Source organism: Gordionus sp. m RMFG-2023, chromosome 2, assembly GCF_954871325.1.
Source record: "Gordionus sp. m RMFG-2023 chromosome 2, tfGorSpeb1-WG-v2, whole genome shotgun sequence".
NCBI classification, from domain to species: domain Eukaryota; kingdom Metazoa; phylum Nematomorpha; class Gordioida; order Chordodea; family Parachordodidae; genus Gordionus; species Gordionus sp. m RMFG-2023.
Window position 1 is genome coordinate 55,990,923 of NC_088776.1, and position 144,179 is coordinate 56,135,101.

General features: G+C 26.9%; 9 protein-coding genes and 1 non-coding gene across 16 annotated transcripts; 4 read left to right on the forward strand and 6 right to left on the reverse strand.

Moving 5' to 3' along the window:
• Positions 1 to 8,222: 8,222 nt before the first annotated feature.
• On the reverse strand, positions 8,223 to 9,867 carry LOC135923808 (protein N-terminal asparagine amidohydrolase-like). Its single transcript, XM_065458754.1, has 3 exons — positions 9,501 to 9,867; positions 9,404 to 9,452; positions 8,223 to 9,360 (listed from the first exon to the last, which is right to left on the reverse strand). Exons 1-3 carry the CDS (start codon positions 9,825 to 9,827, stop codon positions 8,576 to 8,578), a joined length of 1,161 nt encoding a protein of 386 aa, XP_065314826.1. The 5' UTR covers positions 9,828 to 9,867; the 3' UTR covers positions 8,223 to 8,575.
• A 2,217-nt stretch (positions 9,868 to 12,084) lies between these two features.
• LOC135923676 (exosome complex component RRP4-like) lies at positions 12,085 to 25,283 on the forward strand. Of its 2 annotated transcripts, XM_065458555.1 has the most exons (8): positions 12,085 to 12,234; positions 12,276 to 12,380; positions 12,423 to 12,558; positions 12,606 to 12,671; positions 13,016 to 13,084; positions 13,946 to 14,146; positions 18,905 to 19,033; positions 25,147 to 25,283. In XM_065458555.1, the coding sequence occupies exons 1-8, from the start codon at positions 12,104 to 12,106 to the stop codon at positions 25,216 to 25,218; spliced, it is 909 nt and encodes a 302-aa protein (XP_065314627.1). In that variant the 5' UTR covers positions 12,085 to 12,103; the 3' UTR covers positions 25,219 to 25,283. The 2 variants fall into 2 exon arrangements, with proteins under 2 accessions (XP_065314627.1, XP_065314628.1); XM_065458556.1 differs by lacking the exon at positions 12,606 to 12,671.
• A 449-nt stretch (positions 25,284 to 25,732) lies between these two features.
• Positions 25,733 to 28,472, reverse strand: LOC135923431 (AP-3 complex subunit sigma-1-like). The gene is made up of 7 exons (XM_065458166.1): positions 28,294 to 28,472; positions 27,929 to 28,037; positions 27,789 to 27,880; positions 27,639 to 27,750; positions 27,530 to 27,601; positions 27,381 to 27,488; positions 25,733 to 25,964 (listed from the first exon to the last, which is right to left on the reverse strand). Exons 2-7 carry the CDS (start codon positions 27,995 to 27,997, stop codon positions 25,827 to 25,829), a joined length of 591 nt encoding a protein of 196 aa, XP_065314238.1. The 5' UTR covers positions 27,998 to 28,037; positions 28,294 to 28,472; the 3' UTR covers positions 25,733 to 25,826.
• Positions 28,308 to 28,381, forward strand: Trnan-guu (transfer RNA asparagine (anticodon GUU)). The gene has a single exon. It is a non-coding gene; the product is annotated as a tRNA-Asn (tRNA).
• Positions 28,473 to 31,462: 2,990 nt separating the features above from the next.
• Positions 31,463 to 51,053, reverse strand: LOC135923337 (pescadillo homolog). The gene is made up of 15 exons (XM_065458025.1): positions 50,998 to 51,053; positions 50,878 to 50,957; positions 50,675 to 50,834; positions 50,496 to 50,605; positions 49,195 to 49,322; positions 48,977 to 49,020; positions 47,282 to 47,371; positions 47,103 to 47,219; positions 44,595 to 44,723; positions 43,157 to 43,329; positions 35,135 to 35,269; positions 34,694 to 34,845; positions 32,508 to 32,548; positions 31,955 to 32,212; positions 31,463 to 31,866 (listed from the first exon to the last, which is right to left on the reverse strand). The coding sequence occupies exons 1-15, from the start codon at positions 51,016 to 51,018 to the stop codon at positions 31,789 to 31,791; spliced, it is 1,716 nt and encodes a 571-aa protein (XP_065314097.1). The 5' UTR covers positions 51,019 to 51,053; the 3' UTR covers positions 31,463 to 31,788.
• Positions 51,054 to 62,743: 11,690 nt separating this feature from the next.
• LOC135924600 (CAAX prenyl protease 2-like) lies at positions 62,744 to 64,410 on the reverse strand. Of its 4 annotated transcripts, XM_065459688.1 has the most exons (10): positions 64,108 to 64,410; positions 63,974 to 64,067; positions 63,843 to 63,920; positions 63,747 to 63,792; positions 63,638 to 63,699; positions 63,483 to 63,591; positions 63,371 to 63,439; positions 63,195 to 63,257; positions 63,083 to 63,148; positions 62,744 to 63,029 (listed from the first exon to the last, which is right to left on the reverse strand). In XM_065459688.1, exons 1-9 carry the CDS (start codon positions 64,251 to 64,253, stop codon positions 63,126 to 63,128), a joined length of 690 nt encoding a protein of 229 aa, XP_065315760.1. In that variant the 5' UTR covers positions 64,254 to 64,410; the 3' UTR covers positions 62,744 to 63,029; positions 63,083 to 63,125. The 4 variants fall into 4 exon arrangements, 2 of the variants coding, with proteins under 2 accessions (XP_065315760.1, XP_065315759.1); XM_065459687.1 differs by lacking the exon at positions 63,083 to 63,148; XR_010571334.1 differs by lacking the exon at positions 63,083 to 63,148 and having other exon boundaries at positions 63,371 to 63,591; positions 63,847 to 63,920.
• An 8,078-nt stretch (positions 64,411 to 72,488) lies between these two features.
• Positions 72,489 to 85,157, reverse strand: LOC135923851 (uncharacterized). Its single transcript, XM_065458829.1, has 7 exons — positions 84,728 to 85,157; positions 84,570 to 84,682; positions 84,356 to 84,526; positions 80,888 to 81,082; positions 79,448 to 79,562; positions 74,488 to 74,898; positions 72,489 to 73,057 (listed from the first exon to the last, which is right to left on the reverse strand). The coding sequence occupies exons 1-7, from the start codon at positions 85,128 to 85,130 to the stop codon at positions 72,672 to 72,674; spliced, it is 1,794 nt and encodes a 597-aa protein (XP_065314901.1). The 5' UTR covers positions 85,131 to 85,157; the 3' UTR covers positions 72,489 to 72,671.
• An 8,704-nt stretch (positions 85,158 to 93,861) lies between these two features.
• On the forward strand, positions 93,862 to 95,469 carry LOC135924422 (uncharacterized). Its single transcript, XM_065459479.1, has 2 exons — positions 93,862 to 93,968; positions 94,058 to 95,469. The coding sequence occupies exon 2, from the start codon at positions 94,192 to 94,194 to the stop codon at positions 95,443 to 95,445; it is 1,254 nt and encodes a 417-aa protein (XP_065315551.1). The 5' UTR covers positions 93,862 to 93,968; positions 94,058 to 94,191; the 3' UTR covers positions 95,446 to 95,469.
• A 9,528-nt stretch (positions 95,470 to 104,997) lies between these two features.
• On the reverse strand, positions 104,998 to 119,049 carry LOC135924664 (paramyosin-like). 3 transcript variants are annotated; one of them, XM_065459758.1, is made up of 19 exons: positions 119,028 to 119,049; positions 114,687 to 114,787; positions 114,037 to 114,093; positions 113,150 to 113,236; positions 112,635 to 112,801; positions 112,011 to 112,089; positions 111,568 to 111,813; positions 110,926 to 111,122; positions 110,630 to 110,762; positions 110,075 to 110,291; positions 109,293 to 109,533; positions 108,749 to 108,944; positions 108,369 to 108,497; positions 108,089 to 108,244; positions 107,618 to 107,746; positions 107,372 to 107,458; positions 107,002 to 107,202; positions 106,672 to 106,869; positions 104,998 to 105,278 (listed from the first exon to the last, which is right to left on the reverse strand). In XM_065459758.1, the coding sequence occupies exons 2-19, from the start codon at positions 114,777 to 114,779 to the stop codon at positions 105,093 to 105,095; spliced, it is 2,799 nt and encodes a 932-aa protein (XP_065315830.1). In that variant the 5' UTR covers positions 114,780 to 114,787; positions 119,028 to 119,049; the 3' UTR covers positions 104,998 to 105,092. The 3 variants fall into 3 exon arrangements, with proteins under 3 accessions (XP_065315830.1, XP_065315828.1, XP_065315829.1); XM_065459756.1 differs by lacking the exon at positions 119,028 to 119,049 and adding an exon at positions 118,510 to 118,683; XM_065459757.1 differs by lacking the exon at positions 119,028 to 119,049 and adding an exon at positions 118,461 to 118,683.
• Positions 119,050 to 130,545: 11,496 nt separating this feature from the next.
• LOC135923601 (proteasome subunit beta type-1-like) lies at positions 130,546 to 136,678 on the forward strand. Its single transcript, XM_065458443.1, has 6 exons — positions 130,546 to 130,691; positions 130,978 to 131,091; positions 131,722 to 131,803; positions 133,938 to 134,067; positions 134,286 to 134,392; positions 136,412 to 136,678. Exons 1-6 carry the CDS (start codon positions 130,615 to 130,617, stop codon positions 136,598 to 136,600), a joined length of 699 nt encoding a protein of 232 aa, XP_065314515.1. The 5' UTR covers positions 130,546 to 130,614; the 3' UTR covers positions 136,601 to 136,678.
• Positions 136,679 to 144,179: the final 7,501 nt, after the last annotated feature.

The following is a 144,179-nucleotide window of genomic DNA, read 5'->3' on the forward strand; positions in this document are numbered from 1 at the left end:
TCCTAAATTAATGATTTAACATAAAACCTAATGTATTCAACTATCTTGCTTCTGGTCATCATTTGATTATAAATAAGTAAGCTAAAGAATGTTTTCTGGCCCTCGTATTAAAACAAAGGTATAGAATAATGGTAAAAAATATATATATGAAAAACTGCCTAATTAATTAGTTAGGCTAGAGATCGCTATGGCCAACTCTGATTAGACTCAATGGGGCTCACACATTGAAAGTTTTTTCTCGGACCAGGTCGGTCTGTAAGAGATTGCCCGACCCTATGCCTGACTTAACCTAAATTTAAATATTAAAATTATGCCTAATAATCATTTTGTTTAAGCAAAATATTAATTAAAATCAGGTGTTATTTTTAATCTTACTCATATCATTTATTTATATACGTAATTTCGATTTTCCACATTAACATTTCTTGAATTTAAATTTAGTGACTAGTTAAATCATAATTATTCATATTTGGGTTCTACATGTCTATTTAATATCTTCAATATTATTATGTATTTATATATATATAAATTAAATGAATTGTATGCTCGGTTTACTTTGTTTGGCATTGAAAATAGCCTATGGGGATGGGGATTAAATTTACTTTTATTTAAGGTGGCAATATATGAATAAATACAAATTATTTTTTAAATATTATAAAGTTTAAACTGAAATACCCAAATAATATTAATCTTCAGGTTTGGGCCGGGCTCAGGTTGCAAAATAGAAATTAGCAGGCTCTGGTTTGAATAAGATTTTTCCTAAGAAAAAATTGATTTTAAAGATATAGTGGATATTTGGTTAGAAAAAAATTCGATAATATTTATAAGATTAAATTTATATTGTTTTATTGAAAATATGAATAAGTGCAAAAATAATAAAATATTTTTAAAAAAATTTCTTCAGTTAATTAATATTCCAAATCATCCTCTCATCTTTAAAAGAAAATAAATACACAAAATTCAAAAATTACAATATGAATATTACACAAATTATGCGTAATGCATTTCCAGGAGGCTTATTTACATTATCATAACGCTAAACTTGTAGAATCTCTATATTATATACCTTAATATATAGATATATTTATATCAAAACAAATGAATGAAAAAAAAATTCTTAATCTCTCTATTATTTATTCTTGTTTTTAATTGTGTTTGCATTTAATTTATTTTTTTCATTAATTAAATGTTTATACTTAAATTAAGCTATTAATTTTGCCCTATCTGAGGACAAATCTAAGATAAGTTGATAATTAGAATGTTATATTCTAATTAAACAATATGATATAAAATCGTATCTTTTTAACAAGCGGCCCTTTGAGGTTTTTGGAATATTAAGTCACAACTGCTGCATTGAATGTTGTTATATATTTCAGAATTTGTAGCTATTTTAAATTTTAGTTATTGTATCTCACTATTTTTGATTATGGCATACGCAAAAACTTTCTTATTTTACTTATAACTCGCTTACAGTTGGTTCTTCGGGTGTCCAGATAGCAATTAAGAGCTATACAATGGCATAAGTTTCAAAATTTAATTTCACTACTCTTCTTATATTGCTATTAATCTACTAATTTTTCGATATTTTTAATGAATTCGGAAGTACAATTAATACAACTTATTTTAATTCCGACAGTATCCTAGACTCAATCGACATTAAAATAAACAAAGTAAAATTTAAAAACATGTTAGAAACAGGGATGTGAAACCGAACCAGGACCCTTTTAGTAGAGGGTTCTAGGTTTCAAAAAAAAATTTAAAAATAAAAATATTTTTTTAAAAAATAATATAAATTTTTTTAAATTTTATTAACTTTTTTGGGGATTTTATTATAAATTTATTAATAAGTTATGTTATAAGAAATACGTTGATTATTTTGAAAGTAAATTATTTTGTAGTGCAAGTAATAATATTTTAATTTAAATGATAATGCACAACATGTTGGTCACCAATTTGTATGATGCTAGAACGATTATTAAGTTTGAAAGATTTTTGTAATGATTTTATTATAGGAGCATGTGAAGTCATTTTGTCGGAAGATGATTGGTGTCAAATAAATGACCTTACTAGTGCATTAGTAAAAATAACAATAAGATTACAATCAGAACAATTATGTTTATTTGATTTTTATGGCATATGGATTGGATTTAGAAAAATTTAGTCCTTTTTATACGAATATTAGAAAACATGAAAATTCGAGACAACAATATTTGCAAAATAGTGTTGTATACTCTTCTATATAATTAGACCCTCGATATCAAGTTTTATTGAGTATTGAGCAAAAGCAAATGACTAAAGACCATCTTACGGATTTATGGCATACGCAAAACTCCATTATATACAATATATTGGAGGCTAATACCTATTTGTTGTTGTGATAATAATAATAATGATAGCAATATTGATAATCTAGAAATTTTACATTAAGGTAGACAAAAAAAATTAAATTATCATCAGATAGAAAGGAGGATAAAAAAATGTATATTGCATCTTAAATAGAAAAGTTCTCAAGAAGTTAAGAGAATAAATAAGGATACAAATATTTTAAAATTCTGGGAAGAAAATTCCCAATATATCCAGAATTATGTATCTTATCTAGAATCTTCATGGCTGTATCGGCGACACAAATACAATAATTTTATAAAGATAACTATCTATTTTAGGTAAGGGTAGAACGTAAATTTTCATCTTTGAAATATATATTGTCTAATTTACATGGAAATCTCAAGGATGATATTTTAGAAGATATTATAATTGTGCGATTGAATAAAACATTTAAAATATAAATTACATTTGTAAACTATTAATATGTATATATTGAAGTATAATAATAAATGAATGAAAATCTTATTTTGAGTCATTATTTTTATGTTCCCTGAACCAGGACCCGGGTGTTTTTTAAATTTTATTCTGTACCCGAACCCGGACCCTTTTTTTTGTCGAAGGGTTCCTATAAAAGAACGGAATTTTATGTTTTACGTTTCTAATTCTAATGTTTTGTCTTCCTCATGTTTTAGTATAAAATGTTCCGTTTTTAAATATGTCCTTATCAAAAAAAGTTGACAAACCTCTAATTTTTTTGTCATGGATTAAATTAATCTCGCCTATATTCTGTAGGTTCTAATGAAACTCACCCGATCTCTAAAAATGGATGAAATACCAGCCTCTACAACTTAAATAATAATACTGACAATAAAAGTGATATAAACAAAGTATAAATATAAACTACAAGAATATACGAAACATAGTTTCAAATTGTAGCGTTATATTTAATAATAAATAGATTGCATTTCTATTAACATTCTATTAAACAATCGTTTTGATAAGATAGTGAGGATCGACTTTTTTTTTAAAAAAGGATCACAATCACTATCATTTTCTTATTTAAATTTCTAAAGAAAATTTTTGATCGCTGCTTAACAAATTTAAAAATAAATTATATTGTGCAAATTTATTGGAATTTAATAATATAATATAACAATAAGAATATATTTATTTATAATTAAAATTAGCATTTGGGTCATATCATAAATATTGATTAAATTTTTTAATATTATATTTAGACTTCATATACAAAGGAATAAACATATTGTAATATATTTTCAAAGAATATTACTCAAAATATTAGCTTAAAATTCAAAAAATCTATTAAACATTTTATGCCTATGCTGGCCTATTAAAATTTTACTAGATATCAGAGGCTTAGTAGTCCTGCTGTTAAAAATATCTTAATAAATTTGCCAAGATCATTGCAATTTTTTAATAAATTTTGCAGATCTCTGATATCCATCAATATAATTGCATTACCTTTTATCAATACCTTTATAAACACACTCTACAAGGGGCTGACAATACTGCAAGCAGCAAATTTCCTTAATTTATCTATTAGAATTTTTAGAACTGGGGTTGGATATCGCTAGTTCATCATTCCGTGCAAAGATTTTAATGATGTTGCCAAGGGTTTCATAACCTTAATATTTAAATTTTAGTTACTTAAATAGATGCATATTTTTTGATAAAGAAACATTCCTCTTTCCTAAACATAGTGAATCCAATTTGATCACAAACTTCTTCTACTTCTAAAAACTTTTCAGAGAGCATTGAATAGTATTAGGAGCTCCAATAGGTCTTGTTGGGAGCTTTAAGATATCTTTCTAATTTCTCCAATAGAATAACAACCATTTTAGGGGAGGTATTTTATTTGTTTATTAAAATAATAAACATTTAGAAAATTTTGATCTGCTTAAAATTGATAGCACCGCCTTCTCCGGTTGCAATAAGGTCCATATTATGACAACAAAATTGATGTTTTGGTAGGCTAATAGTAGGTTTATTTGGGTCATCAACAGATAATATGTCATCCAAATTTATTAATACCTGATCCTCACTATCTTCTTATTTTCTCCAAAAACTCTAGGAAAAATATATCGTTTTCATTTTTTTGTTAAATATAAATATTACTTAAAGGTTTTGACAAAGAGTCACCATCTTCATCACCTTATTATGAATTTTATAAGTCTTGTATCCATAATTTCTTTAGCCAAGACATCATATTTCCAATTATGTGCCTCAGTGCCAAAGCTACTGATCTTCTCTTGAGGGTTAATGGGGCCAGTTAATAAGCAGTGACTCCGATAAAAGTCCTAAAATAAAACATTACCACTCCAACAATCAGCAGTGGTGCATACATATGACTTCAAACAAATCTTTTATAAGATTTGTGGTCATATATGTAAAGGCAATAGATATTTTATTTCCCAGAGTTTGACAACACATAATTTTTGAAATAGGAGAAAATGTTATAATCTCAACTAGTGACAGTGGTTGAAAGGTGTCGATATTAAATTATATTATAACCTAGTCAGCTGTTTTTTGTGATATTTCTGGCATGTTTATTATAAAAATTTATTTGTTTTAGTAGAGAATTAATTATTTGTGTTGGAAATGTCATTTTGAAGTGTTTTCTCTTTATGAAACAAAAATACAATATGTATTAATAAATATGTTGACATTAAGATTAACAAATAAAAAAAATTTAAAGAAGTAATTAATTATTCTAAATGCCTTTAAGGTTTAAACTACTAACCTTTGAAGAATATATGTTCTTCTTACATAAAGAATATGTCGTAGTTACATTAGAGGTTATGGCGAACCCTAAAAGGCAAACCTTAGTAAAATTAAAAGTACTAACAAAAAATATTTTATTTAGTTCAGCTCTATTAGTTTTATGGTATGTTTAAATTTCAAAAATAGATATCTAATACTTTTTTCAAAATTAGCATTTTTTCCGGAATTTTTTTTAGGGAAAAAAAGTGAACCCTCCCAGGGGAAGAACAAGCTTTTTCTCGTGGCTATTATAAGCTCTTCTAAATTTCCACATAAGTTACATAACATATGTAATGATTTAAAGCATAAAAGTAATATATAAAATCATTTATAAACAAAAAAATGGGAACATTCACAATCTTTGCAAATAAAAAAAGGATTAAAATTGCAAACGAAATTGAAACCAATCTTGATTGTTATGCTTGAATAGTTTTTTGCACACTAGTTTTTTTTATTAATAAATTTTTTTCTTTTATTTGCTCTCTTCATGGCCTTTTATTTCATGTTAAAAATTTTTAAAAAATGGGGAAAAAGGCTGGTTCTAACCTCATAAAAATAGCCCAAATGCCACCATTTTAATTAAGATCATATTTTGAAGTATTTATAATATCAATTTTGTTCGGGTAAATTGATATTCTATAAAATAGGATTTTTTCTTTCATATAAGATGATTGTTGTGGTAAAAATATAGATTAATCTTTATTTTTGAAAAATAGTAAAGGTTTAAAAAGTTACTTTTGCAGGTTCGACGAATCATATAATGCATTCATGCTGTCCGATAGAAATAAAAATTTTCATTGCATATGCATTATATAATTATATAGTTTTGGTAAAAAAAAATATCCCTTAGAGTTTAATACTCTAAAAAATAAAGCAAAGTCTCGCTATAACCCCGGTCTCCTCTAGTAGGTATATTAATTAAATAAATAAAACTTGTAGGCTGTAAATCTCATAAATGTTCTCAATAAGATTTATGAAATATAAAATATGACTGAGTATGATAAAATATGATGTAGATAGATATTTTTGTTTAAAATAATAATTTAATTTTAAAAAATTTTATTTTAATTTATAAATTTTTAATCGAATATTAAATAAATGATCTCGATCACGATCCTCAATTTTAGACTGGATCATAAATCCAGAAAAAAATTAGGATCGATTCCAGTATCCTCCATCTTTTTATCTCGATCATTTAACAACTCTCAACGCTATGCTATGATAAGCACACTACCAGAATAGGAGAGGAAAATTACCGTTATGAAATATATGGCTAAGTTATCATCGTCACTTCAAAAAAAAAGAATGGATATATTATCTTTATTTAGGACATAACAGTTACAAAAGTTCTTCGTTACATAATTAAAAATAAATGAAAATAGAAAAATGTGATAAAGAATTTTATTGATTAATTTTTCTTTAAGGTCTAAAATTAAAAGCAGTATAATAAAGAAACGAAAGCTCATTTATTAATCTTTTATTGTGTAATTTAATAAAAATCAAAGATTATTAATTTAAGGCGTTCATTCGATGAAGGGCTAATTTTTCAAATGAAATCATTTTTTTTCTCCTGTTTAGTTTTTCAAATTTGCAAATCAAAATAAGGGGCTATACGGGTAGTGTTGTTAAAAAGCCCGATTATGATCTTATCCAAAATAATATTATATATGGCTGGAGATTTCGAGATTGCGGAAATGTTTGTACCTCTATTTGCCAAATCTAGAGGCTTACATAATATTATTTTGGTTAAAATATTAATCGGGCCGATTTAAAAATCGACATCAATCGAGCTAATATGTATTGTTAATGAATAAATAAATTTATATTATTGGATATTCATGCTGTATATTTATTCTGATGGATCGATATATAGAAATCTTTCAATTTATCTTTGTACAAACTAGAAATTTTTTTAAAAAAAATCATTTTTAACGATTCTATCTTGAAAATTAATATTATAAAAAGTGTGAATGTGTTAAATAAAACTTTAAATAATTGTTTTACACAATATGTATTACAAAATATATTTTTACCAAAATAATATCATCGTCCTCCTACGCTGAAATTCAGTGGTTGTCTCCTGTTGGTAGAATTTGATGAAATTTGAAGAAAATTTTTGTTATTTGTATATACGAATATATTTGTTTATTACGCGAAATGCCAATCAACCGATTTAAATAAGGTTGATTGGATATAAAAATTACATGTGATGATATATATTTTTTTTTGATATAGATTATTATAAAAGTAATCATTAATTTTTTTGTAGGAAAACTGATTATTATTATTTTTTTTAATAAAGAAACTTGAATTTTGTTTTTGTTGAATAAAACATATATCGTGTAATTTGAGTCAGTTAGGGGATTTCAAGTAAGATTATATTTTTTTCGTAGTTAAAATTTTTCAGTTAGTAGTAAGGTTTTATTATTTCTCTTAGATTAATTTTTTTTAATTTTTATACTTTGCCTCTCAATCTATAAATTATTTTTTTTATCTTTTTAGAATTTTTAAAAAATACTATAAATCAGTTTTCAAATTTTTAAAAAATACTATAAATCAGTTTTCAAATTTTTTTATTTAAAAAAAAGTAAAAAACGTAATTTATACATAACTAAGTAAATATAAAATTATAAATTATAAATAAAAATAATATTTACAAAATATTTCTCACACTGAGTCTGACAATTAAACCAATTACTAAATACTCAATACAATCCTAAAAATAAAACAAATACCAATTGTTATTAACCCCCAAAAAAATAATTATTGCAGGTAAACAAAAAATAAAGCCAATTACAACAAGAGTTGTGCTATAAAAATCGACTTGAAGTGTTTATTTGTTCAAAAAAGTATTAATCAAGGTATTGTATATATTACTTTTTTAATTTTTTGTAGGTATTTAAATTAGTATATATATTTTAAATATATTTTTTGTATATATATTCATATAACTTTTTTTAAAAAAAGATATCATGTAGATCCTTATTTGATAATTTTATCAAAAATTATAAATATGAGCCTCAATAGATAAGAAGGAGATTATGATACTAATTTCAATCACAAGATCCTTAACCATGATTTAAATTAAATCGATTTTTATTTTATCTAGGTTAGGATAAGGTATGATAAATAAGTTCATATTTATTGCGTAAAAAAAAGATTGTATAATATTATATTAAATAGATTATGACTATGATGTTTGTTTATATAAATAGATCTAATTTTACAAAGCCCATTAATAAAATATCTGAAATATAAATCGTTTTTATAATTTAAAAATATTTTTCCTAGTCAAAAAAATTTAGTTAGTAACAAAATGAAATAACAATGAAGAAATTATGTGTCTTAAAAAATTGATATTTAATTAAATATAATACATGTGCCCTTTATTCAAAATGAACTTTACTAGATCACTTAATATTTAGTCAGCTATTTTTAAAACATATGGAAATCAGCTATTTGGGTCATATCAAACCAATAACCATTCACCAGTATGATTGTCCATTTTATAAGTATTCGCATGTTTAATAAAGTTCTCTGGAATACTCCCTTCTTTTCCCTTAGTATCATGTCTTATTTGCAATAATTTGAACATCTTCCTAAGTCTAGGAACAAAATTTTTTGATTCTGCTAAAGGGGATGTTGAAAAATTGTGCAAAATCATACTATCAGTTAAATTACTTAACTTGTCACCATTATGAATTTTGCACAAATGAAAATCAAAATGTAGGTAGTCAGTGAAATTTTTTTCACTTTTTGTAAAATATTTTGGGATATCCGTAATGTCAAAATATTTATAATATTTGATGTCTTCAGTAGCACATTCATTGTAGGAAACAAAGTTACGAGCAGATCGCAACAAATAATCAGGTCCTTTATCCTCAAATAATGCTGGAAATGGGTTAAAGAAATCCTTCATAGCTTTATTGACTGATGAATAATATTTTTTTTTATAAGGGTATGATAATTGATAGGCCATTCCTGTTATGATTGGCAAGGGAATTGTATCCTTAACTATATGGGTAATCTTATCCTCATTGTAACTTGAATTTGTGCTAAGTTCAATTGGAGGATTCATATATCTGGTATTTATTGAGCCAGTGCATAGGCATTGCAATATAAATTCAACAGTTTTATTTGGGTAACTAAAATTAATCAATGCATCTAAAACAGCAAGTGATATTTTTTGGGACACATTACCTTCATCTTTATACCCACAATATAACCATATATCAAATGTTTGTATATTATTATCTTAAGTAAAAGAAAATAATTTATACTATTATGAATATATTACCATAATTTGATAACTCTATCATGCCTTTTACAACATTTAATAGCCAGGCCTATTATTATAAAATTTAATATTGTATTTCATTTAAAAATACATTTACCTTTATACCATATTCATTATCTATGTGAACTAGGCACAAGATTGAGGTGTTTCTATTTTTAATTAACACAATATGGCATGTCGTAGCTTCATCTGAACCAATAATTTTTGTCTTCGAATAGTCAGAATCAATTATTGCATATTCTCGTTGATGAACATAAGTGATAAAATTTGATGAATAAAAGGTTTTAACGCTGCTATTATTACCAATTAATACTTGATTAATAATATATAGAGATCTTTCTTTAAGATAAACGTGATAATCAATAAATTTATCTATGTCATTAGGTACAATTTTTATTTCAATATCATCTATTATTAATGGCATAAGTTTCGCCGTAAAATAAAGTAAAAATAAAAAAGTAAAATCTCCGACCGAACCTATCTTTAAAATTATACGTGAGTGAGAAAGAATGTTTTCGCCCTCTGTTTCCTCTAATCCATCAAACTGGATATTTAATTTAGGGGGAGAAAAAATAAGAAGCCCTTCACACATTTGTTGGCAAGCCGCAAGTACTTGTACGTCGAATAGTCCTAGGACTGTGCGCTGATTAAAAGGGATTGGGCAAAATAAATGCAGCCCTCGCCCATAAATTGCATATGCATTAAATTACTTTAAAGACAAGAAAAGGACCGATTTTAATTTTAAAGTACATTGTATCTATGATAAGTTAAAATAAAAATAAATGAAAAGCTAGAATAGTAAAATATGTCAGAGAATATGTGAAAATAAAAAGATTAATAACCTGTACCAAGGATTATGGGAGATTTAGATAATTTGATTTGATTTTTAGTAATTTCCTTATTGACCTTTTGTTTTTATTCTAATTCAGGAACTGTTTTATATTTAAGTTTAAAAATGTTTTCCCACTAAAGGAGTATAACCAATTAATGGCGTCGACCATACTATTATTCATAAGCGTTTCCAGGGCGGGGGCAAGGTAAAATTTTTCCCCTTCAGAAATTAATTACTTTTTGTGAATATCATTTTAAGCTAATAAAAAATATCCCCCTTAGTCCTCCTCCACTCCCTGACCCACAAAAATGTATGCATATATTTTAAACAATAATTTGAAAGAACATATGTTATAGTTAATATTTTTTTATAAAACTGTTCATCATAATCTATACATTTTTGGAAAAAAGTATTTATATATAAAAAATGTGAACCAAAAATGCTTTTTAAGCTAAAGATAAGTCTTAAGACAAAAGTGAAATGTATTATAATTATTAATAATAGATCCATAAAATTACTAAATAATATAAATCAAATATAATATTTAATATAGTGAGTAATTTTAATTTATTCTTAATAGGAAAAGTAATATAATAATAAAACTATTGATAAAATTAAGATAAAAATAAAAAAATTAAAGCACAATACAAACTGGAATATTATATGTCGTAGATTTACAGTATATCTAATTTTATCAATTATCATATGACAATCAAGTAATTTTTACCAATATAGCGAATTATATATTTTACAGAAAACTAAATAATATTGATAAGGACATCAGAAAATATCTTTTAAAGACATTGTGGGATAAATAATATGAAGATTAATTTTTAATATTATTTTTTATTTAATATATGGATTCAAAAATAGATAAGATAACTAAATTTATATTTTTTTTTATAATACTATTACTAAATCTCACTATTACAAAATCGGAAAGGGTAGGTTCCACTTGTTAAATTACAACTAAGTACAAGGTTTGTTGGGAGAAAAAAATCGGCATAATTTTATAAAGGGTGGGCCTTTGAGGCCTTTATAAAATTCACATACGCTCATTTTGGGCAGGTCTATGACAAACCTGCTAGATACGTGATGTATGTTATATATAGCGCTTTTGCACTCTAGCGTTGAAGGTACAACAGAGTTACGCTAGGTTTTCCTCATTTCCATCTAATTGGAACTAATTTAATTTGGGTAAAAAAGTAAAAATATGAGAAGCCTTCCACACGTTTGTGGGCAAGTTGCAGGTAGTTGTAGGCGCAACATTTCAAAAAATGTTATAGGCCTATTAAAAAGGAGTGGGGCAGAAAAAGAGGCTATACATATAATTTAATTACTTTAAGGGTGGGTGGTGGCTGATTTTAAGTTTATTCTGTGTAAGACATAAAGAATGCTATCAATATTGAGATTTGATGTTTATAAAATTCGTAAAATAAATATGTAATTAAATAAATAAAATTAACCTGATCAGTATGATATAGTAATATTTTTTTGATTGAACCCATACAATACAGTATATCACTTCAAAATTTTTGCACCGGATGAAATATTTTAAGATCAATAAAAGAATTTCTTTTTTGAATCACATTGATAAATAATATTAATATTAAAGAGGATTGATATTGGTTAAGTAAATGCTAAATCATGTCATTCTCAAAATTATTATTTGAAAACAAAATTATAATGTGATCGATCCCAACAATACCATTTGATAGATAAACAAGTTAAATTTTAATGGATGAATATTTTATTTCTACATATCTAGGTTAAAATCAAATCAACCTACTAGATAAGATAAGATTAATAAATCCGCAAAAAAGGGTACGGTTCGCATATTTTCAAAAAATAACAAACCATCTGATATAATGTCGAATATAAACATAAAATATGGTTTACCTCGTAATCAAGACTCTTCTTATGAAGATAAATTAAAACTTATTAAAGGTATAATAGTATCTCCTGGCGAATTAATATCCGAAGGGGCTGGATATATGAGGTTTATTAACAAACAAGATTTGTATATTAATTTTATTCTAGAGGGCATGGCACATATATGAGTCAAAATGATACTCTTTATTCATCTGTATTAGGTGAAGTTAATACTGTTAACAAACTTTTACAGGCACAACATAACAGTTCTAAGTTTAAATTTTTTTGATAATTTTAACATTAAATATAATAAAGATATTTTGGTAATGTGGGTGATCTGATAATTGGAAGAGTCACAGAAGTTGGCATAAAAAGATGGAGATTACACACGAATACTAAGAGAGACTCTTACCTTTTGCTATCTTCTATGAACCTACCTGGAGGAGAATTGGTAAATTTATAATCATTAAATTTATTATCATTTTTTTTTTAAAAAAGAGACGAAGATCATTGGAAGATGAAATTCACATGAGGGATGTTTTACAAGAAGGAGATTTAATAACAGTTAGGATACATTTATTTATCATCACAATAAAACACTTTTTTTTCTTTAGTATTTAAAATTATAATAGAGTTTAGCATGGGAAAAGTAAAATAATTTTAAGGTCAGGCCTGACAACTTAAGGATAATATTTTTACAAATTATTTTGCTATTTTTAAAGCTCCAAAATGAAATACCATTTCAAAGATTTCCATGTGTTAGCTGGGACTTTCCTACACTGACCTCTAATTTATATAATAAATTTTTATATTTAAATAATAAGTTTTTTCAATCAAATGTAAGTTTTATTCAGTTTAAAAATTTGATTAATTTATTCAATTTTTTATTTATTTTTTAATCTATAAAGGCAGAGGTACAAATTGTTCATAAAGATGGCTCCCTTTCATTGCAAACCAGAAATTTAAACTATGGAAAAGTAAATTATATATTTTCTTTCGTATTTATTTATTGTTTTTCTATTATTCTATCATATTTATTTTCATTTTCATTTCTAACAAGCATACAACAATGTCACATTTCCCTCTTATTTATGTTCAACCAACTGTATGGTCTGTATCTTTTTGAAAAAAATTTTCAAATCCAATAAAAATGATCTCATTGGGTTTCTAAAACTAACTGCATGCAGCATGCCATTTTTTGAAAATTAGGTTGTTCAGTGGAGTATAAACCCAATCATTGACCAAACGTAAAAATATTTGAAATATGGTATCCAAAACTTTCATTTTGTTTAACAAATTTATATGTTGTTATCAAGTTTTTCTTCTTTTGAGCTTTTTTTTTACTGAAAACATATTATTCAATATTGCAAATCCAAATATTTCACAACTTTAATGAGGGAAATATGATAAAGTGATAAATTAACATAATGTACATAATAATATTTTAAAATTTAGACTATTTTTAGTTAATTTTGTGATTTTTTTAAATCAATTTAAACAGTAATTTTATGTTTTGGATATGGTCTGAATAATATATTTTTTTAAAGTATTAGTACATCTTAACTTGTCTTATTTTCTTTTAGAATTTTAAATAGCTGTCTGAAAAGAATATGATTTTTAGAGTAAGTTATCACCATCTGATCAAAATTTTTATTAATAATATTAAAAAGCATGTTCTAGCTACCATTATTAATAGAATGTTTGACACTTAATTTATTATTCCATCTATTCACTATACCCATCATTTAAAAATATAGTTTGAAAGGATCTTAATATATTCTATTAATGAAACCGATATTTTATCAACTCAATATGTAAAATATATTTCTTTTCAATAGTTAGATGACGAAGGTTTATTCATATCCGTTCCTCCCTACTTGATTAAAAGGTCCAGAAATCATTTCCTGAAGTTGCCTATCGGCCTCAATCTTTGTCTTGGAAACAATGGTTTCATATGGATCTCCATTTCACCTGAGGGAAAGATCAATAACAAAGATAATGGTAATGAGTGTGAAGAAGATGGCAGCACAGATAAGAATGTGAGAAGGATATAAATTTAAAACATAAAGCGTAATCGTAATACATGGTGGTATAAGATTGTTGTATTTGTATCTTTATATTTTTAAAAAAAAACAATAGACCCAATAGGGAATTTTTTGAATGAAATATTTAATTGAACATAAAAAAGTGCAAATATTTAACCAAATTAAAACGGTATGGCATAGGTTCTTTACCAGAAATTGGGATTATTTTGTATATCCCTTTAAAATAATATTGATTAAGCATTGCCCTCTCAAACATTTATTAATATTATTTCGGAGATGCGCCGATTATATCGGCTGATACTTTTAATTTTATCAAACACTAAAAGTAATGATTAACCTTTATATATTGAAAGAAAAAAAAATAGTTGTCCTACAATAAGTCATGGGAAGGGCTTACTTTAATCGTAAGATTTTGATCTTATTTTGGTTCATTTTCGGTCAAAATGAACGATATCATTATTCATATGAATTTATGTGCAAGTAATTATTCGATTTTATGTATTTATTTAATATACCGGATAATTCCAAGTAATTTTCTTAAACAATTAAGCTTATAATTCACAGCTATATAAAAATCCAATCTGAATAAAGGACGAATTTACGGTCAAATGACTTTCACGGTCACAATTAGTCAAATCAGTCATGAATTGATAATTATATAAATTCATTACAAATTTCAAAACAGATAGGAAAATGTTATTATCCTTTTTTTTTCTTTTTTAAATTTTGTTACTGAATTTTTTTTTTTTTAACGTTCTAAGTTTTATTATAATAATTAACGATTTATAAGTACAAAATACAAACATAGATAACAATATATAAATATAAAATAAAATAAAACATTATTTTATAAAAACGGAGGTGGGACTACAAGTTCCCAAAAAACATGAATAGTTATATTTTAAAATAGTTTGTAGGTTTTGTTTTAAAAAATAGTATTCTTTTGGTTCTGATGTAAGGGCTCTTATCTTATCGCCTATATTTTTGAAGAATTTTAAAGTTCCGCTTGGCATATGTCCAAGGGAAGAGATAACTATCTCTGTAAATATATAATTTGTGAATTTGGAATATTTCATTGTTTTTTTTTCTTGGCTATATCAACCGGATTAGAATTTAAATTTTTTGGGAAAGAAGATACGCATGTGTAGTCCCAAATTAAGGATTTCCCTTAAGACCAAGGCACGGAAGTTAAGCCATCTGGTCTTAAGCCATCATCTAATAATAAATTTGTAGGCTCCAGTATGTTTGGTATTCGGGCCCTGGTAAGAGAACGGCTAATAGCTAAATTAATTGCTGCATGCCTTGCATGCCTGCCTTGACTATATATACAATTTAGATCATGTCTCCCTTTGGAGTCAACTAATATTTTACATTTGATGCATGTATGCGGTTGAACAATGTTATATCCAAGTCGAGAGGTTACCTAGGTTACGACTTGGTAATGCTTCCAACCACCACTAGTACAGTCAGCATTCTGTAATAGTTGAATAGACTTTAAAGAGGGGTTTGTGAGAATATTTTATAAAATCTTTAATTAAAGGTTCGAAAATAGATTGGTGTGTTAAGATTGTGGATAAAACAGCTTCAGGTGGAGCTAAAGATATCCAAGCTGTCAAGGCTGAGTTTAAAAGGTCTTTAGGAGAGATAAAAGAAGATATCATGGCGTTATTCATCAAACGCGAAGCCAAAAATGAGGAAAGAGATATAAAATCTAAACCACCCATTTTCGAGGGTATTTGTGATAAACCCCAATTAAAATCTTCCAATTTAATATTTAAAATATTTTCTAATAAACTTCTAAAAAATTCATGAACACGATTAATAATTTAATTATTTTAAAAAAAGGAAGAAGTTCTAAAAATATATAAAATCTTTGATAAAAATAAATATTTTTTTAAAAGAAAAAAGCTCTGGTGTGAAGGAATTTCTTTTAAAATATTTTCAAGTCCTAATAAACCTTCGAAAAATTTTTCCATGAACATCTCACAGTTGGAAAAACTGCTTAAAGGTAAACCTAGAAGATTAATTTCACTTTTTTTAATGATTTTAAACCCTAGGACTTCGAGAGTATTTGAATTTTAAAAGCATATTTCAGATTTAGCTTTATTTAGAGTAAGGCCTATGTTTAGAGAATTCTTCTCTATATATTCTATCGCTGCAAGAATATTTTTAGAAGGTCCGCAAATACCATCATCTAGATACCATATGTTTAAATCTAAATTAAAAAAGGATTTTAGACAATGAACTAGGTTATGTAAACCTAAACTAAAGATCAGAGGGCCCAAAGGGTCTCCTTGTTGAATACCTTCTTCAGATGGAATTGTATATTCCCCGAATTTGGGAGGGGTTCTACAACCATAAGACTGTTCAATAAATCTTGAATAAACTGGAAATATTTCATAAAAAATGTTCAAAAATGCTTTTCTATATATATGCTAAGAGAGGAGCTCTATTTCGCACCCCCCTTTAGTACCAAAGCCTAGTTGATATGTTTGGACATTTTTGAAGCATCAGGTTTGATGCGCTCAACCATTATCTTAGCTAATAGTCTCCAAAAAAGACCCTATTGCAATTGGCCGAACTCCACCATCAGGCTTAGAAAAAGCAATTAATCTTGCGCCAAAAAGAATATGGTGAACTTGATTAGGTAAATCATTGTTCAATATATTTTCACTAAGTATTACCAATGAATTTACAAATGAATCTTGATAAGGATTTTTAGGGTTATTAAAAATTGGAAAATAAGAGGGGCTAAATTATTAAAAGATAAAACTGTTTTAATTAGTTCTTCCTTAACTATTTCGATTAAATTAGATTTTATAGGGATGGGAAGAACTTCAGGAAAAGCCTGAGGGTGCAATTCTTTTAATAAAGTCAAAGTATGTCAAATGGAGCCAATTTATCATTAGAATTTAAGAGCTCCACATACGTCCCCTTGGTCTATTTTTTTGATATAATTTTGCATTTATGGGCAAAATCAGATGCAGCCCTTACATCAGGAACGTAATTTTCCATTTCTGAGTCATATAAATGGTCTATTTTATATATGTATGCAAAATAGATTTTTATTTTTATCTGTAGGTTTAATTAAGACTTTAAAAGGAAAGGTTAAAAAATTCTCCCAAGCTTTAAGGGAATTTAAATTTGAATTAACTTCCATAATAAGTGTTGTTAAAAAATTAGAAATTAAAGACCTTGATTTAAGGGGTAGGTGGATTAAGGTTGGTGGCTTTTCCCACTTTAAAAAATTATCATAAAAATCAGGGGGGTTGTTTCAATTTTGTTGTACAAAATTTCATTTGAAGGGGGTTTACCAGAGTGTATACATGGTTTTGACCTGGGCCCCTGTTTATAAACAATAGTTTGGGTCAAGGTTATATTTCTATGGCAGGCATTACAAATGCTTGACATACCCATTTTAGAAGGAAAAAAAAGGAGGAGGGGGGAGCGGGTATATATGAATGAATGACTTATTTCTAAAATTCCAAAAATGTTATTTAAAAAAAATAAAAATTATAAAATAAAATTAAAAATTTGATTTTTTTGTATCAAGATTCATGAATATTATGGTTTAAATAATTGAGTAATGTTTAAATAAAAATTTATATTTTAAAAAATATAATACAAACTAACTTAAAATCTATATTTTTTGAAAAATATGTATTCAAATTTGGGGTTTAGATGGTTGTTGAATTTTGGAATGTTTAAAAAAATTTTTTAAATAAATATAATGATCAAGTAGATAAATTAACTTAAAACTATATATGATTGAGATAAGTATTCATCATTGATTGAATCAAAGAAATCTTGGTGGTATGTTAGTGTTGAGCAAGCCACAATAATGTTCTTGTACCAATGATTGTTGTGCGGAATATCTATTTAATACTATATATGATTGAGATAAGTATTTTCATCATTGATTGAATCAAAAAAATCTTGGTGGTAAATTAGTGTTGAGCAAGCCACAATAATGTTCTTGTACTAATGATTGTTGTGCAGGAATATCTATTTAAAACTATATATGATTGAGATAAGTATTTTCATCATTGATTGAATCAAAGAAATCTTGGTGGTAAGTTAGTGTTGAGCAAGCCACAATAATGTTCTTGTACTAATGATTGTTGTGCAGGAATGTCTATTTAAAACATGGATCTAAAAAATTATATCTTAGAAATAATAATATCTTGAATCATGGATTAAACTCCTAATTTAGTCAAACCCGTCTTTTGGCTAACCGAATTTATACCCAAACCCTTTTAAATTTATTATGAAGAATAAACGTACAATAAAATAAATTACAAGTTTCCTCAGTTTTGAAACGGTATTTTTTTTATAAGCTTACATTAATAAATCAAAATTTTTTATGAAAATAGAGATTAGATTAGATAAAATCTAATTTTTTTAAAAAAAAACGTTTTCTTCAATTTATAAATAAAATACAACATAAACGATATCAAAATGAAAATTTTTTATATATTAAATATAACATTAAAAAGAACTATAAAAAGTTAGATATCATCCTAGTGAGGAGTGAATGCTTAGGAAATTGGACCGGCAGATTTCGAAAGAAATCTGCTGACGAAGGTAAATACTTTGTTGGGGCACTTGTAATCTAAGAAAGAAAGAAAGTTTTAAAAATCATATTTCATAAAAAAAAATTTACTATATTGGCAAAAATTGTATCAATGTATTTTTGATAAGATTTTTCAAGCATATTTCCAAATTTTACTTTATTTTTTTTTATAACTTAAGGTGATAGATGTGGAGATGTTTGAGAGAATGGTAAGATTAAGGAACGTGATCATAGCCATGTCCAATCACAATATTATGCTCTACGAAGAAAGTATAGCTGTCTGCTACGAAACCTCCCAATTTTACAAAGTAAAAAATAATAATTTTTCTGATTTTTTTTTCCTTTTATTTAACTAAGAATACATTTAATCAAGGTTGTTATTTTTTTAAGAATAAAAAAATCACATTCCAGATACATACTTTTACATGCCCCAACCTTGTTTTTTTTTATAATGTATATTTTATATAATCGTAACCATTCGTTAATGTCATCAGAGTTATAAATCTGTGCAATTGTGAGTTTGGCTTGCACGCGAATTCATTTTATACTTACCAAGCTGAGCAGCTTTTACAAAAATATTTATTATCAGCTAAACTGATCCTGTTAGGAATTTCATTTAAAAAAAAAAAAATTAAGCTCAAGCGGGGGTGATGGCTTGATCTGAACGTAGGAATTAATAGGATGGCTTGATTTGAACGTAGGAATTAATAAGAGGGTTGTAATAATGATATGTTTAAAGAATTTATAAAGAATAATTCAAATGGATATAATTATTTATTACAAATGGATATAATTTATCTGTTATGTTATTTACATAAAAATAACTCTTTTTATATATCGTAATTCAATCGTTTCCAATCACGTTATACAATTAACAACATTTAATATATTATTACAATCTAAATATATCTTTTTTTCGCCTTAAGTTAAACATTTGTCAAAAAGTAATATTAAACGTAAATGTAATTGAATCAACACCTATTTAAGTTGTATCATTACAACATGCACCACTTCCAAAAAAAAAACATATATATAAAAAAATAAGTATTGACAATACAATTGGTAATACGAAATAATTTTGAGAGAATATCAAAAAAAAAATTTGGGGGAAAAAAAACACTCGCTTGACATTCGGGAGGTAATTTAAATGCACCCTTATAATATTATATGGGTCAGAGGATTACTATGCAACAAATAAATTAAATTTTTGAAGGGGGGTTTTTTGAAAACATGTATTGTTATAAAATTTGTTTCAATAATATTGGGTCAGAGGATTAATATGCAACAAATAAATTAAATTTGTGAAGGGGGATTTGAAATCAAGTATTGTTATAAAATTTGTTTCAATAATATTGTGTCAGAGGATTAATATGCAACAATTACATTACATTTTTGAAAAGGGGGGGGGGGCAAGTATTGTTATAAAATTTGTTATTCAATAATATTCTATGGGTCAGAGGATTAATATGCAACAAATAATTAAAATTGTGAGGGTATGAAAACATGTATTGTTATCATATTTGTTTCATTATCTAAAAAAATTTAAACAATAATTACATATCGATCGGAAAAGGGCTATAAAAATACTGATAATTTAGTGAATAATTGAAAATCCAATTACAAACTTCTAATTTGATCTATGTGGACAACAACTATTTTATTATCTATCTGAATCTCCCATATGACATTCCTAATTCTCCCACTGACAATCCCTACACGCCACTCTTGATTGTTGTCCACCTTTACAAACACAGAGTTGCCTAAAGTTAACTCTCTAAAATTTATTCTTTTCAATTTATGTTTATAATCAGAGTCATTGTCTTTTAAAAACTCCACTTCCATCTCAAATTTCTTCCAAATAATATAAAAGCAAGGGATGATTTAGTTACCGAATGTGTGGTATTACGATAATTTAATAAAACACTAATAATTTATCATCCCAGCCACCTAATTTATAAATCAAATTTTTTGCAGATCGTATCGCTCTTTCAGCCATACCATTTGAAGAAGGATGGTATGCAGGAGTACAAATATGTGTTATACCTTTTTTTCCCCTAATTTTTTTTTTGATACTTTATCATATTATTTTGTATTACCAATTGTATTGTCAATACTTATTTTATATATATATATATTTTTTGGAAGTGGTGCATGTTGTAATGATACAACTTAAAGTGGTGTTTATTCAATTACATTTACGTTTAATAATACTTTTTGACAAATGTTTCACTAAAGGCGAAAAGAAGATACGATTGTAATAATATATTAAATGTTAATTGTATAACGTGATTGGAAATAATTGATTTACGATATATAAAAAGAGTTATTTTTATGTAAATATAATAACAGATAAATTATATCCATTTGAATTATTCTTTATAAATTCTTTAAACATATTATTACAACCATCTTATTAATTCCTTCAAATCAAGCCATCCTATTAATTCCTACGTTCAGATCAAGCCATCACCCCCGCTTGTCCAATAAATGCTTTGATTTTTTTTTCATTTTTGACCGGCCAGACCTTAGGGTCATGTTGATATAGAAATCTTATTCTTTTAACTGTTTATCAACATATTTTAAATACTATAAAATATAATTTAAGAGCATATATTTAATAAGAAACAGAAACCCTGGGGAGTTTTCATTATTTTTGTATTGAAATAATTGTATCATACACTCATTCTTCCCTTCATTTATATTTTTTGAGTTACAAACGTTGGAGAAGATTGGTAGGATTCAAATCTTAAATTTGATGTTACCTTTCCTGGTTTTATTAAACGGCTCGATTTCGCTCATTTAAAGTAGAAGATTTAAGACAAAAAAAATAATAATACGTAAGCATCGAGATTTCGCTATCAGATATGAGTAAAATCTCCAGACTTGCTTAATATTTTTTTTGGGGGGTTAAACGTTTTTAATAAAATCGAACTGTTCAATAAACGCTAATCTTTTTAACAAACATTGTAGAAAAAATTTTAATGACAAACAAAGGATAAATTAATCCATTTAATTGGATCAAATTTATATTATTATTAATAAAGTCCAAAGGCTTGAACCCTATCCTTCCAAACATTAATTTTCAGAGTTGTTAAAGATACTTTTTAAATGTATCTAGTTACAGATACATTGCCTGTAATAGATCTAGATACAGATACAGCATTTGAAAACGTATCTAGATACAGTGGTAATTTTATAAATATATCTACATGCAGAGACAATTTTATAAATGTATCTAGATGCAGAGACAATTTTATAAATGTATCTAGATGCAGAGACAATTTTATAAATGTATCTAGTGACAGATCCAATTTTACCATGTTTATATATTGATCTAATGGTTGTTCCCGAACATAAACTCTTATTATGAGAGCACAAAATATATAAACAAGATAATAATAAACGAGTCATTTCCCCTATTTTTATCATCCTTTCGAACTATTTCTCCATTAAAACGAATATTTATTTTAAAACAAATTTTTACATTATACTTATAATTTATTCATTAAAGTCAGGGGAGTAATTATAAAATTATTTTAAAAAATTATGAATTAATTTATTTGCATAAAATAATTTTATGCATCAACACTATTGTTTTTTATAATTAATGGGGGTCATGGCTGGCTAAGCAGGGATTTCGATATTTCTTTATAGTGCGAACAAATTGAGGGTTTGCAGTACGTTTTAATCTACATAATAAAAATATCATTCTGAACTGATATCTATAGATTTAAATAGGGGAAAAAAGCATTTAATGAATGAATTATGTTTATTTTATATTTATTTTTCTTCGATAATGTTATCTAAAATAGATTATTTTTAATAAATATTGTATATCAAAATCACAAATATAATTAATAAAGAAATGTAAATTCATAAGTTTTATTTTACGTAAATTCTAAACATATATAAATTTCAATATTTTCTTAAAATATTTAGAATATTTTTTCAATTAAAATGTTAATTTAAAAAGAGAGCTAAGAAGGAAAAGGAATGTTTCGAAGAAACACTCGTAGTTCCCTTTTAGGATTCCAAATTATTTTGTTTGAGGAATAGGGACTCGTTTTTAACCCATGTCCTTAGTGAAATTTTTCTACCCAATTGATTTAAAAATTTTAAGGATTGGGGACCAGGGTTTCCCAAAACACTAAAAATTAGAGGAATAAAAATAAAAGAATTTAGAAAGAAACTGTATTTATTGCATTTTTTTTTATTTCTTGGAGTTCCAAGGGGTCCGAGTTTCTATTAGCCAAGAATGAGTTAACACATGAGACATCGACGAGTTTTATGCCACCGAGCCAAGATGTTAAAGACATGCCGTCGGGACGCTTACCATCTTTAGGAGACCTAAGGGTTCCAAACTATTGGAGGACCGGTTTAAATCAAAGATTTGTCATTCAACCTACTTAGATTGTCATGTCGCAAAAAAGCCACTGACTTTAAAGCAAGAGAAATAATGTCTAGAAAAAATGGATCAACTTGCTTATTGCAAGCCGCACAGATGTCAACAGATGGGATAATTCTATCCTATGTCCAATAGCAATTTAAAACTCATCGTTTGTGAGTAACATCTTTTTACCGCTCGAGATCGCATCTAGTCATTGGCCGTTAGAATTTTATTTTGCTTGTCTGAGTAGTTGAAGGTTAGTTAGATCGGGACAAAAAGTTTTTCAAATGCACATTGAAGCATGGGAACTTGAAAGCTCTTTAAATGACTTGACACTATCCTTGGAGAACTAGTAAGCCAAGATTGTTTGACCGAAGTAAGGGGGATCGTTCAACTCGATAAGCGAGGAAATAGAGTCGTTAAAGGATATCCGCGAAGAAAGGAAACAAGCAATTGAAATTAAAATGGAAGATGAAAATTCCCTGGTTAGTAGGCATAGAGGCAAATGACCAATTAAAATGGGAAAACTTTAAGACTAGTAGGGATTCGACAAAATGTTTAAATTTTAATTCGAAGGACTTAAGGAGGGAATTATATTGGAAAGCAGGGGAAGATTTAAAGATGGTAATTTAGGTACGAAAAAACATTTTTTGGTGAGGTAAAAATACTGATGCTTGGGAAGATGAGTAAAATTCTTAAGCGAATTAAAAAAAAGATGGAATTAAATAGCCAAAAAAATTTTGACATAAGGAAGTTAAAGAGCTAATAGGAAAACCTATCAGTCAGAGTTCCTCATATGGAATGATAAAATCTGGGGGAGAGGTATTTAAAGGAAGATACATTTTTTTCTATTTAAGGAAAGACCAATTTTGAAGCATCCATTTCAATGAATTCGACGGCCGACAAAACATTGGGTAAAGATGCGCCAAAAGAGCCATCTTCGAAAATTAAGGTCTAATTTGATATCGGACTTTAAATTTTTGATCAAATTATGTATACCTATGGTGAAGAGCAAGGGACCTAGATCACCCTGCTGAACCCCTCTTCAGAGGATATGGAAAAGTGTAACGAGGCATAGCAGGATTTAAGGAAATTCTAATATTTGGGGAAATAATGTAGGAGGATAGAAATGATTTCCTGTGCTATGTAAGAAGGCCTTTCTGAAGTCTAACTTGCACAAAACCTTCGCCTGTTTACTAACTAGCTACATGTGAGGCCACTTCGCACCCACTTCTAACTCCAAAATGTTAGGGGAATAAGAGGGAACTGCCTTTGTGACTATCCTATGGCTATGGGTCTAATACCACCAAAGAAACAAGACGTGTACCAAAAAGAATAGGGCGTTTACAAATAGGAACTACGCGTATAAGGTATTACAAAGTTGGGTTAATGATTTTAATAAAGGGTCAATAAAGCCACTATCAAAGCACTGGATGAAATCAACAAAAAAAACCAGGTCTGAACCCATCTAAACTACCTGTCCCTTTTTTAGAGGATTACAGGTAAAGAGAATGAGAGAAGAGCCATGCTTGAATGTTAAAAGCAGACGCCAAGGATTTTTTTCGAGAAGTTGTTGAAAAATAGAAATTTGTAATCAACATTAACTTCCAGGGTACCTTCCATTTCATTATTATCATAATTGTCTGATTCACTTACATCGATTTGGATCATTTTAAATAATTTACACCAGATGATATAGGTTTATAATACAAATTTCAAAATCAAATTATATTTAATTATGATGTATTTAAATTTTCATGTTTATAATTACATTCATTATATTTTTAAACTAATTACTTACTTTCAAAAAAAAGGAGCGCGCTAAAAAAAAAATAATTGGGAAAAAGGCAAAGTGCTATTAACTATAGCTACCAGTGCACTACTTGTAGCGAGCTATTTTAACAACTCTGTTGGAACCATTATAATTTTTTGCCCTTGAACCGTAACCGATACAGATAATGTTAAAGTCCGATTAATTTTGGACGAATGTTTTTTTGAGCTTTAATATCAAAATTATAATATATTTTTTTTTAGTCCAAAACATTGATAGATCCAGAAATTTCGATAAAATTTATATCTGCTGCTAGAAGGAAAACACAACTATGAAAAAATTTCATATTTGATCTTTTTTTTTTGATATGTATGAACTTGCAAGGAAATTAATAAAAAAAAAATTGTAATTGTGTATATTGTTGATTATATTTTCTTTAACCTGAGGAGGAATATTCGTATTTTTCGTGAAAGGGAAAGCCCTTCTTTACAGGAACGACTGATAAGTAATCCTAATATTTTAAAAATAATTATTGTACACCAGTATATTTTTGTTTCTTAATCAGATATTCTAAATGTGGATAGTATTTTTTTAAGCAGATGTAAAATGGCCTGGCATTGATCCCCTAATGAAAATGCTAGCATACCTTTTTTCCCCTTAATAGAATATTATATTTTGGATCCTCGATATTAATTAAGTTATTTTAAAATGATTTCCACCTTATTATTAGATCTAAAAATAAAACTCAGTTTCTTTAAAGCTTATTAAATTAACTTCTCAATGGTTTTCTATTCATTTCAAGCCAAAATTTAATTTAAAAAAATACAAATTGGCAAAATAATATTTTCGTATTACAAAATCATGTTATTTGAGTTAAAGTAATAATGGCATATAAATACAATATAATTACTCTTTTTTTTCTCATTATTATATAAAAATAATATTAGTGAAATTTAAGGTTAGAAAGGTTTATGGAAGGTAAGTCTGGCATTTTGATGTTTATATTGTCTTTGATCTGCTGAGGAATATTCATATTTTTCATGGAAGAGAGAGCCCTTGCTGGAGCAGCTGATATCCCAGCCTTTTAAAAATAAATATTAGTAAATAATTTAGAAATATTTTAAGCTGTCCACTTAATATGATTACATATATTTATATCGTAGTGAGGTATGTTCTGTAAGTAGAACTTCTTAAAATTTAATCCATTCTTTCCATTTAGATAAGGGGGGGGGGGTTCACTTTGTTCCCAAAAATTTAGTTTGAAAAGTTTTACCTTTAAATATTTGTTTACAAATTTTACTCCTCTTTATACTTGACAAACAATCACAAATAATAATGTAAATCTTATAATATTGAATAAAAAACAACATATGCATAATAATCCAATACAAAAGAAAGAGTGACTATCAATGAGACTCCCTAATTGCAACAATGACTAAAACTAAATCTAAAAATACAATATTATACGAATGTGAAAAGAACAGTATTTAAATATGTTTTTAAGAGTAAAAAGAAAAGAACTGTAATTTTTACTGGATAAAATTTGAGAAACCTTAATCAAGTTAAGATAGTTGCATCTTATTGCATTAAAAGTAGATAATTACTAGTGTAGTTAAATGGCTCAATTTAAGCTGTCAAATAATGGCATTGTTATTTCGCAAATAAAAATCCAAACACCTGTACCATCTATGAGCAAGATTTTCAGTTCTTGTCTAATATTTTTGGATAAAATGTTGAGTTTGCTATTTTTAAAATTAGTAATTACAATATTTTTAGCCAGTAAAACTGAGTTTTTAGCTAAAATCTATCAATTTAGCCTAGGGGTTTTTCTTAAAAATATAACAGCTCAAATTTAAAAGAAATTTAAAAGCTTAAAATTAATGTATTTTCTCCATCATGCTCCTGAAGATTTAAGCTAATTGACCAACATTTGACAATTACCAAACACTTTAATTAGGAGTAAGAATAAATAAGTTCAGACTAGTTTAAAATTTTAAAGGCTGATAGATTATTTCAAAACAAATCATTTTTGCCCATCATAAGGTATGAACTATTAATATTAAAAAGACCAATTTGGGTCGATTTTTAAAAACAGCCCAATTAAGATTTTAGCCAAAATAATATTGTGTAAACCTCATGATTTAGTAAGAAGCCCACTAAATTGAACAAATTACTTACTATAGTGAATGTCAGTCAGGTATCAACTAGTTAGATTTGGTTAAAAGATATAGTATATGATGGATCATGGTTCATTCACGTATTTTCAACAACTAACCCTATAATGATTTATGATATTTTTTAAACTAATCCATAACTCTTTAAATCAAAAAATTTAAATTTAAAAAATTACATTACCAACCTTACTATAAATATTCAAGAAATGTAGACATAAAAAATCTTCACAGTATTAAATATCTCTATTCTAGTCTTAAAATAATTTAAACTAAAGTAAAATAATTAATAATATTTACTAAAAGTGATGAAAATTCATATTAACCTCATTTCTTTCTATTTTATTTTGCTCTTCAATTCTGTTAACAATTTCATTCAAATTTGTTTCCAACACTAACCCACCCATGCATATTTCAGATAAAATATAATGCACCTTTTATATAATAAAAGTATTGCAATGTTTCTTATATAAACTTTATCCACATGAAATATCAGATCTAATTCACATACATTTTCAAAACATTTGTCCAAAGCTTCTACAAAAACCTACATTAATTGTATCAGATTTAATATATTAAAAAACTTGAATCAAATCTAATATGCCCAATTCACTTTCTGATGGATCAACACAAAACACAAAATAGAGTGTAGCATAATGTCTATAAATTAATTTGTAATCAGATCCTCCTATTAAACTTTAAAATATTATAAGTATAATATTAGGTTATAATACCTACCACCCTCTAAAAAATTGCAAACAGTATCATCACGTTTGGAAACTAAATGAAAAGTTTCTTTTATAATTTGTGTCTGCTCTTCCTCTGTCTTTCATATCATAACAATTATATATTAAAAATTAGAGTAGCTTATTACGTAATATTGAAAGAATTTAGTTAATCTAACTTTTCCGTGATTGTTAAAAACCAAAATCGCTTTGATCATTTAAAAAATAATTATACGGATAATTCCACGACGAATATATCTGTTTTGATTTTGAAGACGATATAATAATAATTTTATGAGTAAATCTTTAAAATCATCATAATATAGCTAATTATAAATTTTAAAATAATATCATCGAATAATATAAAATTTATTTTTATAAAATTGAATATTTAAAATAACGAATCTCTATTAATGATATCCTAACCGTTAAAGAAAGAAAATATTTCTAATTTTAATCGATTATTTTGATTTTTATGCTCCAAATTTTATAAATTATATATAAGAAAAAATACCTGCAAATGCATAAGTCTCTGTGGCGCAATCGGTCAGCGCGTTCGGCTGTTAACCGAAAGGTTGGTGGTTCAAGCCCACCCAGGGACGAATTTTTTTAACAAATTTTTATTCTTTTTTAAATAAAAATCAGTATTCAATATCTTTATTTTTTTCTTTTAAATAATATAATGACACTAAAATGTTAATATTCAATAATTTTTTCAAAACTTAAAAATAATAAAATATCTAACTGTAATTTGGTAAGATATGAAATATTTTTTTTCAAAAGAAATTATTTTTTAAATTGAAAAAAAAATAAGAATTTATCGAATTAATTTATTTGAATAATAAAATTTAAAAAATAAAAATTTGTTTAGTGTCAGTATAAAATATATATCATGCAAAAACTTTTTTGAAATTAAAAATAAATTACTGGAAAAGTGTCTAGGAAACCGCTTTAAAAAAAGTGATCCTACTTTTATGCTACATTTAGTGTTGTTAAAAGGCTCCATTTAAGCCGATTTTTAAAAACGGCTAACTCAATATTTTATTCAGATGAATATTACGCTAGTTTAAAGATTTTGCTCATAGAGGGCCCGAAGGTCTAAACATCTAATAGCGAAATCTCGAGGCTTAGGCAATATTTTTCTGAGTTAATTGTTTTTAAAATTCGGCTAAAAATGAGCCGTTTAACAACACTAGCTACATTGATATAGGAGCCCAAATTTTTTTTTTTACAAATATTATTTCAATTTATTAATTAATTAACTATTCACTTAATAGAAAAGCTTAGTATAAAGTCAAAAGTGATTATAAAATTACAAAATAAGTTATAATTTTCACAATTACATAAGCTTTATGAACGAGGCAAAAAATTCACCCATTTATCAATTAAATCGCATCATCTTGTATCATAATTTATATTTAGAATTTAACTTCTTTTTTTTACTTGGATATTTTCATAAGTATATTATTTATTAGAAAATTATTATTACATACTGAAAGTGAAATGTAACTTTAATTGTTTATACTAGCAATACTGTATAAAGCTAATAGCTAAATAATAAATTAGACGAGTTTAAGATCATCCAAGATCACTTCTTTTAGGCCACTTTATAACTTAACGTTACTTTTTGTTTAAACTGATATCTATCTCAAGAATTAAATAGAAAGAAAGTAAAATAATATGCCATTTGATTAATGAAATGAAGCTGAAAAATACAAAAATTCGATAATAAAAAGTGTAGTTTTATCTCAAAATGTATCATTCAAATGAGTAGGTGTGTTTAATAATTCGTTGATAATGATTAGTGTCGTTAAAAACCCGATTCGGGTAGATTTTTAAAAATGGCCCGTTTAAAATTATAACCAAAACAATATTAATCAAGCATAAAGATTTTGCTCATAGCTGGCAAAAATTCTTAGACCTCTATTTGCCAAATCTTGATTACATTATATTATTTTAGGTGCCGTTTTAAAAAATGGATCCAAATCGGACTTTTAGTAACACAAGTAATGATAATATAGATAATTGAAAGATACTACATTTCCCCACATTACAATTGCCTCTGCAGCATTACGCTGATAATGAAGGACGCAGTCTTACAAGACAAAATCTTATAATTTCAAAATAATTTTCGCATCCTTAAGACGCAACAAGTCTTTTAGGTTATTTAAATGATATCGTTTAATCTGAATTGTATACTCCTATTTTTAATACAGTGACCTTACTTCTAAGTTTACGTGTCATCCCTTCAAATTATTAAGTTGGGGGCTTAACTAATTTAAAAACACCTAAGTAGAGTTTATGACAATAAGCAAAATATAAAAAAAGTTTTCAGTTGGCATAAAATAATAAAGAGTTTCTAACAATTTAACTCCGATGTAAACGGGCTATATAGGATTTGTTGATCCCCTTCCTTTAATAATGTGTTAAATTTTGTTTACGTAAATGTATTTTTTAAAACTAAAACATGAAAATAATATGTACAAGTTATATATTTTTTTTATATATAAAATATTTTGACTAGTAATTTTATAAGAACTTTTTGTATATAAATTAATAGTTAATTACAAATTAATTTCAAAGATTCAATATCTAGAAAAAAGTATATATACTATTTAATAAAACATTAATTTTAAAAATGAAAATGAAACACATAAAATTATCTTTACTTTAAATAGATAGTGTAATCTGTTAGAAATAAAACAAATTGAGGACCCCGCATAATTTTTAATGCCACACTATTGGTCAGATTCATAAATTTATTCTTAAACGCAACCCGTTTGTCCATATCATCGATAAAAATTTGAATAATATCCAGTTATAACAATTTTGTTCTTAAAATTAAATTTATTTAATAAACCACTTAATGGTTTTTGTTTATAAGGTTTTAATAAACTGTGAAAATTATTTAAAAATATATTTTAAATTAAAGGTAGGGCTTATAAATACCATCATATCCCCCTATATTTCATGATGATTTTTTTTATTATCATTCATGTCCTACTTTTTTTATCGTGTCATAACTCTGAAATAGCTGAGATATATATCTATCTTAAAAATAAATTCATTCTCTAGTCGCAAATAGGACATATAAAAAACTTTTGCTATCAAAAATGTTTGTGCTAGGATTTGTAGAGGCTAAGGTTCTATACAGGAATAGCCCCAAATTAGAAATTGACCCCCTTTTCAATTTGGTTATGACATCTGAATGATCTCCATCAAATCTAAAAATACTGATGCAGTTGAGTGAATGCCAATGGCATGTGTATGCTCATTTTTGATGAGTTGCAATTGAAGATTAAGAGAAGGGATAAAAAATATATATCATAATTTTAGGATCAATATTTCTAGACAATCGTGAATAGTTTAATGTTAGATTTTTGGATATAAATTTTGACACTCATCACATTTTGAATTTAAAAATGAGTATCGATTATAAATATTAATATAAGTTTTGACACTCATCACATTTTAAATAATTAAAAAATGAGTGTCGATATTTTAATATATTTACTGATTATACCAATATAATGTTATGTAATTAAATATAACAATCACTCTACTGTAAAGTGCGCTGGTAGAGAGTTTAGTGTAGCTAAAAATTTAATTTAGAGATAAACTGCTGATGTTTTATTAATAAAATCTAACAATCATTATTTTATTTATATATTTGTGTATAGATGATGTGATATCAGCTCAATAAATTTTTTAGCTCATTTCGAATTTTAACGATAGAATCCTAAATTAAGCATTATAAAAATATATATAACAAAAATTGTATCTGTATCTAGATAAGCCCGTAAAAAGGGTATCGATATCTAAATCCACTTTAGATGCTGTATCTAGACCCATTTAAAAAGTCTCTTTTAACAACTCTGATAGTTTGTGAAAGATAATCCAAAAAAAAAAATTATTTGATACTATTTAAAGCGTCACAAGAATTATATTATGTAAGTATAATAAAAATCAAACGTATAATGATATAACTTTTATTTTATAAAAAAAAGTTTCAACATGCTTCAATTTTCTTTTTGTCATTTGTGGCGTTCGTTACCAATTTTTTACGTTTCAGTTTCAATTGTTTAGCCTTTGTAAATGAAAAAAATATAAATAAATAATTTTTATCAAGTTTCTTTTAAATGAAAAAAAAAATCAGTAAATGATAAAATTTATACCTCTTTCTCCCTGAATTGTTGAACCTTCTTCATTTTGTGATAAAGCCTTTTATACTTTTTGCTAAGCATCATTTCCTGAAGTTTCTTCTCTTCCTTCTCAACACCATATGCTTTCTCCGATGTTTCAGAGCTATTCGCAAGAGTGGAACGGCCATGCTCGCTTCTCATATGTTTTTTACCCATATTTTTTCGAGGTTTCGTGATGTCGTTTATTTCAGCATCATCATCTTGTTTATCAGATTTGAGTCTCTTTGATGGCTATCAAAAATAAAAAAAATTTTTTTTTAAAAAAGAGTGCCTTATGGATAAGATAGTGTAATTTGAACTTCCTAATCGAAGGCATTTTAATTTAAAAAAAAATATTATAGCAAGTACAGTGGCAGTGTTGGTTATAAAATCAATTTTAAAAAAAGATAATTTAAAACTCCAATTATGTCAGCATTTTAAATAAAAAACTGGGATTCGAAAAATAACTATATGTGCCATTGCTAAGTTCTTCATACCTTTTGACAAATGAAAGTATAAAGAGAATATTTTATAAAAATATTAATACTCGTTCTGGGTTACTGGCCCCTTCTCTGTCTTCAATTGCCTCTGTAACAAATAAATAGTAAGTATTCATTAAAATTATATAACTCCATTAATAATTTTTTAAAAAAATTAAATTCCCAATCACGAGTTCTGAAAATTTTGGTTAATACTGATTATTCTTATTTATTTATTTTGCAAAAAAAATATGTTAGTTTTAAAGGAAAGTCATAAAGATAGAAAGAAATGCATATATTTAAATGATTCATCACGTTTTTTATTTGGTCATTGATATAATTTAAATTTATTCCATAGTCAGTTTTTTTTTAAAAAATAGGCTTTAAAGGGCAGCCCATACCCTAGAGTTTACACTTGTTTTTTGGTTAATAGTTTAAAATTAAAAGAAAAACCTGGTTTAGATTTCAATTTATAGTTGGGACATTCATTCAATCTTAAGACTCCTTAAGATATTGGTTAATTTTGTAAACTAACTAACTCTGCATCCACAGTTAGCGCGAATTCGCGGAGCAGCCATGATAAGGTGCACGTAGCTAAAGCAGTGATCAAATCTTAATATCATAGATCTTGCATTATTATAGATATCAAGTCAGCCTAGCCTAATATGGGGCTTTATTGTATTTTACAATATAATTTGTTTATATGTAGATTTTTAATTAGTATAAAAAAAATGACCTTGTCCTTACGCGATTGCCATTCAATTAAAGATTCATTAGAATTCTAAATAACGATATAAAATGCATACAATTCTATTTTTTTAAAATATTTGTTATTTCATTTTTAATTTAGAGATCCATATAATCAAAGTTTAAAATTCCGATAAATAATAATTAGTGACATAATTGGTGTTTTTTTTTAAAATTATTATAATGGTATATATATTTTTTTTTATAAGTTCATTATATGTATTTTTATCACGCGCAATAATCTGGTTTGTTAACCTAGACGTATTGGTTTGGCTCAGGATTATAAGACTCATAATGAGTCATATTATTTGTATTTTGTAAGAATTATTTTTTATTTCTCGATTTTGTTATTATAAAAAGGCCGTTTCCGGCAAATTTTCATTATTAGTATTTTTTTTATATTTTAAATCAATAAAAATTATTCGGAAATTGTGTAAAATGGATATTCTCAAAGGCATAACCCAATAATTAGTTTCTTTGATTTATTTTTAAACAAGTGTCAGTCACAGACCAATCTGAATATTTATTTTTAAAAAATTGGAATGCCAAGTATTGGTTCTCACCATGGAAATTGGATACAAAAACAAATTTTTTTTTATTCAATAGATAAGCACATATGATTAAGCTCTATTATTATTTAAAATGTATTTATACTATATTTTTTATATAATAGTAAAGAGTAGTGTTGTTAAACGGTTAACTCAATATTTGCCAGAAAAATATTGTCCTAAGCCTAGAGATTTCGTTAATGTATGCCTAGACCTTTGGTCCTTCTATGAGCAAAATCATCAGGGCTTGCGGAATATCTTTCTGAATTAAATATTGAGTTAGCCGTTTTTAAAAATCGGCTCAAAACGAGCCGTTTAACAACACTAGCAAAGATTCTCACAAAAAAACATATTTATGCAAAATTTTAAAAAATATTATAAGTTTTGGATGGTTAGAAAAATTATTTTTGGCCAATACGGTATAATACATGCCATTTCATTTACTTTTTAAATATTTACTTTACCAATAAAAAATATCGCCGAAATACATGAAATATAATATTTACTATAATAATAATATCACATAAATAAAATTAATAGCATATTATCTTAAAAAAAAATTTCTTTATTATTGACATTTTTATCTATTTTCACTATGAAATGTTAAAATCTGAATTTGCATTTATTATCAAAATTGGACAAAAAGGATTTTAGTGTGAACTTTATTTTGATTATTAGAATCATTAATTAGTAAATCTTTAATTGAATGAATCGATAGGCATAAAATTTTGCATAACTTGACCCTTGATATCTCCAAAAATATAAGGGATAGGAAAATATGAGGAACTGCTTTAGTACCTTAAGTTAGTATACATGATCACAAAGACTCAGTTATGCCATCAAATATATCAATATTTCGTTTAGCACTGAAGGGATTGACTAATTAAAAAAGTAGATAATTAGTTTCAAATATCAAAGTATACCGTATTAATCACCAAAGTTAAAAAAAATATATAGACCTTCATCATCGCTGATATTGGATGGGTGCATTTCGTAGAAAGGGGATGTGTGAGGTGGTAATTCTTGAGTAGTGGACGGAAAATAAGGTTGTACATCGAGGAGTTTTTGAGCGTTGACACAATCGAATACCCATTGGGGTTGGATGTAATACCTATATATTTATAATAACGATATAGTGTGGGGGTGGAAGGAGAGGGAATAAAAATGATTGCAAAATAAATGTACATGTAGTATATAAAGAAACTCAACCCCTATTTCTGAATTTTTAAAAAAAAAAGATTACTAAGAAAGAAAGAAAAAATAATATAAAATAGGAACTAAATAATTATGAATAAATGAAAGGATGGAAACAAAAAAAAATGAAATTAAATGGGGGAAAGAAAAAAATATAATAACGTAGAAAGTAAACCGATAATAAATTAATTTTAAAAAAAATAAACCTATTCCTAAAAATTTTCCTCCCATCCTGATCGTTATTGCGGTCAACAATTTGATGCGTTATTTTCTCGTTGTTTTGATCGTAAGTAAAGCCTATCCCACAACTATCGGGCCAGGAAACGACGCCTCCAAAAGATCTAAGAAATTTTTTAAAAAAATGTAAATGACAATATGGATATTCGCAAACTCTGCCCGTTTTTTTACGCATAAGAAGCCCGGGATAGACATCCCCCCTTTTCTGTAGGTCCTGCCGGTTTGGTGAATATTTCCGAATAAGACCGAAGTTTATATTTGTCAGAGGCCTGATCCGATTGCGAAGGACAAATGGATATTATCCCAGAACGTCTAATGAAATTGAGAAGGTTTGTGCTAGGACGCTCATAATGACAGTAAAATGTCGAGTAGCTAAGCGATGGCAATTTTTAATGGATTCAAAACGCAAATTATGAGTTAAATTCATAGCCTCTTTTTAGTGAGATTCTATAGCGCTGCTATAAATACTGATTTTCTTTCTTAGCAATATATCATTCTGTAATATATTTGTAGATTAATTTATTATATTCTGGAAAAGCAAATTTTCAATATTAGTTCCGCCGCATACTAATTTGCAGAGTTATTAGGAATCTAGATATAAAAATGTGGTATCTGTATCTAGATAGATTTTTTATTAAAGTATCTGTATCTAGATATTATTTTAAAGGTATCTGTATCTGTTTTTAGATACTTTTTAAGATACATTTTGATATACTTATATTTAACGCTTTTTTATATTATAAATAAAAATACTTGAATGTAAAATTTATTTTATTTCATATGAGCATATAACTTAATATTAATATATATATTAAAAAATCATATATATGTAAAATATTAAAACTTATATATAAAAAAGAATATATAAATATTATGTCCGAGTTATCAATAACAATCAAATTCTGATATTACAATCCATCTCAAGGAATTTGCTATTTTTAATTGCAATGGAATTGGTATTTATTTTATTCTATTAATTATTATATTAATTTTTAAGATTAATATTGATGACGAAAATGACGACATTCTTCCATGGCCAATTTATAGACCATATTTTAAAATAATAACTCAAAATAAATAAAACAAATCTCTGTTAGTAAAATGTTTGCCACGTCTACCAAAAAATATGCAAATTTTAGTTAGCATTACCTTAACTTGCAACATTGTAAAACATTTAAGTATAGATACTTTTACAAATTTAATTTTAAATTTTAGAGAAAACATCAAACACTCCTTAATCCAAATAAAAAAGGGGAAGGAGAAAAATTCTATTAAAATATTGGACTAGGCTCATCGTCCATTGATTTTTGTCCCAAGGGACCTCAGACTTTAACCCAAACCACTTTAGATGATTTAATAACTGATTTTATTATAGATAGCATTTAGCCATTTTCAATTGCTGAAAATCCTTCATTTATAAAAATGATCAAAACATTAGCTCCACAAAAAAAAATAATTTGCCGACAGAAGTGGTTCTTACTGAAATCTAATACTTATTTATAATCATTTAATCATATATTATATTATTTTATTAATGATATATATAAATTATTTAAATTAATCATATATTATATTAATATCTAAAAATCATTATTTTAGCTATTTTTTGATAAATGTGATATCGAGTCAATAATTTTTTTAGATCATTTCGTGAATTTTCACAATAGAATCCTAATTTAGGTTTATTCAAACCTTATCTAAGAGTATAATAAAAAATCTGTATATAGATACATTTTAAATTGTATCTGTATTTTAAATTGTATCTGTATTTTAAATTGTATCTGTATCAAGACAACTTTTTAGAAGCTGTATCTGTATCTAGGTCTATTTAAAAAGTATCTTTTAACAACTCTGCTAATTTGACTTGCTGCATTATTTAGATCCGAAAACATTTTCTCCACATTAGCAGTATCCGCATTCATTTATAGATACATATTTATTTTGCGTTTTTTATTACATTAAATCTCTTTTGGAGATGAATAATTAATAATAGTTATACTGATGAAGACGCAATAAAAAAAAAACTTGAGTAGACTTGACTAGTGTTGTTAAACGGCTAAGCCGAGTCGACTTAGCTACGACTCGAGCCTAGTTTCTAGTCGATAAAATGGCTCAGACTCGAGTCGACTAAATGAGCCGCATTAGTCGACTCATTTAGTCGGCTCACTTAGTCGGCTTGCTTAGTCGGCTCGCTTAGTCGGCTCACTTAGTCGGCTCACTTAGTCGGCTCGCTTAGTCGGCTCACTTAGTCGGCTCACTTAGTCGGCTCGCTTAGTCGGCTCACTTAGTCGGCTCGCTTAGTCGGCTCGCTTAGTCGGCTCACTTAGTCGGCTCGCTTAGTCGGCTCACTTAGTGGACTCAGAGGTTAGCTTGAGTTTAATTTAAATTTAGAGTCAAAATTTATTTTTATGTTATTAGATATTTTAAATAATAATGTAGAATTTTATTTATTTATTTTTAGTGAAATAATTTATTTTATTTATATTTAATGTTAATATTTTATTATTAGCAAACAAAAAATTTTTTTAAATTTTATTTCAAATATGTTTTGATCTTATAATAAAAATGGATTTATTTATTTGATTTTTTTTAAATAAAAAAAAATTCATATTTTCGAGCTAAAAATTTTAAGCAAAAAATAATTTTTGAACAAAAATATTGAAACATATTTTGTTGATTTTTTTAATAAATTTTTAACTTTTTTAAGAAATACTTTTGTTAATTTTATCATAAATAAATAATCTTTTAGGTCAAATCTTCTATAGTTTTTTTATATTATTTTTATAAATATATCTATATTTTAAGTTTATTTTATTATAAGAGGTGGTTTTTCTAAATAATTTTTTTATTAATATATCTATATTTTAAGAATATATACTGGATTTTCTTTTTCTAAATAATTTTTTTTATAAATATATCTATATTTTAAGTATATTAAAAGAGGTGGTTTTTCTAAATTATTTTTTTATTAATATTTATGTCAAACTTTTTTTAATGCGACAATTGTCATATGCGTTATTTTTTAAGATTTTTGAAATTTTTGGACACAAAAGGGTTATAATATAATTTATATTGTAAAGATATTATATTATAAATTCAATAAAGATGTTCCCTGGAAAAATGATAATTATCATAATAGGTAGGTATTTTTGAACATATAAGATTTTTTTGTGACGCTAATGGGTAAAAATATGTTTCTTTAACAGGTAAAATTTAATGTAGATGTACCCTAGATAAAAGACAATTGTCATAATAGTAATTTTTAAAGTTTTTCGAATTTTTTTGACGTAAATTGGCTAAAATAAGCTTTGCTAACATGTTTAAATAAAATTTTAGTGAAGATGTAAGATAGATAAGTGACAATTGTCATAATCGTTGTTTTTAAAGTTTTTCGAATTTTTTTGACGTAAATGGACTAAAATAAGCATTGCTAACATGATTAAATAAAATTTTAGTGGAGATGTACCATAGATAAGTGACAATTGTCATAATCGTTGTTTTTAAAGTTTTTCGAATTTTTTTGACGTAAATGGGCTAAAATAAGCATTGCTAACATGTTTAAATAAAATTTTAGTGGAGATGTACCATAGATAAGTGACAATTGTCATAATCGTTGTTTTTAAAGTTTTTCGAATTTTTTTGACGTAAATGGGCTAAAATAAGCATTGCTAACATGTTTAAATAAAATTTTAGTGAAGATGTACGATAGATAAGTGACAATTGTCATAATCGTTGTTTTTAAAGTTTTTCGAATTTTTTTGACGTAAATGGGCTAAAATAAGCATTGCTAACATGTTTAAATAAAATTTTAGTGAAGATGTACGATAGATAAGTGACAATTGTCATAATCGTTGTTTTTAAAGTTTTTCGAATTTTTTTGACGTAAATGGGCTAAAATAAGCTTTGCTAACATGTTTAAATAAAATTTTAGTGAAGATGTACGATAGATAAGTGACAATTGTCATAATCGTTTCTTTTAAAGCTTTTCGAATTTTTTTGACGTAAATGGGCTAAAATAAGCATTGCTAACATGTTTAAATAATATTTTAGTGGTAATGTACCCTAGATAAGTGACAATTGTCATAATCGTTGTTTTTAAAATTTTTCGAATTTTTTTGACGTAAATGGACTAAAATAAGCATTGCTAACATGATTAAATAAAATTTTAGTGGAGATGTACCATAGATAAGTGACAATTGTCATAATCGTTGTTTTTAAAGTTTTTCGAATTTTTTTGACGTAAATGGGCTAAAATAAGCATTGCTAACATGTTTAAATAATATTTTAGTGGTAATGTACCCTAGATAAGTGACAATTGTCATAATCGTTGTTTTTAAAGTTTTTCGAATTTTTTTGACGTAAATGGGTTAAAATAAGCATTGCTAACATGTTTAAATAAAATTAAGTGAAGATATACCCTAGATAAGTGACAATTGTCATAATCGTTGTTTTTAAAGTTTTTCGAATTTTTTTGACGTAAATGGGCTAAAATAAGCATTGCTAACATGATTAAATAAAATTTTAGTGGAGATGTACCATAGATAAGTGACAATTGTCATAATAGTTATTTTTAAAGTTTTTGACGTAAATAGGCTAAAATAAGTATTGCTAACATGTCTAAATATAATTTCAGTGAAGATGTACCCTAGAAAAGTAACAATTGTCATAATAATTATTTTTAAAGTTTTTTTAATTTTTTTGACTTAAATAGGCTAAAATAAGTATTGCTAACATATCTAAATAAACCTTCAGTGAAGATGTACCCTAGATAAGTGACAATTGTCATAATCATTATTTTATAATTTTATTGATGCAAATCGATAAAAATATAGATTTTAATCATGTTAATTTAAGCTCGCGTGTTGTTATTATGGCATTTATATATCAAATTGTTTAATTAATTAAAAAGTAAATGTTTAGCATGAATTATAATTTTATTCATATAAATAAAACTTATATTTTATATATTCGTTTGTTTAAATCAATTTATTTTATATTAACCTATTAAACAATTAATTTAAGAATGTATATAAATTACAACGATTATGACAATTGTCACTTATCTATGGTACATCTCCACTAAAATATTATTTAAACATGTTAGCAAAGCTTATTTTAGCCCATTTACGTCAAAAAAATTCGAAAAACTTTAAAAACAACGATTATGACAATTGTCACTTATCTATCGTACACCTTCACTTAAATTTTATTTTAACATGTTAGCAATGCTTATTTTAGCCCATTTACGTCAAAAAAATTCGAAAAACTTTAAAAACAACGATTATGACAATTGTCACTTATCTAGGGTACATTACCACTAAAATATTATTTAAACATGTTAGCAATGCTTATTTTAGCCCATTTACGTCAAAAAAATTCGAAAAACTTTAAAAACAACGATTATGACAATTGTCACTTATCTAGGGTACATCTCCACTAAAATATTATTTAAACATGTTAGCAATGCTTATTTTAGCCCATTTACGTCAAAAAAATTCGAAAAACTTTAAAAACAACGATTATGACAATTGTCACTTATCTATCGTACACCTTCACTTAAATTTTATTTAAACATGTTAGCAATGCTTATTTTAGCCCATTTACGTCAAAAAAATTCGAAAAACTTTAAAAACAACGATTATGACAATTGTCACTTATCTAGGGTACATCTCCACTAAAATATTATTTAAACATGTTAGCAATGCTTATTTTAGCCCATTTACGTCAAAAAAATTCGAAAAACTTTAAAAACAACGATTATGACAATTGTCACTTATCTAGGGTACATCTTCACTTAAATTTTATTTAAACATGTTAGCAATGCTTATTTTAGCCCATTTACGTTAAAAAAATTCGAAAAACTTTAAAAACAACGATTATGACAATTGTCACTTATCTAAGGTACATCTTCACTAAAATTTTATTTAAACATGTTAGCAATGTTTATTTTAGCCCTTTTACGTCAAAAAAATTCGAAAAACTTTAAAAACAACGATTATGACAATTGTCATCTAGGGTACATATTCACTAAAGTTTTATTTAGACATGTTAGCAATGTTTATTTTAGCCTATTTACGTCAAAAAAATTTAAAAAACTTTAAAAACAATGATTATGACAATTGTCATTTATCTAGGGTACATCTACATTAAATTTTACCTGTTAAAGAAACATATTTTTGCCCATTAGCGTCACAAAAAAATCTTATATGTTCAAAAATATACCTACCTATTATGATAATTATCATTTTTCCAGGGAACATCTTCATTGAATTTATAATATAATATCTTTACAATATAAATTATATTATAACCCTTTTGTGTCCAAAAATTTCAAAAATCTTAAAAATTAACGCATATGACAATTGTCGCATTAAAAAAAAGTTTGACATAAATATTAATAAAAAAATAATTTAGAAAAACCACCTCTTTTAATATACTTAAAATATAGATATATTTTAAAAAAAAATTATTTAGAAAAAGAAAAACCACCTCTTTTAATATTCTTAAAATATAAATATATTTATTAAAAAAATATTTAGAAAAAGCCACCTCCAATAATAAACTTAAAATATAGATATATTTATAAAAATAATATAAAAAAACTATAGAAGATTTGACCTAAAAGATTATTTATTTATGATATAATTAAAAAAAGAATAAAATTTTATGATAAAACAAAAGAATAAAATTTCTTCAAAAAATCAGCAAAATATGTTTCAAAAATATTTTTTGCTTAAAATTTTTAGCTCAAAAATATTAATTTTTTTTTATTTAAAAAAAAATCAAATAAATAAATCCATTTTTTTATAATCAAATCAAAACATATTATTTGCATTAAATAAAATATAAATAAAATAAATTATTTTACTAAAAATAAATAAATAAAATTCTACATTATTATTTAAAATTTCTCAATAACATAAAAATAATTTTTGGCTCTAAATTTAAAATAAACTCAAGCTACCCTCTGAGCCCACTAAGTGAGCCGACTAAGCGAGCCGACTAAGTGAGCCGACTCATGCGGCTCCTTGATCGGTTTGAGTCGGAGCCGTTTTTTACGACTACGACTCGAGTCGCAAGTCGTAAGAACTCGACTTTTTAACAACACTAGACTTGACTTCAAAGTCAAGGTAATAAGTCAATGAACATTCAAAGTTTTCAAATGTTACTAATCCCAGAAAATAATAGAAAGATGTAACAATACCCATATGATGATCACCTACCAATGTTTGAATGATTATTTTAAAAAATGAGTACAGTGGCACAAGTGCTGTAAAGCTGTGTCGAACGACGTTACTTTTTTATGAGGAAGTGGAATGCAGTTCGTTACTCGTTTCTAATGGGATGGTAACGATTAACGGTTTCTTTTTTTGAATAACGGTTACGCAAAACGTTACTTTATATTATAAATTTTAATTAAACTCTGACAAATATAAAATGAATTTTGGATAAGGATCTGAATGAAAATCCTTGTTAAGATGATCTAGTATTTTTGAAAATAAAGATCTTTCTTTAATTATTTTTAATAAATTCCCCCACTGACTTTTTTTCTATGAAAAAAAATTTTTTCTATAAGAAGCTTTTATATAAAAAATTATGCAATGCCATATGGAATCATTGGCACATTATTATGTATAAAATTGTACAAAATATAAATTTTATTTTTTTTGTAAGATAGAAAACAATTTCTATTATTATTCAAGCACAAAGAAAGGTTGCATTTTGTACATAGAATCCTGTAATAACTTATTATACAATCTTTGCACCGCTACTTTTCTTCATAACCGATGGTCAATGCCCTATTTTATCAAATTTTATATTGGCCGAATACTTCTAGATTTCCTAATTTTTTTCGCTCTCCAGTGCAGGTCTGCCTAACTTTCCTATATTTTCTTTACCGGCCAGCATTAAAAGATCATAAAAAATTTATTAATCCCAGCCCCCAACCCCCAAAAAAAAAATTAATATGAATAAATAAAATTTCAGTGTACTTAATAATGAAGGTAAGAGCGTCTTTGGGAACTTCCCGGTTCAAGAAAAATCTCAGGTTTTGGAATAAATTTTGGTCAAAAACGTCCTTTACTTCGTTTTCGATGGTTCCGCCATGTAAAATTTTTAGCTCTTCATCGTCTAAATTGTGTGCAAGATCTGATTGCAAATTCTCCTGTTTACGTTTCCCCAAATAAATATATTATTATTAACTCTCATTATCAGAGTTCATAACTATTTTAATAAACGTATTTACGAAAATGGGTGGCCTAAGAATGAAAAAATAATTCGTGATGAGGACTTTGACATACCCGATAAAAATGTTGTATTTCCGATCCTTCGCCAACTTCCAAAACTATATAGCCAAATTTTTATTCTATAAAAAAAATCCTCTGAATTCTTAGAGGCTAAAGTCATCTTTTTAGGCAAAAATTTGGGCTAATTCATATTGGAGTTAGCTAACGTTTGGGTGATATAATATAAAACAACATTATTCGGTGGAGGTCCATATTTAGCCTAATTTTCCAGGACGCAGTCCCAAATTTTTTTGATTTGTCCCAAACCCGATCAAATATAAAAATTATTTGATTGATCAAAATTTATTTGGAGAATAATAAGTATATTTTTTTATATTTTTGTCCATAAACATTGATATGCTTAGAAATTTATGTTGCAATTTTTTTAAAATTGTTTTATTTTTATTGACCAAAATAGAGCTATAAATGACGAATAGAAGAGGGGGGAGCGTTCAAGGGCATAAAAAGATAGTGAACCAAAAAAAAATATTACTACAAAAATACAAAAATTGAGACATTTTATGGGTTTGCAAATTCAAATTTTAATCGTCTGCTTATCAGTTGTATTAATTTCAAATAATTTTCATATATTAGAGAGTAAATAGGTACGTATTCATAATATATTTATAACTACCCTGCATTTTATTAAATAATGATTGTCAAACGTTCAAGGAATGCTTTAGTATAAGGTTTCCAACTAAAATTATTTCTAGTAAATAAAAACATGATATTTGAATGTAATTCTTATTTCTTAAAATTTTTAATGATGCAAAAATAAATAAATTAAGGTCATTGATTTATATAAAATCAAATAGAAAATAAGTCGTTTTGAAATAGGAAAAAATTTTATGGTATATTTTTTTTATATATTTAATTACAAAAAATAATCTTAAGGTAAAAAAAAAAAATTAGGGAAGAACTTAAATTTAGGCTTATCCGAACTTCGTTTATTAAAGATAGATTAAATTTTCCTTATTTTTTTTCTTTTAGAAAATTGTTGTCCATTAAATTTTATGCGTGGGCATGATGTAAGGATATTATAACAATCAAATTTAAATTTCAAATAATTTTAAATTACAATTACGTAGAAAAAAAATTGTAAAGAATATAGAAGAAAACATCGTGTTATGAAAAGTACGAAAACCTGGTAAACGTCATTGTTAATTTTAAGGAGATCCTCGTTGAAGGACCCCAATCTCTCGAGTTGACTATCATGCTGGGTGTACATGCTTATCTCGGTATCGATAGAGTTGGTGGCGAATGATCTAGAAAACTTTGTTTTGGGAACATTTAATATTATGCCAGGGAATCTTAGAATTTTTTAAAAAAAGGGGGAGGAAAATTGAAATATATTGGTTGTCCAATCTCCCGTTCATCCGGAATGAAGGCGAAAATGACTTAAGATATCGTTTATGGTTTACATATATTTTTTTTATAAAACCTTTAGAACCAGAGTGTGGAATAGTTACATCCTAGTTATATTTGAACAAAATATTAGGTTATTTCCTCCATTTCTCATAAATTTTAAATTTTATTAAATTAATCGTAATATATGTTATAATTTTTATATTATACCAAGTATGGTAGTTATTAAATAGAGGAAAATGGAAATCGGTTGCTTCCTTTTATTTTGGGGTTCAATTGATTTTTTTTTATCGAAATAAATGTTTTTTTTTTACTCGAAAAATATTACAACACAAAACAAAGCTTTTTCACAAACACACAAATCTAACTTTTATTTTCTTAAATTCTTCAATATTTATAATAATCAAAAAAAAAAAAATTATGCATAAAAAAATTATAATAAACAAATTATAAAAATAAATCAATTAACAATTAAATCTACGACAATGATACATTACTATAACTAATTACATAAACATCTAACATTAAAAATAAATGAATTTACAATTAAATCTACGACAATGATACATCATTACTAAAAACTAATTACATTAACAATTAAAATTGGACAGTAATAAACTTGGCAAAATTAATGACCACATACCACACCTTCCCCTCAAAAAAAACTAGACTCCTCTCCCTCCTTATCCGATAACATGTATTGAGACTCCGTTTCCTTCTTTTCCCCCTCCTGTCCATCCATTTGGCCCTGCCACATTTCCACTTAGTCTCCATAACTCTTCCCAAGCATCTGTTTCATCGGGATCCCGTTGCTCGTCACCCGTTATATCGCCCTGACCGCCGCGGCCTTCCTCCGCTTCCCAAGACTCCGGTATGATTACATTACTGGTTACACGCATATTCGATCCTTGTTATTCCCCCGGCCATGGGTCCACCCTTCCATAGTACTATCTGGCTCTTCCTTTGGCCAAGTCTCATATACTCCCGTTGGCTCCAATACTAATACTTCAGTCTGCCTCTCTTGCCTTTGAACGTTCCTTGAAAACATACTTCTAATATGTCTTTGCTCCCCACACCTATAGCAACGCCGATGGTCCACTCGAACGTGGCGGTCAGGGCGATATAACGGGTGTGACGAGCAACCGAAGTCTTGGGAAGCGAAGGAAGGCCACGACGGTCAACGAGTGACGAGCAACGGGATCCCGGTGAAACAGATGCTTAGGAAGAGTTATGGAGACTAAGTGGAAACGTGGCAGGGCCGAATGGATGTATAGGAGGGGAGAAGGAGGAAACGGAGTCTCAAGTGTAGATCGAGAATTAGACCACCTCCTAGAATACATGTTGTCGGATGAGGAGGGAGAGGAGTCTAGTTTTGTTTAAGGGGAAGGTGTGATATGTGGTCATTAGTTTTGCCAAGTTTATTACTGTCGCAATTTTAAAAGTTAATGTAATTAGTTATAATAATAATGTATCAATGTCGTAGATTTAATTGTAAATTCATTTATTTTTAATGTTAGATGTTAATATAATTAGTTATAGTAAATCATTGTCGTAGACTTAATTGTTAATTTATTTATTTGTAAAATTTGTTTATTGTAAGGATTTGATTATTAATTAATTAATTAATTTTTTTTTAATTTGTTTATTATATTTTGTATGCGTAATAAAATTTTTAAAAATTATATTTATTATTATTATAAATATTTAAGAATTTAAGAAAAATAAGGGTAGTTTTTTTGTGTTTATGAAAGGCTTGGTATTGTGTTGTAAATAAAAAAACATATTTATTTCGTTAAAAATAATCAAGTGAACCCCAAAATAAAAGGAAGTAACCCATTTCCATTTTCTTCTATTTAATAACTACCATACTAGGTAAAAACATTATATATATATTTTGTAAAATTTACCCCCTTTTAATAATCTAGCAAAACTTATTTATAAAATAAATAATATTTTAAAATGATGGCTAATTAGTTAAGAAAAATAACTATAATTTGAAGAGAAAAAACTATGAAAGGATTAGCAAAAATTTATAACATTTCAGTTCTCTCATTTAGATTTTTCCCATATCGATTTGATCAGGAAATTATAATGGTTCAATTTGGTTTCGTGATTCGGTTAAGTTCGACACCCCATTTAACTTAGGTAAAACTGGCCATAATTTCTCCGATTCTGATCTGTCAGGATTAATCCATATAATTTTTTTTTGAAGAACAAATAAGTAAAAATAGGGAAAATATGATAGATGGAAAATAATGTAAGAAGAAAAAAAAGAAGGAAAAATTACTTTGGGTGGGTAAATTAAATTGTTATCGGTGTAGAGTTTGTAATTAACGAAACCGAGCAAGTTGATGTAAAAGTCTATGAAAGTGCACATCATCTTAAGGTCCACCTCGATATCCGCCTACGCCATTCATAAGAATCAATAAAATAAATAATAATTCATTATATTATTATACACCATACCGTAAATGGAAATTCGTATGGAACAACCCAGGTAATCAATTGACCCATTATGGAAATCTGATAGTATATTCCTTTGATTGATAAGAAAACCTAATAAGGTTTTGTTTATTTTTTAAAAGATAAACATATTAAAATTATGGGTTGTTTTTAAAGGTCTAAAATGATTTTCATTTTTTTTTAAAAAAAATAGTCAAAAAATCAAGAGTCAGGAGAAGTATTCATTTCTAAATCAACCAATTATAGATTCCAAAATTCTTCCCCTTTCAACTGAACGCCAACAAAAAAAACAATAGAAGTAAATTTGATAAAAAAAAATGGAAATTAAAAAATTAAACGTTTACAAAAAAATGACCAGGAATAATGATATTATTCTGTTTTGCTGATGCAGAGTGATAAATCATATATTTTTTGGGGGAACCCAGCAAGTACCAAAGCACATTTGAATATATATATGTTTTTTAAATCATATTCCCATTGAGCTTTTCTAAAATCATTAGGGCTGTGCCGATATTAAATATCGGATCAGTACCGATATTTAGTGTTTTCCAAAAATGTCGGATCGGCGCCGGTATCTGTAAAACCCGATCCGATCTTTTTTTTTATTATTTTATTTTATGTTATGTATATTTATATTACATTATTATAAAATTTTCTAAATAATTTTTTTTTTAAACAATGCAAATGCACAACACTCTCTAAATTTTATTTCTTTTTTAAATAGATTTATAGTATTTTAAAAGTTTTTTTATAAAAATAGAAAAGAACACCAAATGTTTAATTTAATTTAATAACGCCAATTTTATTATTTATACTTTAAATAAAAGAATTTTTTTAAATATGGTATCTGAATTATATAATTATGCAAAATGCGTTATCTGCGGAATCATCTGAGTCTGCCTTCAGTAGGCAGGGGATATAGATAATCCATATCTAGAAGCAGATCCTTCAGAAACCTGCAGCCTGGCCCTAAGCCCGGCCCGTATTTTAATTTTTTAAATTAACCCAGGCCAGGCCTGAAAATTTTTTTTAAAAAAAATCCGTGCCCGACCATATATTTTAAAGCCAAATGTTTGAAATCGCCATTATTAACTATAAAAATCAAAAATAAATAAACTATATTTAAAAAAAGGGCTGGTCGGACCTTAAAATATAAAACCCGGGCCGAGCTGAGCCGGGCTGTAAAAAATTTTTGAAAAAAAAAATCCAGGCAGTTCGAATGGTACCTCTGCAGGTCTCTGCCTCTAATATTTATTTAAAAAATCTAATATATTAGAATTTTATAATTCATTACAACATAAAATGGATATATTATTAAATATATAGTTTTTTAATTATAACCTTAATTATAAAAATAAAAAAATTATGCATAACTCAATTTTTTGCATAAAAAAATGTTGATTTCTTAATTACATTTGGTTCAAAAGAAGGTGGTGAAAAATCAGTATAAATATCGGATCCGTTTTGAAGCAATATCGGAAAATATAGGATCGGATAGGTGAAAAATATGAGAATCGGCACAGCCCTAAACATGCATTTTTGGTTCCAAAACCTTCTGGAAGAGTGGTATAAAATAAATTTTTATATCTCAGAGCTAGGTCCACAATTTATATTTATTTTGAGGCCTAAGCTTGACCCAACTTACAGCTCTGATTTTAATTACAAATATTAATATATTATAAATAAATATATCATTACTTTTCTAAGTGCCCGAGTTTGAAGGACAAAGTTTGAAAATTCGACTTTTTATATTTTATATTTATAAATAATTATAAAGTTTTAAAAATTAAAAATGATTTTTTTTTCTCTCATTTCGTTCCTTCTTATTTTTACAAAAAAAACTTATCTTCCTCGTTTGGTAAAAAAAAATAATAATATTTATTTTAAAAAATAATGAAAAGAGAGTAAGTTAAAACTAGTGAGTCTTTTGCAGGTATTGACCATTCCACTACTGATAGATTTAGTCTTTGGCATCTTGGAGAACAGAGTACACAGGGTAAGGCAATCATCTAAATCTCTTATAGCATCTGCAAAATTTGGATACCTATATTAAAAAAAATTAAAACTTGATTAGTTTTATTGCATAGATAAGGTATAATTTATAGGTCTGACCTAAATTTCAAGCCTTGCAGAATTAAAAAAATATTTATCAATTTATCCGTTTTATTGAAAATATGCAAAGCAAATGAATGAGTTGTAATTGCATGAGATCAACCAACAAACATGTTTGCTGGACATGCTTGAAGAGTTGTTAAATGGAAAAGCCAATTATTTTAATTTGTTTTTATAAAAATAATAGAATATTACTAATATGTTTTGTGTGCCTCAAACCTGAGTAAAAGTGAAATTTGTTAGTCTATTTCTGAGAATAAGAAAATAAATGAATTTAAATAGGAGTGAGACAAGAAATAATTTAAGAACTGAGCAGACTTACTAACAATGTTGGAACTAAGAGCATATATTTAATTGATAAAAAATTTAATACATTAAATCACAAATTAAATTAATTATTAAAAATTTCAAATAGTGTGAAACCACGATGGCAAAATTTGGTGGGCAACATACACCGACAAAAAAATCTTTCTAAAACTGATGCTATAAATTGAGTGTTCAGCACAGGTCTAGTTATGATTTATTTAAATATAAAACATTGGGAATTCAATAAAACAGTGAATTGTAGATTGGTATAGAAGCAATTTAAATGGTGATGAGAAGAAATATAGACTAAGGTGTAAGGTCATGTTGAACAAGACAATTGGGTTAAAAGGAACACCTCAATGGGAGTAATGAGACAAAGCATCAATGAAGACCAGCAAAGATGCTATGAAAATGATAATAGGTCATAAATAATGGATTTTAGAAATAGTACTGAACAGGACTATAAAAAATGGGAAATGGTATTAGATGGGATACTGACTTACCCAAGTATATCTAGCAAACCCTTAATAAATGATAAAGAAAGCAATTCAATTTGGTATTTGCTGGAGCCTAGATTTATTTAATTTGATTTTACCAATAAGATCAGCTCAGTAGCCAGGCACTTAAAGCTTAGATTTTGGCCCTTTATCAAAAATTATTATGCCAGTCTGGACTTGCACAAAATTATCATATAGGTTTTATCAGAAATTTTCATGTCAGCAATCCCCCCCCCCTTCCCTAACTCTGCTAATATCATCTCTGTTCCAATATAAATATATTTATATGTAATAAATCATACCTTTCTTTAATAATGTGATCAAATTTAAATTTAGGCTTGCTTTGTCTTACTAAATTTGCTTTTTGATGATCCTTTTTTGCAGTATATTTTCTTAACTTTGTAGCAAAGATCTACAAATACATAATTTAAAAAAAATAAAATATCATATTTAAACATTTAAGGAATTATAAAATATTTACTTTAAACTCTCTAAATTTTTCAATTAATGGTTCATGGGATAAGTATTGTATGTCTTTTAATAAATAATATGTTTGTGGTTGAGTTATGTCTTTGCCCTTATCTAGCTTATGCCTATGTTTAGGATCATGTGGATAAATTCCTTTAAGAATGCATAAACGCCTAATAAAATATTTATTAGGTTAAATCAAATATATTTTAAAACCTGAAATCAGATAAAGATATTTGCAATCGTTTTATGGCTTGATTCCTATTTATATATGTAATGGCAGTTCCACTTTTTCCCTAAAATAAAATTTAAAAAAAGTATATTAAATTCTAAAACTTTTTTCTTTTCCTTTCCCATTTTATAAATAAATGTTTATGAGTGAAGGCTTATTTTTAAACAATATATTTAACTAATCCTAAATATCAACCATTCCTCCTTACACTATAATATATTTTTTTTTCTCATACTTAATTTAATGTTTTGGAGATGTATCAGGGTGAGGAATAAGTATATTTCTTTTCTTTAAATTTGTAAAATGTAATTCTTCCATTTTAAGTGTTTTATTTAAAAAAAATGTATATATATCTAGTGTTGTTAAACGGCTCGTTTTGAGGATTTGAGCCGATTTTTAAAAACGGCTAAATCAATATTTTAACCAGATAAATATTACCTAAGCCTCGAGATTTCGCGAATATATTTCCAAACCTTTGTTCCTTCCAGTGGCGTCGCTAGGGGGCGCGCAGGGGCTCGAGCTCCCTAAAAAATTTGAATAGCCCCCTGAAGCAAAAAATTTTTTTTAATGTCCTTAATATCTCCTTGAGCTAAAAATATATTTTTTTAATTGCCCTCTGAATAATTTCTTTTATAATGCTATTGAGTGATATATAGATATAAAAAAATCAATAATACTATTATAATTTTTATTAAATAATTACTATTTTAATTATTAGATTCGATTATTACATATAAATTATACTATGTAAGCTTCCAATCAAAATTGATGTTAAAAATATTATCACTCACTAAATATTAATTTACCTTTATCAGTTGAAGCTTAATTGACTTTTATTATTCAAATTATTATATAACCCTAATAAATATAAACTTATATTAATTGAAAATTAATAATTTAATCTTTTAGCCGAGTTCAAAATCACTAATCAACTATATTATTGATTTTTAAATTTAATTATCATGTTTCTTCCTAAAATTATTTTCAAGGTCCAAATCCAAATAAGTATAAGAGTAAGTAGGCATATAGTTTATAATCCTCTATTATATATAATTTTTTATAAAATATTAGGTAAAATGCCACTTTTACAGACATATCTGAGTTATATTTAACGGCATCTATTTATTTAAAATATAATTATATAAAACGTATTAATATATATCCCACAATAAATGTAATAAATTAGATATTTTTTCTTCTTTTTTTACGTGTTTTTAGAAAAGCTATATTTTTCTTATTCGAAAAATAGATTTGAGTTAAATCTTTAATACAAAAACATTTTTGATATTATTACAAACTACTTTTATTTTAAGATATAATATACCAACTAGAGATGGTGCGACAATAATATATAAAATCTTAATTGCTTTCATGATATCACTCTGGTTCTTATTTTGTAGTTTTAAAATGTTTTATTTCTAATATGGCATCCTTGCCGTGTAAATAACTCAAGACTTCAATATATTTGCATAATTTCTTCTAAAGTTTTAATGTTTTTGTTTTTTTTATCTAACAGAATAAATTGTGATGGGTTACCATCGTGAGTGTCATGGATAGGACTGCAAATTAATCAGCATCTATTTGTGTGACTATGTAATTTAAGATTATTAGTACAGCTGCTGAGAACATATGATCTCATATTTTAAAAGCAATAGATCAACTGTGTAGTCGTATATAACAATGAAAATTGAAGTTAATCTTTTAGAAATTTAATATCATACAATAATTTTCTCGATTACCTATCTAGCTTCAATCATGTCATCTAAGAGGAAGCTCTAACCATCATATAGTTTTATAATTTGGATTGGTCGTTAATATTCTCTTCTTCAAGAATTGTAGATTTGGTAAGGTCAATAAATTTTTTCTTATTAGTCCATTCTATAAAACATTGTCTAAAATGGTGGAGTTATATTAGTTTCATGACCTTTTGTCAATATAAGTGCTAAGAATTATATTATATTATGTAGTTTTCAAAAACTATTATCAATTGAGGCATATATGAATTAATTAACCTTTTTTATCATATATAATTCTTTAGACGCAAAATCATTTTATATCAATAATCGAAAATATTTTATATTGTAATAAATAGATTTTCTATTAAAAAATATTATTTTTAGAAATGTCTTGTATTATTTCTAGTGATGTTAAAAGTTAATTTTGAAATTAAAAACATTACTAGTTACAGTTACTAGTTACATTTTTACAAAAGTAACTAGTTATTAGTTACAGTTATTTTCAAAAGTAACTAGTTACTTACTTTATACATCCCTCATATGCGCATTATTTATTGAATGCATTTATTTAATATAAAAAAAATTAGGATAAACAAAGTATAATCTATTTAAAATAATATACAATTTATTTATATAAAAATATATATTTGCATTGAAAAAAACATTTATTTTTCATAAAAATTAGAATCTAATAAATGTTTATTTGCTTTTAACAACAAATTAATTTCAAAGTTATTATCTAGGAGACATGCTCGTTTATCTCTAAAAATGAGCTTACCTAGACTGAATAAGCGCTCTACGGGAGCACTTGATGTTAGAACAACATTATATTTAATAAAGAGTAATTTTAACTTTGGAAAATCGTTATATAAAGAAAAAGTGTTGTTATTAGATTTGATAATGTTTTCTATAAGTTCATTATCCAGAATATTTTGGCGCTTTAGGTAAAAAAATACTACATCAAGTGATGTTGGTTTTGAGCATGATTCATTCGTCTGGGATTCACTTTGAGGTATTAAGGTATTTATTAAATTTAAAATTTCCTCCTTTTTTGCTTTATTCCTTTCTTGCCTAATCCAAGGCCAGTCAGTTTTAAATAAAGGGTGAAGAATTGCAGCAATTATGTTGTCATTATCATTAGGATTATTAAACCAATAACATGATATTATTAATTTATAAATAATTATTTGATTTTAGTTACCTTTTTTCAATACTGGCTAATATAGTATCCTTTAAAGGTTGACAATATTTTAATCCCTGCACATCTGCCATACATATAAGTATTTGTGTTATTGTTGGGAACAATCAGACATTTTCACAAAATTTTAAATTAATAAATTTAATTTATCACAACATATTAAAAATGAAATTAATTATTTGAATATATCTTTAAGAGTAACTAGTTATTTTGGCAGTTGCATTTCAAAAATTTTAACTAGTTACAGTTACTAATTACAATTTTAAAAATATAACTAGTTACAGTTATTTTTTAGCCAAAATAGTTACAACTAGTTACCTTAACATCACTAATTATTTCTATATGCTAGTTTATTTTGCATTCAAAATATAATAAATGACATTCATAATAATTATTTAAAGTTATTAAATTTTTAAAAAGTATTATATATTAATATAAAACCTGGCCGAAGGTCTTCAAAATGGGGGGTATGGGGGGCTAGTTGAGCCTGAGATTGTAAAGGTTAGCGACGCCCCTGATTCCTTCTACAAACAAAATATTCAGGCTTGCGTAAAACTATTCTGGATAAAATACTGAGTTAGCCGTTTTTAAAAATCGGCTCAAAACGAGCCATTTAACAACATTATATATTACATTATTTTAAAAAAAGTATAAAAGTAAAAAAAGTATCTCACAATCTTCAGAATAAATGTATTTACATTTTTACATTAAATATGAATATCAAAACAAAAAGTCGATTATTCATTCCAATCTATGTTACAATAATAAATAACAAAAAAAGTAAATGTTAACTTTAGATTAAAGACAAGAAAAAAAGTAAAATAATTACTTTACGCTGTCAAATAAAAATGCGAAATAAGTTGTTAATAGTTAAAATAACATTATTGTTAGATTCCTTATTTTACATCTATTGCAGAATAAATAATAAAATGTTTACTTTTTAAAATAATTTATAACTAAATAGATGGTGTTAAATACTTGAATGCAATTTGTTATTATATTTATTATCAAAACCATTTATTAGTAAAATTTATTATAAAATTGACTGTAATATATTATATAACTGTCAAATACGTCTAAAAAAGTGGCATTATATCTAATACTTTATAAACAACTGTATATAGTAGAGGATTATAAACTATAGGTCTACTTACTTTTTATAAAGAAATCTCTTATACTTATTTGACCTTGAAAATATATTTAAGGTATGATAATAAAATTTCAAAATAAATATACACTTGATTACTCATTTTGAATTCGGCTAATTACAATATTAAGTTTGTTAATTTTCAAATAATATATGATTATATTTATTTAATTAAGGTTAAATAATAATTTAAATAATAAAAGTCAATTAAACTTCAACTGTTAAAGCTAAATTAATATTTAGTGAGTTATTTATATTATATTTTTAATACAGAATTTGATTGCAAGCTGACATAGTGAAAATATAATTTATATGTATTAATCTAATCTAATAATTAAAATAATATTCAATATTATATCTATATTTTACTTAATGGAATTATAAAATAAATCATTCAGTGGGCAATCAAAAAAATTTATTTTTAGTTCAAGGGGATATTAAGGAGCCATTAAAAAGTTTTTTTTGCTTCAGGGGGCTATTCAAATTTTTCAGGGGGCTCGAGCCCCTGCGCTCCCCCTAGCGACGCCACGGTGTTTCCCGGTAAATAAATTTTTCGGCCAGCCGAGAATTTATTTTCAGGCCTAATTTTTTTTAAATATATATATTTAAAAATTTTTTTTATATATTGTAATAACGATTTAAAATATATAACCCGGCCCATGTATTTTTTAAAAAAATTGGGTCCGAATAGGAACGGGTATATTAAAAAAAAGACAATATATCCTATCCCGTATCTCTGGGCTTAAAGGCAGGGGTGCCATATTAGAAATGAAACATTTTGCAACTATAAAATAAGAACCAGAGTGATATGATTTATGATATGATAAAAGAAATTAATTACGATTTTATATATTATTGTCGCACCACCTCGAGTTGATATATTATATCTTAAAATAGTAGTAGTTTGTAATAATATCTAAAATATACTCGTATTAAATATTTAACTCAAAAAGAAAAAAATTTTCTAAAAACACATGAAAAAAGAGAAGAAAAGATATCTAATAAGATCATCTATTGTGGGATGAATAATAAGATGATTAATTTTTAATATATTAAAAAATAGATGGCGTTAATTAAATTCAATTTGTTACTTATATTTACATTAGTAAAATTTATTAAAATATTAACTGTAATGTAATATATTCTATAACTGTCAAATACGTATGTAAAAGTGGTATTTTACCTTATATTTTATAACCAATAGAAGATTATCATATCAACTTTATGTTTACTTACTTTTTATAAAGAAATGGAGGGGATGCCAGCGTTGCCCTTCCCGCCCCCTTATACTTATTTGGACCTTGAAAATAATTTTAGGAAAAGGCATATTAATTAAATTTAAAAATGAATAATATAGTTGATTAGTCATTTTGAACTCTGTAAAATAATAAATTTGTTAATTTTCAACTAGAAATGATTATATTTTTTAATTAGGGTTATAAAATAATTTAAATAATAAAAATCAATTAAGTTTCAACTCTCAATTGTTAATTATAATTAATATTTAGACATTATGAGTGATATTAATATTCCATTTTTAACACAGAATTTGATTGCAAGCTGACATAGTAAATATAATTAATATGTATTAATCTAATCTAATAAATAAAATTGTGCCCATTTAATAAAATTCAGATAGCTTATTAATTTTTAAATAATAAAATATAATTTATATGTGTTAATCTATTCTGATAATTAAAATAGCACTCATTTAATAAAAATTTAGATAGTCTAATTAATTTTTAAATAATAAAATCAAATCTATATAAAATACTTAATAGAATTAGAAAATAAATAGATCAGGGGGCTATCAAAAAATAAAACTTTAGTTCAGGGAGATAATAGGGAGCCATTAAGAAAATTCCAAATTTTTCAAGGGGCTTGCGCTCCCCCCCCTCAGTGATTCTACTGCTATCTGGTCTAAATTTATTGGGCGGGAAACACTTTATAAACCGATTAAATAAAACGTGTTAGTAAGAATTTCATTTATCTTTGTACCATACTTTTTATATCTTCAAACGACATTATTAACGAATCCATACTCATCGCAAAATTTTCCCGCCATCACTTTTTGCCAAAATGTTACAGGGGCAAACATGATTGCAGAAAATAGCACAGATGCTCATTCATGGCGAAAATTTATACCTCATTTTAAATTTAGTAGCAACCCCTATTTGTAATATCTAAAAACATCATTATAAATATCTAAAAACATCATTATAAATATCGTCAAATTAATTGTAATGATTTAGATAAATTATAATTTATTCATACATAATTTTTTTTAAAATAATTATTCTTTATTTTTGTCAAATTGCATCTAAGAAGTATTTTATTATACTAGTTAAATTTAAGAATTTGGCATAAAAAAATGATTAACGCTTAATTTCTTTTGGTATGTGTTTAAAATTTTTTCTAAATTAAATTTAAAAATAAAATAATAATTAATTTTCGAATAATCATTTAATATTTTGAAAAAACAATCAGAATAATATATTTAAAAACGATATAATTAGAAAAATATGTAGAATATAATACTTTATTTATACTATCTATTCTCATTGATTTTTATAAGCCTAAAACTGGATTATAGGCCGGCTTCTTTACATTATATAGTATATAAGCTGTGTCCTGATTAGACTTGTTACTAATCAGGCGACTGTATAGCTTTAACTAATGAGCCTAAAAAGTTTTTTAAAAAAGGAATAAAAACAAAAAAAAAAGACAATACAACAAAACAGGACAAACAAAAAAAGGGGAAAAAATTACGAAAAAATAACAATGCTACCAAACACTTAAAACAAATCCAAAATAGGGTGCTGTAGTTCAAAAGCTGTTTAGACTAGGCTTAGCAGAAATAAGTATCAAAAAATTTATCCTGCATTCCTACGCTCAAAGTAGTTTTTTAAATACTTATTTATCTTTAACTTTAATCTAAAAAATAGATGGAAGCAAAAATTCGAAGTAAAAAAGAGCAGATTTAGACATAGTTGTACTTCCTAAACCAACATAGCAACGATTCGAATCGAGTTTTTAGTCAAAAAATTGCCTCCAACTTATGAGTCGACTCACGCACGAAACCAAAGTTATAAATATGTATTTTATGCAAATAATTAGATATGGAGTTTGCAATATTTTTTCTTTGAATTATTATAAAATATGAAGGTGATATCGGATACGAAAAAGAAAATATTAGATATTTATTGAATTCAATTGTATTTAGATACAGATTGAATAAAAAATTTGATATATATATGGCAGGGGCGTTGTTCTTTCTGCTGAATGCTGGCCGACGGATGAAAAATTTACTCATCGCATGCTGAATTACGGTAAATTATATTTTGGCTACATGTTGAAACAATTCTAACAATAGATTCATTTTTCAAATCGTAATATTTAATAAGGGTGAAAGGATATTGTTATATACGATAAAAATTAAAAATATATAACCCAATCCATCACTTACAAAATAATAAAAGTGTAGTACTTTACATTTAATACTTCGGGAGCTATGATTGAAGTGCGTCATTTTCGATATATTAATCCCTTATATATTTTATTTTAGATAGTTTACTCATTATTTTGAAATTGTTATCGAAAACAAATGTATTTGAAAAAAAAAATCAGAAAAATTAGATACGTAATTGATATTATAATTAACCCAAATGATCAGTAGAAGCGGAATAAAAGTATATTATTGGAAGCGAATAAAATATATATATCTATATCTCACTGTCTAACATGTTGCATTACAATTTGGACAGATTGGGTATAAAAATAGTAATATTTGAGGGATTTGAGTTTGTTAGTGAGTAGTTATATCCTGGTTAAAGAAAAGAGAAAGATAAGATATAATGGAACTGCGAAACTATAATTTTAAAATAAACATTAAAGACGATGCTCAATTAAAAAATGGAAAAATTTCACTCTCGATCGAATAATTATAAAACATAAACCTAATGAAGGAGATGACCAAAGACAGAAAAGCGTGGAAATCTGGAATTAAGAGTGCTGAAAAAAATCTATGTAAATTTTAAACTTGTATTCTTAATAAAATTAAACATAATTTAGCGAGTTTACTACTTTATGATTATAATCAGATACATTCATTTTGGCGCGATCGAGCACTAATGCCTCAACAATATTCGGTAGAAAGAAATCTTAGATATAAACAAATAGTCAGACATCGTTAACGTAATTTTTCCTTTTTGGTGAGGAAATCCTTAAATTATCACATTATTAGGAAGAAAATTAACTCAAATAAGTGGCGATCATAAATGAAGCCTGCTATTTCAAACAAGTCACACTACGATGGCCATTCATGGTTCAATATAGCAATGCAAGTAAGATCCCTTAATCATTTTTTTTAATATTTAAATTCTATATATATAAGCTATATTTTGATAATAGCTAATGACCTTTGTTTTAAATTCGTTTTTTAATAATAAACTATTATTTTATTAAGATATGAGGAGCATAATAAATATATATACTAGAGTTCAAAGTAAACCCAGCTATTAAAAATATACGCTCGTCAAGTGTGCTTAGAGCGAAAGAACACGGGATTCTTATAGTTAAAATTTAAAGTTTGGGACGCAATGTTCTAATTAGATATCTAACTCATCAATTGTCTAATAGTATTCTTTTTAGAGTAAAACGTCTTTTTACTGTAACTCAAATTTGTGAGTTCATTTTTAGTAGATAATATATTTAAAAAAATCTGATTCTGGAGTCCGCTTAGCGGTGTCACAATCTGCTAGATAGTTCATATTATAGAGCGGATACCCAGTTTTTTGGCATATAATTTGTTTTGGGGTAATGTTTTTTTACTTTCAAATATACAATTACTATGATTATTGATCGAAAGTGAGGGTCCAAAATTTTTCATAATACATAAATAAAATTAACAAAGAGAAATGTAAGTAATTCTTTAAAAAAACAACTAATTTAAATATTTTAAAATAATACCTAAGATCGGCTATTAGAGGAGTTTGTGATTAAATTTACTATGACAAAGGGATACTCCTGTAATGAAGGCTGATTTGGGTCGATTTTTAAAACCGCCCAATACTTAAACCTAAAAATCTCTAGGTTTACATGATATTATTTTGGCCAAAATCTTAATCGGGTCGTTTTTAAAAATCGGGCTTTTTAACAACAATAGATGATGTTAAAAAAAACATCGATCCATGCTCTGCAGGCAGGCAGACCATCATTTATTAATTTCACTAGCATGAGGCAGCCTTGCAGGATCATAAGTTACATATCTGTATTTGATGTGAAGATAAATATCACCATTTGCATGGCCTAGCTCTTTTTTTGGCCCAGCCCAGGTTTTTTATTTTCATGCCCAGCTCGATTTTTTTAAAATTATATTATAAGGATATCGATAAAACCAGATTCAAGTGGCATATTTAAAAAAGCGGGATTTAAATTATATTATTTTAGAATCGTATTTAGCTTCATAAGATAAGGCAGAAAATGTTTTTTTTTATTTTTTAAAAAAAATGGTAACTTAGTAAAATTTTTAAAAAATTATTTTTTTTACATGACTAAAATACGCGCCCCTATTAAAGAAGCTTAACTTATAAAAAATGAACGTAGAATCATATAGAGCTTATTAGAAGGTTTTAAAAAATGTTAATATTATATTTTAAAACTTTTTATAACCTAGTGGGCTTTTGAAAAACAATTATTCTTTTTGACGCGCCCCCTATCAAAGAAGCTTATTTCATAAAAAATTAAAGCATAATTGTATCATTAAGAGGAATCAAAAAATGTTAATATTAAATTTATAAATAATTTATAACATTGAGATTTGGGAAAAACACTTAATTTCTTCCTTTTTGACTAAACTACTCGCCCCCGTTAAATATACATTATTTTTAAAAAATGAATACAGAATCATGTATAACTTATCAAGGAGATTCAGAAAATGGTATTATTTATTTTTTTTAAAAAAAAATATTTATATTATCAAAAATTTTTTTTTTTGACTAAACTACGCGCCCCCTATCAAAGAAGCTTATTTCATAAAAAATTAAAGCATAATCGTATTAAGCTCATTAAAAGGAATCAAAAAATGTTAATATTATGTTTATGAATGATTTATAACTTATTGAGATTTGGGAAAAAACAGTTAATTTCTTCTTTTTTGACTAAACTACGCGCCCCTGTTGAATATACATTATTTTTTAACACAATAAAAAAAATAATTAGAAATATCGAAATTTTTTGGTAAATATAACTTATGCAGATTTAGTTTAGATTATCAATAGTATATAGTCAATGAAATTGATTTTTCCCAATCAAGATATAAATTGATACGAGCCCTCGTTATTTATGTTTATAAGTTTTCAAAAAAAATGGGTTTTTTGTAAAATCTTATAACAATTTTTTTTTCAACTTTATCAAAACAACACTCATTAAAAAATTATGAGAATGTTCAAATAAATAGACCTCCTATTAACCTTACGGACTGATTTTATAAAATTAACTTAATAGTTTCCTTTAATATGATTTTATACTAACCAATTAATTAAATTATTAAATGATTTTTTTTAAGTTATACAAGACTTCTGTATTCATTTTTTAAAAATAATTGTATATTCAACGGGGGCGCGTAGTTTAGACAAAAAAAGAAGAAATTAAGTGTATTTTCCAAATCTAAATAAGTTATAAACAATCTATAAACTTAATATTCACATTTTTTGATTCCTTTTAATGAGCTTAATACGATTATGCTTTGATTTTTTTTATGAAATAAGCTTCTTTGATAGGGGCCGCGTAGTTTAGTCAAAAAATTTTTTTTTTCGATAATATAAATATTTTTTAAAAAAAAATAAATAATACCATTTTCTTAATCTCCTTGAAAAGTTATACATGATTCTGTATTCATTTTTTAAAAATAATGTATATTCAACGGGGGCGCGAAGTTTAGTCAAAAATAATTTAAAAAAAATAATTTTCTGAATCTCCTTGAAAAGTTATACAAGATTCTGTATTCATTTTTAAATAATGTATATTTAACGAGGGCGCGTAGTTTAGTCAAAAAAGGAAGAAATTAAGTGTTTTTTCCAAATCTCAATAGTTATAAATTATTTATAAACTTAATATCAACATTTTTTGATTCCTCTTAATGAGCTTAATACGATTATGCTTTAATTTTTTATGAAATAAGCTTCTTTAATAGGGGGCGCGTAGTTTATTCAAAAAAAATTTGTTTCAAAAGCCCACTAGGTTATAAAAAGTTTTAAAATATAATATTAACATTTTTTTAAACCTTCTAATAAGCTCTATATGATTCTACGTTCATTTTTTATAAATTAAGCTTCTTTAATAGGGGGCGCGTAGTTTAGTCATGTAAAAAATTAATTTTTTTTAAATTTTACTATGTTACCATTTTTTTAAAAATAAAAAAAACATTTTCTGCCTTATCTTACGAAGCTAAATACGATTCCAAATAATATAATTTAAATTAAGCTTCTTTCATAGGGGGCGCGTATTTTAGTCATGCCCTTCAAATCATAGGTTAAATATTTGTATTTGACTTTTATAAATTATTAATACTAAATTTACTATAAAAAATTTGAATAATTTTCAAATATTATTCCTCATTTGATATAAATAATGAAAATCGATTCAAATAAAAGTATTCATATTTGATGAGCAAAATAGTATTTATTTATAAATTAAAATAAATCAAATATTTCAATAATATGAGATCTAAACAATCACATATAAGTTTTAAAATATACCATTGGCACTTTTTTAAATTTAATATACAAGGGTTAATTTTAAGGTGTTCTATCTTTTTATTTATATTTGCAATATGAAAATAATATATAAAATGTGATCAATAAATTCTTTCATTTTGGAAAAATTGTGGCTTTAGTAAAGTTTTGGTAGCAAATAACCATCCCAAGAATCCCAAAACCAAAAGATACTTCAGAATTTTTCTTTGTTTAAGATCATGATAGTAATATATTCTATTTAAATCAGGAAACCCTAAAATGTTGCAGAAGGCATGTATGACAAAGCAGGACATCAGGTGATCTTTTAATAAAATGATTGAAAATGGTTATTTGAATAATTAAAAAATATTTTACCTCCAATTTCTTAATTGTTACTTTATCTCTTACCTTATACTTATTATAATGTCTTGTAATCAACATCTTATAATAAATATTTTAATTTAGTATTAAATTAATTGATTCAAACCTGTAATAATAAACACAAATGTTGAATATGCCCCAAATATTGTTGTGTAAATAAATTGGAAACCTGTAGATGATATAATAATCACAAAATCATATATGAGGTATTATTATACATTAACATTTTAAATAAATATTCATTTATCAGAAATTAGCCATATAAATATAAGTAGGTTTTACAAGATATAATAAGTGCCCTATTTAATGAGATTCCTTTGTTGATATTTTCAAATATATGATGAAAATGTGCTATTGTTATAGGATTAATAGAATAATATAATATATATAATACCTAAACCAAAAATGAAAGAGGCTATAAAAATAGTTTTGGAATGAGTGTGATAGGTCAAGAGAATACTCACAATACAAGATCGAAAAATATATTCTTCTGTTAAAGGTGCCTTAAAGTATGAAAGAAATTAAAATTAATTCCATATTCTCTTTTACAATTATATAATTTCTAAGACCATAGATTGAAATTTTGCTATAATATTTATGATATTCTTTTTCTTTGTTTGGTAAAAATTATTATTATAAATCATTTTTGTACTTATACCTTTATTCTCTAAAAACCACAAATATATTGGTCCTAAAAATAATAACTATATAAATACATAAATATAACATGTAGCACATATATATAAATTATTACAAACAATGTGAATAATGGAATAAATATTGCAGCAATCAATCCAGATTTTCTTATGCCCAAATGTATGAGAATATCTGACTAATTAAAACCAAGATTTATATATTTTAGACATAATAATTTAAATTAAATACTTTATTTGATATGTGCCAGCATATAAAAATAGGTGAGATCAAACAAGTAAGCAAAACGCTGAAAAATCTATATTTGATAACTACTGGGTCATCTCTTTAATTATGTTTAATTTATAAAATAAGGAACTTTATACCTCAAGTATTTATTAGGCCATAAATAGAGTCCCAAAACATATAAGGTGGATAAAAAAAGACAGGTAATTATAGGATATGATTGTCCAATGTCTCGATAGTTATGATTATGCTTTGCATTTGCAAACGAATATACTGAAATTGCCATAAAAAAGAGCCGATGATAAATGTACCGTTTTATAAATTTTGTATTGGAATTATGTAGTTATTGTAAAAATTTATATTAAATATGCAATTGATTAATTATTTCAGGTTGTAAAATTAGAAATTTTCAAATTATAAAATAATGTAACAAATAAAGAAAAATCTTGAGTGGGAAAATTTATTTTACGTGATACGTGATATAGAACGTTTACGCCTTCTAGTTGTGGATACAACAGAGCTACGTTAGGTTTTCCTCATAATCCATCTGACTGGACAAATTAAAAAGGGGATAAAAATGAGGAGCCCTTCACACGTTTGTGGGCAAGCCGCACGTACTTGTACGCGTAATAGTCCAAGGACTATTACTTAAACGTCTATGGGCTGATATGGAAAGGACAAAATAAGCACAGCCCACACCCATAAGATGCTTATACACATAATAGATTTTAAAGGCAAAGGGGGACCTAACTTTAAGATGAGAAAAATGATAGCGAATAATAGATGAAAGGAAAAGTTTGATACAGAATAAGGAGAGAGAAAAGGGAGAAATAAAATAAAGAAGATAATACAAAAATAAAAATAACCTGTGTCAGGGAGCAGTTTATGAGAGATTCAAATAATTTGAATTGATCTTCAACAGTTTATTTATTGATTTCTGTAACATTTTGAATATTTAGAATAAGAATTTAGAAGGATTGGGTGATTATAATCGTTGTCAAATAAGAAAGGTTAGAAAAAAATGATACTAAATCAGACTAATATCCTCGTTAGAACTAAAATGATACTAAATCAGACTAATATTCTCGATTATATATACTTTTCTATAATATTCGTCCAATAATAAACGTTAGAACTAAAATGATACTAAATCTTTATTAAATAATATGATAAAAATATAATCAAACTAAATTAATTAAAAAAATATTAAAATAATAAAAAATTAAAATTAAAAATTATAATTAAGTTCGTAAAATCATGATCTTTCTTTCTTTTTTTTTTTAAGTAAAATATTTCCGAATATATATACTTTCTTTTCCAATTCATTTACATCGTCTTTATTCAAAAATTCTAATAATTCGTTAAGTTTTTCTGTTTAACAATCGATTTGAATATTAACTTCGATTTGAATATTACTTCTTTTTCCTCTATTTTATTTCAAAGTAATTTACATATTACAACACCCTTACACTTAGATTAGGCCCCACATCCTGCGAAATACCAATATTCGAGCATGTATCCATTTCCTTTTAACCCTGACAACTTGATTAACTAAACGATACAAGATTGCTAGTCAACGATTATCGATACTACGTCTTAAATTCTCCTGATAAATTAATTTGGTCTTTTGCTCGTTTCTAACGTTCTTTTGTAACTAATGATCATTGCTTTATCTCGGTCAACGATCTGCGATGCTCTACGATTAACGATTGTTTTCCTGAATTCTTGTTTTTAGGATCATCGATTTTGTATCCTATACTAAAGTTTTGATAATTGGCTATAATTTGTCAACGATTAACGATAGCATCCTGGTCTTCTTGTCAATATATCCACTTTGCCTTAAGATCTCTTATACGATAATGATTTCTTGTATCTTTTGATCCAAAATAAAAATCCGATCTCTAATTGAGCTCGATTGCGGCATAAATTTTCTAATGACGAAAAGCCGTTTCTCTTTATGAAGATTTTTAGGTTAATCAACAACCTGATATATTTTGCTAAATATTATCAACTTAAATAACAGTCAACCGTATATCTTTAATAAAAATTTATAACGAAATTCTTTTAGCTACATCGATCACTTGTACGTATAACGATCTCTTGTGAAGCATTCATTTTAGCTAAACGACTAATTCTCCGAAATACGACCATTAATATTGATACCATTGTTTTATTGCTCTCATTCTTTGTCTTAGTGTCGAAAGTCATCTCATACATCCCCTTCCCCCTTTATTTAGAATCTCTTTTCAGAGTTAATTAGACTGACTTTTGATCTTCTAAAGCCTGGATCAATCGCTGCAAGACACCACTGAACCAATATGGTATTGATATTTATATTGCTGAGGCTAGTGGGAGAGTTAATTAGACTGAATTGTTGAAATTGCCCTGTCGCCTCCACTCTCCAACATCATTGTAACGTTTTGCGAGTTTTTGAACGGATTGAGAGATTAGAACCGTTGTCAAATAAAGAAAGGTAGAACTAAAATGATACTAACTCTTTATTAAATAATAAGTTAAAATTATAATCAAACTAAACTAATTAAAAAAAAATTAAAATAATAAAAAATTAAAATAAAAAATTATAAATTAAGTTCGTAAAATCATGATCTTTCTTTCTTTTTTTTTTAAGTAAAATATTTCCGAATATATATACTTTCTTTTCCAATTCATTTACATCGTCTTTATTCAAAAATTCTAATAATTCGTTAAGTTTTTCTGTTTAACAATCGATTTGAATATTACTTCGATTTGAATATTACTTCTTTTTCCTCTATTTTATTTCAAAGTAATTTACATATTACAACAATTTCTTATCTTTATTCAACCTTAAAAACTGATTCGTGTTGAAGTTTAAATCCAAGATATCCTTCACTGCCCTATAAAACCATAAAGTTTTATAATTCCCATAGACTTTGCCGTTGAATGAGTATAACCAATCTGTCAAAAGCTCTCTTAAAATCGACGAAAATAAAGTAGAATGGTAATTTATATTTGTCACACTTCTGTATTAATATCTTTAATGCCAATATAGGTTCATTAATATTCCTGTTTGGTAGGCACAGATGTATTTGGACAGAAGATTAGGCATGGTCGAAAGAATGCGGTTTTTTAGAAGAATCATGAAAACCTTAGACACGATGGATTTGAGAGCAATAGCTCTGTAATCCTTAAATTTAACAGGATTTGGGGTTTTGGGGAAGTTATAAAAAATTGTCATATTCCAGTCAGCTGGCACCTTCCCCGTAACCCAAATCCTATTGAACAACCCCAGCAAGAGCTGAGAAACCTCTGAGGGGGCAGCTTTCAGATGTTCTCCTAAAATGTTATCTGGACCTGGAGATATGTTGTTCCTAAGTTTTTTAATGGCCTTAGTTATTTCCACCACAGAAAAGTTAGCATCAGATGATACTGCGCTACGGCTAGAGGATGGACATACGACTGGTCGCCTTGAATCAAAGGTTTCCATGTAATGGGCCAACCATAGAGCCATCTGTTCGTCCGGGTCGGTAATAAATTTATTATTGTCCAGTCTGATTGATGGGAGAGGCTTGAATACTCTTGCACTACAGAAAAGCTTGAGCTTCTTATAGGCATCAAAAGTTCTGTTTTCTCTAATGTCTCTGTCAATCTCGAAAGCTTTCTTTGCTATGTAGATCCTTCTGTCCCTCCTAAGGAGTCTATGGATTGTCGTCCAAAGGGCACCATCGCGTCTATCAAGCGACCTAAGTTCAGCTATCAAAAGAAATATCTCATCAGATAACCATTCATGACTCGGGGGAAAACCATTGATGTTAGGAAGATCATTACAGGCTCCAAAAAGAATACTCTTAAAGGACGACCAACACGCCTCCGTAGAAACAGACTCCGATGTAATTTCACGTGCTGTCATCCTGTCTCTTAAGTTTTGACCTAATAGCAGCTTTACTTCAGGTCGTTGTAAATTTTTAGCATTAGTTGTCCAGGGAGAAAATCTGGGCTGATTAGATGTAGCATTAGTTGTCCGGGGAGAATCTGGGCTGATTAGATGTGGGGAGGCGTTGGGAGTTTCCCCATAAATTCTTTATGAGGAGGTTCGCTTTGATTAACTTGTGATCTGAAATACTAATATATCTAGCGATAACAAATAGTCTAAAACAGCTGATAAGTTCATAACTTTTTGTTTATTTATTTTATTGCATTGATTTATTGTAGTGTCAACCCGATTAAGAATAAAATAATATTATGTACTGGAGATTTTGCTGATAGGTGTGAAAAATCTTGAGGCCTACATTATATAATACTATTTTGGCTAAAATCTTAATCGAGCCCTTTATCAACACTAGTTCATTGAGTTTATTATAAAAACGAATTTAAAACAAAAGTTATATATAAAAAAATTAACGATTATAAAGCCTGATATCAAAGTTAGCGCGAATCGCCAAGAAGTGCACAAAGTAGAATATAAATTTAATTTTACAATCTTTTTGTATATATCTCAGTATAAGCTTGCTATAATACAGCTTAAGAAAAAATATTTTTATGACCTACATGAACTGAAATCAATATATTATAATGTTTTAATAAAACATGCAATAAAAAATTATGTATGATAATTCTCTTCTAACATTATTTACATATAGAAATAAAGCATAGACATAGCCAGGATTTTCCTAAGGGGGGGGGGATTTTCACTTTATATATATAAATGCTTTTTTCCAAAAATGTATAAATTATGATGAATAGTTTTATAAAAAAAATATCAACTTTTAAATTCTTTCTTTCAAATTATTGCTTAAGATATATGCATACATTTTTGAGGGTCAGGGAGGACTAAGGGGGATATTTTTGTTAGCTTAAAATGATATTCACAAACTGTGATAAATTTCTGAAGAGGGGGGGGGGGATTTTATCTTACCCTCCCCTTCTCTGGCTACCCCTATAAAGACTTCATCAGCATATAATATATATTCAAACAAACCATGTAATGGAAGATTATCCTTTACAATATTTTTGTGTAAGTCCTTTAATGCTAAAAAATGCGTCTTATGCTGTCCCAAAAATAAGAATTATCTATTAATTTGAACTTTCTTTTTTGCCCTCTTTGAGCGTCTACATGAGGTGAGTGCAGGAGCAGTTTTCTTTTAATTATTTTAAGGGGGATAGGGGTTAGGCATTTAAGGATGATAGGCTAGGTGTAGGATAAATTTATCGGGGGGTTATCTCTTAAATTTTAAGATAAAATAGGGCAAAATGAATTGCTTGATGATAATAAACTAGTTATCACTATGTGTTCTAAATATTAGCCATAAACGTGTATAACTTCCAACTATACCAAAATGTTATCTGTGATAGAATGGAAAATATATATTTATTAATAAATTAATTTATATTAGTTATTGTTATCTTTAATCTACAAATTGTAATTATCATTAATTTACCCAGCCCAACTATGGATGCCTACTCACAAACCCCCCTTTAAAAAATAGAGCCAAATTTCCCTGCAGACGTTGTATGTAGGGGAATATATACAGATATAGCTTGATTTAGAAAATTCACCCTTATTTATAAATATACAATTTTAAAAAAAATTAAAACTTATCAGAAAAACATGAAATTCCGTTTAATGAATAGTATCAAAACGAGAATAAAATGATTTTGATTTTAAAAATTCTTTTCGATATGTACACTATTTAAATTGAAATTTGGTTAAGAACCTAAATGTGCCGTTTGGCGAAAATAAAATCTGCCACTTTCAACTAAATGAATTTGATGTGCTTCAACAATATATTGATAAAAATATTTATAATGATTCTAAAGTGGATACTTACTTATTCGTGCATAAATATTGTTATTATAGCTTCGATATCGGATTGGATTCCAGATACATGTATTAAAATATGGAAAAGGAATCATTGCGCGTGAATGAAATCTTTTTAAGGAAAAATAAAGTTAAAAAAAACGAAGAAATGAAAGATTTTTTTTTTTAAATTCAGTATTTATATATATTTTTATTTGTATAGATTATAGGTGGTATTAAATTTTTTGCATTATTTTTAAAATATATAAACAAAGAATTTATTCATTTTGTATTAAAAAAAATCGATCATATATATTTAGTGCTGTAAGCATTTTTAAAAAAATCGAACTGGTTCGCGTTCAACGTTCATTGACAAAATTCGAAGCCACGTTCACTTTCAAAAAAAGGAACGCGTTCACGTTCGTTCAAATTTTATGATAAATTTTTTTTAAAATTAAATTTAAATAAATGTCTTATATTTTTAACACAATATATTAGCCATGTTAAAAAATAATATAGTTTTATTTTGATAAATATAATTATAACAGCAATATAATATACCAAATAAAAAGATAATTTTATTTATAAAACATTAGCTATACTAAAAACGCGCTCTACAGGCCATACTCTGACAGCGTTTCGCATAGAGCTTGATGATCATTAACAAAAGCTCTATTAAAATCCACGAATGTGAAGTAAGGATATTTTGTATTTATAACATTTTTGCATAATTATTTTTTCAGATATTGGCCTTTAGTATGGTTTTGTTTGCATATGTATTGGGGAAAAGATGAAGTGTAGATGATTTTATTTTTTAAGAGGACCATAAAAATCTTTGAGACACAGGATGTGAGGGCTAAGGCTCGGTAATAAATAAATTTTTGTAGATCTTTGATTTTAGAGAATACATAGGAAGGATTTGTTCCATTCCACTGGAGTATTTACATTCTCCCATATTTTATTGAAGAGAGCTAGTAGGAAAGAAGATATTTTCATAGGTGCTATTTTACAGCTGTGAAATTATCCATCCCCGGAGCTTTTTTGATAATATTTGATATATGATAAAACCTGACCGGGGTGGGACGAGGTTTGTATATATGTTTGTTGGTAGAATTGCTTTCCATGAGTCGAAGACCATCATATAATGATCAAGTCATAACGGTCAATGATTACTTTTCCGTTTCCTAAAACTTTAGAGGGGATTTTCTAAAACTACAAGGTTTACAGAAATATTTTAATTTTTCATAGGCATCATAATCCTATTTTATTTCATTTCTTTATGGATATCAAAAGCTTGTTTTACTATGTATACTCGTCTAACACTCCGTAGTAATTTCCTTATTCGAGCCATTCTTCATTCTTAGTTTATTTATTTTTTCTAATATCTTACTAAACACCCATTCTTTCCTTGAAAAAAGACTTACATTTGGCAAACCATAATATGATTCTGCAAGATTTCAAATATTCTACGTTTCTGTGCAAAGTTATGTTTAGGAAGTTAGCGCTTTTCCTATTTAATGCTTGATCAAATATTACATCCTCCGGCCTTTTTATTGAGTTTACATGTAAAATTTGTTTTCAATTTGTACTAGGTACAGTCGAGTTTTGTCCAATATTTCTTTATTTGAATTAAATTGGTAGGGGCTAAAATGTTAAGGGAGAGAGGGCTTGGAACAAAATTATCATTGGCTTAGTGGGGTGCAGAAGTCTCTTTTTGTCGTTGCCATTTAATCTGAGGAGAAATATTATTAGTTGCAATTAATTTGGTTGTGAGATTTTTTTACTTGCATTAAGCATTGATATCTGGTCCTGCTGCTTCTGTGCACAATAGCATGTTAGTGTTTAATTTCAATTTATAGTATAAAAGTAATTTAAAAAACATTGGTTTATTTTATTTTTTATTTCGATTTAACCATTAGTAGCCCAAATATTTAGTTTTTAATTGTCGATACCTGTCATTCATTTATGTCGATGTTGTCTATTTCATTTCCATACTCTGCTTTTTTCTTGTTGTTAGCCCATGATTTTCTAGTGTATCTATCCAACTCGTCAATCTTTTCTTTATTTCAGCAAGTATCGCCATATCATCCTCAACTGTCATATACTAAGGGGTTGTTTCCGAGATAGTCTGATATGACATCCATCACTGTGAAGAGTAATGGGTTGAGAGTCGACCCTTGATTAACTCCCTGTCATTTGGAAGTCGGTTGATGTGCTCGTTAAACATTGTAATTTGGTTTATGTACATGTCTTGAATTATTCTTATATATTTTCCGCTACCTTTTTGTAGCATAGCGGCCATCAGCTAAGTTTTCTTATGATTCTATCAAAAGATTCCTCTACATCGGAAAAACCATAAGGATTCCTTTGTTTCTTTCCCTGTATTTTTCACCAATGAATTGCGTTAGTCGTTGATTTTCCAGGCATGAAATCAAACTGAGTCTTCCCTATTTCGATTATATATCTTAATATCGCTTTTTGTAATTTTTTTCTAGTTTTATGTGTGTCCCCTTTATTTTTGAAGATAGGAATTAAACCATGTCTCCATTTGAGGAATCTCTTATTTCCTAGTATTTTGTTATATAGTTTTGTGTGGAAATGTATTCCTTCACCTCCTAGTGCATTAAGGCTTTTAATTAGATATTTTAGTGACTAATTCTTAAATTAAAATCTCATAATATTATTCTACAAAGTGATTCACTAATTAAGCAAACATAAATTCAGATCTTATACGTCATTTATTGTAATAAAAACTTAAATTGACTATCAAATCAATAACATAGTGAAAGTTTTTTTAACTATGCATTATCTATAATGTTTTCTTACCATAATTCATATTAAAAATATAAAACATTTAAAATATGGTCAATTAATACTGAAAATAAAGTTATTATTTTTGCTTTTCAAAAAGTTATAAATAAATAATATTTATTGGCCCTCCCAGGCTAAACGCGATTTTCTATCTCTTTTGTTTAGATATTCGGTCAAGAGACAACGCTTTCTGGCAATACGGTTTAAGTCAGCTATGGCATCAAAATTAAGAGCTTTAGTAACGGGAATAATCTTATCATCTGTTGAAAGGGCAGGACTAGAATCCCCCGCTTTGCAGAATGAGTCTTCTAATTCGTCAAAAGAGGCGCTCGTTTCGTCGAAAGAATTATCATCCTCATCAATGACCGATGAATCGTCCGATTCCTCGTTAAGAAAAATATTGCCCGATTTATCGTCAGAAAACCCGCTTGTTTCGTTGTCAGCCCCGATCAGAGAATCACCTGTTTCATCGAATGAGTCGCTTATTTCGTTGCACGAGACATCTTACGTTATTTTTATTTTGAAAATAATAATTTATATTCATTTTGGGACAAGAAACCTATAAACAAAATCTCCAACGCAAAAATCAGAAACCTCCAAAGGTACAATTTGCACGGCCCTGCTTGGATTTTTTTTTCAAAAATTTTTTACGGCCCGACCTGGCTTTTTTTTTAAAAAAAAATTTCAGGCCTGGCCCAGATTTTTTAAAATATATTATATTTATTTTTGATTTTTATAGCTAATAATGACATATTTGGTTTTAAAAATATATGGCCTGGAAAAAAAAAATTCAGGCCCGGGTTTGGGTATATTTTAAAAAATATACAGAAGTCGTCTCTGCCAAAAATCTCTTTAACATTTACAAAAGAACTAAGTTAAAACTTACCATAGCATTCCATATATACAAAAATTAACACCATCGACAAAATATCTCAAAAGATTCTTAAAATTAAAAAAGATCTTGTTGAAAACCCCTAACATCAAGAGTGAGAGAAAATCGAGGCGTCAGCAAACTATCATGCAGTTGAAAAATCGTAAACTCTTAGAAATAGTCCAAATCGATATCTTGAGACACATAGAATATCGAAGCATCTAAAAACAGAAACCTTCCATTAAACATTCTATTTAAAGAATTTAGCGAGGCCTTCGATAACACTGATAAGCAAGCAATGTTTAATGCCTATTTAATAATTCGGCAAGTTCGGGTATATATTGTCAAATGCATTTAATTTTTAACTGCCGTTCTACAAGGATATGCTGTCAACTCTCCTATTCATAATAATGGTATTTTTGGGCTCGGTTCTGGTTCACAGGGAGTATGCTTTGTTAAATGGCTAACTCAAAATTTTACAGGTTCGGACATCTATTAGCGAATCTCGAGGCTTAGACAATATGTTTCTGGCTAATATATTGAGTTAACCGTTTTTAAAAAAATCGAGCCGTTTAACAACACTAGAGGTAGTTATAAAATGGGTTGGGATTTAGGCTCAATTCACAAAGAGTGCCCTTTGGGCCTGGTTCATAACTCCGTGCTCAATTTTAATAGCCCTGCTCCAGCGATCGATGAAATATGATCCACCGCTACAAACAAAAACAGACTTAGGATAAGATTATAGATGAACTCAAGGCCGAAAAAGATGATTATGCTATTATTTTATACTAATTTAATTAGCAATTACTCTTCCTCATTAACTGTTTATATTGCTATTTAATCATCAATCCATGACAGATTGGTAGTAACCCCCCTCCCCCAAACAACAATGTTATAGGTCCAGAAGAAATAAATATAGGTAATAGGTTTAAAAAAAATATATTGGAGGTACAAGTTGATAAGATTTTAATATTAAAAATATTTTTGGTTTACTTAATTTAACCATTTTAAATCAATAATAATTTTAATACTACACCTTAACAAGATATATATTTTTTTTACTTGTAGGATTTTGTATTGTTTTGTTTGTGGTTCCCGCCTTGTTAATTGATGCTAGTTTAGATGAGACATCGCATTTTGCCTTATCCAAAGGTGTTGTTTCTATGGGCTTTTCAGTTTTGGTGAATGCATTTCTTTTGGGTGAACATAATTTTCTGTCAATAGGAATAGATGGACTGGCGTTCATTAAAATCGAGGCTGGGGACTTAGGTAACATCACTTTTGAAGTAGACGATTCTTGTCTAACCCTTTTCTGCTCGGGATGGTGGTACAATTTTTTGATTTCCGCGGATTTCCGCTTTCCATTAGATTCAATCGAATGATTCAAATTTTTTATTGATCCGTTTGGCGTTTTAAATAGGGGTCGCACCGGTGTCGTGGGATAAGATGGGTAGGCCTCTAAAACTTTACGCGCTAAAATATGTTATATATATAGGAATTTCATACCAACAATTATTCATAAAATTTTTTCAAAATAAAAAGATTCTAGTTCTGATTTGAGCCATTTTAGGGGGGGGGGTCCATAATTGGCGCCAAAAATTTAGACATATAAATTATTTATGAAATCTCGCACGATTTTTAAACAATATACAAATAAATTAGTTGTAAATGTAGTTATATGAAAAAAAAATATCTTCAAAAGATTGTTGATGAAATTATCTTAGAAGATTTTTCAATCAATTTACAATTTTTGGATCTTAGAAGTTTCTAGGCCCTTCTAATAATTATGTAAAGGTAAACCACATAAATTTGCATTACACAAATTTCCTGGCCCAAATTAGATTTTAAAAAGTTTTGGGATAGGTTACACAGATTTTCTGATATATATACAGATCACGAATGAAGGGAAATTATGGGGTTTTAAATTGATCGGCAGATCAATTTTATGATTTCAAATGCGAGTTAAAATCAGGGATCCAAGCTGAAAGCCTCTAAAAATTGGGTAGGTTTTCAAATTGGATCAAAATAAAATTTTACTATCAGACCGTGTCTTGGATCATTTTATTTTTGAAACTTATTTCTGTTAAGACCAGTCTATTCAGATTTTAACCTCGGACAACTTATTCTGCTTTGTTTTTGAGCATGTACAAAATCCCAATAGTCCCTTTCTTTCTAAAACTTGTGTCGGGCCGTTATATTTTAAATCGTAATTATTAGCTGTAAAAATTAAAAATAAATTGCAATATATTTTTTTATAAAATCCAAGCCGGACCGAATTTAACTGAAAATATAAAACACGGGCAAGAGCCGAAAAATTTTTCTTTAAAAAAAATCCCGGGCGGTGTAAATGGTACCCCTGCAGGTTTCTGATTAATTTAATAAATATTATATTTATATTAATAAAAAGGATAACAAATATATGACATTATTATAATATACGAGCAGAAAGTCCGTCAGAAATGACGGGGAATCATAATATTTTTCTTAATTTGATGATTGATAAAATTAAAAAAAATTTACCTTTATTTGATCATAAATGATTCAGAAATTTCCCCCATTATTCGATGATGGACGAATTAAACATTTTCACTTTATTTGATAGTGGATGATTCGGAAATTCCCGTTTGTTTGATGATGGATGAATTAGAAATTTCCCATTTATTAGATTTGATGATGTGGATAAATCAGGAAAATAAGGATAAATTTCTGAATCATAGTTCTTGTCAAAAATGACGGGAAATAGAAATTTTATCCTTAATTCGATGATAAGAGAATCCATTTCCCCTTTATTTGATGATAAATCAGCCTAAAACAAAAAAATAAAGGGGAAATTTCTGATTCTCCATCAATGAATAAAATGAAAGATAAAAAAAAAACTAAGTGATACATAATCGCGAACGGTTCATAGTTATCTGGTTTATATCTAGAAGAATATAGACATTCATTGTTTTATAAAGAGGGAAATGAGATACTTGATAATGAAATCTGTATATGAGAAATTATATGATATTTTAGATGGGTTTGATTTTATTTTAGAAGACCTATTTATAAGGATTAGTTTAATCACCAAAAGTGGTAAAATGGTCACAATTTTAATTTTTTCAAAAATTTTGGACGATAGAAAAAATTATTTTCAATTATAATCAAATTTCTTTAGTTATATAAATTTTCATATTGTTCTTTAACAAATTTCAAGCATCTCATTTACTCTTCACCAAATAATGAATATATTTATTCGTCTAGTAAAACAAAAATTCTGATTTTACGCGAAAAATAAGGTTATCTCACAGATAACATCTCTGGACTGATTATAAAGGAACAAGTCCGAAAAATTTAAGAGATGAAGGCATAAATATTTTACAACCTTTGGTATATAAACTAATCCCTATAAAGAAGTCAAATTTAGCTAATAAAATCAAATTATAATTAACTGAAATATCATATATTTCTCACTAGAGATCTGCAAAGTTAGTTCAGGCCAGGCTCGGGCCTAATTTTACTTAAATAATTGGGTTCGGGTCGGGCCGGACCTTAGAAACTTTTTTAAATATATCTAAATTTATCAATTTTATATTGAATTTTTATGTAAAATAAAAATATTTGATTTTGTTTATCGAAATTAAACGACCATATAACATATATCTTTTATTTTGAGTAATTAAAAAAATGAATTTCTATATCTAAATAAATTCGGGCCGGGCCGGCAAAAAATTCGGGTTCGGGCTGGGCCGGCAAAACTTTTTTAAAAAAATTTCGGGCCGAGCCGGGCTTGAAAAATTAGGCCCGATGCAGATCACTATTTCTCACATGTAGCTTTCAATTTCTTTCCCCTCCATTAAACAATGAATTTATATTCTTCTAGATATAAAGCAGAAAACTCTGAATCGTATATGATTATGTCACACTTAGTTATGCTATCTTCTAAGCATAATGTATTATTCCCCGTCATTGAAGGATTATCTGTTCATTTAAATATAACTCTTTTTATATCTAAAAAATATATTATACCACCCTATGAAAGGATGATAGATATTAGGGCTACCAGTTACTTCAGTTTAACCAAACCATTTTTAGAAACAAATATTTATGATATTTCTAAATCATTTTTATAAGTTATCTTATAGTCAAATCCTTTTGTTTTAAAAGTAAATTTTTGTCATATTTTTAAATAATTTTTATAAGCTACATATTCCAAATTATTTGTGTAAAAAACAAACTAATCCTATATGTGGGCGGGATCTATGATAAATATCACCCATGTTTCACCTATAAAACCAAATCTTTTAATAAATAGTCTTTGAAAAAGTAAATTTTTGTGAATTTCCATCATTTTTATAAGTTATTAATTTCAAATCCTTTCTGTAAAAAATCTTATAAAAGCAAATTTTTATGATATCTCTGAATCAAAAAAGTTACCTATTTAAAAGGCATAACATTAATTATTATTCAACTTTTACAATTATTTATAGAATGGAGAATAAATAGATAAAAAAAATAAGCCATTTATAAGAGGTCGTGATGGCATAGTGGTCGGTAAGCGGATACCACAAATGTTCAAATATGTTATTTTGTTGCGGGTTCGATTCCACCACATGGCTTGTTGCACTTATTCACAAAACATGGTAAATTTTCTGTGACACGGCTTTTATTATATAAAGGATTTTAAACATTATGCTTTATTCATAGTGAGATCCCTAACGATACGATTTAAAAGTTGATTTATTTTTAAAAATCTGTTTATGAGATCAATTTTACTTTATTAATATTAATTCTATTTATGATAAAATTCCTAAGAATTACTGATTTTAATAAAGAACGATAGATTTCATTAAAAATTTTTTTTTAAATCGGGTGAAATACTATTGTGAATCCACGTGGAATAACCTTAACTGTAAGCATATCTCTGATGCTATTTTATGCTAAGTCTATCGAATATTTTTCTGCAAATCTGCCACTGAAAAAGAAAAACAACGAAATTAATGCAAGGAGCCAAGAAAAAAAAATAGTTAAAAAGTGATTATTAAATCTTTTTTAAGACAGATATATAAAAAGGTATACTTGTATTCCTTTGAGATTCTTGCAAAGATAGATAATCTCAGATAATATATGTATCTTATTGATAATTTAAAAAAAATAAAAATGTTTAGCTGGAAGTTCTAGGTTATTTTTGTTTCTCTCTTATAAAATTAGTTAATTTGATATCGTTTTAAAACTATATGTAATTAATATGTATTAAGCCCCCTTCATGGTGGGATCCGATCCGACCAATAACATATATTTTTGCCTGACCCATGAAACAATTTTATACAAGTTGTCCAACCCATCCCAAAAATCGCATATGTCCAGCCCGCTCCAACCTATATTGCTACATCTATAAATAACAGAGATAGGATATTAAAGTTTTTAGTTTAGGCTAGGATATCTTAAGAAAAATTAATTTTTAAACCTAGTCTGGATTTTTTATCAAGGGAATCGAAAATATGTGGCCTTCATATATTTTCCTTAATTTTAAAAATTATGATGGGCTAAAAAAAAATTAAGATAGTCGTTTTTATTTTATTGAGGTGAAAGGTAGAAATTGAATATAATAATAATAATAAATATTGGTGCATATTAATGAAGGCTAATGGCCAGGTTGGGATAGAATTAAACGACAAAAAAAACTTGGTCAAACTAGACCGACAAAGATTTGGATTATAAACCTTTAATCGGAATACAGCCAACTACTTAATTTTGAATTTTTTGTTTTGTGGATCAGTCGAAACCTCCAACATTGACTAGACCAATCTCTAAAGAACCAAAGAATGTTATAAGAAACCGGTCCAGTCATCTCCGGAACATCGATCTTAAGTATATATATATATATATCAATTAGCCCCATATAGTGTAATTTATAGTTTTTTAAGTGAAAATTATAATTAAGAAAAACTATTATGGATAGCTATATTTACCACTCCCCACACCTCTTCTATGATTTGTTGGTATACTAATTATTGTTAATATATATTAAAATATCTAATACCATCGGAATGCAATTGGGATGCCAAATTTCTATGGGCTGGAATTGGACATTGATTATAATTTATGATAGCGGTATCATGTGGAACAAACTTCGTCATACGATATTTTACGCATTCCTAAGTGTATAAAAGAAGATTAATTTTTATAGGGTGGAGTTAGCTTTTCATTATTCTTTTTATAACATTATTTTTTATACGACTTACTCATTGCTATTGTTAGCGATAAAATTAATCAATTATTTGAAAAATATATATACATAATTAAGTGTCCTTAAGTTATATGAAGCTTTAAAGAATTTGTAAATCTTTCCTTTTTAATAGATTTTCTTCTTCTTCTTTGAGAAATAGACTTGTATCCATTCAATAAATAATATCAAAGTTATTGAAATTTATTATTAGAAGTAGTCCTCGAAATATATTTTTATTTTATTCGTTTATCAAATCGCATTATCTTTTTACTATTCAAATTCATATAATGAAAATAAACATTTTACAAAAAAAAATACAAAAATAACAACATAAACAATTTAATACAAAACAGTTATTATGCGATAAATTAAGGTAGATTATTTATTGTATTTTCTTCAGATGTCAATATTAAATATCGGATCGGCACTGATATTTATTTAGCGTTTTTAAAAAATATCGGTTTTTGTTTTTATTATACATTTTTTTAATTTTATTTTATAAATAATTGTATAATAATAAATTAATGAAAGGAACTAATATACAGTTTATTTGTTGCAATGTTTAAAAAAAAATTAGTTTAAGATTTTATATTATTATTTTTTCCTTATATTCTCTGCAATAAGAAAAGGATTTTAAAATATCACGATATTTATATATTGTGCGGATGTATATTATTACATATTATATTATGTAATTTAATAAAAATTAATAATAAAACAGTTCATTAAATAGTTTAATACTTATATATAAAACTTCATACGCTTATATTTATTATAGGCCGTGTCCAGGGTCACCTAATAATTGCATTTTATATAGGCTAAACAGCCTTTAAAATAGGACACCCTATTTTGGTTTGTTTTTAAGTATATGGTGGAATTGTTTTATTTTCGTACTTTATTCTCGGTTTTTAAATTTTTTTTTGCTTTTTATGGATATTTAGTAATAAAATAACTAATAAGTCAACCTATGACATGGCCATAATTCTAAAAAATTTTGACGATTCTATGAAACGTTATATCGAAGTTCTACTATATGTATCAATTTTTATTTTTCCTACCTACTCCCTTCAGAATCAGATGTTATATTTTTTTTAAAAAAAAATTCTTTTCTCACAAAAACTATTTCAATTTAAAAATATTGGTTCCCTAAATTGATTATGCCCTCTTTAGTTGTCATTCATTCGTCAATTTCTATTTTCCCCAATCACCTTACTTCTTTCATGTGACTTACACATTATTTTTATACTAAATTACTTTTCCTTTGTGTCCCATATATCCGCAATTATAGCAACATATCATTTCATCTAAATCATCCAATCCTTGTTCGTCGTAATTAACGATCGTAAAAGATTTCTTCGATTTACGATGATTAGAATATTTTGCGTTCGTTTGTGTCTTGTTTTCGTTTTGTGTGGTTAAATGGTATTGGCGCCAAATACTTGGGCATATCTATTTGTAGGACGCCATTTTTTATTTAAAAAAATATTTTAATATTAAAATGCTAAATAAAATTACAAAAAATTCAAATTATCAGTGCAATAATTATTCATTTAAAAAAAATATATATATTAAAAGTTAAATTCAGCTGATGACCCTTTTCTTTAGCTTACACCTAAACCAAAAACAGGTAAAGATTAAAATATTACGCTAATTCTAGGGAAAAACTTTATTTTCAAACTAGCCTGGCCCACGATTTTTTTTAGACTATGCATAAAACCTCCTTTTTTAAAAAAAAAATTAGAAAAGTTTTAAAAATTTCAGAAATTTCAAAATTTTAATGAAATATTGAACATGTTTTATTTTTTATATTAAAAAAAGAAGCTTTTTCCCTTTCTGAATAAAGTTTAAGAAATTTGCGTTTTGATATTTTGTACGCAGCCTTAAAAAATTATTTACAAACCCGGCCCCTAATTTCTTTTTGCCTGGCTCGGACATTTAATTCTTTTTTAAATTTTAAAGGCTCAAAATATTTATTAAAATAAAAAAACTTCCCTAGAATTATATCTTCAACCTAAATTTATGACTCCAAGTGGCTAATGAAGATTTCAAAAGGTTATTTATGGTGAGGATTTAGAATATGATAACAGTTTCCTCTATGGGGTGTAAAAGTCAACTAAAGAGATTGACGTTAAGAAAGAAATAACATTCCAAAATCCTTAGTGAAATCAATATAGGTGGGGAATAGCTCAAAGTACCCTGAGGGTCTTCTCATTTATCTACGACAATAAGAAGGATGGGGAACCGTGAAATCACCAATTCATGAAAATGAGACACATGACGGCCAGAAAAGACCTGACACAAGGTGCAGAAATCTGAATAGTAGTTATAGGATAAGGAGCATTAATTGGCTTATGAATTTGCGTCAATACTTAAACAAAGAACTATTACATAGAATCGGCAAAAAAGTGTAATTATCCCTGTATACAAAGGGAAAGGTGATTGGCGCAAGGGGCTTGTCGGTTCAGCGGATTTTATTTTAAAACCAGTTACGATTTTAAATTAAAATTTTGTTCTAAAATAGAATTCTATGATATCCATTCACTTTAGGTTGTTATAAAATTAAAAGTTTAAACATGACAAAATTGACAATATATGAAAATTAACACTCATTTAGAAAAGTTTCAGATTGATATGTAAAACTTAAATATATGTTAAGATCATTTTAGTAATATTACCACCATTGGGGTTATTAGTATCGTGGCTTGTGGGCACAATCAATCAATTAATTTTTATGATATTATTATGGTTCTCAAATATATTAACCTTTCAAATAGGAAAATTGTCACCATAAAGGATTATGAAAAGGCAATAAAATTGTTTGAAAATGATATGTCTTCAAGAAAAGTAACATCAATTACAGGTTAAGATATAATATTTATAAAATGATAATAATTATATAAATTTATCAATGCAATTCAAATTATATTTATATTTTATTTCAGATATGAACATTTATTTACCATATATAAATATTAGCCTGATAATAAGATCAATTATTTTAAATGAATTATATAGCAAACAAAGATCTTCATATATATACTTCATATATATATATATATATATCTACTGTAATTGCCAATATAATGATTCAAATAATACATTTAAATAGGTATGAACGTTTTAGTTATCAGGATATTTATTTTGGCTTGATTTAATTAAATTATTTAAAAATATTTTCACAAAGGGATTATAAAAAGTGATTCACAGACTTGAGTGAGTTTATTATTTATTTTATTAAGTATAACTACTATAAATTTTTTAAGACATTATAAAAAAAAATGGCTTGCACTATTTCCAAGATAGAACAAGATAATAAACAAAAAATATTTGATGATGAGGAGAAAAATAAAATGGCTAATTATCTAATTTCATGAAGTAAAACCTTTTACAGTTTATCTGTTAAAAAGGTATTTAAAATTATAGCCAAAATTTTTACCACATCCCCATTGAAGAAGCAGCTTCTATTAAGAGCAGAATAAAAAAAACCATGGAATAATAAAGATGTTTGTATTATATGTAAACAGGACTAAAAAATTTTCATAATTTTGAAGATTCGTTTCAATGCAGAGTATGTAAAGGTTATGTGAATGGGTCCTGTGCCAAAAAAGATTGCTATTTTACTAATTAACCACTTGATTCAACTAGCCCCATCAATGATCCAACTTACCATGAATTGGATCTAATAGGTATAAAAAATCACCTTTACTAAACCTTTTTTGGAAAGTAAATATTTAAAAAATATTGTATATTTATAGGTAAATGTTTAAGCTATTGATAGGTATTTTACAAGATCTTATACGATTATTATGATAAGAAGAAGTAGTGGTTTAGGAATGTTGAACAAAAAACGTGTGATAAGTGATTGCAGGTGACATGTGAGAAATGAATATTGTAAATAGTGATGCCCAGAACAATAAAAAATGGAGATAAAATCAGAGGGAAAACTAACTTACCAAGATAAATCTAAAAACTGCCATTAAACAGAAAAAATATTAATTGAAAAAAAAAGATATCACTTGCCAATCATATGTTTTTTTTTAAAATTTGTTTATTTATAATTAATTTATGAAATTTAAATATGTAGAAAAAAAATAAGTAATATAAGGAAGGCAAACTATACCTACTTTCTTTCCTATTGATTAAGAAATTTGGGCATTAATTTTTTTCTATAAAAAAGTAAGAAAAGGAAAGTTAACAATGCCCACTTTCTTTTCTATTAGCTTAAAATTTGTAAGTTAATTATTTTCGCTATAAATTAAGCAATAAAAGGAAGGTTAACAATACCTACCTTCTTTCCTATTAACTAAGAAATTTGTGCATTCATTTTTTCTATAAATTATAAGCTCTATAAAGGCTATAAAATTTATTTTATTTTATGAAGGTTAATTGAAAGTATGGGCCAATATTGATTCCAAGAATTCATAGGTTTAGTCAAAATTTAACTAAAAAGGTGGGGGTACTATTATATAGGTTATCATCATAAATTTTATTGGAGGTCCTTAGGTCCATTTATAGGCCTTTCACCATGCTAGATTTTTATGAAAATATTGAATAGTAGTTATTTTAAAAAGTTAACTTTTACTAATTTTTCTTTCAAATTCTTGTTTATCATGATATCTTGTATATATTTTTGGAGGGGAAAAGAGTATGTAGGTGGATATTAATCATATATTTTTGATTTAAATTTAAAAAATATATATTAGTATAAATAAATATATTGACTTCTCTCCAATGACTTTTTTGATCACAATTATGACAGAATTTGTAAACTTTATTTCTGTAAGGACATTTATGCGACATGTGATCAAGGTCCAAGCAAATATGACAAAAAATATGCATTCTCTCACTGTGACCAGTTGAGCCACATAAGAAGCATATCCTTCTAACATAACTCTAAAAAAGAAAAAATAGATAATTTAAATTATTTTAAATATACTAATGGACATTCAGTTTCTTTATGACCCTTTTTAAGACAATTAGTGCATTTTGGAAACTGTATTTTGTTGGAATTTACATGAATATCTTGATTAGAAATTTGCCAATAACTGTCTAAAGGAATATATATTATTATAGAATGAACCAGAAAAATTTTACTAGGCAGATTTTCTAAAATTTTGCATAAATAATCATCATTCTGGATCTGTGTAGAAGTCGATGTCGTTTTGGAACCAAAATATCTTCTGGAAGTACATGGGTTTAAAGCTCCATGTCCAGGCAACTTTTTGGAGCAACTAGAGTTATCACGTAAATTATTGAGATTTAAATTTTTTTTATTCTTATCTCGGTTAGAATGTGTCAAATTGCTAAATGAGGTAGAGGGTACATTAGAATAGCTTTTTTGGTAAGGGGTATTATACGTTTCCAAACTATTATTGAAATATCCATTATAGTTCATTTCGGAGTCATAATTATGATGAAGCAAAGAATATAACTGTGTTTCAATTTCGGAATTAAGATCATCTGTTTCAGAATAGGAATCATTTATGCTAAAGTCCATCTTTCATAAATTTAAAAAAAATGTGGTTTTATATTCCATGAGATAGATATTTTAATTTAAGTTTCATCAATAATGTTAGCCATTAAATTTTATTCTATTTAAATGCGCAATTATTTATTATAATAAAAGTTTAACATATAACATTTTTTTAGATACTAAAAGAATAGAGGCGTTAAGTGAAAACTATGACGAGAGATAAAGAATAGAAGAATATAAAGATAATATCACCAAAAGTAGCAAACAGAATATAGATAGATGAAGAAGGTAATGTGGGAGGAGCATGACATATTAATAGATATAAGGCATAAAGTTTAAGTATTTAAAATGAATAATTGCTAGAGCAAAATTTTTTTGATAAAAAAATTTGTTGGGTTGATCGGTTTTTTCGCAGATTGATGTTTTATATTATTTTATATTAATATATTGTTATCTATGTTTGTATTACTCAAAATAAAAGTCCTTAACGTAGATTAAAACCTTAACTTAACAGACATATTACAGTAATCATATCATCACATATAACGCAAACGTTTTTTTGCTAAAATATATGCACTATTTTGTAATGATTAATATATTAACATTATATAAAAATATTTAAATTTTATGCATCATGTCATGTCATGGTTGAAAATAATTAAGTTTTATATTTATTTATCCCATTACAATTTACATTTTTATTATTTTATCACACTTAAATTCAGTCTTGAATTAAGAACATTTTTTTTTCGTTATGCGTAATATTTAAACATATTTAAATTGTTGACAAAAAGATCTATATGAAGAAGATATGTTTTTGAATTTAAAAGTCATGTATTATTTATGATCGTGATATATTATTTATGATCCAGTGAGATATTATTTTTGACTAAGGGATATAGTGACAGGTTATTTTGTGAATTCAGATATATATTTAAAATATGATTTATGGTACATATGAAACCTCTGATACTACTGGGATGCGGATAAATTCACAGAAAACACTACTTGATTGATTTACATTAAATTATTCAGTCAAATCACCACAAATTCCTCTCTTTAAAAAACAATTAATATAACATAACTTCATTTATTAATGATTATAGCGAATGCGAATATATAAATCTATAATACAATTATTCATATCAACAGTATGCATTACGTGATACGTGACGAAAATGTTTCGCCTCCAGCTGTGATACAATTACCCTAGATTTTCCTCATTTCCATCACAAACTAAATATTAAAAGTTTGGGAAAAAATTAATATGAGAAAACCTAAACCCATACTGATTTATGGGCAAGCCACGCGTACTAATACACATTTATTCTTAGACATTTGTTAATGAACGTTTGGATCTTTTTGGTATCCGTTTCGATCATTCCCCACGCAGGAAGGGGGTAAGGGGGGGAGGGGTGGCAGCGGCTGAGCCCATTGAATATTAATAGCCTCTTCAAAATTTTGTAATTTTATACAACTAAAAAAGGTAATAATTTTAGATAATATTAGCGAAAAAAAAAGAAAAAGTAATTTTGGATAATTAGCTACAAAAAAAAAGAAAAATGTAATTTTGGATATTTTTAGCTAAAAAAAGGTAAATTTTGAATAATGTAGCTAAAAAAAGCAGGTAATTTTAGATAAATTTAGCTAAAAAAGTAAATAATTATGGATATTATTAGCTATCAAAATGTAATTTTAGATACTTAATGGCAGAGTTGAAAATCTAGAGTTTCGTGAACACTGATATTTCTGTTGCACCCCCCCCCTTTTAAGAAACTTATATAATGCAGTCCTAACGTTTTTATATTTGAATTTGAGCTCCTTTACAACCCCTTTGCTGTCAAAGCTTACACCTAAATATTTAAAGGACTTACTTAACATCTTTGACCATTTTATCTCCTACCCAGCGTCTACATGAGCGGGAGGGGTAGGAACAGTTTGCATCCTATTTTTTTTTGGTAGGGGGGGGGGTAGGGGTTAGGTTGCTTTAATGATGGTAAGATAAATTTTTTGAGGGGTTATCTATTAAATTTTGAGATGAAATAGGACAAAATTTATTGCTGTAAAAATTAATACTTTTATAATAGAATTATTATAATACAATTCATCGACCAAATCTATATTAAATCATTGTAAATAATGGAGGTTTTAATTGAATTTATAATATAAAAATAAATTCTTTATATTCACAAAATATCAATAGTTGGTAGTAGAGATAGATTAATTTAAGCTATCCTTTATAAATTCTCTGAAAAGAGTATCAATAAATTTAAAAGGTAAAAATAATAATAGGGAGACACCGCCGCCGAAGACGGCAAATTTTTTTAGGGAGGGGGGGGGGTAGGCAAAGGTTTTTGAAGGGGGTTTGCATCCAGTGAAAATCCTGTCATGTAGACGCTGCTCCTACCGAAGCTTCCTAGATGGGGTACATGAACGGGGTTTCCAAGTCTCCCTCCATGAGGGGGGCTTCCGCAATTTTTCTAGCTTGCACTCACACATCTCCTTCCTGCAAAACTTCCGCAATTAAATCTCCTACAAACATCTCCCGCAATTTTAAAATTTCTCCCGCATTAATTTTTTAGCATCTTTAAGAGTTTAATCTATAAATAATAATTTTGAGAAACAGTAATTGATTATTTATTCAAAAAACAAGCTTAGTTTGTCAATTTCCTTCTTCCTAATATGCTTAACCATGTTTTTTTTGTTACATAATTTTTCGAATTGGATATAAATATTTTATCTGGACTGGGTATATTTTCTTGAGGTGATCTCTTAATTTGATTATCATTACATTCATTTAATTACATAATACAATTATAAATTATATCTCACTTATTTCAATAAGATAATTACTTTATTTATTATGGTTCATTTTGAGCAATAGCATTTCATTATCATTATATTTAACAATTATTTAAAACATAGCATTACTTAACTCCTCAATAGTTTCTAATTTTGAATAAACAATCATTAATTAATTTATATTTCAACAGATGTCAGGTATGCACCTTGCCACGTATGATATGATATGAAATAAGGGTATCGTCTTATAATTATTATTATCTTCTTCATTGGCAACTTTGAAAAAGCCATGGTTGCTACTCTTAGACAAATATTGATATATATTTTGAATATCCAATTATTTGAACTTTTCAGCCTCATTTTGGAAAAATGTAGTATACCTTTTCATAAGATGTGAGTAATAAAAAAATATTTGTTAAATTTTATGGAATAGTCATTTATTTTTAATAAAATTTGTATTTTTGAAACATTATCATTATCTTCAAAATAATTTCAAACTTAAAATATTAATTTTTTTAAAAAGTTTAAATTTTTTCATAAGAATATTGATTATGGTCCAACTCATAGCAATTACCGTTACAATATCAATAATCACATGACCTGTAAAGCGATTTTTAATTATCTTAACCCTGAACCTTAAACCTTTAATTAGTTTTATCCATACCCTTCTAACCTTACTCTTTTTTCAGATACTTGTTTCGTTTAAATATAATTCATTCAATTAAAAAATATCCTCAAGTTAAACATTTCTTGAGTTCAGTCATTATCAGGAATATTTATAACTTGCTGATAGCCCTTCAAGTGATGGTAAATCAGAATTTTATTATATTTTATTTAACTTCTATTTGATAAACATATCAATATTTTATGTTGATAAAAATATTCCAGACCCTCCGATACATTGACCGACCTCTTAAAGTGATACTTAACATCAAAGTCACAAGATATTATAATTACCTTTTATTTGATTCTCGTGTCAATATTTCAATATGATGCTTAATTTTTAAATGTAAAATTACATAACAATTTAGAATGATTTTTTCTATATTATTAATGACATCATTAAATCCATTAATTCTGTCTGCTCATTATCCTTGCATTCCTGGTACATTGATGATGGTATCCTTGGAGGTTCCAATGTTGAAGTCAATAAAGCTGTGAACATCATCAAGGAGGCCGGATCAGCTATAGGACTCTCCATTAATCCAGAGAAATCAATCCCTATCAATACAATCGAACCTAATACTAACAAATTCAAACTAACGACTCTTGACGGTCTCTATCATCTGGGAGCCCCTGTTGGTGGTAACTCTGCTATTTCTTTCTTTCTTCAGTCCACTTTGGATACTTTATTAGAGCTGGCAGATTTATTTTCCCTTCTTCCTTCTCATAAAGCCTTTTTCCTGGTGAAAATTTTTTTCAATATTCCCCGTATTCTTTACGCACTTCGCTCAACTGCCATATTTAAATTCCCCATTCCACTTGGAGTTTATGACTAATGGGATCAAAATCCTTATCGAAAACATTCTAAATCTTAAATTCGATGAAATTGCTTGGACACAAGCTTCTTTACCCACAAAGATGGGAGGTCTGGGCCTCAGATCTCCATCCGATCTCGCCTTAACGGCCTTTATATCCAGTTGCCTACTAACTAAAAACATAATAAATCCCAATTCTTTAAAACCCGACTCTTCTTTTAATGATGCAATCATCGAATGGAGGACACGAATTTCTGCTGATCACCCTCTTCCTGAATCTAATAAGCAGAAGGACTGGGATAGGCTTATTATTGCACTCTGCGTTGAATCACTCCTTTCCAGAATGCAATTATCTGACCGTCCCTTATTCTCTTCTTTGCTGAATGGTTCAGGCCATGAGTTTCTCGAGGCCATTCCGTCTATTAATCTGCAATTACAACTAAATAAAAACGAGCTCACACATGCAATCGGTATCCGTTTAAATTGCCTTATTACCCAACCCCACATATGTTCAGGTTGCAGCTCCACAGTTTTGGGCAATGGAAGACATAGTCTTCATTGTCGCTCATGTAAAGGTCGAATTGTAAGACATAATCTATGCAATTCGATCATTCTTAGAGCTCTTAGATCTACTCAAATCCCTTCCACTCTTGAACCATCCGGTCTTTTCAGATCTGATGGGAAACGGCCTGACGGTATTTCGCAAATTCCTTGGAAGCGCGGTCAATTCCTGGTCTGGGACTATTCTTGTATTGATCCACTCGCTCCATCAAATCAAACAGTCAATATACTCGAGAAAAAGGAGACACTCAAAATAGCGAAATATTCCGAAATCTCTCAAGAATATATTTTCATCCCCATTATTTCCACTACCCTTACTACTTTTGGGAAATATGCCTTATCCTTTTTCAAGGAACTCGGCTCCCACATTCGTCAACTAACCGGTGAACCCCGCGAGGGCTTCTTCTTAAGGCAAAGGCTCTCCAACGCAATACACAAGGCTAATTATATTAGCTTCATAAGCAGTCTCTCCCCACAAGATTATCCTTCCTAACCTCAATATATTTTTTTTTATTATTTTTTTTAACACCGTCACAAACATATCCTCCAATACTATATTTATTTATTTTTTTAAAATGTTTTTTTTATATGTATATAAATATATATACAAATATTAATTATATTGTCTTATATTAAAAAAAAAAAAGAATATTTAATAAGGTTAAACATATATTGTTGTTAATATTTAAGTGTTTTGTCATTTCTTTTCAAAATTATATCAATATCAATATTATCATAATTTATACATTTTTGAAAAGAAATATATAAATAAATTTTTTTAAAAATAAAAAAAAAAAAGAAAAGAAAGAGAATCAATTTAAAATTTTTGATGAGATAAAACAAAAATAGAATGGGTCAGGGGATTTTACAAATCTTGTTTTTTTCCGCAAATGTTTAAAAAATGATTCATTTTATAGTGAGGGTTTTTTTTCCAATTTTCAAAGGCCTTTTCATATCTACCTTTTATAAAAAATGACTACTTTATATCAATTTTTTATAATTATACTATTTATCGTAATTGTGTATTTTAAACATATATATTACATATATAACTTTATATAATATCCAATGTCAATCAAATAATGTTTAAATATAGATTATATATTTAATTATTATATAATATCTAATGACAATATTATGTGATATGCGTGTAAGACATCAAAAGATGTCAATCAATATGGATTAGAGAGATGACTGATATCATCTGAAAACCAACTCCTTTGTTGTATAAAAGTTATGTATATATATTATTATAATTTGATGTGTACAAGTTAAATTTATTTTTTTTATATAATTGAATTGTTAAAATAAAGTATATATGGAAATTGGAGTTATTTTATTATTCTATTTGCATAAAAAAATACAAAATATTATAAAATAGGTTAAATTTAGCTAATGTAATTCTATATCATCATATCGTGAACTAATAGAAACTTTATTTTTAAAATTGCTCTCCTATAAACAAAATGCTGACATGGAATAACCTAATTATCAAGCGAAAAGCCTCAAAATTGAAAAAAAAAACCCTTACTATAAATTATTTAAGCTTTAATAATTTGTTAAAAATTTGAGCGAGGCTTAGGCCTGAATTTGCCAAAATCCTATTACTACGTATTTATCATGTTAAATAGCTTTTTAAGACTTGGATTGAAAGAAAAGTTATTTTATGATTGAAAAATTATTAACTTGAATATTAATATTATAATGATTAAATGAAGTGTTTAAATTATATAATCGTAATGACAATTATATAAATAATAACGGTAGTATGTAAATTTTAAGTGTTTAAAGTTTTTTTTTTAACCTATAATTTTTTTTTGATTTATAATATATACAACCATATTCCAATCAAACTATAATAAAATATTAAAAAAACTCATTCGATAAAAACGGAAGTGGGACTACAAGTTCCCCAAAAAACATAAATAATTATATTTTAAAATGGTATTGTGAATATTTTGTTTAAAAAATAATGTTCTTTAGGTTCTGATGTAAGGATTCTTATTTTACCTCCTAATTTAATATAAATAGAGAAATCGAAGATGCAAAGAAAAGAAGAAAAGTTTAATAATATTTTTTTGGTTAGTTTTTATTTTTATAGTTTTCAGTTTTATTCATTCTATATTATGATTATTGAGTAACTATATATTTTAATGAATTAACTTGCTATAACTCAATTCTTGACTTCTTGATTCTAATAATTATTAATTTAATTTGGAATGGGAATAAATTTCTCTCTCAATTCAAAACTTCGAATTTAACATTGACTGAATAAAATAAAATAGTGGAAAAAAATATTGATGCCACCTTTTTTTCCGGTTGTTTTTAGAAAGGTAGTATTGAACGAATCGGTATTTTATACATTTTTTTCTTTTGGAACGATACTGTCACGTTAAAATAAATCATCATTTTCGAAAATCGTCTGGGTGAGTGCGTGGATGACTAATCGTAAAATCCATAGGCTCGAATTCAACAAAGATCAGGTTATTTCTGTGACCAACTAGATGGTCAAGATCGGAGTGGGCAAAAAATGGGTCATATTGCATTTTTTAAAAAAAAAAATCTTTGATTAAGAAATATGGTTGTTTAACAAATTGCTATGTGTTGACTTGACCATAAATGTTAACTCTTTTTTCTTCTCAAAGTAGCAGTAAAATTTATGATAAGATGTTATTTTAATAAGTGTTACCTATTTTATTTTAAAAAAAGGATTAGAGTATAAAACGTAAATCTTACAATTTTCTGTACATATCAAAATATAACGCCCTTATTTTAACCTACGATCTTATTCTATGCCCCAAAAAATATTTAAGAAGCCTTTTTTTTTCAATGAATCACATGGCCTAATTTTTATTTTCTGATTATAATCGTATTTTTGCAAAGAAAATATAAATAATGTAAATCGAAAAAGTATTTATATTTTACAATGCTCGGAGAATCGAATTTTCGAAAAAAAGAAAGATTTTATTTTTAAAAATAAATAGAAGCGTGTATGGCACATTCTAATCACTATTGACGATAATATACACTCAATAGTATAATTATAAATAAATGAGACTTAAAGGTTTAATCCTCGATATACGTAATATAAGATTATTTAAATTCTAAGATTCGTTACATTCCCCTTCCTCTCCGAAAAAAAACTTCCACCTCATTACCTACCAACGGCAGTTCCTTTTCCTTTCTCCAATCAGTTAACCTTTTCTTCCTAACACCACCGGGCCTAAGGTAGGCTAAGGCAATGCGTTAATTAGAAATATTTGCAATCATCGACTAAAACTTTTATTGGATTTAATCGTGGTGATTAGCTAATTTTTTTTATTAATGTGTTTAATATAATTTTAACAAAAATTTACTTCAAATGAATAAAAATGAATTTATAGAATTTTTGAAAAAAATAAGAATTTGAAAATATATTGGTAAATAATTGGAAGATTTAATATGAAATAATTATTTTATTTGAATTATTATGTAAAAAAGGAAAAATTAAGATTGTTATTTTAGTGTTACTAATCAGTCAAATGGAGTCAAACCGTTACTCACTTATATAAACCTGAATGTCGAGTAAATTAGGGTTAAATGTTTGCAAATATATCCTATAAATAGGTGGTTGTTGGCCTCAAACCTGGCTAATCAAAAATTGATTAAATATAGTATTTATATTTTGAAACTGGTTAATATAAACCATAATTATTATGCATAATTCTTTCTTGTATTATTTTATTTTCCCAAGGAACACCCAAAAAATATATGCCTAATATGAATATTCAATGATTGTCGTTAAATGACGAAGCATGTAATCTAAACGTAATTTTTTATATAGTTAAAAAGTTTTTATAATCATCATTTTATTATTTTTCTTTTTTTTTAATTTGTTAATTATTTTTTTTTCCTCATTTTTCCTTCTCTTATTATTCATTTTTAATTGGTTTAATCTTTTCCTATGTTCATTAGATAGTTCTCTCGTTAAGAAAATATTACATTTCTCTAGGTAGTTATCCTAGATAAACATTCCTTAAAAGTAATACATTATTATATAAATGACCTAAGGAGAGATCTAATTAATAATTTTTCAGTAAATTCCGAAACATTTCTATTTTCAAATTATAGATGATCCATACAGTTTTTCAAAATAAGATGATATAACTTTATTATGGACTAATTATGCCTATAATGACTATAAACAAAGACTCGGGTATTTGTCAAACCTCTTTAATCTGAATAAAACTATAAGAAGTCCCAAAATGTTCATGCAGGATTATCAAAACATGGTTAATTCTATGGGAACATCTGATGGATCTTCAATGTATAAAAAAGTTTGTATATGCGACGCTAAAAATCGAGACTCCCTTAGAAACTCTCCTAATATGAAACCCTGTTGTAATACATGTAGCAATGTTATATGGGGCCAAGTTGAGAGGAGAAGAATGGAAGACACCATTTCGCGAATGCAACAGAATCGCGAAAACCAAATGCTGTTACTAGCAAATAATAGTGCAAATTCGGTTTCTACGAACATGCCTTATAATATGGGGCCCTTAAGTCAAACTAATTTTAACCGTGGATTTGCAATAAGCGACCTTATGCAACCCCAATCGTATCCGTCATACATGAATACAAATTTTATGGGAGGGATGTCAATCAACCCTAGCAACGATATTCAATCCTATCCTTATTCGAGCCAAACTAACCCGTTGTTAATGACAGACCAAATGTTCGATCAACCTAATAGGTCTTTAAATGAAACACCTTATAAAGCCTTAAGTCTGGCACTAGCTTCTTCGGTTCCTGCTTTGGGTGGCCAAAGTCCTTTAGGAGAGTCCCTGAAAAAGTCCATTCACGATTTAAGGATGAGTGTAACCGATTTGAAAGATGCCACCGAGAGTTTCAATAAAGCCAACCTCAAAAAGTTTGAGGAAATATATGGAGAATATGATAAGTTGGTGAGAGATTCCATAAGCCGACCTTATCAACATTCTCACCATCCTTCGGTTGCATATGCAAGCCATCCTTCTTACCCTAAAGCTGCAACGAGGAGAATGGTAGAATTGGATGAAGCTAGCGAACTAAGCTCAATAGCTAGTCAAGGAGAATCAGAAGTCAGTGAAGTCAGCATTACCGAAAGTGAACCAGAGAAGAAGGAAAAGAGCAAAAAAAAGAAAAGAAAGAAAAGTAAGAAAAAAAAGAAGAAAAAGAAAGAAGGTAAGGAGGACGCCGCCAGCGAAACAAGTGAAGAGGAGAGCAAATCTGGAGAAGAAAGTGCTGCGAAAAGTGCCGCCGACACGACATCAACCGAAGCGAGTAGTGTGACAGATGTGTCAGAGGCAGATAGCGGTTCAAAGAAAAAGAAGAAAAAGAAGAAGAGGAAGAAAAAGAAGCACAAAAAGAAAGAAGGAGAGGGTGAGAGTAGCGGAGGCGAAAGCGGAGAAAGCGGTAAGAAGAAAAAGAAAGGGAAGAAGAAAAAGAAAAAAAAGAAGAAACGAAAGAAGAAAGATTGAAAAATGAATGAAGTAAATTTTGGTTTGGAATTTTTTTGAAAATATCTTATATATACAATTGTTTTTTTTTCTCATTTTTTGTCATTGACTTAATGCTTTTTACCTGTTATTATAAATAATAAAAGTTGGTTTGTTTAGAGAAAAATTTATTTCCATTTTTAACTGGATAATTTAGTCAAGTAAGATTTATTAAAATTGGCATCTATTTTTGTAACCTATTTAAAAATTATTCAAACAATTTTGATGCATAGTTCTTTAGACTCTGCTGGAATCAACTAGAGCTAATTGCTGCTTTAGATATAAAATTATATTGAGGGATAATATTAAAATAATTTCCTTACTAAATTTAAATAAGATTTTATTGAGGATATGAAAATTAGCGCAATTTTCGAACAAAGGTTTTCGTCAAGTAAATGTCTTCATATGCTATGGAAATTTCCATTTAGCGAGATATGAAAATGGTATATTTTGAGCGATATATTATTATCAAGTAAAACTCTGTTCAGATAATTCGCGATAAAATAAAATTTCATTGAAAATATATGATCAACGAAGATAATAAATTTAGCTCTTTTAAATTTATTCTTTTAGAATTTTTGGTTAATGTTAAACACCCCCAATTATCATTATAGATGAGACCGGGTGAAATCGGATGATAGAGTAATAATTTTGGGAATAACTTTATAATCCCTGAGGATAAAGATCTTTAATTTAGTGTGAAGATTGCTGGTCTCTCCCCTTCCTCTTTTTATTTAAAAACTCTCCAAAATCCATATTACAGATAAACAAGCATACAAATCTGTTTCGATATGACTTTTCAACACCCGTTCGGTCAACATGTTCTTAACAATGACACACGAATGTATTCATTAAAATAGAGTGCCCAATCTTATTTCAAAAAGTAACGCCGATACATTTCGAGTTACTCTGCAAAAATAATAACGTTCTTAGCATTATACTTCTTCCTTTTTTAAAAAGTTAACTTTATTATAACATTATTACTATTATCCTATAAATTGGTAATTGCTTTTTCAAAACGATTCTTAATTTTATTTTTGATAGTAATTACTTGTTTTATCAGCACGACTTTTGCTGTAATAAACTTTTGTTCAATAGATGATGAGGAGGGCAATGGTATTTTATTAAACATCACAGTTTTAATGTCCGAAATTTCTTTAAGATTTCTCAAAGTAATATGTATCTCTATTTTCGAAGAAATTTAATAACAGTTTATTATCCGAGTTTATTATACATATATTAATAAAACGTTTTTTTTAATCCTTGGAATGAGCATTGGGCACTAATTTCCCACATAGATATATTATTTATATCTTTCCTCAATAAAGAAGCCGAATGTTATTTACTCTATTCATTTGGCCTTTAAGGCAATAATGAAAATACTTCCATATAATATTCTACTCTTAATATAATTGAAGATGTTCAAGATCAATAAAAAAAATTAACTGAAAGAAGATTGTAATAAGGATATGAGTATATAATTTGTTTCTAAACTTGGTTTTATATTAATAGTTTTGTTTTTTTTAAAAAAAAAATATTAAACCTAATCATTAAAAAATAATAATAATAAAATAAAGTAACGAGTGACTTAAAAGTAGCGCCTTATTTTAATATGCCATTTCTCCCAATAGTAACGCCGCTACTAAATTTTATTAGATAAAAGTAATGTTTACGACTAGGTATCATAAATTAAAATGTATTTTGAAGTGATACACCAATTTTTGATTTTCAGCTGATTTGCATTTTTAAATAATTTTATCTCTAGAGCAACTGTTATATATATTAAAAGTTCAATGAACTAAAATATATTATTGTTGTTTGAAATACAACGTAAAAAATGGATATTGTATTAGTTGTATATATTTGGAATTTGAAATGAAATAAACTATAGTTTTAAGTTGCTTTTTGAATATGAATAGAATATATGAGTTATCATTAATTCAAGATACTACCGTAACTCCAAATAAATAATTTTTCCGATCGTAATTTTTTATATCATTATGGTCATTGCCTATTTTATAATTAAGATTTTAGCCAAAATAATATTATGCAAGTCTCGAGATTTCGATAATAGATGTCCCAAACTTTCTAACACCTAAGAGCAAAATCTCCAGAATATTAATTTAGTTTACTAGTTTATTATATCTACTTTTTATAAAATGACACCTGAGTATTTAAAAATAAAAATATCGATTTATATTGAAGCACAAGTATTAACCAGCTTGATCAGCACAAATAAAAGAAACACCTAGGAATGCGCAACTACCCTTCATTAGAAGATATGATTTGCAAATATTACTGTGTTCTTCTTAATTAAAATAGATTTAAAAGAGGGGAACATATAGGTATTCGCTCGTAGACAATTTATATGTTGATCTAATTAAAATATTTCTCATATTATTGAATTTATTAAATTTCAATTTCTTTATTTCAAAATCTATTCTTCATAAATCAAAATATTACAATATAATTTTTTTTTTTTTTATAATATCTATTTCAATTTATTTTCAATTTAATCCACAAAAAGTCAAAAGTTAAAATTTTCAAAGTAAAACATCAATTCATAATATAATATCGAATAATAAATATCTATTATTTTTTAAATACCAATTATTTTATTAATTGACATTAAATTTATCAATAATTATTTTTATTTATCAATAATTATTTAAAAAGAAAATTAAATATATATGAGATATACATCACGTCTGCCTTACAAAAGACCAAGACATGAAAAAAAAACGCGAAATTAAATTTTACATTATATGTCCTCTTTTTTATCTTTCAATATCTCCTCCTCTTCAGTTTCCATAACATTATATTTCTTTTGTCAATCATTATTGTTGGTCACTTTAAATACAGTTGAACCCATCTTGGTTGAATTCTCATTTGTATTTTGCATCTTACCATAATATTTAAATTTGTTTTCAATCGGTGAATTTGATCCTCCCAATGTCTTAGCTTGTATTCCATGTGATCTTTTTACTGTTCTATTATATGTATTATGCGGCCACTGCCCATTACTATACTGTTTACTTCGAGATTCTAACTCATTGATTTTATTATAATTCTGGTATGCAACCCCCGGCTGTACCATATTATTTTTCCCACAATAATAATTTGTTCCTGGCACTTCATATATGTCACTAAGATGTTCCTCTGGTTCTTGATTCTGAAGAACGTTAGTTTGAATATTGCAATCTTTGATTTGATGTCCGAAACTTTGACAGCGAAAGCATCTTTTGAATACATCAGATTTAGGTTTTTTTATTCCCAATTTCTTTTTTTTTATTATCCTCACATAGATTATTTGTTCGTGCGTCTCAATTTTGTAACTCATCACAAGTTATAGATATTTCTTTATTTTAAATAAATACTCAAATTTATTTTTAATATAATTAATTAAATTTCTCTTTTAAAATAAAATTAATACTTATTAATTATTTACTTTTTTTTTTATAAAATTTTTTTTTTATAAAATTTTTTTTTTTTAAATACATAATTATTTATATATGGCTTCTGTATAACTTATATGCAAAAATAATTTCTCCATTTTCTATCATACATTATTTACATATTTCCCTTATGCAAATTATATAAAGAAAGAAACTTTCCATGAAAACACCACTCATGTTTTTATTTAAAAAAAAAATTATTTTGTTTTTCACTTTTCTTTCCCTACAATAAAATCACTAATTAGTAATTATCATTTTTAATAATCTTTCTCTTTATTAACATATACATTATTTACTATTACCCCTATGCCATTCAAATTAATAAACAATTTTCACGAAAACATCATTCATTTATTTTATTTTCTTTTTTTACTCTTCACTTTTCTTTCCCTAAAAGTGCATTAAATATAAGCCATTTATATATATAAATAAACTTTCAATATTCCCTGCACTAAAATCCCGAATTTATTTTCTGTTTAGTGTAAATCAAATTAATAATAATCTTCTCTATATCACAATATCATGATATTAAATAACATTTCTTTTAAAATGCTACTGATATCAGACTGATTTTAAATAAAATTACTTTTGGCTTCCATAGCCTTTAAAAACTGATACAAATATCAGATAAGAGTTCTGTCCTAAGAATTCTGTCCTAAAAAAATTAGAGGAATATCATGGAAAAGAACATCCCACTGCAATTTACCCAAAACTTGGATTTCAGACCCATCAAATTGTTTTATACACATATTTTGCCTCTCGACAATACCATTCGGCCAATATTTATAAAAATTTTCACTAGACATTATTGAAATACTTGCCCCGGTATCAAATAACATTTCACCCATTTGTCCACCTAAAATTAATATGAGGACATGAACTCTGTTCCTTTGCTCCCTCAGTTATTTAATTTTTAGGCAATTTAATCAATTGAATGGTATTTATTTTAATCTCTTTTTCAATACAATTAATATTCAAACCTAAATTCATCTCAGAATTTAAATGTCTCTGAATCTCATTTATGTTTATTAAAAATCTCTCCTGGATATTTCTCACTTGTTTGATTACAATAATCCTTTTTATTCAGATTATTGGTTAATTTAAATTTTTTTATTTCATCAAAATGACAATAAAAATTTCCTTCATTACAACTCTTTTTATTCGAGTTAAATTTCAATGTATATCATCATTCCCATGATGATTATCTATTTTATATATATCCACAAAATTTTTAATAAAACTATATATATCAAAATATTTATTATTCTCTAAATATGATTTTTCTATTTTTATATGATTCTCTTTCAAATCATATAGTCACTGTGACCCACTCACACTTTGGATACAATGTATGGCAATGTGTCCCATTTCTTCACATTTGAAACACATTCTATCATGATCTGTATTGTATATTTCTGTTTTATCCATATTTGTAATAGTAGGATTTTGTATATTTCGAACCACTGGATTTATCACTACCGATGTTCGTTGCGGAAATCCACTTTTGAAATTGGCTTCTTTCACCATGCAATTTCTTTTTATATGTCCTACAAAACCACATCTATGACACACTATGTCATTTTTTTGACTTGATTTTGCAGTCACATTCTCATTAGTTTTTCGGTCTCTTGAATAACAATTTTTACCGATATGTCCTTTTCTTCCACAAAGCTCACAACTTTCAATTATATTATTATTATTTTTAATTTTTAAGTTGGAGACATCACTGGACAAATTTTTCATATTTTCTCTCATTTCTCTAATTTCACATAAAATTAGAGATTCCTCTGTACTTTGTCTCAAAGTATTATTGGTATTATTATTTTTCAAAATTTCTACTGGTTTCTCGATTAAAACCTCAGAAATTTGCTTTTTAAATTCTATCACAATTGAATTTAATTTTTTATTTATATCCTCCGATATGTCAATATTTTGAGGTAAATTAAATACTTCACCCGTATCTAATATTTTCTCGGATTTTTCTTCCAGTATAACATTTTTTTTACCATTTAAATTTTTTAATTCTAACAAAATTAAATGTAAACTATTTTTGATATCTTCAGAAATATCTGGAGATTTCACCAAAACTTTAGGAATTAAATTTTCAGTATTTGTATTTTTTATATCATTTTTTCTATTTTTAAGAGATCTTCTTTTTATTTTCCTTATTACTTGTTTCATTATAATTAATATTACATAAAACACAAAAAAAATTACTGCAGTTATGACATTATTGGTCACATCCACTTTATTAAAGTTTGAATTAAAATTTTTATTAAAATTACTCTTAAAATTTGCCATTTTATTAATATTATACTTATTATAATTATCATTAAAATAAAAAGCCATTTTTTCATTAATTACGCAAAATTTAAAATTTTATCTCATATATTTCTAATTTTATCCAAAAAATCTTACTATTGCGTTGTGTAATTTATAATACAAAAAAAAATTTCTTACCTTTATATATATCTTGAATTACTATTATTTTGAGGAACCCGGTCCTAGAAATTGTTCTTCCTTTATAATATCTAAAATTCTCTTCACGAAATATTCACTATTTTTTTTAAAATTTTCTTATTTTTCCCTAATAAGTGTTCACGAATCCTGGTCGTTCGGTACCAATAAAATATTTCTCATATTATTGAATTTTTATTTCAAAATCTATTCTTCATATATCAAAATATTACAATATAATTTTTCTTCTTTTTTTATAATATCTATTTCAATTTATTTTCAATTCAATCCACAAAAAGTCAAAAGTTAAATTTTTCAAAGTAAAACATCAATTCATAATATATATCATATAATAAATATCTATTATTTTTTAAATACCAATTATTTTATTGATTGACATTAAATTTATCAATAATTATTTTTATTTATCAATAATTATTTAAAAAGAAAATTAAATGTATATGAGATATACATCACTAATGCGATGCAAACAGGCCTCCCGAATCGTTCTTGTAAAAACATTTTTTAGCTAATATTTTATTTAGTAAAAACAACAACAAAAAAAAATTAAAACATTTAAATTCATTAAATACAATTATAATAAAAAATTAGTATATTTTTAAATCTAAATTTATAAAATAAAAAAACATTCTTTCTGGCTATAAATTTTCTTAACTGTTTCTTCTTCATTTTAGAGATTCGCAATAGACGCGCTTGCACAATGTAGAAGAGGTTGCCTATTATTTATTTTCCTACAGATTACATAATTTAATCATTCATAATATATTTATTTTATTTTAAAATAAATGCCAACACACAAATCATCAATAAATTTAATTACGAATATTATATAAATTACAAAATTAGGCAATAATTCGAATATTTAACTAAATTTAAAGATTTTCAAACAACATGAATAATTTTAATTTCGGGTCGAATAATTTGATATTCGTAAATATAGAATCGTAGGTCTAGAATTGTTGGACATTTACGAATTTGATTTACAGCCCACAAAAATTATTTTTAGAAGAAAATATACAGTCAATGAGATATAAATAAGAACCTATTACTTTTCTCAGATCCGTTATATAAAAATGTTAATTATCATTTCTTAAAATACAAATTTCAAACTATGCGAGGACTAGCAGCATTCACCCAAAATTTATGCTTAATTGGCCTTATATCGATCTACCGCAAAATCTATTGGTAAAAAAAAAGGCTAATTACAAATTTAGAAAACCTGCTGGATCAACCAACTGATACTTATTCAAATGATTTGTATATTATAAAACTGTTACTTTCTTTAAAAATGCGCTTTCCCTTAATAATTTTTACTGAATATAAATAAAGAAAAAAAAATTTGCCATCAAGCATTGGAGCGCTTGAGTAGTAAAGTTAAATATATTCCTAATGAAAGACTTCTTGGACGGTTAAATAATTAATTTAGAATTTGATTTTTTATTATTATTATGTAAAGGCTAAATCTTTGATTATATAAATATTTTCATACTGTTATATTTTTCTATCGCAATAAATTTACACTATATTTAATTTATTTTCATATTTGCATCGAGCATAAATTTTCTTCATAAATTTAAAAAATAAGGGATCGTGATCATGATCGTTATCGAAAAGGTCGATCCTAGATTTTAATCCTTTTTTTTAAAAAAAGATCGCAATCAAAAATTTCTGGATAATTTTATGCGAAAGTGGTTAGACATTCTATCAACAAACTCATATTCATGTCAAACAATATACTCATAATGTAAAAATGAAGGGGAATTATTTGATAATTTGTAGTAGAGCATTTGGTAATTTAAGTTATTCTATTTAAAATATATGAAGAGGGATTACCATTACAATTAAAAACTTTGTAATTAATAGTGTGCGAAAATCTCTTCTAAAAAAGGGGGTAAGTATAAATTTTTGAGGGGGAGGGGGTATCGCTTACAGGAAATATTCTGTCATGTAGACGCTGGATATAAACCATGATAGGCACTGTAAAGGGCAGAAATAAAATATGAACCCCTATCCAAATTCATGGAAATTATTATACATTTTAATTATAGTGTAATAATCAATTATATATACGACACGAAGATTTTGTTTTAAATACAACCTAATAAACAATATAATAGTCTTCTTGCCAAATTTATTTCGATTGTACCTTATAAATTTTTAAAAAAGATTTATTCCTCCGTTATTTTTTGAGGAGTAATATTGCTAATTAATTTTAGTGTTAAAGTAAAATTCTTATGCGACCAGCACCCCCCCCCTCCATCCATTTGCATAATTATATTGTTCTGCCACTGTGTTGTGCTTAACAACATTATTTATTTTTTAATGCTTAATCTTTTGCGAATAGAATTGAGTTATGCTTGCTTAAGATTTGATCTTATTTCCTATTTTCTTTCATTCTTTTCTTTAAATTACTTTTCTTTGCATCTTCTTAAATAATTTATTTATATAGTTAATTTTTTTGTTTTAGTCAAAATGAAAACGTGTTAGAAAAATTCGTAAGAAGCATCAAAAGATTTTTGTTTAAAGGCAGGCATTATTAATGAAAACCACAAAATATAGGATAAATTTTCCTAATAGGTCTAATATTTTTTTTTTCGAGGTTAAATATGATTTTTTTTATTAGATTATATATCAAAAAATTCCGATATTTATATAGGAAATCCAAAAAATAAAATGTAAAATGTTTAAAAAAATATATAAATGCACAAACAAAAAAAAAGCACAAAAATAAATAAATGAATGAAAAGAGTAACTATTTTAAATGCGATTTATGAATTTTCAAACATATTTCTTTCAATTGTCGATTAACTGATTATTTAATAAAAATGCAATTTGTATAATGTAAAAAAAAATTATAAACGTATTTATAATAAAGGACTAGAAAAATTCTAACGTGAGTTTGGGATAATTTTATTTTGTGATCCATTTTAAACCTGTCCAATAGTGTTGTTAAAAAGCGACCGATTAAGATTTTAGTTAAAATAATATTATGTATCGAGATCTGGCAAATAGATGTGCAAGCATTTCTACCAGCTATGTGCAAAATCTTTAGGCTTACTTAATGTGATTTTGGTTATAATGATTTTTAAGGGCTTTTTAACAACACTACTGCCCAAGGAGATTAAAATTTTTAGTAGAAAAGAAAATTTAAGGATTTTAATCTTCATAATAAAACATATATTTTTTTAAAAAACACCAATATAAAAAATGGGCTTTAAAAAAAGAATAGAGATGTATAATTATTATAAAAATGTAAGATAAAATTAAAAGAAATAAAAAATATTTGTGGTAAATATATATATATTTTTGTTGTATTTTATTTTTGATAACGTTTTGCATTTTTCCGACTTTTGGCCACACGATTTAAATAAGAAATAAAAAAAGAAATGAATTTTAAGAACATAGTTTGTATATAATAAATTAAGGGAAATAATTTATAACATAATTCCTTCAATGACAGTTATAGCGAAAATTAGCGATGGAGAATACAAAAATACAGTGTGTTTTTTGTATAATTCGCGCTAAATATGAATGAGAGGTATTGTTAGAGATTGTAGAAGAAATTTAAACGTTAGCTTGAATTAAAGATAGACACATAAAAATATTAAAGAAATATTTATAATAATATTTTTTTTAAGGGGAAGAGGGGTGAGGAGTGGACACATTTTTTGTCGATTAAAATAGAAGCATACAAATTTAAAATGAGATAACAGAATATCTTCGTGGTTGCACGTATGGCAATAAAGCGTGGGAATTATGGTTATGATGGTGGGATAAATGATGATGGTGTATGTTAGAGCTCGGAATAAAATCCACATTTTCCATAATACTGCCTCTTCTCCTTCTAGGTGGCAGTATTGCATTCTCGTAATAAAATGGATCCTTTTGAATTTTTTTGTAAATATTTTTTTTTTATTTAAAAAATAAAAAATACTGTTTGGGGGAGGGGGGGGGGATTATTCAAGGAAACCTTCTAAATACGGAAAATTAAAAATTGAAGGGGTTTATTAATTTTTATAATTGCTGTTCCTTGATGGGCCTCCCCTTTTAGGCGTGATAGAAATATTTTGGTGTTATTAAGGAAATTTATATTGGATTTTCTGAAAAATTTTTGAAATTCTGTGAGAGCTTCCCTCAAAATATTGTGTTTCAAAAATTATTATAACATGTTGGGTTTAGGAATTGAAGTTTTGTGATGAATTATAATATAATGTAGGCTTGGAAACTATTCGTGATAAATTCTGGATAGATATTAGTATTAAGAATATTCGAGGCGGGGGCTAGCGTGAGGCCAAAGAAGGAAATCAGAGGATTAACTTTAACGTAGCGTATTAATATTTTTATGTCAATTTCAAAATTTTATAATTTCCCGCATTTAAAATATAAACAAATATAGAAAGTGGAAAAGAAAAAAAAATCAAAGCATGCATTAAACAAATTTAGATTAAAGTTATCAAATTATTAGTAGAAATTGATATGTTTTACATGCAATTGATAATCCTTCCAATTTTAAATACTCATTAAACTTATATATATTTGTGTGAATATAAGAATTCATTTACAAATATAAATAAATGATCATATTTCACAATTATTTTTATCAAAATTATCTATTAAAACTACGCTATTTTAGGAAAATTATCTTTATTTTTGAAATTGCCTGCATAATATATATATAATATATAAATTTTTTTTTGTTCTATGAAGAAGAAAAAAAAAATTTGCACACACAAAAAGAAAACAAACTAATAAATATCGTATTCAAATAATATAGTCGTGTAAAATATATAATATATATGAAATTGGTTTTTAAAAAAAACCAGAATTTAAATTATAAAATGATGAATTATTAATTAAAGACGGAGGCGAAATGACAAAGTGGTGATAATAAATTACAATATTATATAATAAATAATAAACTTATATAAAAGAATCCATTTCTAACAAATTTACATTTTGAAATGAATTATTTAAAACTTTTATATATTTGCCAAATGCGCATGATCGTTTATTTGTAAAATAAAGCTAAATAGTGTAAATAATTTTAAATAAAAGAAAAACAAATTTTTTTTCTAAACTTTTGAAACCTTTATCACGACATCCGCCCCGCATCGCGCTAGAAAATAATGTATGGCCCATTTAAAGAATAAATGTTTGCGGATTTTTTTTTATTTAATTATATAGTTTTTTTTTTAAAAAAAAAATCCGGAAAAATGTATTTGTATAAAAAATAAAATAAATATATTTATTGGTAAGGTGATTGACTATTACTAACTCTAACATAAGGCAAAGCCTGGGGTATTAATTGACCACTCACGATTGGACCAGTGGCTGGGCCAATGAAAACGTTCCCTCTATTTTTAGCTCTAAGTCTGACCAAATTATTTTCGGCCATTTCAGCTCTCGCTTCTTGATCTTCAAGTTCTTTCTGGAACCTTCTGGATTTAGCTAAGTGTTGGACGGCCAGTGTTTCCTTTAGAAAACATAATTGATATGATATTATAGGGCAATATAAAAAATAAAGTATTGAAAAAAAGAATAATTTATTTAAAAAAAGAATAAAGAAAATCAAAATGGAAATAAATGAGAAAGAAAAGAACTTAACTATATCTCCCACTTGTTCTTTGTATTTTTTGAGGCGTTCATTCAACAGGTTTATAGTGTCTATGAAATTGTTCGATTTTTGATGTTCTTCCTCCATCATGATGGTCAATTCTTTGACGCGTCTATCCTTCTTCCTCAAGTTCTTGTGTGTTTCTTGATGAGCTTTCTTTTCGCTTTCAAACACGATTTCCAAGTCCCTAACCTATATTTTGGTTGTTTATATATTGTATTGCACTTGTATTAATAACTTCTATGTCTACACTTCATAAAAGAAAAATAATTTAATGCTAGTTAAATAAGCAATAATTTTAACAAAAATGACTAGTTTAATTTTTTTATGCTGAATATATATATTTAAATGGTTATTTCACCCTAGCTTCCAATTTAGACACCATACGTTTGGCAGTGATCAAAGCTTGAGCTTCTACTTCTTGAATTCTGATTTGCAATTCTTTCACCTTTTTTTTTTAAAAAAAATATGGAGTTATTTATAAGTTATTCCACCTAAGAACCCTCTTATTAATATTATTATTTTTTTCTATAGTGGGTAAAAGATAATAAAGAAATATATAACTTTACTTTTAGGCTAAGGAAATTTTCCTAATATTAATTATAACCTGTTGTTCAGCGGCCTTCCTGAGGGTATCAATCTTCATAGATTGTTCTTGTTCGTGTCGTAATTCGTCTTCAAACCGCTGAGCATCCGCGGCAGATTTGGCCGCTCTCTCTTGGTATATTTTCAATTCCTTTTAAAATGTGATAATGTAATGTAAAATATCAGATCCCAAATGAAAATTTATTTCTTATGACAAAGAGTATCATTCGAGAAATGGCAGATCCAATTTTATCTCCATCAATGAATCTATGCCAGACTATGTTTAACATGTCATTTTAAAATTCTTCCCCTTTTTATATTATATAGTTCTATCTGTCCCCCCCCCTCATATAGTTTTAAAAATAATTTGATTGGATGGGATTAATTGGCGCTCCAAGTAGATTCCAGATGAAAAATTTTTTTTAAAAAAATTACAAATAAAACATCAGTAATATTCCAATATATTATCAATAAGATTTGAATGAAGGATAACTTTATGGGTATCATCCAGTTCTGCTGAAACTCCGGCCAGATCAGTCTCGAGCTTGGCTCTAATGTTTGTGAGAGAAGCGTTAACGCTCGCCAACTCGTTAGCACGAGATGTGGCTTCCTCCGCTTCTGCTTCAGCTTGTTTTTTGGCTCTGAAAGCCTTATTAATAGATATAAAAATAATCATGTTGCATTCATTGTTTAAGTAATTTTATTAGTACCATTAAAATGTTCAAAAAAATTTCATTTAAAATTCCATTATTTAAAAAAAAAAAATTTATTACTTGATCCAAGGCATTTCTGACTTCTTCAAGTTCTCCTTGTAGGGCGGCGGCCTTCCTCTGGAAAACTGAAAGTTGATCCAAAGCGCTGGCCAATTGCCTCTGTGCATCATCGAACTGCGATTTCACGTCCTTTGTTATGGTTATATTAATTATTTATATTTTATAGGAATTTTTCTTTTATTATTGTAACAAATTTTGTAATTTCGTTCATACACCCTTAAACACTTTCCGTATAAAAATTTTTCCTATTTAATAAAAAACTACCTTGGCTAAAAAAAATTGGTATCAATATAAATCGTTCTGGTAGAATAATTAAACAGAGTCAAAAATTGGGAGAGATGATTAGTTAAAAAATTTAAATTGTAAAATAATAATCTTACCATTAGTTGTTGTTGCAACTTCTTAATGGTTTTCATGTTTTCGATGTTGGTTTTATTAGCGTGATCCAAGGATAATTCCAACTCAGCAATTTCCGCTCCGAGTTTCTTTCGGATTCTTTGGATTTCGGCCCTCATCTTAGCTTCTACATCGGCAATCCTTGCTGTCAAGGCATCAATTTCGGCTTGCATGGCTTTCCTACAATTTTAATAATTCGCAATGTATTATGTTCCTTTTAAAATAAATAAATGTCGAAAAATCTATTTAAAACTTGCATGACTATGATTTAACATCTAGATTTTTCCCCATTTCCTATCCCAAATTGTTTTTTACTCACTACCCTCTTAATAAGAACTCTACCACGTTGAAATATATATGAAGAAAATAGCTACCACTAACTCTCCGTTTATTTTGGATTCGCTATGGTTCATCAAAAAAGAAATTAAACCTGCATGTTCTAAAATTTAATAAAACACTATCTACATTTTGGTTGAGAATTATGAGTCTAGAGTTTTTAGGATACTTAATAAATATGCATTAACATACCTGGTATGTTCAAGTTCGTCTTCCTTCTCTTGTAATCTGCGTTCAAACTCTTGCTTAGCGGCCGCCAGATCGGAAATAGCCTTGTTCGCGCGAGCTTCTTCTATGCGTCGCCCGTTCTCTGCATCCTTGTATAGAGCGGCATACTCATTTCGCTCGTCTTCCATTCGCTTCAACGCTACTTCGAGTTCGTGGTTACGACGGTTGGCATCGCTTAGAGCTCCTTTGAGCTCACCGATATCATCTGTTCGTAAAATGGCGATGTGACATCGAAATAAAGTAACATATAGATTTGTCCGAATAAATAATAACGATGAATAAGGTTATGGAAGGTTTAAAATTATTGAAATAGTTCTGATGGAGTGAGCTATCTTTTATAATTCAAGGAATGTTTTCAAATTTGTATATATGATGGCGTGACGGCCTCAATTATCAGATTAATATTAAACAAGTGGGCACTATTGTGTTGATGAAAAGTCCGATTTGGGGTGATTGTTAACCGAATTGGAGATTATGCTCATAGATGGCAGAAAGGTCTGAACCTCTATTTGTCAAATCTCAAGGCTTATATAATCTCAAAAAAAAACACAATAAAAAACTTAAATAATGATACCTTTATATCAAAGAAGCTAAGTTATCTATTAAGTGCTCAAAATTAATTCAGATACCATTAAATATAATCGAATAAAACCATATTTCTTATATTAAGAAAATTTGAAAAACTTAATATTGTATTAATTTAATAATAAGCTTAAACAAATTACAAAAAAAATAATCTATTAAACCGTTCAATTTTTTGTTTTCCCTAATGAGGGCGTTATTGCGTTCGTTTAATTTTTCATTTTCCGTTCTCGCCTTGGCCAATTCGGACTGAGCCGATCTTAATAGCTTTTGTGCTTCATCCAATTCTCTAAGTAGTGCTTCGTTCTTGATCTTGTATTCAGCGAGTCCCTTCTCTAAACTTATAACTTTGCTTTCCAAAAGGGATATTGTTTGGTTAGCCTTAACAATAAATTTTGTGTGTATGGATTATTTAATGTTAGCCTTTAAAATAATGAACTAGTAATAAAATTTAAGGAACGGTCCTGAACAAAGACAAGCTAAATTAGCGCAATGACATAACAACCACCAATCAGAGGCAGCCGTCTCCGAGCTCGGGGGGGGGCGTAAATTTATCTTATCTAGTATCCTATAGAAAAGATTTGAAGTTGGAAAGGCGTAGCGTAATTAGTGATTGCCATGTGTTGCCTGTTCAATGGATTCATTATCAAACTATTCATTATAATAATTTTTGGTTAAATCATGCTTAAATAAATATGCGAAGAAAAAAAAAATATTACTTTATCCAAATCAATAAGTGTGACATCCAATTCGCTTTGAAGTCTAGTCTTTGCTTTTTCTAGATTTGTGCACCTGGAATGCAATTGAGACAGCTGTTCTTCGAACTCGGCTATTTTCTGAGCTAGTCTACGCCTATAACAATAAAATAACGGTAATTAACTCTAAAAAATAAGTGATAATTAAAATAAATTTAAAAAAACTTACCAAACTCATTCTTTATTAGAAAATGAATGAAAGAAAGAAAGAAAGAAAGAAAGAAAGAAAGAAAGAAATAACATTAATAACTATTGTTTACCGATATTCCTCTACTTCCTCGTGATGTAATATGACTTCCTGATCGTATTTGCTCTTAAAGGCTGCCGCGTCGTTATTGGCCTTAACCAATTGCCTCTCTATTTCGAGTTTCAATTCGGTTTCTTCCTCAATTTGCAATCTCAAATGATCAACTTCGTTCTCTAAACTACGTAAATTGGTTTGGAGGGTTTGTTTGATCTGTAAAATTGATTATATATATACACACACATTATTTTATCTAAAAAAGTAGAAATTTTTTTTTTATTCGTTTAATTTGTTTCTTGAAAAGATATAATTAAAGGTAGGCCATAGCCAATTGCGCACAATTGAGCAAAATATTTTTGGGCAGAGCCATTTGTTTTTTTTTAAAAAAGTTGCTAAATAATTAGAAAAGTTTATGTAAGTTAGACTACTTGTATAAAATATATTTTACGGACTGGACATGATAAAACTAATTAAGGACCGGTGTCTGAAAACCCGATCCGTAATTAATAATTTATCGATTTATACGGATGTGAAAATAACTTTTAATTATTAATATTAGAAAGAAGATGCCCACAATATATTAGGATTCATATTTGTATTCGCTCATTTATTCTCATGCTAATTTTAGTTTTATTCATTCATTTCAAGGAAAATATACCCTTAGCTCTTCGTCCAAAGATCGTCTCGTATCATCCAAAGCTCTTTGGATATCATTTTTAAGCAAAATGATTTGTTCCTTCGCGGCATTGGCATCTTTGCATTCCTGTAGTAAATCGTTGTTTTCTTTACTCAATCTATCCCGAACTATATTAGCTTCATTGAGAAGTTTTATTTGTTCCTGAATCCTCAAACTAAACTCGTTGACTTGGGATTGAAGCTTGTCAATGGTTCTGTCAGCGGCCAACTTTATTTAAATATTTAGGAATCTCATTATATATTAATATTTCCTTTTAAATATCAAATCTAGGATCATTCACGATGAAATAAGTGTAAATGGCTCATACTCATTTATGTCTAATACTCGATTAAATTCAAAATCTCGATTTCTTAGTGAATTATAATATATTAGTATTATAGCTATCTATTAAACGAATTTTTAACTTTGTCCTTGGTAACTGCGTCGAGTTGAGATGTGGCATCTATGAGTTCCATGTGAAGCTTTTGTCGGTCTTTATCCATCCTAGTTTTAGAAAAGAAACAAACAAAAATTAAATAAAAACGAATATAAATATAGTCTTGTTTTAAACGGCTCGATTTGAGCCAATTTTTAAAAACGGCTAACTCATTATTGTACCCGGGAAAAATATTGTCTAAGCCTAGCGATTTCGCGAATAGATGTCCAAACCGTTGTGCCATCTACCATCTAGTGCTGTTAACCGGCTCATTTTGAACCGATTTTTAAACCGGCTAACTCAATATTTTAACCAAGCCTCGAGATTTCGTTAATATATGTCTAGACCTATGTTCCTTCTATGAGAATCTTCGGGCTTGCGTAGTATTCCTCTGGATAAAATATTGAGTTGTCGTTTAACAACACTATATAAATAGGGTAGAGAATTATTGATTTTTTTTTAAACAAAATTTGTTTGAAAAGTTTAAGTTTGAAAGTTTTCAAAATTTGCCAAATTAGGAAACCTTATGTTAAATTTTTTTCAAACTTTATAAAAAAAAAATATCTTTCATTTAAAAAGAATCGAAATTTGAAATGTGCGGGTGATTATTAACTTATTTTTAGCTTTTTGCAGCTGTTCAATTATCTCATTAAGTTCGGCTATCTGGGATTGGTGCTTTTGCCTAATTGAATTCGCATAATCTTCTTGCTCTAAATGTAAATCATCCAGTAATTTTCTTAATTTAGCTATTTCTTGATCTCTTTTCCTATTCACGTCGGCCTATATTTTTAATATATAAAATATAATGGAGGTTTACTAAATTGTAGATTCATTCATATTATAACAAGACTTTTCAAATATTTAAAAAACGAGGAATACACAAAATGGATGCCAGTTAGATATTCTCCAACCAGAATATGAAATGGCTTTTTATAAGTATTTTTTATTTTAAGAGTGGATATTCTTATTTTTATATTTAAATACAGGTAGTCAGAATGTTTCTATATAATCGTAGTCAAAAAAAATTTCCTGACAAGAAAAATTCGTTAAAAGATGAAAGAATGAGATGACAAATCTGGAATTTATATAGAAACAAAATTAAGTGAGTTCGATAAAAATATTATGAACCTGTTGTTGAGATATATTGTCGGCATCCTCCAATCTATCATTGATAGCCAACAATTGTACTCCCAGATCATTTCTGTCCCTGTCAATCTACATTTAAATAAAAATATACAAGAATAATGTATATACCAATGGCTTACCCAATCAAATTAAAATTTAGTATATTATAAAACTGCGAAAATTGAAAATTAAATCATAAATTTTTCTTAATTCTTTATTAATAATTACAAAAGTTTGACAAATACTGGCTATTTTTTTTAGAATATTTTTTAAATGCCGTGTAAGATGTTTCGGTTTTTATTTTATTGGCATTAAAAAAAAGGATTTAGGGTAGGGATTGGAGTGTTTGAGCGACTCAAGTTAAATGCCAATTGTTTAAATTAACATGTGGAAACGCTTAATCCGAACGCTCCAATTAGGACGCAGCTTTACTCTTACATTCACATTTAGCACGAATTCGTAGCGAAATATATAAAATATAAGCTGTATTTTTGTATATTTTTACATACTTCGTTGCGAAATCGGTTTAACTGTATCATTTATTAATTCTTTTTAATAATTAAGAAAATATTTATTCCTAAAATCCTTTAGAAAAAAAATAAATATCCATTCTAATGGCCAACCCAATTTCAAACTTTAATTCCATATTCCCTATTTTGATTTTGGCATTATCCCACATTTAAAAATAATTAATCAAGAAACATCCATAAATAACTTCTCATAATATATATTTAAAAAAAAGAAAGAATAATCAAGATAATATATATACGTCACACAATATCATTTTGTAAATTACATTTTCCTATTTCAAGCGATCTTTCCTCATTTTATTGGTTTTTAAGATAGAAATATAAAATAAAGAGGCAAAAAGTAAGTAAATAAAATTTTACTCTGGCCCTGAGCTCCCTTTCACCGTCCAAATCTTCTTCCAATAAACGAATTTTGTCCTATAATTTTGTTTTTTGATTATCATAAGTATTTAATAATTAATTATTTTTAAATCACCCTACCTTTTTTATGCCAACTTCATGGCTTATTAGCTCAGCTTTTAGTTCATAAAATTTTCTCAAGTTTCTTATAAATGGTTTCTCAAGTTTAAAGATCTAAACATTATATTTTAGGATAAGAATCTGGCTAAACCCTTTTGTAGTAAGCTAACTGCCCACCTGGATCCTTTAGAAATCAGTGGAGTGGGGTAAATTCTGAATCATGATTATTCGAAATATCGAAAAGAAAAATTAATGAAAACTAAAAGTGGCGGATCTCACGGACATCTCTACTAAGGTTAAAAAAGGAAATACTCTTATTACAATTGTGTGCACAATATTGGTTTTATAGGAAGAGATGTTTTCGAAACGAATTGTCCTGAATTAGATGAAGATATTAGGAATAAGTTACTTAAAAACTAGGGAAATATTTATTTAACATTTATGTTTTTTGTGATAAACCTCCTGAAAGAAAAGGCAAAGGAGGGGATGAGAAAAGCATAGAAAGAACGAAGAAGAAGGGAAATAATATATATTTTTAAAAAAAATTATACTTGTAGACGACTGAATTCAGGAGACCAAACATCTAAGCCAGAGCTAGGCCCTATGTCTTTAGTCATGAATGTTCTTTTGATAATAGCTGACATATTTGAATCTAAAATATTAACATATATATTTAAAAAGAAACTTAGAATAAAAAAAATTTATAATCGAAAACAAGATAATAAAAATTATTAGGACATTTATAATCGTGAATCATGTGTAATGCTTATATATAAAAAAATAACTAAACCTCTGACTTTTAAAAAGAAGAAAAAGGTGGAAACAGAATGCCCATAACTGAACAAATCTGCAAAGCCAGACCCCTTTATTTAAATGTTTGCTGGGGCACTTTAGACTTAGGGTTTAACATTTGCTCAAATTTCAGAAATTCAAAAGATCAATATTCTTTTTTGAAGATCAATATTCTTTTTTGAAGATCAAAAAGAGTTAAAAAAAAAAATTTTGATCATACTCAAACAATATTTTTGAGCAAAATTAAAAATATTTTTTGACAATGAAAAGACAGACCACCCTTCAATTATTTTGATGTTCAAAGATTTTTTGCTCAAAATTTTGGGCCAAAAAAATTTTAAAACGGTCATTCGAAAGATTTTTGTTAAACCCTGCTTTATCCTAATCTATGGCTTTTTACCCACCCTTTTATAAATCAATGGGAGTTTTGATGTTGCGATTAATTTATTTTATTTATGAATTTAGTATTTTAGTTAATCACCTTACCTAAAATATAAAGAAATAGGAATGTCGTAATTTATTTTCAGTATTAATCATAATGCAAAAAAAATATATAAAGATTTTAATGTCCAGGTTTGTTCCTATTAAAATTTTGCGAAAAATTAGAGATTTGAGAGGCCTGATCCCGACTATGTACGAATTACCTGGGCCGATATTTTTTTTAAAAATTTGCCCGGCTTTCAAGGCGGCATTCGAATGGGTATGTTGGCAAATGACATCAAAATGTTCATACAATTTCTAAGAGGATAAAAATGTCATTAAACATAAAGGCATTCGTCCATGTAGTGTAGTTGTCTTTTAGTTCAAAAAATTTAAAAAAAGCAGAATCGTTCTGGTATCTATATGAGAAATCTCGAAGAAAAGGTAGTATACGTTTTTTTTGTTAATAATCTTGATTTCACCATTTTTAAGAATCTTAAAAAAAAACCAATCTTGATAGCAAACAAATAGAAAAAATTAATATAAAATTAGAGGAATTCAAAAGTTCAGAGCAAAATACGACATATTCACAGAGTTATATTCGCGAATCGTTAAAAAGTTTTAACACCCAGCAGCATGAATATGTAATTCGTAATTTTGGAAAAATAATTAGTCAATTTAGGGTGTATTCACGTTAAATTTAGTAATAATTTCTTTAAGGAGAATGAGTGACTGGGAAAGGAAGGAGTAAATTGCAAATCGCGACTATATCTAGAATATATTTTTTTTGTAATATATTCCTAAAGTGCCTAATAGTAGAGATGCCAATTCAACTTGATTCATTTTCAATTAAAACTACGAAGAATTTGAAATGAAATTACAAATAAAATAATTTTTTTTTTTTATAAAATACAAAGTATTTTATGGAAGAAAAAATAAAGAATTGAAAAAAATAAAGAATTGAAAAAAAGAAAGAAAAGAAAATGGAATTATAAGAAAATGAAAATATAAGAAAATGAAAAGAAGAGAGTAAGATCACCCGATCAGAGAAAAAAAAATTTTGAAAAATTTTGTCAGATCTAATCCGAATTATTTTTCAAAGGTTCGAGTCCCTTACCAGAAATTTATTTTTAGAATTAGGTTCCAATCCTATTTCTTATTCATCCGAATCCGGCCCGAAATCCATTTTAAAACAGTCTAACCGAAACCGAGACCGAGAATGTTTACCCGAGGTCTGACGACCCAGACAGCCTCTAATAAATGGTGGATATAGATTTATTTTTTTAAAAAAAATAATAATTCTTGCCATTTAAATATAATTTACAAAAAAATAAAGCATAATATTTGTTAACGAGTTAAACGTTAGGTAGGATTATATTTTTCTCATAAAACCAAATAGTAATTATATAACGGGCGGTGTCAAATCAGAAGACTTGAAAATGAAAACAAAAAATTGCACACATTGGCAAAGCCAGGATTTTCCAATGGCGGGGGAGGGGTTAAAAATTCTTCTGGGGGCATCGCACCCAAATCCCTTTTTACCCGGCCTTCCTATAAAAAAATCATATATATTATTAATTTTTTGTTGGTCTTTATATAATATCGGTTAAAATTCGCTGAACAAGGCCCTAATTCTAAAAATATGACAATGTTTTGTACCTTATTAGTATCTGACATTAACCAATAAAATATCCAGTATAAAAGGAAAAATGAAAACGTCATTTTTTAAGCGTAAAATGAACCAAGCTTTTGGAAACGCTATTTCTCAAACTTATACTAAACCATTAAGTAGCTTTATTAGTTTATTAAGCTTTATTCTGTCTAATAGTTGGTTCAGATATAGTCAAAATTAGCATCATGCCAGAACCCAGATTATAGAAATTTTAACTATATGGTTTGCGTTAATATTTAGTGACTAAAAAAAGTAACAGAATTATGAACCAAAAACTAACTATGATATCACATCTTAAGCATAAAGCTAGCCAAACATCTGGAAGAATTATCTCGGAAGGGCTTTCAACCCGTTTGGTGGTAGTTTGAGAAAAACATATTACCAAGATTGGCATCATACTAGAAGGAAAATTATAGAAGCATTGTAATGCATTATTAGTAATCACTTTTTAGCCAATAAATGCGAAATAAAAATTATGTCACGTCTTAGGTTCGATTTAAATATTTAATTTTTTGATCATGATCCAAAAATCAATTTCGTCTGAATACATGGAGGTTTTTCTTTCCCCAATTTCAATCTTATGATTCTAAGATCTTTTCAGTTTTTTAATATATATATATATACATTAATTTAAATCTCATTAAATAAGATAGAACGAAGATGCTAGAAGCACAAAAGAAATTAAATAAACGAAATATCAAGTTTTACTCTTATTATCATTATAAAAAATCATAACATCTTTTAAAAATGAGACTTGATGTGGTTATAGCTTTTGACACTTTTATATTTAATAGCGGCTTAAAAAGGTAATCAGATAGACTTGTATATCTGTGCTTAACATGATGAAATAGGAATAAAAGTAGATGACAAATTAAGATATTTATTTAAAATGATAAAAATAGTCAAATATTTGTAAATTAAAAACATAAAAATAAGTTAATTCATACGAGGTGGGGTAGGGGGTTGAACCCCTAAAACCTACCCACCCCCTAGCCTACGCCACTGCACATTTATAAAACCGACGTTAAATACATTAAAAAAAACTTTAATAAAATGGAAATTTTCCTAGATACTTGTGTATACATTAAATTTTTTTTTATTATATCATATATATAAACCGACTAAAAATAATTAATGAAATTGCAGTGTTTTATAAAACTTAAAAAGTTAAACACTATTTTTAAAAATAATCGAAAGAAAAGGCATAATTAAAATCGCGATGAGAAATTCTTTCATTTTTAAATCATTTTGATTTTAAATATAGAAATAATTTTCTTAATTCCATGAAAATAAAAATTTTATCAAAAACATTTACTTATAAAAAGATTTTTTTTTTAAAAAAAATAGGTAAAATTTCTTCAAAAATATCTTTTCTTTATAAAAAACATACTCTTAAAAAAAATGTATTATCTAATTATAATTATATAATGGTAGAACTTACTAAACTACAAGTAGAAAAAAAAATCCAGAGAAAATTGAATACTATATACTTGAATCGGGGTTTTAAGTTTAGGTTCAAATTGATTTAGAACTTTCTAGATAATCGAGCACCGAGCAAAAATATAGATATTAATTCAGAGTTCTTTTAATATTTAATTAATGGTTTATTTACAAAAAAAACTTAAAAGTTAAAGGATGATTTGAATTATAATAAAAGGGAAAAATAAAAAGATATTTCTGAACAAATTTCGAAGATGTACATCGATATTTATATACTAAAAAAATTTAAAAAAAATAAAAATAATTTATAAAATCAACATAATATGTATGATATGACGTATAATAAAAAAAAATATTATTTTCATATTTTATTTAAATTTAATTTTTTTTAAAAAAAAAAATCTCATTAAATATTTAAATTTAAAAAAAAATTTGTCAAATTGTGTAATCCTAATTTTTCCGTTTATGGCTTAAGGTCGGGACTTGTTGAGAAAGGCCGAAATTTAAATATCTCGAAATTCGCAACAAAATTAGAGGAAAATAAATTATTAATTATATATTTTTTTACCTTTTTATTGCTCTAGACAACCTTTAGAATTGGATTTATTTAAAAAGAGTGATAGTATTCGAAAAAGAAACAAATATTTTTTTTTTTAAAAAAAATGAAATTTTATAAAGCAATCATTTAATTTAATGCTAATAATATATTATTATTGATTGGTTATTGATTTAAAAAAAATGTATATCATTGGATGAACAATTATATTAAATAATATAGCATATGTTTATGAAAATATATGAAGTAATTTTTAATTTTATAGAAGATAACTTATTATTTTTTATTATGCAATGATAATTAATAGGAAACTTCTTTCTTTTATTTTTTTTAATGCGGAAAGAAATAATTTTAGCCTTTCCAAAATCGATTTTAAAACAAAACAAATATAAATAAAATAATTAGAAGAAATGGATGGATTAATGTTTTAATTTTTTGTTAAGCTGAATTTTAGAAAAAAGTACTTTTGCGAAATTTTGTTAATCTCTTCCATTCCATAAAGAATGAAATAATAATAAAAAAAAAAATTTGCAGCAGCTGAATCTATTCAAATTTAATCAATATATTTTTTTAAATGCACAACGAAAATATGTACTATTTTATAATTTTAAAAAAGTTTAAAAATTGAAATTTTTTGAATTTTCGGCTAATTTTTTTCCTTCTTCTTCTTTAAAAAATTTAATTAAATTAAGTATAAATAAATTTTTGCTTAAAATGTTTTTCAATCAAGAAGCATAACATCAAGGATGCAGGCACATTAATCCTTTAAAAAAAATATAATAATAGAAATATTAAAAAAAAAATATATATGGTTTTTGGTGGAATTCATGTAAAAGTTCGCACGTTTTGTAAAGTGTTTTTAAATTTGAGCCGATTTTTAAAAACGGCTAACTCAATATTAGAAAAATATTACCTAAGTCTCGAGAGTTGGTTAACAGATATTGGTATTACTTAAGCCTCGGTTTATAGGTATCCAAACCTTTGTGCCATCTTTACATATAATAAACAATTGTTAGGCATGTATTTTTAAGAGCCTTAGTATCCCTCAATCGATCCAAAAAATATCGATACAAATCCTAGATTATAAAACTGCTTTAGGGAAAAGAAATTAATTTAATAAGTGATGTTATGAAGAGACACAAAGAGTATCTTATCTACCCCTCCCATTTCTTTCATAACCCTGCATTCAGAGTTACCTCGGCAATAATTCTTTTACGCTGTGTTAATAAGTACCAAATAAAATGACAATAACATAACCAGTACCTAACCAGAATTTGTGGGATTGGATTATCCTCCCGGACATAATCGAGCTGAAAGATAGAAAGGAAGGAAGAACTTGATATTAAAAGAAAAATCGCGGACTTGAGGCAAAATTTAAAAAAAAAATTGTTTTGTTTTCTTAATGCCCTTTATAAAATATTCGCAAAGAAAATACTAAAATTATTTGTCTCTAAACAAAAAAAAAACAAAATCTCTAATGAAAATGAATAACATATGGTATTGACATTGTTTTAAGTTTGTTCCATCAAAATACTTTTACTCAATAATCCTTGAAATCTTCTTCTATTTTTTAATTATTTTGTGACAAAATTTGTGGGGAGAAAAAAATAATAAAATTCACTAAAATTTGGGCTTACCCGGATTTATCCCAATATTTTCTTCTAAACAATTTTATCCTTTTCTTTCAAGTTTAAAAAAAAAATAGTTTATAAGTAAACATGTTTATTTTCTTCCGAGAATCAATAATTTTAACATGAGTTTGTGGTGATATTTTGAAAGGTTAAACACATTTTATATATATATTTATATATCGTATATTTTTGGGGATTTGGTAATGAAAATATTATTTTTTTAAAAAAATAAAAATATGATTTTTTTTCCCCAAAATTTTCCAGATGAAATCTTGCACCCCCTCCCCCCCCACCCCATAACCAACATGGTAATGGAAAAGGGAATGGGGAACGGGTGGAAGAGGGAGGAATGTGAGAAAAGGGAGATAATATATTTCCTTATTATTTCCTCATACTCATTACAGGTTAACACGTTATAAAATATCTTCCAAGCCAAAAAAAATGCCTTAACCAGTTTGTTGATTTTTAATTTTTTTTTGTGTGTAATTTCACTGAAATGATAATATTATTATAGAGATTATGCAATTTTTTTAAAAAAAAATATATATATAAATCATTTCCATTTGTTGTGAAGGATTTAAATAATTACTATCAGGATAAATTATTGATACATTGGTATCAAATGGTGAATTCTGTTTTTTTTAGATGTATGGTGTTTTTTTTTTCATTTTATGAATGTTTTTTATAGTTTAGAGGTTTTATTTCTCTTCTTCTTTTAAATCCATGTTTTTTTATGATGTTTTTAAACATTAATTTACTTGATACAAGGAAAGGAAATTAGATATTTTTTGATCGTATACGTTTCATTTATATTTTTAATAGGCTACGAAAAAAAAAGTCTAAATTTGGTTATCGGGTTGTTGGGAAAATATCGGAGTTTAAGTAATTTTATTAATAGGGATGAGGAAAACAATATTTATTTATTATTTTTATTATGGATTTTAATTTTTGGGAAGATTTTGTATTGGAATCCTCTGTACTCATAAAAAAAAAATATCTCTGGAGACTAAGTACACAATTAACTAGTTGTTATCGAACTCACAAATGTCAAGAATTTATTTAAAATCTTTAATAAAAATAACAAGAGGGCAAAGGGGAGATAAGTATTAAGCGAAGAGAATCATTGGAGAAAGGGTAGGTAGTTATGAAGATGCTAAGAAAGAAAGAAAGAAAGAAAGAAAGAAAGAAAGAAAGAAAGAAAGAAAGAAAGAAAGAAAGAAAGAAAGAAAGAAAGAAAGAAAGAAAGAAAGAAAGAAAGAAAGAAAGAAAGAAAGAAAGAAAGAAAGAAAGAAAGAAAGAAAGAAAGGAAGAAAGGAAGGAAAGAAAGAAAGAAATTTTGATTGAATAAAACTGGAGAGTAGAGTGGAAAGGGGGGGGGGGTGGGGGTCAAATAATTTTTTAATTTTATAGAAAAAGGTAGGGGGGACGTAAAAAAATATAAAAAATTTTGGAGGGAGTGGGGGTGGGGGGTAATATCTCAATTAACTTGGGGAGTGTAGAAGCCTGCAAAAGAGATAAAAATATTTTCGAAATATATTAAATTAAAATTCGAAAAATCTAGTTATTTTAATAGAGGTGTAGGTGTCAAAACGGGCCTTAAGGCCTCAAATATTTTGCGGAAAATTGGGTAAAAGTTTAAATTAGACTCATATTCAGGACACTAAAATTGAAGGACATTACGATATAATAATATAATATATGTAATATAGCAAAGTATATTATGGTATAGCATAGTATAGGGTTTAGAATATGGCGGCCGTGCTTATTTACAAAAGACCGTGAGCTCAATCATCCCCCCCCCCTTATCCACTCCACTCCACAAAACATAAACATTGATACCTTTTTTCCGCTAAATTTAGATAGATTTTGCTAGTAATTTCCCTATTCTGCTAAGTGATAATTTTGTAAAAAAAAATTCAAAAATTTCAAGAAGAAATATCCAGTGCCACCACTGGGCAGTGGTTATTAAAAATTATAAATTTTTATTCATTCTGTATTCACGTTTTATTTGATGTAAATATTTTTTTAAACATAATTTCTCAAATCTTTATCACATAAGCGTTCCTCCTAATATGGAAGAACTCCTTGATAAATCAATAAAAAAAAATTTTTTTTGTTCGTTTTTTAAAAAAAATAAAATAATATAAATTATTCAATTAATTTCTTTTATTTATTATAAAAAAAATACACTATATTTTTATACTTTTTTACAAAAAATATAAATAAAATAAAATTAAATAAATAAATATTTTAAGATTTGCAAATACAATTTTATTCGGTACTGCTCCTAAACTGAATTCGTCCGGGCTCGGTCCGGCCCATTCATTCACGAATTTGGCCGACTTAACACTAATACTATGATGAAAGTGGTGGGGGGGGGATTGTGATAATTTAAATAAGAGGTCAATTCAAGCCAATGACATTGTAATAAAACTGTCGCTTAATGCATTTAAATGTGTTTCGATGCAAATCAATGGTTACACGTGTAAAATTATTATAATTATTATTTCTTAAACCGATAGTGGGCATTTGAAAAAATGAATTTATTAAGCGAATCTTCACAGGGTCATAGCCACGGGGAGATTTTGGCCTCTAAGCTTGGTCTTCTAATTTATCTCCCAGAAATGACCTTCAGAAAATTTTCCGATTCCCAAATTTAAAAAAAAATATGTTAGTTAAATTTTCATTCGTCATTGTAGGAAATATTTATGTAATCTAAGTGACGAATTTGAGAAAAAGGGCTTTAGCAATTGTGAAAACTCTTTAGCGGCAAAGAAAGGACTGTTAAAACGTGGAGCCTCTAAATGTCATTTAAGTTCAATAATAATATGGCTTGATAAAATCGTAATATTAAGAAGGATATAGAGATATCGCAATTTTGCTGAACCATCAAGTTGGGAATCGATTTGAAATCAATGTTTGATTTGATATAAGCACCTCCCCCCTTTTTGTAGGTCTAGTTACATCACAATAGCTGATGTCGCTGATGAAATTTGAGGAAAATATGATTCATTCTTTGACACCTTAAATGCAACGTTTTCATAATACCAAAAATGCCTAACTCAAATTCAAAGTGAATATCAATTTGTATTATAAGTATTATATAAATGCTATTCAACAGCTATAATCATTTGGGTAATAGCTTCTCGCGAGACCTCATTATCTACACTCAAGAGGGATTTATGGAGCACTAGAGAATAAATATAAAAAAAAATAAAAGAAATAATAATTTTGGTTCTGATGGCTCATGAAAAATAAATAGCCCAAAATTTAACTTTTAATTCATTTATGTTAAAATTTAAAAAGTTAAATATAGTATAATAATTGATTCATAATTATTTGAATTTATATAATTTTCAATAAAAATAGCAAAATAAATTTATATGAATGTCTGACTTGACTATTTATTTTATTTTCAAATATAATATTGCAAACCCCCCCCCCCTCCCCACCTCCCACCGCCAAAATAAACAGTTGGTCCCTCCAACTGAAAATGAAAATTCCTGGCACATGCCAAATCATCAGTCTAAAAATAAGCATCATTATATCTTTGGGTCAGCAAGGTTTGAGAACATTTCCTTGGGATTATTATTTTTTATTAAAAATTATTTTGGGTTTTTATTAAAAAAATATTTTTGGTCCATATTACTGGTGAGTTAAAAATAATGAAGAAGATTGAATTCCTTTTTAGTCAAGAAATAAATTTTTTTGAAGTTAACCTTTTTTTTTCCTTTCTTTTAAAATGCAGAAATAATTTCTATAAGGTTCCAAAGAAAAAATTGTTTCAGATAATAAAAATAAAATTGATATTTTGCTGTAATGCACAATTTCTGTTTTTATAGTTGACAAAATTGATCAAGGAGTTACAATAAATAAGTATTAATCAGATACTAAATATTGGCACAAAACTTTTATCAATGTGCTAATATAACTTTTCTTTCTTCCTCAAATATACTTAAAAAATTACTAATTATAGGTATAAGTTTAGCGTGAGGTTTTTGACCAAGAATTTATGATTTAGTAAGAATCATTATTCTTCATCTTTATAGCTATTAAACTGATTGAAGAAAAATATGCACCAAATTGACATCGTTCAAAAAATCAGTCGCTCAGTTTCAATTCAAGATTTAAAATTTAATTTTTAAAAATTATAATATTTGTCATAAACGAAATTCATAAAAAGGTTTAAAAAATTTTGAAATTTTGAAATAAATTAATATAGATAATTCTATAAATATAAATCTTTAAATTCTAATATTGATTTTTTTTGAGATTTTAACCCGATTTCAGCTCTAATAATAGGTTGCAAACCGATTAAAACAGGTTTACGCAAGGCTTATAATATTATAAATAAATCTAACATTAGATGAGCATTTTATTTGAAACTAACTGGAATAATATAAGTCTAACTCCAAATTGAATAAATTACAAAGTTAAGTAAACGATGAATAAAGCATTAATTGCAAATCGATAGTTATCTCTTCCTTATGTGCCAACAACCCGCTGATCTTTATCCTTCCGGCTTCCACAATATATTACATTTATGAATACAGTTGAACAAATGTTTGCAGAACCCTATTAAATGACTATTTTTTTTAGATATATTCATATTAATCTTACAAATATATTAATTAGTTCATATAATTTGTACGATTAAAATTTAGATGGGTCATGTTGACAATTATTTTAAATTTATTCAGCCATGTTAAATTCCTATTCTTTTTAATATAACCGATATGAGAGGAGAATGATTCGAGACCTTGAATAAAGTATATATATGTTAAAAAATTGTCACCTTCTGAAGAGTTAGCTTACATAATTTAAATTGAATTTATTTTTTAAAAAAAAATATAATTTTTTATACGATATAACCCTAGTGACACTTAAAATAATGTTTGTAATTAATTTAAAACCAATATTTTTTTTGAATAATAATATTGGTAATTTATAAATTTAGCATCCATGTTCATGATTTTTAAATCAATTTTGGTTTTTTTTTAAAATTATTTAAAAATCACGTGATATATTGATTTTTATTTGATTGGGTATTGAAGATAGTTCAGTTCCAATATATAATATATAAAGCGCGTATTTTCCCAAAGGTTCTATAGAGAGGGGAGGGCTGATTTAAGATATAAATTGATATAAAGATTTTAGTTTCTACTTTTTATGGTTCCGAATTTGGCGTCATTTTAATTTATTTTTAAATTTCAAATAACGCAACTACATATTCTGGATCCTTGATACACGCGTTAACTGTCATCACTCAAATATTTATATTTTTATTTAGAAAAGGTAAAACGAGTAATAGACTATGTAAATTTTATTACTTTTTTTTAAATAGATAGATTGAGAATGTTAATTATTAAGAAAGTTGTTACATTTCTAGAAATTCTTTAATTTTATTTTTACTACGTTTATTTATTATATTATTTTAAATTTATTCTTTGCAAAACGTTCAATTAAAAAAAAAATTGATGAATTATTTTAATTCACTCACATCACCCTTTCCCCTAATTGGACCAACCATTATTCAAACAAGTCAAATTTTACTTCAATCTCTGCTTTAATGATCTTGTTTCTCCATCAACGATAGTCTTTTTTCTTCACTTATCCGATGACTTTTTTTTAATGTCATAGTGTAGTGTTGTTAAACGGCTCGTATAAATGAAAATTATAGCCAAAATAATATTGCAAGCCTCGGGATTTCTTTACTAAATGTTCAAACCTTTCTGTCATCTATAAGCAAAATCTCTATGTTTGCATAATATTTTTTGGAGTTAGTAATTTTTAAAAATCTAGCCATTTAACAGCACTACCATTTTGGGTTACTCTTTGGTGTCTTCTTTCTAACGACGTCCCTCATTATTTTTTTTGGTTTCACTTTCAGCATGGACCGGTTAATGATGCTTACTACCAAGTGAATGTATGGAAATATTCTAAATACCAACCTAATTTGCTAAATACCGACTAAAATTTATTAAAATGTAATAAGACCCTTATTATTTAATATATTAATACGGAATCGGTCGAGTCCGACCTTCTATATATCATCCCCCTAAGGATGGAACCACCAAGTTAGAATAAGAAAAAAAACATGATCATCCCCGGGATTCGAACCCGGGAGCATGGGATCAGTAAGCCAAGCTTTTGCCAACTAGGCTATAGAGGCTTTCCAAAAATGGTTAATGATGCTTAACTACCAAGTGAATGTATGGAAATATTCTAAATACCAACCTAATTTGCTAAATACCGACCAAAATTTATTAAAATGTAATAAGACCCTTATTATTTAATATATTAATATGGAATCACGTGGTCGAGTCGGCATTCTATATATCATCCCCCCAAGAATGGAACCACCAAGTTAGAATAATAAAAAACATGATCATTCCTGGGATTCGAACTTGTGAGCATGGGATCAGTAAACCAAGCTCTTGCCTACTAGGCCACAGAGGCTTTCCAAAAATCACGATTTTTCAAATATATATTATAAATATATTTGGTAGTGCCTATCCAAATGAATTATGAACAAAATTCAAATTTGATAGGTAGTACCTTAAGGTAGTAAGCATCATTAACCGCATGGACCGCCCTCATTTTAATAAATGATGTGAAAAATGTCTCCAGTTTTTTTCTCTCTCTAATTCGGATTACAAAATTAATAATTAAATAAATAAATTGTAGATTTTGCAGTTAATTAAATTTATAATTTATATCTACAAAACATTAATTAAAAGTATATGTATCTTTTTGATATCAATAAATACAAGATACTTTTCATTTTTTAACACTTAAAATACAATACTAGATGGTTTCTTAATCATTTAATTAAATATTCACTTTTTATCAAAATTGATTTTTTTTTTCCTCGATAAATCCTATCTTCAGCATTATTTCTTTCTATAGCAACAATAAAAATGTTAAATAACTATAATTTTTTTATTCACATTATTATATTGTTCCATCTCTCAATTTGCACAATGGTATAGTATTTCACATCTAGTGGAGATCACAGTTCGGTCTTAAGTTCGGATCGATATGTACAGACCAGACTGGACAATGGTATTGATCGATTTTATTTTGTTAATTTTAAATAACGATATTCCAAAACTATAAATTAATATTATGTCAATCATTATTATTTTCGTTTGAAGCATGGAGAATTTGGAATTCCTTTATCAGGGAAAAAAGTGTTGAGTTGAAAATGAAAAATATACAAAATTGAAATTTATATAAAAATATGTAGCATGATAAGTTGTTAAAATATCATGCTAAGCATTATCAATTAGACCAGTTATAAAAAAATTATAAGCCTAGATTTGTTGAAAATAGTCTACATTTTTTTTATAAACGCTCTCCTGAACATTTGGAAATGAATATGAAGCGCCATAATCCTTAGCCGACGAAATACAAAAAAAGTATTTGTATTTAAATATTTTAAATAAAAGTATTCGCGCGATACTGCCCAATCCTAATATCATCTTTATATTCAGAATATGAATTTAAGGAATTTTCAGCATACATAAGTTTCAAAATGCTAAATTTATACTAATAAATTATTTTAAATGACTAATATATATAATATTTACTCATTTTAAAATTGCAATTCATTTTTAATTTGCCTTAAAATGCATTTTAAAAAATTGCATACATATATGGGGGAGGGGGGGGGCTCACACCTAAATGCCTCCAACCTAATAACAATGTTATTTTTACCGGATAAGTGTGAAAACGCCTAATTTTGATATTTGAATTGAAAATTAGAAATTTGATAACTTATATTCTTTCTTATTTAATACGAATAATTGATACTTTTTACAATTTTAATTATTTATTTTAATAATATTATATTTGAGTCAATGATAGATTTGAGTATAAAATTCGGAATAATAATCTTTATCCTAATTTATTCGTCTTTTTTAGTAATATCTAATATAGATGTGAAATGCTTGAAAAATAAATAAACAATATTATAAGTTCTCTTAACAAAAAGATTTTACATAAATAACAAGTTAATGTTTAACTACCAATTCTAAGCAACATGCTAAACAACGAACAATTCTTAATATTTAATATAGGGATCTATTATTTATATGTTAAGATTAGGTAGTCGGTAATATACTATATATCATATAGCCCGTCGCACACATCCACTTAGTTAACTTTAGGAAAAAACTCGATCCTTGTTGGATTCTAATCCAGGACTATGCAATTAGTGATATGTCCCAGTGGACCACAGACGCTTTTCAAAAACAAGAATATTTTATAACAATCATATATGGCAGTTTCGATCCAAACTAAAAATAAAATACTTTAGTTACTCATTGCCTCTTTTTAAATCTAAATAATATGTATTTTAAAAATTACTTTTCATATGGCAAATAATCAATATTATCATATAAATATACTAAAATTCAGATATATAATGTTAAATAATTAAATTTTTGTCGTCATGACACTTTGTATTATTTGATTATAATACAAATTGAGAGCAGTAGGATGAGCTTAAATATTGCCTTTAAGCTGCCTTTCCCTGTTCACAGTTATTTGCGGCTAAGAATAGAAAAATACATCATATTTTCTATACTTCGATGCAAATTTGCATTAACTGAGGATGCATATTTAGTGACAATTCTATATATATTATATGTCTAAGGACCAACCCACTCCTGAGTTTCTGTCAAAGAAATATTTTAAAAATAAACACTCGTCTTAATTTTTTTTAGCGATTCACATTGGTTATATAATTTTGAAAATAGTAACATACTTTAAATCCAAAATATATAAGCGTAGAAAATTGCCAAATATGGTTAACACTAGTAGGAGATTTCCTCTATTAAATTTTACTGATGTAGACGGTTGTGAGCCCAAACTAGTTAGTATACTTGATGCTTACTTAAGCTGAGTTAAATAAAAGGTTTATAAATAATATCTACCATTAATATAATAAAGGTCTAGAAAATAAAACAGATAATTTGAAACTCTTACGCTAAATATTATTAAAAATCTTTTTATTGTACCTAAATTATGGGGGGGGGGGTAGTAAAGTCTTGAAGCTTTTGCTCAATTTAATTATAGGAAAGAGGAAAACCTGAGTGCAATAAAGTGAACCTATTAAAATATTCCATATTTAATATTTGTTAACAAAGAAAAACAAAAATATAACTAACCATGATATGATATGAATCAGGAAAATTTTAAAAGGTTGGGGGATCATCCGTTAAAATTTCCCTATTTTTAACAATTTTTTATTCATATTAAAATAAATAGAGCTAGCTCTTTCTTTAAAAAAATGAGATGTGGATACAGCGTCTACATGACAGGATTTTCACTGGATGCAAGCCCCCTTCAAAAACCTTTGCATACCCCCCTAAAAAATCCCAACCGCCTTCGGCGGCGATGTCTCTTTATCATTATTTTCACCTATTTATTTATTGATACTCTTTTCAAATAATTTATAAAGGATGACTTAAATTAATCTTCAATCTATCTCTACTACCAACTATCGATATTTTGTGAATATAAAGAATTTATTTTTTAGATAATAAATTTAATTAAAACCTCCATTATTTACAATGAATTAAATATTATGGCATTATGAGCTTGATGAAATATCGAAACCTTTTAAATTATATTTAAAAGGATAGTTTATTTGGAAAACAATGTGTATGAATGTTTGCAATATATAGATTTGGTAGATGAATTGTATTATAATAATACTATAATAAAAGTATTAATTTTTACAGAAATAAACTTTGTCTTATTTAATCTCAAAATTTAATAAATAACCCCCCCCAAAAAATTTATCCTACCCCCATTAAAGCAGCTTACCCCTTACCCCCTCAAAAAAATAGCAAACTCCTACCCCTCCCGCTCATGTAGACGCTGTATGGATATATGTCAAATGACACATTCTTCTGCCATTTATTTTTAATTTATTTCGGTTATTAATAAAATTTGATAAAATGATGCTAATAAAACCTACAAGCACTGATTATAAAGATCATCATGATCGTTGGTATCCATATGTTAACCATGGAGGGTATAAAATATTTTAATTCATTGTTTATTATGTATTCTAACATAAATTCGTATTCATTTATAGCATTTATATATGAGCTTTAAAAAAAATAAGATAGAATAATGATTGTTTTATGAATCAATTAAACTGTTATCTAATATGGTAATTTTTATAAGCATTTTATTTATTTATCAATTTTTACTCAATTTAATATGAATTTTTAGATATTTATCAATTAGAATGTATAGTTTTTATCCATTTTTCAACTGTCTTTCTTAGTTAATATAATATGATTATCTTATATTAGGAGTATTATAGCGATTGCAGGGGATAATTTTTCTGTACTTGGCACAGATATGAGACTGAGTGAAGATGCAAGTGGAGAAATTATGAGCCGCCATCAATCAAAAGCTTATAAATTGTAAAAACATTATATAAATAAGTCAATATAATCAGTAATTAAGCCTATTTTTTAAGGGTGCCAAAGATTTTAAAATTGATTTTAAGCTAACTTTAATTAATCGGGTTCTTGTAAAAAAAATTATTTAAATTGTTTTGTTGGATATTTATATGGAAATGGAGAGACAATATCACTAAAAATTATGGTATTTAGACACTGTAGAGGATTCAAACCTATTTTGTAAAATTGATAACTAAAACTTTTGGTCAATCCTGAACTCTGAAATATATTTTAATAATTTAAACTATAAGTGCACTGATATTAATTTTTGTGGCCATTCTGATTTTCCTGATAACAAGGTTGATATCAGTTGATTACAAATATCAGCCAATTTGGAAAAAAAGAATATTACAAAATTTAACTCTTTGAGATACTTTGTTTTAATATTTTGAGAATTTTTTTTTTAAAAAGACTATACATATTTTTCCTAACTGCCATTTCAAATCGTAAATTTTATTATATTGATAACTTTTTTTAAAATAAAAAAACTAGGGTATCCTATAATATTATGTTGGTGTATCTAACTTAAACTTATGATATAATTATACTTTTATTAAAATCATTAAATCTTATTTTTTTTTTAATTTTCAGAACTCCTACCACAATGCTAGGGTTATGTGGATTTCATGGAGATGTCAATTACTTATTAGGGCAGCTGGAATATTCTATAAAAGTAAATATTTTTTAAATATCCAACCTTATTTTCACAATTATCAGAGACCTCCAGGCAGAGTGGGTTATTGTGTTTACTTGTATTAAAAATAATAAATACAAATTCTTTTTTTTTGAATTATTTTAATTTTTATTTGAATAAATTTAAATATTATTTGTATTTGAAATTTTAAAATTAATAACTAACTTGTAGTTATATGATTTCAAATAAAAACAAATACTTTTAGTTTTTTTAAAAATTATATTATAAATGTAAAATATATAATTTATTTATTTTAATAATAATTTTGTTTTATGCATTTTTTTTTGTAAATTTATCCAATGCCTGTGGGCCCAAAAGCCTGGTGGGCCAAAATTTTAAAAATTTGGGCAGACTTTAAATTTTTTTTTAGGTAGGATTAAAATCATAAATAAAATCCGGGCTGGCTCGAAGGGCTGGGCTTGTGATTTTTTTTCTTTCAAATCCTAAGTAGGCTTAAAATTTTGACTACTGCATGTTGCTGACACTTATCTAAACATTCTTATATTAAATGATATTTTTGTCCATTTTTTTTTCTTTAATAAATTTATGGTATTTTCAAAGATAATACAACCTAATGGAACTAGCATTTATCCTAATTTTGTATTACATGAGGGTAGATGTATCAATCCAGAGACAACACATACCCTGCCTGAGTTCAGTCCAAGTCAAAATTTGCAAATATAGGGATCTCAATTTATGGGGAGAAGCCACCATTATAAGTTTTTATTGGGGGAAGGGGGTAAGATTTCTGAGTTACGCTTCTGCATCAATCACATTTACAAAGTCATAATATTTATTGGATAAAGTCAGGTTTTTGAATCAATTATATTATTATATAGGGGTGTACTAATATCACTTTTTAAAGGCTGTTCCAATATTATTTCTCATTTATTATTCTGTAAATTACTAACCGTTTTAATTTTTAATGCATACACCTAATGTTGCAAAATCGTTCCATTTGAGTCGATTTTTACAAATGGCTAACTCACTATTCTATCCAGAAAAATATTGCGCAAGTCTCTCATAACTGAAAGTGGTCTCGACATCTCTAAATCTCAATTAGGTAATATTTTTTGGTTAAAATATTGAGTTAACCGTTTTTAAAAATCGACCAAATGGAGTGAATTTGCATCATTACTTATGTCTACTCATCTAATATAATTTTTAATATTATAATACATATAGTTTAACTTACCATAATATAAGTCATTTAAATATATATTTTGATCAGTTATAGTTTATATTCATGAATTTGAAATATAAAAAATATTATTATTGATATATCATTTATTTATATAATAATATTAATCTATTTACATATATTATGAAAATTGAAATTAATTTTTTAAAAATTAAGACGCCATTTTATCGGATCGGAAAATTTTTATAATGTTATCAATAACCTATATTTTTAAAATGAAATATCTACCCTATACAATCCTATAAAAAGTATCGGTACACCAATCTATAGTAGCATAATAATTCCTACATCAGAGGGGGGTTCAGATCCGATTGTAATAGTAAAATCAGTATTTGTTTTTGTCTTACTTTGACACAGTTGCATCCCAACCACTAATTTTAATTGTGTAATGGACAGTTAAATTTGGTAACATTAATTCTTATAAATCGTCCAAAAAATTTATAGCTAATTTTACTGAGCCAGGGTTCATTAAAAAAACTTGCTTAAAAGAATCACATGTCTCAAAAACTAGCGAATCTCATCCAAAATTTAGAATATAGAATGACGGTTATGTTGTGATATGGATGGGCTAGAGCCCTGCAAATTTGTATTGTCTGAAGCTGGGATTTAACCCAATATAATTATTTTTTAAATGGACCAAGTTCTGGTCAAATAAATTGCAGGACTTTCGGTATAGAGTAGGCCTATTTTTCAGAAAAAAAATTAAAATTTTTTCTGAAAATTTGGAAATCTATTTGTTTTATGACTTTTTCCATAGTTTATTATTTTCAATTCACATTGGGGTTTTTTTTAAGCTTTGTCACTTTCTCTAGCTTTACCATTCAAATTGAATTGATTTAATTTGTCTTTATTCAAATATTCCTTTGTTGTACATCTTTTTTTTTCACATTTATTTATTCATTCATGTTTTAGATATATACCAGAGAAAATTACACCACTATATCCACACCTGCCTTGGCTTCAATGTTAGCATGCACTCTTTATAACAGGAGATTTTTCCCTCTGTACGTTTACAACTTGTTGGTTGGTTTAGATGATGAAGGTAATTTTGAAAAAAAGTTTTTAAAATTAGGTAAAAACTTGAGGAAAAAATAATAATATAAGAATGATAGAAAATAGGAATGAGGATGTAGAGTTAATATCTGATGAATTGATGAAAAACTAGACTGAACCAAAAAACCAAACTGTATTTTTTTTTGTAAAAAGAGGGAAAGTTAAATATATTATATAATATTTATTTTACCGAATTTTATATTAAAGGCAAGGGTTGCATGTTTAGTTTTGACCCAGTGGGCTCTTACGAAAGGGAGAGCTACAAAGCTGGAGGTAGTGCTGCTGCTATGTTACAACCCATATTGGATAATCAAGTGATAATTACTTTATTTTGATATTTATTTACATGTCTTACTTCTTTTGAATTCTAACGATCTTAAGATTAAAATATTTTAATTATAATTATTATATTGATAAGTTTCTTTGATACCAATCCTCCGTTTTTATGACAAAATTATAGCTGTCACTTTTAGACTGTAAAGTAGGCTAAATGATGGTTATACGTCTAAACAAATCATTGTTTTGTAGCATAATAAATTTATACTGAATTTTAAAATTTTGCACAAAGGCTAGCCCATTTAATTTTCTGCCCGGCCTACAGGCCCAAATTTGTAGATCAAATGTGGTTTACTATGTTAAATTTTTATCTTGTTCACACTAGAAACCTGCAATCACAGTTTTTTGCTGCAAGTTCGCCTATGCCCCATGCAAATTTTTTAAAATATAAGCCCAGCTTATTGCAGCCAAAGCCTTAATTTTTTCAAAAAGCTCATATGGAAAAAATCTTAAACTCGAATTATTAATTTTATTCGCTTTTTAAAATGTTGTATCTTAAATTTAAATATTCAATAATAACTTTGGTAATGAATGTTTATCTATTTTATTATATGATATCAAAATGAATAGTAAACAAAAGTTATGCTTATATTAATCGAAAAGGCTTTAGGAAAAACACCAAATATTTAGGTTATGAATATAAATTAAATTTAGCTAAATGATAATAGCCACGAATAGATATGATTAAATTTTATTTTCATATACATATTCTTTTGGTGTTAAATGTTAATCCAGCTGCAGAAAATATTCTTTTGCTCGGTGTACCTGTTGCAGATACAAAAGGAACCTTTTTAAATTAAATTAGAAAGATTTAAAAGTTCCAATCACCTTTTTACCCCAAAAAATAGTACATAGAATATGCACCTTGATTTGGTACAATATGTTGATCAAGTAAAATATGGCATTCCTGCTCTAAATCATCAGCGCTATTTGGAAATTCACAGAAGATGGAATGCTCTCCATCTATTTTTGCAATATAGGGCTTGGTATTTAAGCCGTATCTGCAATTTAGATCTCCTTATCTTGATCATTGTTAAAAATTTGTGTCATAAATTTGTAAATAATCTTCATATTTTGAGATACCTTGGGTCGAGCGAAGTTAGAATCGGTTATCATATTATATCTTGCCTTTCGCCAACATTAATTAGAGAACACTTGTTATTTTATATTTATAAACAGGAATTTTAATCCGCTTTTAGTTCCTTTAAAATTGATGTATGAATGGATGATTGGAAAGAAATAGCACAATAAAAATTCATTGTTTATTTTCTGATCATATTCCTATTAATTTTACAGAGGAAGGGTAGAGATTCTTTTAAAAAAGATTATGCTGGAGGACTTAATGGAATTTTCCCTATTTTTCTACGGGATTTAATTAAACCTGCCATAATAGCAAATAGTAATTTATAGGCCAATATAACAATCGCAGAAATTTTTTTTGGGGGGAAACCAGGATTACTTCAAATATAATCTGTTCCTGTATCAAAAATAAACTTTCAACTTTCTTGCAACCCTTTCAATTGGAATAGGGGGATGCGAAAGTGCTTCTCATTTAGAATTTTGCTAGATAACCTTAATCATGACACTATTTTAGTAAAAATAAAATTTCTTTTAACTCTATAAAACGATTGTTACTTTGTACCCTGTTTTATTAAGTATTTTCTATATACTTCTTATATCAACAACCTGACTTTTTTTTATTTTAAAACATCTATTTTTATGATCATATACTCAATGTGTTAATTTTTTTTAAAACTAATAAATTTATTATAATTCCCGAGATCAGAATTGGTTTCAAAATTTATTATTGGAATAAGAATTTTTATGATACCCTGTCCTTTCTGATTATTACACTTTTTTTTTAGTACTTCTAAGGAGAGAATGAAAGTATATAAGAGAAAGAAATTAAATAATGATAGAGAAAGATAATAACATTGAGTTAAATTTTTTTAAATATATATTTGTATATTTTTTATTTATATTTTCCCCTTTCAAAGATAGGGAATAAAAACCAAAACAACATTATTGTTAAAATTCCGCTTACGCCTGAACGCGCGGTATCAGTAGTTAGAGACTCGTTCATTTCTGCAGCTGAACGTGATGTACTAACGGGCGACGGAATAACTATACACATCATAACTAAAGATGGCATTACTACAAAAACGGAAATTTTAAGAGGGGATTAGAAAATCTACTAAATCTAGCAGATTCTTCCTTACCTCTCTCTTTTTTATGAACGAGGAAATTATGTTTATATTATTTTTTATATAAAAATGAATTTAAAATATAATTTCCAATTTTATAAAAATTTCTAAATAAATTTTTTATTAGACATTTATATATAAATTATGATATAAATGTCTAGTTTGCTTATCCCTCAAATTAGGAGTAAATTATTATTTAAACGTAAATCAAATAAGGATTATGTGTAATGGAATTCTATTAACTCGCAATTTAATTTTTTGTCTTATAATAGAAAAGGTTAAATAATATATTAATTCTCCTCTTTTTTTAAAAAATCGCCCGACATTTATAGTCATAAAAAATTAAGACCTTGAAATTATCTTATCACTGTTATATAGATGTTTTGTTTGTAAATTTAGATGATGGGTTAGGGGATGATATTTAATTTTTGGACTAAAGTAAACTTTTACTTGGAAGTGAACAATATAACCTAATAAATCTTATTAATTTAAACCTACTATAACTTAAAATCAATACAACAAACTATGTAGCTTTATCATCTTCAAAATCTAATAGTTAATTGAAAACAAGTTATCCCTTTTCCACGTCTAAACTTAAGCTTCATAATTAACTCAATTCCTCCCTTAATTACCTTATTAAATTACTCTCACATTGTACCTTTACTTCAAAGTGACCATTATAACCAAGATCTAATTATTAAACAGAAATTATAACTCAAAATCAACAAATAAAATTATAGGTTAAATTAATTAATTGTTAGAATAAACTATAAACAAATTATTTGCAAGTCACCATCATAACCAGGAAGAATTTATTTCCAATTCTAACACCCCAAATGACTTAGAATAGTAATTCATTAACTCCATATATTTTAGAGTAGCTTTAAAGCTTAACAAATATAAAGATGGTGGAACGATTGTGACATCACCATCTTGTTTGAAAGAACTTGTATTTTTTGTTCAGTGGATTAAAAAACTTTTTGACATGATAGATAGTCCAAAATTAATAATAATAAACGAATATTTAAAAAAATCTTCTAGTCCAAAATAATGAATTTATTGACTCCTGATATTAAAATTGTCATAATTTAAATAGAAATAATTAAACAAGATAAACAAATGTGTGTTTTTTCTACACTGTTTTACAATTATTTAGGCATTTTATTTAAAATAGGTTGATAACAATCTATTTAAACTAACAAATTATATTAATTAAAAGATGATCAAATTACCATTAAAGGCTAAGGTCAATAAATATCAATCATTTTATATTAAATAAACACTTATTAATTTTTTACTAACACCTTGGCCTAAAACCTCTTAGCATAGTGCAATTTTTCTAATTTATTCTTAGTTAAATTTAATATTAAATATATTAGTCCATCCTATTATTTATTCTCCTTAACTGACGACCCACTCAAGGAATCTGTTAATTCATATACTTTGAGTTGCAAAAAATTTTTTTGTTATCGTAGGACAAAAGTTACTCCTTTTCACTTTACATAATTAAGGATTAGATTAAAAATCATAATGTTATTCAGGGACCAACTTTACAATTATAGGGATCTTAGAAACAGCTAGAACATTACGTTAACTTCCAAAAAGAATATTTACCTTATCATGTGTATTATTCTCTTTTAAATAATCTAACCAGGCATCAGGTATTATAATTTTTAAAATATCCTGCCGGAAACGGAATTAATATATCACCACTTTCTTACTCCTCTTCTTTACTATGGTAGCTGACTACATAGTTGTACCGTCAATTAAAATAAAATGGGTAGACATCATGTATAGGATCTATCTCCTGGTGGTAATGAATTCGATGATAAAATCGTCTGCTTTTTTAAATTTCCTTTCCAACCATAATAAAAAAATTTAAAATATCTCTTAAAGACACGCTACAAATTTATTCCTTTAATATTCCAGGGCTCTTATTTAAAATAACTATTCCCAGAAAAATTATGGAAAATAGTAATATTATAATTCTGTTAACTCAAGAAATTATGATAAAACAATATCAAAAAACTAAGAGGATATACTATCTTTCCCTCCGGTAGTACTAATAATAGACATGGTTTATTCTTCATCATATGATATTAAATTTCACACCCATTAATCTTTAAATAAAAATAGCTGATAATAATCCCAAACAAATTATCGAAATTTGCAAACAATTCAATCTAAAAATTTTAAATTTATTTTGGCTTACTTTTCCCCTTCCGCTAAGACACCACTTAAGTGTACATTGTCATATTGACGTTTTAGATCAATCAAAGCAAACAACAATCATGCCTATTTTAAACATTATAAAAGTCAATTAGATTTTTTTTTATCTTAAGTATAAAAATGAGTTTTTACATTCAAAATATTACCATTTTAAAAGAAAGTGTTTTTCTTTCAGATCATAGACCTTTAATTCTTACTTTAGTTATAAAACCTAAATTACTGTTAATAAATCAAACAATCATAAACCCCTTATTTTCCTAAAAGTATAATATCAATAATTTAAACTTCCCCATTCCAGCTATGAATTTTCACATTAGTTTAAAACAATAAGGATTCATGGTCTAACATCTCCTCAATAATAGAAGCTGCTAACTCAAATCTTAATATTAAAACACAATACCCGGACTGGGTCAGTTTAGATACATCAAATTTCATAAAATTTTTACTTAATAAAAGTAAAAGAAATATAAATATATTAAAAAACTACTAGGCAAAATCAAAAAATCTCTTAGAAAAGACAAACGGAAATATATATTTTCTAGACTTAATCAAATACAAAATTAAAAAAATGACCTTTATAATACATTTAAATCCTTAAACTTTCTCACCTCCAACTACAAAAATATTAATAGTTTAATAATTGGTCGTCTCACGATTAACAATCCAGAAGATCAAATAAATATATATGTATATTGATCATTATAGGCTACATTCTCAACTCTAATCTCATTAAATCTAACTTCTCAACAATTATATACACATGCTCTTTTAGCAGGGAGAAGAACAAAATTAAGAAAGTGATTATAAAACTTTTATTTAATAAATATATTTTAAAAATATTTAACTGAAAAAATATAATAAATTTATTCTTTATATACAAAAATAATCTATTAAAAATTTAAATGATACAATTAGGTTAAGTTAATATAAATTGTGTTAATTAAATGAATGCGACATATAAAAATTTGCGCTATATAACAACCAGTATAATAAAAATTATCCATGTTTAACACTCTTTTTCCCTTAAAACAAGATGATATTATAAAAGCTATAAACAAACTCAAAAATCCCAAATCTACAGTAAAGGTGAAACAAAAGCAAACATAATTTCTAGGTTATCTATATCCAAAAAAAAATTTATTCCCTTAACAAACTCTTGTATTCAAATATTATTTCAAAAAAATTCTAAATACACATATTAAAAATCTACATAATGTCATCTCTGTCTTATGATATAGTAACTTGGGAATATAATAAATCTAAACTTAATAAATCTCAAATCTTTATTAATAAATCCTTTAGAAATATCAAATATACTAACATAATTTCTAACATAAATTCTGCTTATCATATTCCACTTAATAAATTATTAAATTTTAGAAAAATAGAATTGCTTTGCTATTTATAACACAATCAAGTAAGCACGATCACAAAAGCTTTAAGATACAAAACCAAAAACAATAAAAAAGAATACTATAACCATCCATACCAAATCCTGGTATGGTCAATCATGACAAATTCTAACTAAAAATAATGTTGATAGTCTTTTCCTTATTAATATTTCTTAAGGCAAACTACAATTAAAATGGAACTAAGCTCTTTTAATATAAATAATATTATTTTTTTAAAAAATAAAAATATAAAAAATAAATAAATAGATTCTATCCATGAAACGAAAATATTAATTTTTTAATTACTTTTAAATATTTTTATCATTCATAAAATAATCTATTTACTTACTTGCTGACAAACGTGAAAATCATTTCAGTCTCTTTGGCCCATCATTGCCTAGATGTGCAAGATCCAAATTACAAACAATACCTCTCATAATTTCCTTGCACATTACACATACCCTAAAACTTATAACAAGCAATTATAACACTAATTTAACAATTTAATCTTATATACATAGTTTTGCTAAGAAATTTTTATTTTCATAATTAAAATTATTCTTATATTAAAAATATTTTTTCTTTAAAAAAAATAATAAAATAAAATAATGTCAATAATTTGTAACATTTGTGCAAAACTAATTAAAGTGACAAAGGTCAATCTTGTATACAAACATAGTTACAAAGGATCAACATGTCCTTCCTCTCAAAAATCTCCACCAATGAAATTATAACAATACCCAAACCCTTATTAAAAATTATTGAGCCTCATCCTCACGCTATTAAGACAGATTATCTTGAAAGGTTTTTTGAATGAAAAAAGGACCCACTTTTACACATCTACCAAATAAATCTAATTTCAAATTTTGTTACAAAACTTATCACAAAAGTTAATGATATTTTAAATTGCTTAAAAGCATGGGAAGACTCATTAACCTTGTCTCATAAATGTCTTAAACATCCCGATAACAAAGAGACACCATTACACTAACAAATAAAATCAAACATAGAACATGAACAATAGGAGAACTTGCTCATATTGCTTTAGAATTATTAACATAAAAAATAACAATTTAATAACCATCCATGGACCACTCATTTCAAGATGCCCAGGTAGTAATAAACCCCCTGCTTGAACCTTCATCACTTAGCATCTCAAGATATTCCACCACCAACTTTAATCTCAACCCCAAATGACTATCAATTAAATCCACCAAATGAAAATCCAACACAGGAAAATACTTTTATAAAAAATTATCCAATTCCTGATTTGGAATACCCAAAATTTTTAACAAGCTATTTCAGCCCTACCATATCACGAATCCCAAAAGCAGACCTTAAATTAATTTATCCTTTTTATAACAAAATCATTAATAATATTTTACAAAATCCAGAAGATCTAAATTGGAGAAAATTATTATATTTCCCAACATTAATATTATCAAATCCACCAAAAGATAATCCAACCCCACTATGCCAAACCATCGAAGAAAGAATTGAAAATTTGATCTTAATTTTGAAAAATTAACACCAAATATCAACGATCCTGCTAAAAAAACTTTAAGTAACCCCTCACACAAACTAATATATAATAAGATTAATAATTTCAATCTAAAAGGAGCTCTCCGAGCTCTTGCTAACGTAAAAAATTTTGGCAGCCGATAATATCACCGCAAGAAATCAACTTTTAGAAAAACATCGCCCCAAATACACTCCTCAAATACTGCCTATAATAAATTCAAAGATATATCACTCCCGGAGAAGCCTTTACCGCTATTAAATCTTTTCCAAACGATTCTGCTCCAGGACCGGATTACCTTCGACTCTCATTTATTATTAACCTCTTGGGTTTAGACAGTTCCGAATTTCTACTTAATTCAACGAAAATTTTTAATCTTATTATAAACGGGAAATTACCACTCGACTAATTGCGCTTGAAAATGAAAATCAAGTACGCCCAATAGCCATTGGAATTTTCTACCGCCGAACCATTTCAAAAATTATTTGTAATCGACTCAAATCTACAATAATCTTAAGCTTAGCTCCTTACCAAGTGGGATTTGGTGTAAAAGGAGGCTGTGAAGCCGCAATTCATTGCAGTCGACTAGTTTTATCCAACCTCAAACCTGAAGATTATATAGCAAAACTAGACATATACAATGCCTTTAATTCAATTAATAGGAATAAAATGAACGATACTTTCTTGGAAACATTCCCTGACTACCACAATTACATCCATCTTAGCTATGACATTCCTTCCTTACTCAAATTTAATGATTATATTATTAATTCTGCAGAAGGCCTCCAACAGGGTTACCCATTAGGACCACTACTTTTTTGCTATACCCTTAAACACCTAATAAGTGATATTGCTCTCTCATGCAAACTCAATCTACACGTTTGGTACCTTGACGAGTGTACTAGATCGGGGACCATTTCTTCAATCCAGAATTGCCTAGATATAATCAACAAACACTTTGATGAACTTAATTTATCCTTAAATATAAATAAATGCGAAATTTATCCTTCCCCGCCTCCAATAGACACCATATTAGATAATTTTAGACGGACACCTTTACAAAATTTCAGTATATTAGGAGCCCCATTGGGAGTTAGAGGGAGTTTTTAATTTTTTAAATAATCACCTTCAATCACTATTCCCTAAACTATCGATCTTAAAGAAATTACCCATCCATCAAGCATATTTTAATACCACAAATCTAGTATTGTTTAAAAACTTCTGGTGCCTTCTTTTTTGAAATTCTTTTGAGAATATGAACAAAAGAAACTCAAATGTTGACACAGTTATTAAACATCAAACTCGATTCTAACTCATGGCTTCAAGCAACTCTCCCTTGTAAATCCGGAGGACAAGGGCCTAAGATCGGCATTAAGTATAGCCCTTGTTTCCTTCATCTCATGAACCTTATTCAGTAAAAAATAACCTCGCAAATTATTACCATCGATAAAGATAATTTATTAGATGAAACCTTACGTTGTTGGAACATTAATGTCTTACCAAACACAGCCCACCAGATTCAACGATACAAAAAGATTGGGATCAAGGATTGGTATCTCGTAGCTTACCTCAACTTGAGCGATGATCACCAATATAAATCCCTCCTAAGATCTCTTAATTTCAACAACTCTGGTCATGAATGGTTAGATTCATATCCCAGCATTTAAAATAACCAGCTAATAGATACGCTTTTCGTTATGCAATCAATTTACGCTTGGGCATACCTTTTCTAAACCATTATATTTGCATTAAATGCAATCAATCGGCAGACGCGTATGGGAGACACACTCTCCACTGTAAATTTATATCAAAAATCATCCGACATGATAAAATAAATGCAATAATAGCTTCTTTTTTAAATAAAGCAAATTTCTCCTGTATTTTAGAACCTACACCCTTTTTAGATAAAAAAACGCCCAGACGGCAAAACCATCGTACCTTTTTCAGGATTGTGCATTTGACCGGTCAAATACAATTCGGTCAATTGACCGATATTTAACCGGTCAAATATGGTCAAATACGGTCAAATATGGTCAAATCCAAATAAATGTTTTTTACACCAATATTAACTTTATTTTGCATTTATATAATATTATAATAAATCTATGTATAATAATAAATATCATAATATTTTTTAATTCATTCTATAGTCAATGTTTCACCCTCCGTGGCAGAGTCTTGTTCCGATTCATATTCAATATCATTATTTTCTTTATTATTTTTAATCAATCTTAAATTATGATACACTCTTACTAATTTTCCTGCTGTAGAAGCCTTTAATCTATTTCTGTTTTTCGTGTGAATATTGCCCTAAACAGACCAATTTCATTCAGAAGAAGAAGTCGAACTAGGAAATGTTAGTAAAATATTAGCGACTTCTCTTAATGGGCAAGGTGGGCAAAATGCATTCCACCAACTTGAG

Bases quoted from the DNA above. Each gene is read 5' to 3' on its own strand.
- LOC135923808 (XM_065458754.1), bottom strand. From the start codon at position 9,827: ATGCCATTAATAATAGATGATATTGAAATAAAAATTGTACCTAATGAC. The intron at 9,453-9,500 runs GTAAATGTATTT...TTATAATAATAG, and splicing joins ATAATGAATATGGTATAAAG to GCCTGGCTATTAAATGTTGT. The intron at 9,361-9,403 runs GTAATATATTCA...CTTTTACTTAAG, and splicing joins GATAGAGTTATCAAATTATG to ATAATAATATACAAACATTT.
- LOC135924422 (XM_065459479.1), top strand. From the start codon at position 94,192: ATGTTCATGCAGGATTATCAAAACATGGTTAATTCTATGGGAACATCT.
- LOC135924664 (XM_065459758.1), bottom strand. From the start codon at position 114,779: ATGTCAGCTATTATCAAAAGAACATTCATGACTAAAGACATAGGGCCT. The intron at 108,245-108,368 runs GTAATAAATTTT...TCTATTAATAAG, and splicing joins TCAGAAATGCCTTGGATCAA to GCTTTCAGAGCCAAAAAACA. The intron at 107,747-108,088 runs GTTATCCTTCAT...ACATTTTAAAAG, and splicing joins AACTGGATGATACCCATAAA to GAATTGAAAATATACCAAGA.
- LOC135923431 (XM_065458166.1), bottom strand. From the start codon at position 27,997: ATGATCAAAGCGATTTTGGTTTTTAACAATCACGGAAAAGTTAGATTA. The intron at 27,751-27,788 runs GTATTATAACCT...AATATTTTAAAG, and splicing joins AATTTTTTAGAGGGTGGTAG to TTTAATAGGAGGATCTGATT. The intron at 27,602-27,638 runs GTTTTTTAATAT...CAATTAATGTAG, and splicing joins GCATATTAGATTTGATTCAA to GTTTTTGTAGAAGCTTTGGA.
- LOC135923337 (XM_065458025.1), bottom strand. From the start codon at position 51,018: ATGGGAAAGGAAAAGAAAAAA. The intron at 49,323-50,495 runs GTATGATTTATT...TTTTTAATATAG, and splicing joins GATCACATTATTAAAGAAAG to GTATCCAAATTTTGCAGATG. The intron at 31,867-31,954 runs GTATAAATTTTA...TCATTTACAAAG, and splicing joins AACAATTCAGGGAGAAAGAG to GCTAAACAATTGAAACTGAA.
- LOC135923676 (XM_065458555.1), top strand. From the start codon at position 12,104: ATGTCGAATATAAACATAAAATATGGTTTACCTCGTAATCAAGACTCT. The intron at 12,559-12,605 runs GTAAATTTATAA...TTTTTAAAAAAG, and splicing joins ACCTACCTGGAGGAGAATTG to AGACGAAGATCATTGGAAGA. The intron at 19,034-25,146 runs GTAAAAAATAAT...ATTTTTTTTTAG, and splicing joins AAACCTCCCAATTTTACAAA to TCCAAAACATTGATAGATCC.
- LOC135923851 (XM_065458829.1), bottom strand. From the start codon at position 85,130: ATGGACTTTAGCATAAATGATTCCTATTCTGAAACAGATGATCTTAAT. The intron at 81,083-84,355 runs GTCAATATATTT...TCCTACAAATAG, and splicing joins AAAAAAGTCATTGGAGAGAA to ATATGCCCAAGTATTTGGCG. The intron at 74,899-79,447 runs GTATTAGATATT...AACATATTTTAG, and splicing joins ATCCCAATTGCATTCCGATG to CGCGTAAAGTTTTAGAGGCC.
- LOC135924600 (XM_065459687.1), bottom strand. From the start codon at position 64,253: ATGGCAATTTCAGTATATTCGTTTGCAAATGCAAAGCATAATCATAAC. The intron at 63,592-63,637 runs GTAAAAGAGAAT...TCATACTTTAAG, and splicing joins GTCTTAGAAATTATATAATT to GCACCTTTAACAGAAGAATA. The intron at 63,258-63,370 runs GTAAAACCTACT...TATCATCTACAG, and splicing joins TAGGGCACTTATTATATCTT to GTTTCCAATTTATTTACACA.
- LOC135923601 (XM_065458443.1), top strand. From the start codon at position 130,615: ATGATGCTAATAAAACCTACAAGCACTGATTATAAAGATCATCATGAT. The intron at 131,804-133,937 runs GTAAATATTTTT...TTCATGTTTTAG, and splicing joins AGCTGGAATATTCTATAAAA to ATATATACCAGAGAAAATTA. The intron at 134,393-136,411 runs GTGATAATTACT...CCCCTTTCAAAG, and splicing joins AACCCATATTGGATAATCAA to ATAGGGAATAAAAACCAAAA.